The sequence below is a fragment of the Gracilinanus agilis genome, chromosome 1, assembly GCF_016433145.1.
Source record: "Gracilinanus agilis isolate LMUSP501 chromosome 1, AgileGrace, whole genome shotgun sequence".
In the NCBI taxonomy this organism is placed as follows: Eukaryota; Metazoa; Chordata; class Mammalia; order Didelphimorphia; family Didelphidae; genus Gracilinanus; species Gracilinanus agilis.
In genome coordinates, this window is record NC_058130.1 from 384,199,071 (window position 1) to 384,341,306 (window position 142,236).

General features: G+C 36.3%; 4 protein-coding genes across 5 annotated transcripts; 1 reads left to right on the forward strand and 3 right to left on the reverse strand.

The window, feature by feature from the left end:
• Window positions 1–26,484: 26,484 nt before the first annotated feature.
• Window positions 26,485–56,836, reverse strand: DNAJC21 (DnaJ heat shock protein family (Hsp40) member C21). 2 transcript variants are annotated; one of them, XM_044657783.1, is made up of 12 exons: window positions 56,688–56,836; window positions 48,844–48,937; window positions 47,072–47,195; window positions 46,535–46,657; window positions 45,699–46,003; window positions 44,853–45,004; window positions 41,216–41,303; window positions 37,964–38,122; window positions 37,441–37,483; window positions 33,085–33,260; window positions 28,554–28,626; window positions 26,485–26,978 (listed from the first exon to the last, which is right to left on the reverse strand). In XM_044657783.1, the coding sequence occupies exons 1-12, from the start codon at window positions 56,782–56,784 to the stop codon at window positions 26,814–26,816; spliced, it is 1,599 nt and encodes a 532-aa protein (XP_044513718.1). In that variant the 5' UTR covers window positions 56,785–56,836; the 3' UTR covers window positions 26,485–26,813. The 2 variants fall into 2 exon arrangements, with proteins under 2 accessions (XP_044513718.1, XP_044513717.1); XM_044657782.1 differs by having other exon boundaries at window positions 28,551–28,626; window positions 56,688–56,833.
• Window positions 56,837–65,287: 8,451 nt separating this feature from the next.
• Window positions 65,288–81,982, reverse strand: BRIX1 (biogenesis of ribosomes BRX1). The gene is made up of 10 exons (XM_044657785.1): window positions 81,821–81,982; window positions 77,173–77,284; window positions 73,890–73,933; window positions 69,996–70,066; window positions 69,687–69,736; window positions 69,512–69,585; window positions 69,333–69,383; window positions 68,859–68,960; window positions 67,261–67,389; window positions 65,288–65,754 (listed from the first exon to the last, which is right to left on the reverse strand). Exons 1-10 carry the CDS (start codon window positions 81,980–81,982, stop codon window positions 65,482–65,484), a joined length of 1,068 nt encoding a protein of 355 aa, XP_044513720.1. The 3' UTR covers window positions 65,288–65,481.
• Window positions 81,983–83,896: 1,914 nt separating this feature from the next.
• Window positions 83,897–92,328, forward strand: RAD1 (RAD1 checkpoint DNA exonuclease). The gene is made up of 5 exons (XM_044657786.1): window positions 83,897–84,091; window positions 85,846–85,954; window positions 88,445–88,703; window positions 90,438–90,536; window positions 90,932–92,328. Exons 1-5 carry the CDS (start codon window positions 83,897–83,899, stop codon window positions 91,113–91,115), a joined length of 846 nt encoding a protein of 281 aa, XP_044513721.1. The 3' UTR covers window positions 91,116–92,328.
• Window positions 92,329–107,558: 15,230 nt separating this feature from the next.
• TTC23L (tetratricopeptide repeat domain 23 like) lies at window positions 107,559–141,897 on the reverse strand. The gene is given in 14 exon segments (XM_044657787.1): window positions 107,559–107,819; window positions 110,815–110,880; window positions 111,554–111,636; window positions 113,806–113,839; window positions 113,841–113,902; window positions 114,882–114,930; window positions 119,374–119,522; window positions 123,848–123,975; window positions 125,545–125,653; window positions 128,086–128,263; window positions 130,407–130,535; window positions 131,875–132,031; window positions 139,659–139,782; window positions 141,310–141,897. Coding segments are annotated over 14 exon segments (1,734 nt in total). The 5' UTR covers window positions 141,520–141,897; the 3' UTR covers window positions 107,559–107,563.
• Between the last annotated feature and the right edge of the window lie 339 nt (window positions 141,898–142,236).

Genomic DNA, 142,236 nt, shown 5'->3' on the forward strand with positions numbered 1-142,236 from the left:
GAAGGAAAGAAGAAAGGAAGGAAGGAAGGAAGGAAGGAAGGAAGGAAGGAAGGAAGGAAGGAAGGAAGGAAGGAAGGAAGGAAGGAAGGAAGGAAGGGAAGGAGGGAGGAAAGATTTATTAAGCACCTATTATTACCAGACCAATGAACATCCACATTATCTCAAACCAAAATACATTTAATTAGGCAGCCTAACCAAAAGCAAACAAACAAAAACAAGGAAATTCCCTTCCCCTGTGTACCCAGGGGCATACATATATCACACACCTCAGTGGGGCATTGAAGATGTGTGAAAGAAGGCATGCATATGGTCAAGGTGACTCACACTTCTGGGGTACCATCTTGCTAAAACCCTCCTTTATCTTCAGCTCCACTGCCAACTGAACCTCCATTCCTTAAGTAACAAAGCTAATGTCAGTCAATTAGTATCTACCTCCCATTGATATTGTGAGGATCAAATGAGATAATGTTTGTAAGGAACTTTTAAAACTTTAAAGAGCTATATAAATGCTAGTTAGTTAATCAGCCAGGTAGTAATAGCATTAGTAGTACAGATGGTGGTAGTGATGATGGTAGTAGTTGTAGCAATGGTGGTAGTAGAACTGGGCTACCTGATGGTGTAGGAAAGTACAGGACCAGGAATCAGGAAGACTTTTCTTTCTGGGTTCAAATCTAGCCTCAGACACTTTCAAGTTGTGTGACCCTGGACAAGTTGCTTACTCCTATTTACCTCAGTTTCCTCAACTATTAAATGTGCTGGAGAAAGAAATGACAAACCACCCCAGGATCTTTGCCAAGAAAACCCCAAAAGAGTTCAGGAAGGATCAGACATGGCTGAAAAAACTGAAAAACAACCTCTTTCACCACCTACTGGTGATTTCAGGCATTACCATTCCATCTTTGACGGTTTTTTTTTCTGTTCCTGTTAGGGGCTGCCAGCTCTATTATGACATGGCCTCAGCTTGTTGTAAGTAGAAGGTTTCAAGCTTAGGATGAATACCTATTTCGAATTTTCCTTTGATTCTATCTAGATTCCCACTCTATGAGTTCCATCTCTTATTAAATACTTGTTAACTTCTCATTTCCCTTGAAATGTAAAAATACTTTTCAACTCCTTTTCCCTCTTTTAATGCAGCTATGCATATCATCCCTCTGGGAGTTTCATTTAGCAAGACTGGAGTAGGAACCTGGAACTAGTGACTGCTAGTATTTATATATCTCTGTAAGATTTCCAAAGTGCTTGACAAATATTATATTATTTGATCCTCGTGACAATTCTATGAAGTAAATATTATTAGCCCCATTTTACAGATAAAGAAACTGAGGCATAGAGTGGTCCCGTGATGAGCCCAGGGTCACAAAGTCGGTAAATGTTTAAGACAAGATTTAAACTCAGATCTTCCTGGCTTTAGGACCATACTCTATCTACTGTGCCACTTACTTTTATGCCTGCCAGCAATAAAATCACTGTTCTTCCTACAATAACAATTCACATTTATATAATTTTTAAGGTTTTCAAAGTATATCTACAATGTTTCCATGATGAAGAGTGGTGTTGATATTTCAGTATTACTTTATTCTCTTATCCTATTTGCCCTGATTAGTGACATGAATTTAGCAGACCTTTAGGTATAGGCACATATTGAGAGAACAGAGTATGGAATTAAAACTTCAAATTTAATCTTTTACTAGCTCCGCAGTAACCAAGTTAACCAGTCACAGCATACATTACCCAAGAAATATTATACATAAACATGCTGACTTGCCTAAGATCAGTGCCAACTAAAGATGATTCAATAACAAAGAATGCAAGTTTTATATATCCAACTATTTGAGGAAGCACAAACTATAAAGACATAAAGGAGTTTAATTCATAAAATAATTTACTTTCATGGGCTAGTAAATTGAGAGTTTTTATCTGCAAGGATGTTGTACAGGGAAGTATCACCACATATGTGATGATAATGAAATATGGGCTGAGCTTAAGAGCAAAAACATTCTAAATTTTGGCATCTGAGAACATGCACCTCTTGTCTGTCCTCTTATTCCTTGATCTATTTGTTACCATGGATATGATATGTTGTTCTCCCCTCCCACCTCTTCTCTCCCTTCAGTTTCCAGGAACCTATCCTCTCTCAACCCTTCTCTTACTTTTGTTCCCCCAGAAGAAAAGAAATGTAGTAGATAGTGTCCTCTGGGAAGAACAAATTCACAGGCATTTCTTTCTCCAATTTTTCTTCAAATTCATCCTCCACATTTAATTTTCTCAGGCATGATAAAAATTGAGAGCAGAAAGGGAGAAGAGTACAAGGTTTTTCAAACTCTGACCTCTGGGGAGGGAAGGAAAGTGCCATGAAGTCCCTTCCAGCTATGAATCTTTAGTCCCACAATCTTATGAGTACTAAATGCTTCGTGAAAAGCTATTACCCCAGGGACAAGCCTTGCCTGTGTATTGTTTTTATAGAGCTTTGTGTCCAAAATCAACTTATTCACACACAATCAAAAAACATTTTTGATATTTATGTACACACAATGTTATAAGTACAATATTTATATTTGTTCATACACACTATTGATATTTATGTACACACAATATTGTACACACAATATTGATGTTTATGTACATATGTTTTACATATACTATTGATATTTATGTACACACAATATTGTAAACTGTAAAAATAATGGGTGAGTGAATTGATTATGGATATAAACTGATTAGATACTCTGCTTGCTGTGCTTACAAAGTATCTTCAGTTTATATAAGTGATGTGAAGCTCATAAGTGAACTTCTCTTCAGGACCAGGCGCTAGGATGCTAAGGAGACTCTTGTTATACAAAAATAAACTATTTATTGAAAATATAAGGATATGAAAGAATTTCTAACTTTAAGGGATTCTAACTCCACCCAAATAAACTCCCTCCCTGGTTCCACAAAGTTTCCACAGGCTACACTGATCCTTCCTGATCTGAGTAACCCAAATTTTCCCTATTCTACAATAACTAACAGTATTATCCTTATAAGAAGTATATAATTCTTAACTTTGTCTCCAAGTTATAAAAATAACAAAGGCCAGTTGGCTGAGCCTCAGCAAGAACCAAGTTAGGACTCTGAACCTTAGCAGACTCAGAGTTCAAACCAAAGACCGGGTCTTTCTTTGGTCTTCTCAGAAATAAAACAAGCTATGAAACAGCAATAGTGGTGTTTCCCAAGTTGGAAAAGGAAATCACTTAGCTCCTTTAGGCTTTTCCCTTCTTTTCTTCTACCTTCAGGCAGTGAGGAAAGAGAGAAAAGGTGTCACCTGCTTCCAGCACTCAGAGAGAGCCCAACTCCTCTCCAAGAGCAACTCCCAACTCCTTCAAAGCAACAACCATACCCAGAGAAAGTAACTGCCACTGAAAAACTGTCACACCTTTTCCACACACTGTAGGCATTTGAAACTGACCCTCTCAGATCTGTTTCAGACTTCAATTCTTTCTCAAGCCAGCTTCTCTACTTCTTATCTCTAAGATAATATAACAAGACTTAATTTCTAATATCATTCTTATAACACACAATATTGATATTATGTACACATAATATTGTACACACAACATTGATATTATGTACACACAACATTGATATTTATGTACACACAACATTGATATTTATGTACACACAATATTATAGTATGTACACACAATATTGATATTATATACACATAATATTGTAAACACAACATTGATATTTATGTACACACAATATTATAGTATGTACACACAACATTGATATTATATACACACAATATTGATATTTATGTACACACAACATTGATATTATGTACACACAATATTGTACATACAACATTGATATTATGTACACACAACATTGATATTTATGTACACACTGTGGGAAGCCAATAAGAGAATAGATAAAAATCTGAGACTCCTCTTTTGACTTCTTTTGTGATCCTTGTGATTTCTTCTTGAAAAGTATTATGGCCATACTGAAAAGCTTTAAGTTCCTATCAAACCTGAATTTAAAGGGTTAACATTATTAACACAGCAAGGAATGCTGCTGCCTGTTATAGCTAAGGCCAAGATACTCCCCAACTTGGCTTTCTGATAAGAACCTAGTAAAAATTCAGCCTTGGCCTTGGTCTATTCTGAAGCCAATATTTTGTGTTTTGATGTGACATAATTTGTAACTTCTGCGCATCTGCAAAGTTTCCAGGGGGGAGGGGTTCTTTTGTGTGAAATGAGTCTTGAAATATATATAATAAACTCCATGCTCCTGGAGCCAGAGCTGGAAGCATGAAGTAAAAGACATTTCCCTTGTCCTGTCCTTATTTCCTTATCAACTAAACAATCATCAGATTATCAGAGATGATAAAGAGATCTCCACAATTGGCGCCTGAACAGGTACCTTGGATTGCTGGATTCAGGTAAATATTTGCCCTCCCCCTCAGACAACTCCCAAATTACGACAGTTTAGTTTCTGCCCGAAGAAGGGCAAGAAATCCAGAGTTTTCAGAACTCTCCCCTTAAGGGAAGACACTAGAAGTAAAAGAATAGATTAACAGGATGGGACACAGTGAATCAAAGGAAAGAACTCTTTTGATTGATATAACTAAGCACATCCTCAGAAAATGGGGAGTAAAAGTTAGTAAAGAACAGCTCACTAAATTTCTTGATCTTATTCAAAATTGTAACCCAATTCCCTTAGAATTCTGGCAAAAAGTTGGCAATAATTTAAAAATTTATTATACTGAGCACGGATCAGAACAAATGTCAGAAAAAATTTCATCGGCTGCTGAAAAAACAACTTTGTTATCTGGTAAGAATGAAATCTTTAAGATTTCAGTGTTAGAATCAGAGGAGGAGGAAAAAGCTCATAGTAAATCAAAACGAAGCTTTAAAATTCGAATGAAAAAGTCACTAGCAGACCTTCCCCCACCTAAAAACCTCTCTTCAAAAGAGGAAAGAGAGATAAAAGCAGAGGAGCCTCTGCCACTTGAAGCTCCAACTCTGCAGCCACAACCCCCGAATATAGGGTTTAAAGGAGCCCTAAAAAATGCTCGAAAGGATGGAGACATGTCATTCTGTTTCCCAGTTATTTTTAGAGCAGATGAATTGGAAGATGATGAAGAAGTAGCTCCTACATGGGAGCCTCTTCCCTACAAAGTATTAAAAGAAATTAAAACAGCTTGTGCTTCATATGGTCCTGCTTCTCCATATACTTTAAATTTGGTGGAAACTTTGGGGACAATTTGGATGACCCCCTTTGATTGGATTCAGACCTCAAAATATTCCCTTGCTGCAGGGGACTACCTCTTTTGGAAATCAGAATTTGATGAATTGGCAAAACAGAAGGCAGCCATTAATAAGAAACAGGGCATCAGAGTTACTAAAGAAATGTTACTTGGAATAGATGAATGGGAATTACATGCTGATCAGATTAATTTACCTAGAGAAGCTCTAATTCAATGTACGAAGTGTGCCTTAGAGGCTTGGAAAAGGATCCCAGTAACTAAGAAACTGTCCACAGGTTTGGCCAAGATTAGACAAGGATCAGAGGAAAGATACTCAGATTTTGTAGAAAGGTTAAATCAGGAGGTAAAAAAATATACAATTGATGAATATGCAATCCGGATAATAGTCAAAAAGTTTGCCTATGATAATGCCAATAATGTGTGTCAGAACATGCTTCAAAATGTTAAAGAATCTGGGACTATTAGTGACTATGTGAAAGCTTGTGGGGACTTTACTCCAGCATATATGCAGGGTATAGCCATCATGGCAGCCCTGAAAGGAAAAACATATTCTGAAATGATTAAGGGCTCAAAGGCTGTAAAAGGCTCTTGTTCCAATGCCCCTAACTCTTTGTGTCCCAGATGTGAGAAAGGTTACCACTGGAAGAAAAATTGTAATTCCAAATTCCATAGAAATGGTTACAGATTACCTGATAAGAGATTTCAGGGAAGATGGAAAGGAGGTCAAACACCGGCCCCACCAATGACTAAATTTAATCCAAGAATTCATCCTAGTTTAGCCAGTTCCTTGCTAGAGTTAACCCATTTTATGAATAATAAACTTTCTTTTTTCTCCAGATTCCTTTAGCAATGAAAGATATGTTTTATTGATCTTTGATAGGATGTCTTATATTTGTATGCGTGAAATGCCCGGGAAATATGTCCTTGATCAGTCTGTGTGTCTATATGTTGTGTCTATGTGTCTCTGATCAATTTGATTCTTAAGTTTTATTGTTGAGTTTGTCTGTGATCACAATGGAATTTTGGAGAAAATAAATCTCTCTCTTTCTCATTCATTCCGGAGGAATGGGAAAGACAGACAGAGGAGTTTGAGAAATTCAGAAAAATAACATCTCTAATGGATTTCTGCGTGTTTTAAACTCTAAAAGAATTTAATTGATTAAAAGAAATCATATTCTCTGCTCTCATTAAAGCGAGAATCAACAAGATAATTTGTCTACATTTCTTCTTCCATTTCTTACTGGCCATAAGAAAGGGAACAAAGAAATCATAAGACAATAACAGGGGACAGATTTGATCCCACCACCAAATTCTATCAACAGGTTAAATATTGAGATGTATATTTAATCAAATTTACCAAGGATTCTAAATGCAATCTAAGAAAAAAAAATTTATTCAGACAGAAAAAGCAATGATTCTGAACTGTGTACTGAGATACAGAAGTGCAATTTAAAACCTTTTTAGCTAATCAGAATCATCAGTTCTCTGAAATGCTTAACTGAGAGTGGTAAAAACTTTTTGGACTGACAAAAGTTTAATCTACCATTAATCGCACAGATATTAGTGAAAATCTTAACTTATAAATTATTAGAATAATACCATTGGCTTATATTTTGTAATTATACCCCTTTAAAAAGAGAATGGTTCATGAGAAAACTTTAAGCCAAAATTGGATCATCCATGCTGCCTCAGTTTAGCAAGAAATAATTTTGGAAAGTCAAAAAACATAGTTCCTTTTTCTCGAAACTCACAGCCCTTTCTCTAATTCATTAGGATACATGTTTGCTAAGAATTTGAATAGATACTGATGGCATAGTATAAATCTATTGACTACCAGTTAGAAAATGGAATTTCAGTTAATTTTAAATATGCACAAACTTTATATTGAAGAAGTTATCTAGAAGATATCAAGAAGACTTGCAGCGTGTAAAATATGGATTAAAATAATCAAATTTGCCAAAAATGCTTATCAAACTGAATTTGAGGATTGCAAATTATATAAGGATACTAGTTCATGATTTAAAAGAAATATTTAATCAGGTATGTAGATTTGTCCTAAGGTATGGAAAAGCCAGGCTACAGGTTTTATTCTTTTTTAAGCAGAGGTCTGAAAGAATAACTGGTATATGTAGGAAACCTTGTTAAGAAGTTTTAATCAGGGACAATTTGGATATAGTGAAGTTTAAATTAATATTCATCTGGAAGTGATAAATCATCAAGGTTTTAAAATAATGAGGCAAATTTTATAAATGCAGTAACTAAAGAGTTAAAGAGCACAGCAGCTTGAAAAGCGGCTGCAGCCTTGGACATGTTTCAAAAATAATTTAACCCCTTCTACATAGGGAGAGTCTCTGACTATAAATATTTTCAGCAACAATTTTTACTAACTCAAACTCAGTAAAGTGAAACAATTAGTAAGAAGCTAATGTTAATTTTGTAACTTTCAGAAATCTGGTTCAGCTTAAGTAGTCATCTCTATTTCAAATAATATTAGAAAATGCAATAATAATTATTGTGACAACTTAAATTTATGCTTTAAGTTACTAGATCCTAGTCAAATTATGTCTCCTATGTTCACTATTTCACTTGTATTTAAAGGTTAATTGAATTGATTGTATTCTCATAATATTTGTGATTTGTAGTAATATATTCAAATCCAGATGTACAATTATAACAAAACACAGAAACCTCATAATAATTTGATATCATTGTTAATATGTACTTGATTGTGATGGCATTAATATTATCACAATATCTTTTACTTTGTAGTGATGTTGATGCAATGATAACTAATTAACAAATTTCTCAATATTATAACAGTGTAATTGAAGAATGCATTTAAATAGAAATATTGATCATCTCAATAATCATAAGCTACCTGAAATAAGACTATTATTTGTAAAAGTAAGAATATTCTAAGGTACCTGGTTGAAAATTTTGAAGTTTTAAAGTCAATAACCTTTGAAGAGTAATTTTGTATCAAGATCAAAACATATAAATCTTACAAGTACAATCATTTAGTCAGAGGATAAAAAAAAAAAAACTGCTACAGAAAAAAGGAATTTTCCTTACTTTTAAAAACTTAGAACTTCTAACAAACTTATTAACTCCTTCCTTACAATAAATTTAGAACTTAAAGGGGTAATTAGCAGTCTCATTGAATTTTGAGGTTATGTGGACAATAATTTTGCAAACAACGCTGATACAAATATTGGGTTTTAACAAAATTGTTATTGAATGTTATCAAAACATGTACTTTACTTTGTGAAAACTGAAACCACATGTTCAAATGTAAACTATGTGTAAAAGCTATCTGTTAAAAATTGATCATGTCTATTTACAATAATATATGATTGGTATTATGAACTAAAAGTTTAAAGTAAACTATTTCAATAAATTAAGAAAATATCCAGCCCCTGCCTTAACCCTCTCTATTCAAGATAACATCGATGAAAACTTAATTCCAAGCAAAGTTGTTCACTCTTTTCTATATTACAGAAAAGAATTACTAGATAATTTATTCATTGAGAAATTATTGAAAAAGAAAATTTTTTTTCCATATTTTGTAACATTATAATTTTTCATTGGGTATGTAAATCTTGGAAAACTTTCAAATGCTATTGGTAACAATTACTATTTAAGGTAAAAGTCATTGGATTTACAACTGATATTACTCATTTATGGATTATTGATTTGGATTCACCATTCAAAAGAAAGATATCATTGATAAATAATCCTTGACTCTTACCTCAAGTCAAACAATATTATACTCCCTTCCCTCCTTTTGCCATATTCAAAGGAAAGTAACATAATAATTGAAGCCCCAGAAATTTGAATATGTAAAGCAAGCCAATATGTTCCATTGTTTACTAAAGAAACTGTACCCATCCCAAGTGTTGTTTCAATGAAAGTTAGTTTGAATCTCTTGTACATTAATTTATTTGTTTAATTTCTGACCATCAATTGGAATAGCTAATTACAGATACGAAGAAACAAATAATACCCCAGAATTATAATATGGGGATCAAGGTTTTGTTTTATTCATACGGAAAATGGATCTGATTTTTGGGTAAAAGACATTTCATTAAATCTAAACTATATATATAATTTTGATTTTTAAAACTTTTTTTTACTTAAAAACATTATTTTTTCCTGAATTTTTAATTTTCTTATTGCTTTTCCTTTTAATTTTTTAATATATAGAATAATTGACTTTTTTCACTTTTTCTCATTTTTGTACTTAAATTACATATTATCAATATTAATCCTTTTTGATTTCACAGTAATATAAGTTTAATATTAAAGCATACCCACAAAGACTTAGTCTATGGAAACCTGCCACGAATTGGTAAATATTATGGGACTATAATTAATGATTCTGTCTGATTCTAGGAGAAGGGAACAAAAGAGCCACAAGGTTAAGGAGACCACCCAGTCCAATGGGATTGGTGAGAAACTGCACAATGCCTAGCACCACAAGGTCAAAAAAGATCATACTAATCCAAGAAAGATTGACAAAACTTTCTCATGCCGACACTGAAGGACTTAAACTTAGCGACTGGGTTCAGGGTTGCAGCTTTTCTGACATATGTTAGAGGCTGGACTTCCTTGAGCTTCATCCTAGTTAAGTACCAAAGATTGGCCATCATCCTGGCTCAAGTGCAGGCAAATCAGACCAGGAAAAGACACTTCCCTTTCTCACAAAAAATTTGGTCCTTTTCTTTCTCTTATAAGTGTGGTAACTTTCTATAGTCCTGGCTTCTAAATGGGTAATTGCACCATTGCTTAAATCACTTTACTTGGGCCTTGATACAAGGACCTGCTATAAGTTTAATTTTTCCTACATTTTTGCACATAAGACTTTGATATTTTATATCTCATTCACAACTTATTTTTTTTCTCTATTTTCTTTGGATTTTTAAATTTTTTTAAATTTCTTTTGACAATTGATTCACACAACTCCAAAACTCAGCCATGTATCCTTAACTGATCTGAATGTTTGCCTTAATCCTCTTCAGAGGAGAATGTATGTTCTATAATCTATAATATAAAGTTTAAATTCTTTTGAGAGTAATTTCAGGATAAGAAATTTGCCATCTCCCTAGAATCCAGACGATGAACCTGTTTGAAAGAAGATACTATGAAGATGCCTGCAGAGACCTACACTGCATCAAGAAGATCCAAAATGAACTTTGGGGTGCAGTTGCTTGAACTATGGGGAATTGAATGCATTTGTTTTAAATGTACACTCTTGTGCCAAAGGGGACTGCCCCCTAATTGGCTTTTTGTCAATGCGCCTAGCAATCATTGGATCATTGTTTTTGTCCTCTTTTCTTTTCATCCCCAAATTTGTGTAACTTAAAAGTTTCCCTTGGCCCTCATAAGAGAAACTCACACAGCCCAACAGGTGGATGCCCTTTTCAATTTAAAAGAAAAGGGAGAATATGTGGGAAGCCAATAAGAGAATAGATAAAAATCTGAGACTCCTCTTTTGACTTCTTTTGTGATCCTTGTGATTTCTTCTTGAAAAGTATTATGGCCATACTGAAAAGCTTTAAGTTCCTATCAAACCTGAATTTAAAGGGTTAACATTATTAACACAGCAAGGAATGCTGCTGCCTGTTATAGCTAAGGCCAAGATACTCCCCAACTTGGCTTTCTGATAAGAACCTAGTAAAAATTCAGCCTTGGCCTTGGTCTATTCTGAAGCCAATATTTTGTGTTTTGATGTGACATAATTTGTAACTTCTGCGCATCTGCAAAGTTTCCAGGGGGGAGGGGTTCTTTTGTGTGAAATGAGTCTTGAAATATATATAATAAACTCCATGCTCCTGGAGCCAGAGCTGGAAGCATGAAGTAAAAGACATTTCCCTTGTCCTGTCCTTATTTCCTTATCAACTAAACAATCATCAGATTATCAGAGATGATAAAGAGATCTCCACAACACACAACATTGTTATTTATGTACACACACTTGATATTATATACACACAATATTGTACACACAACACTGATATTTATGTATATGCAATATTGATATTTATGTATATGCAATATTGATATTATGTACACACAATATTGATATTATGTACACACAATATTGATATTTGTATACATACAAAGAACTCTACTAGCTGCTGTGAGGGGGGGAAAAGAAATATAAGATACGGTCCCTTCCTTTAAGTAGCTTAGCTGAGTAGAGATATTTTGTTGTTGTTCAATCGTGTCATATGCTTCATGACCCCATTTCGAGTTCTCTTGGCAAAGATATTAGAGTGGTTTGTCATTTCTTTCTCTAGTCATTTTATAGATGAGAAAACTGAGTCAAATAAAAGTGACTTGTCTAGGGCCACATGGTTAGTAAGTATCTGAAGTCAGATTTGAACTCAGGTAAATAAGTTTTCTTGACTTCAAGCCCAGTGCTTTATGCATTGCACCACCTAGCTTTCTCAAGATGAGGCATACATTCATACAAGAAAAGACAACTCTAATGATGTGTCCTATGAATATCACATACAAAAAGTGACAAAAGAGTTCAGAAGGGAGGTATTTTTTCACTGGAGTGATCAGGGAAAGAATTCACAGAAGAGGTGGAATCTGTGCCAGATTTTGAGGCATGATAACACAGTATAGGTTAATCAGTGGTCTCATGATTGTCTCCTCCAATCTTCTTCCTGAGATTGTGGAATGAAAAGGACAAGTGGCAGAGACAAAAGATGTTAAAGCTTTTCTCCTTTCAGAATTGAAGGAGTCATATTTGTGCCTCATAAAGCCTGTGAATAAAAACCTCAAGTGGCTCCTACCCTGAATCACCTATTGGCAGATTATAAAGGGTACAAAACTGGGCATGACCTATTCTCATCTGGAAAAGGAAAAGGAAAGAAGTGTTTATATTTCATTGCTCCATTTGGAGTATTAAAGAAATTCTTCTATCAGCTTGAAGGGAATTGCAGGGCAGCTAGACTTTGGCTGACTGGAGGTTTAGTCAGTCCCAATGGCCTTTAAAAAGCAAACTAAGCTAGCTTTGCACTCACTTTCAAAAGAGAGCCATCACTGAAGGAAGAACCCAGCTCTCAAGGACTCACCCTTTCACTTGGGTCTCTTCCAAAGTAGGGGAGATTGTGGGAAGGATTTTTCTCTTCTCCCTCCCTCATTGGCAATAATGCCTTTAAAAAATAATAATAATAAACCTTACCTTCCATCTTAGAATCAATATTGTATACTCCTGCCCCAGCCCTGCCACCAAGCTGACCCCTATTATCCAGTTTTCAGTGAATATAAGTATACCTCAGAAATTGGCAAACATTACTAATAATGACTTGATTTATTCTTTTGTTGGTTGTCTAGACTTAAGAAAGTGATGAAGAAAATGTTAAAATGCAGATTAAACTTAAAAATGTGTTCAACATACATTATTTTCCAGCAAAAATGTTGTTAAAAATTTAGCGGCACACCTCTAATTATACTCTATGTGTATGTGTCATTCTTCCCATTGTCATTGTATGTGTTTATGGGAGAGTATGTGCCAGGTTTATGGGGCAAATGTTTTGTAGCTTTTCTCTTTATTATGCCATTTTAGTGAGAGCTTTCGCTTTTAATTAATTGCATTAGAAATTTGCATTTGCATTGGTGGGAGTTAATAAGTTTTCATTTTAGGAATGTGTAACAGCCTTCTCTGAGATACTTTCCCCATAACTTATACTCACAGTTTGAGTTCCTGGGTGCAGCCATTCCAGGTCTGAGCAATTTAACAAAAAGTTTACACCAGTCCACATGTTCACCAACTGTGTAATATGGTGCCCATTTTTCCATAGCTCCCATCAGCACGAATGTTATTGTTTTTAATCTATCTTTGTAAAAAGTGTTATCTCAGAATTATTTCCATTTGGATTTAATTAGTAGGAAGTTTAATCAATTTTTCAGGTAACTATTGATCATCTTTGTTCCTTCTTTTGAGAACTGGCTATTCTTTTATACCTTTGGGCTATGGTCCTTCGACCACTTATTTATTGGGAAATGCATCTCATTCATATCAATTTATATCAATTAGGTTTTTTTTTTTGCATTTTTCCTTTTAAAAATGAGAAAGTCACTAATGTAACAAAATGCTTTTTTACCTTCTGAAGCTAGAACTTGAGCAGACAGAAATAAAACCATAATAGCAAGGCTTCTACATAAAAATCAACTTACTTAGTTCCTGTAGCAAGAGCATTAACACAGGAGGAGTTTCCAAATTTGCTTTGGCAACTGCTTTCTGAGTTTGTATTTTTTAATTTTTTTAAAAAAACATTGTTTTTTTAACATTTTAAAGTTTTTTTAACTTCCTTTTAAACAGTAAAGATTAGACTTATCTGGGGCATGTTAGTTCAAAGGATAGACCTAATATCAATGAGAGCTATTTAAAAGGAGATAGATATTGTTTTAATATAAAGAATGACTTCCTAAAAGTTAAAATAGTCCAAAAAGGAGATGTTCCCTTAAGAGATAATGACTCCCCTCCTTGGAGAACTATAAGTGAAGGATGGATAATTAAGTGTTGGGAATATTGTAGAGAGGAATATCAGGTAGTAGATGGACTGGAGCACCTCTCATATCCCTTCAGCCAGTGACCCGATAAAAGTCACTTAGCATCTTAGTGTTCCAAGAGAATTTTCTGATACTTAATTGCAGGACAAACAACGTTGGTAGAACAGAGTCCCTCTCATGGAGGATAAAACATAGGTTCATTCAAAAATAAATCAGAGAGAATTGTAGCACCATTTCCAATAAACCTAAGTAATAATAAACTTTAGTTATTTCCTCATAAGCAGAAGGCAGTACAAGTGAGACATGTTTACTCATATGTTGCATAATAATACCCTTTGATCCAGTTATACCATTACTAGGTCTATATCCAAAAAAAATAACAAAAAAAGGAAGAAAGATCTATTTGTATAAAAATATTTATAGCTGTTCTTTTTGTAGTGGCAAAGAAATAGAAATCGAGGGGAATGTTTATCAGTCGGGGAATGGTGAAGCAAATTGTGGTACATGTTGGTGAAGGAATACTACTGTGCTATAAGAAATGATGAATAAGTTGATTTCAAAAAGAACCAGAAAGACCTACATGAACTGATGCAGAATGAAATAAGCAGAACCAGGAGAACACTGTACACAATAAGAGAGATACTGTGGAATGATCAACTGTGAAAGACTTAGCTACTCTTAGCAATCCAATGATCCAGGAGAATTCTGAAAGATTTAGGACAAAGAATGCTATTCAGTTCCAGAGAAAGAACTGTTGGAGTCAGAATGCAGATCAAAGCATACTATTTTTCACTTTTGTTTATTTGGAGTTTTGTTTTGGTTTTATATGGTTATTCTCATACAAATAAGAACAATATGGAAATGCTTTACATGATGATACATGCATAACTCAGATCAAATTGCTTACCATCTCCAGGAATGGGGAGTGCAGAGAGGGAGGGAGACATTTTGGATCATGTAACTTCAGAAAACTTATATGGAAAATTATTACCTGAAATTGGCAAAATATCTTTGCAAAAAATTTTAAATACCTTAAAAAATATGTTACATAATTATTTCAAGGGATAGCTATGTGACACTAGACTAGGAGTCAGGCAGACTCATCTCCTGGGTTCAAATTTGACCTCAGATACTTACTAACCATATAACCCTGGACATGTCAGTTAATCCTTCTTGCCTCAGTTACTTCATCTGTAAAATTATATGGATAAAGAAATACCAAATCACTCCAGTGTCTTTGCCAAGAAAACATGAAATGAAGTCATGAAGAGTCAGATATGATTGAAAATGACTAAACAACAACAAATTCTAGCATTTCATGAGTGTCTGTTATAAGGGGCAGAATGTAAAGAGTAAAAATTAAGGGGTTGAACTAAATTTATCAGTGTGGTCTCCAGGAATTAATCAATTCCAAATGATTTTTTTTATGGTAGTTTATTTTCAAGAGGAGAAAAGAGTGAAAGTAAGAAAGTCAGAGAGAGTAGATATTTACTCTGGCCTGGTCAGAACCAGGCAGGGATTCAGAGGCCCCAGCAAAAGGGACCCAGAGGTAAATTAAACAAGGGTTTTAGCCATGAGTCCTCCTCCAAAATGAGGGGCCTCTTCAGAGGCTAATACCTCCAGAACAAGCCAAGGAAGAGAGTCAGCCCTTTTCACTCACCCACATGGTAGTCCTAATAAAAAATAGAAAGCAGTGTGAGGAGAGCCAGAGCTTCTCCAGGGTCAAGTTGAAGGCAAAAGACCTCCTCACAGGAAGTTCTTGCCAGTTATAAAGACAATTTCTTTTGCTACTTCCTCCCACTTTATGTGTACCAATTACAGCTAAAGCTTTGCTTAGGACTTCCCAGGGGGCAGTCAGTCAATTCTTATTTGTCACTCACAGCATTTATGGGTCACAGACCTCCCCCACTTAAGGATAAGTGGGTTGTATATACTTCTGGTGATTAAATCTAAAAATGGGCAGGGAGAGTTAATCCCATCATCACACTCTTTTTCTCTCTCGATGAGATTGTATGTTTTTGGAGGGCTGAAGCAGGGGCTTGTACTTATTTTTGTCCTCCAGAGTGCCCAGTGTAGTACTCAATAAATATGTAGCTTGAATTCTAAAATGAATTCTGATGCCCAAGTACATATAAGCTGAATAAGGAGAATATGATATGATGGCTGTGACCACAATCCTTCATTATGCCCTACAGTACAAAAGTACGAAGATCCATTAGACAACTGTAAGGCTGACATTGTAAACTTCCATCACTTTCTCTAGGGCTCCTAATGCTACATTTCTAACACTTTTCCTTGATGAACTTTCATTGTTTAGGGCTTCAGCCCTGGTTGTGTATAAGAATAATGGAAACTCAATGAATACAAGCTGGGAAAAGGCTTATGGAAAAATCCAATTACTTTATTTTTCTTGTAGGGAAGCTGAGGCTCAGAGAAATAAGATAATTCTCCTCAAACTCCATATTTCATAGCAAAAAAGGCAGCCACAGTCAGCCTATGGCTACAAACATATATGGTATAACCAGAGATACACTACAAGAGCACTGTCCTCCAAAAATTGATTTCTCTGGATTGCTGGTGACTTTGGTACTTGAAATAAATAATTAACCCACTAGGAGCATAGATAAAAGAGTTAGAAGGGACTTTGTAGACCATCTAATCCAACCCTATAATTTTATAGATAAGAAAACTAAGGTCAAAAGAGGTTGTCACTTGCCCCGAATCATATAGGGAGTAAGAAGCAAAATTAGAATTTGAACTCAGCTCCTCTGCTTCTAAAGACCCATCAGGGCTTTGAACCCTAGAAGAACAAAGCAGTGGGAAATTTAATGGAGATGAGGTTTTTCCTACTAGCCTGTCTCCTGCGAAAAGAAGGTCCCTAGAGAGGCAGTGAGCTACCTGAATCAGAAGGGAAGAGAAAGAAAAGGACTGAAAGGAGCTTCTGAAAAGTGAAGGACATCACAGACACACCTCATAATATCGTCTCAGGCCAATCAATCAATATGCATTTATTAAGGGCATACTTTGTGTCTGGTCCTATGCTGGTATTACTATCGAGCAGCCCATTTAAGTAAGAACCCTCTTGATTCGGAACTTCTTGCTGCATTAGCCTGAAAAAGCCTTTTAAAAATACAGTCTCAGGATGCAATATTCCTGAAATATTCCACCTCCTTTCCAAAGGAAGTGTGAGACAAAACTCTGCCCAAACTGTATCACGGGATCCTATGTTTCTCATGCTGGAGATCTTTGGCTTCTTCAGCTAAAAAACCCGGCACTAAATCAAGACTTTTCTGTATTACTGCAAACTCTTAGAAACACAGAGTGTCCATGTTAAACATGTTAGCTAATGTTGAATTGCTGCTTCTGGATCAAAGAAAATGACCAGGAAAAAGAGAGAAAATTGAACTAATCCACATATACAATAATATTTATTGCAACTGTTTATGGAAGCAAAGAATTGGAAACTAAAGGGATGTTCATTAATTGGAGAAAGGCTGACCAATTTATGTTATATGAATATAATGGAAAATTATTGTGCAGTAATAAATGATGATGGTGGTTTCAAAGAAACCCTGGAAAAGCTTGTATGAAATGATGAAAAGTGAAATGAGCAGAACCAGAACAACTTATGCAATAACAACATTGCAAAGAAAAGTCATTTTGAAAGACTTAAAGAAGTCCAATCAACACAATGGCCAACTATGATTCCAAAGAACAAATAATGAAGGAATACTCCCCACATCCTGACTGAGAAATGATGAATTCAGGATAGAAAATGAAATCATATTTTGAGATGTGGACAATATGGGGATCTGATTTCAATTTTATTGGTATTGTTGTGGTTATTCAGTCATTTTTTGAGTCCTATTTGACTCTTCATGTCGCCACTGAGGGTTTTCTTGCAAAGATACTGGAGTAGTTTGCCATTTCCTTCTCCAGCTCATTTTACAGATGAAGAAAATAGGGTTAAGTGACTTGCCATTTATACCACCTGATTGCTTTATTTTGCTTTTTTCTATGTATTTGCTTAAACGTTGTTGCATTTTTTTAATTGGAGAGGGACTAGAGGGAGAGAAATAAATGTTTGTTCAATGAAACAAAAAAAATTATAAAATAGAGCAATTTAAGAAACATCAAACAAGTCTTTGCTCTTTACTTAGAAGATAAACTGTTTTTACTTTGCTCTTCATTCTTAGTCTGGCCTTCACTGGCAAGCAAATGGAATGTAAAATATTGTCCCACTAATCAAATATTGTAGAGACTTTAAAATCACTGCTTGTGAAGGTTGTTCACCTACTAATGATAGGATATCTGATTATAGCTGAGTTTAGGAAAGCTCTGGGTAGCTAGGTAGGTCAGTGAATAGAGTATCAGGCCTGGAATCAGGAAGACTCCTCTTCCTAAATTCAATCTGGCCTCAGACACTTACTAGCTATATGTCCCTGGGCAAGTCACTTAATCTTGTTTGCCTCAGTTTCCTTATCTGAAAAATGAGCTGGAGAAGGAAATGGCAAACCATTCCAGCATCTCTGCCAAGGAAGCCCCGTCACAAAGAATTGGACATTACTGAAATGGCTGAAAAACAAAAATGACTAGGAAAACTGATCAATGTCAGTGGTACATAAAGGATAAGCCTTGAATTGTTCAGAAGAAAAAGGAGAATTATCCAAAACCACTTTCAAACAAACTTCAAACTTGGCCTCTCAAGCTCTCCATTCCACGTAGGATAAATGCATGCTCTTCACCATGGCATTTAAAGCCCTCAGTCTGGCTTCTACCTACATTTCTAGGCATTTCATATTACTCTCATTCAAGTTTTTTCTCTTCTTCTCAAATCGGTCTCCTGGTTCTTTCCTCTACGTGGCTTTCCATTTTCTACCTCATTGTCTTTGAAGTCATCTGATGAGCACCCACTTCTTACTTCCCCATTATATAGTATCTAGCTCACAGGAAAACATAACTCAAATGTAACAAAACCTTTTCTAATTCCCCCAGTTATTGGTCTTCTACCTTCTGAAAGTATCTTATTTTACTTGGTATATTCTCTGAATTTATTTAGTTGAATACATGCCATTTCCCCCAGTAAGCTACCTGACGTCAAGGATTAGTATTTTTATCTTTGTATTCTCGAACCTAGAACCCTGTTTCATTCCATAGTAAACACAAATGTTTATCAAATCGAATTATATTTAGTGGAATTATACATTGGAAAAAGACATCATTTCCTTCTGAGAAGTGGGGAGACTTGTTCCAAAACAAATCTGAAATGACCTGAATCAATAGTTTTCATGCCAACGACTAAATGACTTCTTGGGACTCAAAAGTATCATCTGACTCAGAGTGAAAATAATGATCTCTCTTATATTAGGGTTTAGTAGATTCACAAGCCCATAGATGAGGAAGGATCCTTAGAGATCACTTAGTCTGAGACTTTCTTTTTAGAAATGAGGAAATGGAGGCTCAGATTGATTCATTCAAGCTGAATAAGCCAAAGTGTCCTAAAAACAAGCCAATCAGCTAAAAAGCATTTGGACTGATGTGCCCCAAAGTACCTTGGGAGGAGGTAGAAAGTGAGACAGTCTCTTTCAATCACTTCACAGAAGCCCAGATGCTCTTCTGTCATGAAGCCCAAAGGACTTCTGAGGTTTAGTGTTTCCTTTTAAACTCAGAAGTGTTCAGAAAAGCAGAGTGAAAGGCAACTTTTATTTTCCATGCATGTCAGTCTTATACAGACCTCAGGCTGCAGGCAAATAGATTAGGCAGTGGTGCCACTGGGTCATCCAAAATGGCGGGGGTACAAGGGAGAAGTGATGAGTTTCAGATGAAAACACTTCATTTCTTCCTAAATCTTAAAGTTAGGAAAGGGGCATTTGAAGGGCTCAGTTACATGGGTCCTTATTTCCTCAGTCCCAGAGTTATCTTGACCTTTTTCATTTCTGGAAATGATTAGAAACATCCTCCATAGCCTTTTGGTGACATTCAAATTATTTTTAATTCAAAAAGCAATCTTCAGCCTTTTCCACTGGGGTAGGGAAGAAAGGCATTTCAATACAAGAGTTTGTCAGATCCTGAGACAGATGACAAATTTTAATTGTGGTTGGGATTGGTAAGGTAATTATGTGTGCAAATCTATTAAACTTTCTAACAGCATTAAGATCTCTGACCTTCAAGCTATATTCTATTGCTGTTTGAAAAGTTCATTTTGAAGCTACCTATGTATCAGTTTTGTTATGATTAAAATTCTCTGGAGACTGTATATTAATTCATTATTTTTTATTATTTTATAATTATTATTGTATTATTATTTATTATTAATGTATAATTATTTTAATTACACCAATATTGTTTTATAATTATTTATTTATATTAATGTATAATTATTTATTAGTAAAAGTTAGAGAAAAAAATCACATGATCACCTGGTGTTGCCAAATTAATCTGAATTTGCCACTTTTTTTCATTGCTATAACCCTAATAACAGGGCAGAGTGGATAGTGTGTTGGACCTAGTGAAGACTAACCTTCCTGAATTCATATGTGGCATCAAATATTTAGTGGCTATGATGAATCCTGAGCAAGTCATTTAACCCTGCTTACCTCAGTGTCTTCATCTGTCAAATGAGCTGGAGAAGGAACTGGCAAACCACTTTAGTGTCTTTGCCCAGAAAACCCCAAATGGGGTCATGAAAATCAGAAATGACTAAAACAACTGAACAACATCTCAGATAATACATATCAAATAATAATCATCTCAAAAAATAAAAATATCTCTGCTAAATGGCTAAGTAAAATGAGATATTTAAAATCAGGAAAACAATGCTTGTTAAGTATGTCTATCACTCAGAAGATATTATGGTAGATGGAATGAAAATTAGACTTCAGCTTATTGATAAGAATAATGTTTTTCCACTACTATCCTCTTTGAGAAGGGATGCTTTTTTTCTTGGGGATGAAAGATAGGAAATGTTTTTGTGTAGTAAAATCTTTGGCATGGTAGAAGGAGCAAATGCCAGGAGGAATCATGAGGCTAGATTCTAGTCACCATTAACCAACTGTGTGATCCTGGGCAAGTTTCCTCACCTATGATATGAGAATTACAGGGTCACAGGATTAGACTGAGAGCAGGAAGGAGCCTTAGACTTTATCTATTTCTTCATTTCTTTTGAGGAGGGCAGATAGTGGGAGGTTAGGGGTTTTTTAATGAATGAAAATCTATTTTCTCTCCCTCCTGCCCCTCACTCTACTGGGCGGTGGGGAAGAGAAGAAAAAAATAAAAACAAATTCCTTGTCACAAATATGCATTGTCAAGAAAATTTAATTCCTTCATCAGCCATGTTCAAAAAATGGGTTTCATTCTGCACCCTAAATCCATCACCTCTATCAGGAGGTAGAAAGCATGCTCGATCATCAGTCATTGCATTGATCATAGTCTTTATAGCTTTCAGGGTTGATTTTAGTGTTGTTGCTAATTTACACTTTGTTCTACTCATTTCTCTCCTCCGTTTGTAGGTCTTCACTTTTCTACACCAATGTCTTCCTATGAATTATTCTGCTCACCTTCCTCTGCATCGGCTCATGTCTTTCTGTGTCTCTGAAATCATCTATTTCCTCCTTTATTACAGCATAAAAATATCCCATCCCGTTCCTCCCCAGCAATTTCCTCAGCCTCTCTTTGGGTGATGGGCATCCCCTTGGTTTCCAGCTTTGTTTGTTTGTTTGCCACCATAAAGAGACACTAGGAATATTTTTTTCCACCATAAAGGACCTCTTCCTCTTTCTTTAATCTCTTCTGTATTAGCCTGCCAATAGTATAGTTGGATCAGTTTTTCTGTCTAGCTCCAAGTTGCTTTCAGAATAGTTGTACTGTGTCATGGTTCCACCAGAAGCACATCAATCTGCCTTCTTCTTCACAGCCCCTTCCACACCATCGTTTTCACTTTTTATAATCTTTATCAACCTGAGTGGTATTTGGTGGAAAGGGGATGAAGTGATTTGCCCATTGTGGAAATCTCAGATGTGAAGCCCAATCCTTTGATTTGTATATCGAGTGTTGTTTCTATTTTTTTTTTTTAACCCTTACCTTCTGCTTTAGAATCAATCCTATGTATTGGTTCTAGGGCAGAAGAGTGGTAAGGGTAGGCAATGGGGGTCAAGTGACTTGCCCAGGGTCACACAGCTTGGAAGTGTCTGAGGCCAGGTTTGAACCCAGGACCTCCCTTCTCTAGGTCCTGCTTTATATCCACTGAGCCACTCACCTGCCCCCCTCTTGTGTCCATTTTGACATAATCAATTTGGCCTAGCTGATCTCTGAGTTGTCTTTCAGGATTAAATTTTAAGTCTACTTAAAAGGTTAAAAATAATTTTAACCTTGTTGGGTGAAAGCATTTTATCATCTCTTTACAAGAAACTTCTAATCTCTAAAAATAAAAAAGGTCGTTAAATTTAATAATACTTAATTATTTAAATAATAATTTAAGTAAATTTTTATTTAAATATTAAATATAATTTAAATAAATGAATGTAATGTAAATATTTATAATTAATAATTAAATTTAATAATACTCTCTGTGGGGCAGCTGGGTGGTTCAGTGGATGGAGAGCCAGGCCTAGAGACAGGAGGTCCTGGGTTCAAATATGGCCTCAGATACCTCCCAGCTGTGTGACCCTGGGCAAGTCACTTAACCCCCATTGCCTAGCCTTACTGCTCTTCTGCCTTAGAACCAATACACAGTTTTGATTCTAAGACGAGAAGGTAAGGGTTTTAGAAAAATGTGATAATACTGAATCTGGACTGCAGAAATTGCATGTGCTCAGGACTTCATATTTCAAATAAAAACCAGGAAAAATGTTTGTTTTCTGTTGGAAGGTTGAGCTGCAAAGGCCGTGGCGACCTGGTGCGTGAGGAATGCTTCAGAGTTCTTCGTACTTATCTGAAAGCTTCCTTTGCATGTCACGTGCCACGCTGCTGGCTCGAGGATTCTATTAAAGTCTGCTCGAAGCAGAACGTTGCCCACTGTAACAGCGATACTGCACGACGAGCCAAGGAAGGGGTTAGTTACCAGCCGAGCATGATGAAGGGTGCAACCCACCACCTCCCCAGGCAGACCCGAGCCTCTCATTACCCACTTGATTGTCTTCAGGGTTTTTAAAAATTTTTCTTCTTCTACAATAGGATGAATATGGAAATATATTTTATATGACAGCGCAGGTATAACATACTATATCAAACTGCTTACCAGCTCATGGAAGGGGTAGAGAAGGGAGGAAGCGAGAGGATGGGAAACTCAGAATGTTAGAAAACAAATGCTAAAAATTGTTTTTACATGTAATTGGGGAGGCGGGGAAAGCATAAATGCTTCAGTGGATTGAGAGCCAAGCCTAGAGACTGCCCTCAAACACTTCCCAGCTGTGTGATCCTGGGCAAGTCACTTAACCCTATTGCTTAGCCTTCACCACTTTTCTGCCTTGGAACCAGATACACAGTATCAGTTCCAAGGCAAAAGGTATGGGTTTGAAAAAAAATTTTTTTAAACATTATTGAAAAAATATATATAATGTACTAGATTTTTCAGTCTCAGCAGGAAAAAATGCTTAAAAGTGTATTAGAGGCAGTAGTCAATTTAGACATGAATGAATTAAAAAGGAAATTGGGTTCAGATCACACTTACAACCTGGGTGATATCTAACCAGTCATCCCATCTCTCTGAGGCTACGTATTTTCCTATAAAATGAAGAATTAGAAAAGATGATCTCCAAGGTCCCTTCCAGCTCTAAGGCTATGAGCTAATGATCCTAAATGTCTCATGAAAATATTTTATCTTCAAGGATCTTAGTAAACTCAACAAAAATATACTTTCCTACCAACATAACAATGCCATCCATCAAAAGGGCTAAGATTTTTTTTTTTTTAGTATCAAAGGATTTTGCTCTTTTCTATCCTCACATTATCTCCTCATAATCAAAAATAGGTATGAGCAAAACAGTGGGCTAGGAGTAAGAACATTTTCTTCATCATGAAAGAAAGCAAAATTCATGGGTCTTTCAAATGATTAAAGTGAAGCTTTGGCCTCATTTCATGAAGTGTGGACAGGTAATGGAATATTCTTCCCCGTAAAAGCCAAGTCCTTGGGTCTCATATTCCCACCATCAAACAGTATTGACCCCAAATTATAGGGCAAGTGCTTGCTAAATGAAAATTAAAATATTCCTTTACTTTTTTATTTCTTGGAGCAGGCATTAGAAAATTTAATTCAGTAAATAAGATGAAGACTTCATATATTTCACCAAACATATGGAATCCTAAGAAAAGTATATGTTCCTGTTCTGTTCAGCACTTTTATACTTGATTCAATGCACTAAAAATGCCCAAACTTAAAAGCAATTCTAATTCAAGGCAAAAGGCAAATATCACAGTCTGCAAAGATTTTAAATAAAACTAATATTCTTTACATTTAAAATATTTATAATGAGCCTTGAAAATTATGCTTGAATTTTGTTACTAATAGCCCAATCCCAGTGAAAATAAGAGTACAAAGGACTTTTGTATGGCTCTCGAAATAAGTAATCATCTGCCCTTCAAGGAAACTTTGGGTTCCACACTGATTAGCACTGGCATTAACAACATTAAGCTCTCTCTAGCCCACTACTACCACATTCTATTAATTGATTTAATCAGTTCAATGCATAGAGCTGGAAGTTCCTTGGATCAGGAATATGTGGATAGAAAAGGAGCTGAGAAATGGTTAGATTTATCAGTTTTCAACTATGTAAGGAAAATGCAAGAGGGAAAATGAAAAAAGCAAGGATAAAGAGTTAATTAGGATGGATCTTTAGGATCAGAAGACATAGAAAAGTCAGTGAAAGATGAAAAAGCAAGTTCCATATCTTTGACTCAAATATAATTCCACTGGGCATATACTCCAAGTTGTGAAAGACAGAAAATTCCCAAATACACTCAAGTATCATAGCAGAATTTTTTGTTGCAGCAAAATACTAGAAACATCTAAATGCCCACTAATTGGCTAAACAAACTGTGGCAGATGAATATTATGGAATATTACTATATATTGATAGGCAATGAATATGAAGAATTCAAAGAACTATGAAAAGACTTACATGAACTGATTCAGAAGTAAACAGAATCAGTAAAACATTGCACATGACAACAAACATAGAACACCAACTACAAAAACTATACAGTCATAATGACCAAGGTAGGCCCAGCTTCACCTCTTTCCCCCTCTTTCTAGGGGTGAGGAATGATGGGTATGTGACATTTTTTATACTATCAGCTACAGCTGATGTTTTGATTAGTTTTATAGAATTACTTCCCACCTCACTACTCCCATCACCATCCCCCAATTTATTTTTAAATTGCTGGGTAAAGGAAAGAGCAGAGGTGTATTTAGAAACTAAAGTGACATACTAATAACAGCTAGCATTTATATAGCACTTTAGCATTTTACATATATTTGTGTATATATATGTAGATTTAGATATAGATATAGATATGTATAGTATCTAATTTGATTCTCACAATAAGCCTAAAGACTATTTCCCCATTTTTCAGATGAAGAAACTAAGACCTAGAAAATTTAAATAATTTATCCAGAATCAACAGCTAGTTGAGTGTCTGAAGCAAAATTCTAATTCAGGTCTTCCTAATTTCCCATTCTGCCACATAGTGACCTCAATGTAAAAATAAAAAAATTCAAAGAAAAAAGTTTTTTTTTAAAAAGTGAAAAAGCAAAGTAAAATAAGGAGTAAACAACCCTAAGTAGAAAATTAAAATACTGTCAATTTTGAAGCTGCTAAATATACTTTAAATGTCAGATACAGTTTTAATAATTAATTCTCTGGGGATAGTTCCATTGTACTAAATATGTCCAAGAAAGAAAACAAGAAGTGACTTTCTTGAACAGAGATACCTCCTGCCTGCCCTGCCCTTCCCTGGAAAATCTGGATTTCTGGAGAATTCATTTCAAGATATATTTAAGCCTTGTTTCTAGTATCCTTTTGCTTCTCTTTTCCTTTATTCTTTATCCTCCATCCTATCTTTTAGAGGTTAATAAGAGCATCATTCTTATATAATACTCACAGCCCTAAGTCAATAAAATTACTTCAATACTGAATCTAAGTCCAGAAAATCATGTCTTAATAAAAAAAAAAGTATAAGACTTAGCATCTCCAGAATCTATCCTTCTGACAGTCTAAAAAATATCATGTAGAAAACATACTTGCTAAAAGTCACTTTACATAATAAATTCTGAACCATCTGCTACTTGCTTCATCCTATTTTGTGGCTGTCACTGTGCCCAAGAATAAAGTGTAATATAAACACACTTCTATTCAACCACCGTATTTCAAATTTCAGATTGAAAAAATTAAGGTGTATGCCCAGTTTTCATATTGCTACTAAAACACCAAGTTGGAATAGATCTCTATCTTAATTTTCTATTAACCTTGGGCACTGCCATTTCTCTTTCCTATTTACTCATCTTCTTACCCAATATTTCAAAAATTTAAAAATCAGAACAGGTATCATACTATTAGAAAGAATAAGGATAAGAGCCCCTCTTCCTCAGCCAACTCCCTACTTGCACCAAAGCTCTCATCACTCCAGCTGTGAAACAGAACTTAAAATAGACCAGGATAAAGATGCCTGGGCTGCTTAAGGGGGAAAAACTAGAAAACAAAACAGGAAAAGGCTATGTGTTAAAATAATTTATTTCCCCCCTGTACATTTCTGACCCACATGAGTCAGAAAGAAATCAAGACAAGCTTTAGAGTATTTCACTCATTTGAGAATTTCTGCTCAATTGAGACAGCAAAAGTGTAAATCAGTCACTAGTGAAATGTTTAAAAAAAATATATTAAACAAAAAATGTTTATACAAGATAAAAATACTTGTCCATGCTGCAAGAAACTGCAGCTTCCATAGATATGTTACATTTTAATAATTTCTTAGATCATTTTCAGTCCAGGTTTTGGTTTTGAATTCTAGAGACAATCAAAGAATAAAACTGTCTGCGGGAGGCCTATCGATTTTTACGTTTTTCTTTCTTGCTTCGGCCACTGGCTGCACTGCTCAGAGAGGATGTGGATGGGGCTCTCGCATGGCCTGTGGCCTTCAGATGTTCAAATAGTTTATTCCGAGATGAAAATTCACCATGGCAAGTTGTACAGCGTATGGGAACGTCACTCTAAAAAGGGGGAAAGAAAGGGAAATAAAAATAAATATTACCTCCCAATGACACTTTATGTATTTTATGTTAAGACTACTTCACCAAAGCAGATTGGCTTCTAACACACTTCATCTCTCTATACTAAGATGATATTCCTGGAGGATGGAGGTTGCCACCACATTTCCAAGTTCCTCAGACATTTAAAGCTTACGCCCATATAAGAAAGAAGAACAGAGCCCCAAGAAAATTGAAAATACTGTTATTTGGATGATTTGTTTTAATCAACATCTTTGAGTTTTTAAAGTGATTTAAAACCACAAGCCATGAAGTACAATCCAACTTCCATAATTACACACATGCCACAAGTGCTTCATATCCATCTTGGTAAAGAGAAGTATACCTGGAGCAGCTAGCTAGGTGGCTCAGTGAATAGAAAATCTGCCACTTTCTAGCTGTGTGCCTAGCCTTTACTGCTTTTCTGCCTTGGAACCGATACTCAGTATTGAGTCTATTGAGTCTATGACAAAAGATGGATGTGTGGGAGGAGAGAGGAGAAGGAGAGACAAACAGACAGACAAGAGACAGACAGAGACAGAGACAGAGAATGAATATCTTTGGCATATGTTTAAATGCTGGGCCCCAGAGCACCAAGATTATCTTTACACTTAGCTAGCATTTACAAAGTACCTACAGTGATAATGAGATTAAATCTACCTTGCCCATTTTTAGATCTAATGACCCAAAATGTAAATACCCCACTTAATTCTCAAGTGGGGAAGTCTGTGACCCACATGTGCAAGAGTGGGTGATGAATCAGAATTAACTAACTGCCCCCAAGGCAGTCCTAAGCAAAGTATTTGTAGTGACTGGGACATGTAAACTAGAAGGAAGGCACAGGAAGTGATGCAAAAGAAGCCTCTAAAAGGGAGTGACAACTTCCTGTGAGGTCTTCTTGTTAGTTTCTGGAGCTAGAGCTTAGTTGGAGACACTGCTTGCTGGACCTGAAACCTGAGACCTTGGTGAGACTGTTCTTAAATCTCTCCCTTAGAACTACACATGGTGAGTGTAAAGACTGACTCTTCCTAGATTTCTCTGAAGGAACTCTCCTTTCAAGAGAGGCTTCATGACTGAAGCTTTTGCTTCACTCAGCCCTTGGCCCTCAGCTCAAGGCTGAGCCTTCCCTGGCTGAGGTCTAATTAGCCCTGCCTGGGTTGAGCTAGGGGCCAGAACAAATTACTTAGTGTGTTAAGCTAGACCTCTTACTTTACCTTCTTCTTCTTCTCATCCTTCTACTTCCACTCTCTCTTATATTTTATAAATAAATTAATAAAATCATTTTAGAATTTATATTTATTCAATTCTTGGCAACCACCCCTTTAAATATTCAGTCCAACCAAAAGCATAATTTTCCCCCTTTTACCCTAATGTACCAGGCAAGACAAAACACTTAGGGAAGAGGCATCTTTTCTTTCTTCTACAACTTCTGGGCTACTCAGATAAGATGTATACCCACTGGGAAAACTCTTCAAATAAACACTGCCAATGCCTCAATCACTGCACTAAGAATGTTTACAAATGGTTTCTACCTACCACTACTTGTTGTTCATCAGACGTTTTGACAGATTTTTTCAAATCCTTGGCTTTCTTTCCTTTGGGTTTTGGAATACTGAAAAGAAAATTAAAATATTTAGCGTATTTGAATCAAACTGGGTACATTTTTATTCCTATCTTATAATCATCAAGGAATGAAAAAAGGCTTTTAAAGAATTTGTTTAAACTTTTCATCAATCACAAATGTCAATAGATAGTATATATAATGTCATTTTAACATGAAATTAAGCTTTTTAGAGATTTACTCCAAACTACATTAAACAAATAGAGAAAAAGCTAAAATTATTTAGAAAGAAAATCCCCACTATTTTCTAGCACTTATTTTTACTCCTGCTTGTCTTTGAAACTCTCACCCCTCAAAAAGCCACTCCCCACTCTTTTTGTTTGTTTCATCTACATTTAACTCTTGAACCAAAAATTACCTGCCAATTCTCTCTGGGCCCCTTCTATTCTATTTCAAACTCATGAACACACTTCTAGTTTAATTATGCATTCCCTTTTCTTGAGTCGTTTCCTATCACCCAGTAGAACGTAAGCTTCTTGTGGGCAGATTTATTTTCTTTGTACCTAGCCAAGAGTTCAGAACAAAAAAGACGCTTAATAAATACTTATTGAATTAACTGAATTGACTCACTTATCCAAGAAAATAGTCACAAAAATTTGAGCAGACTTTGATTTATGGAAATAACTAAATACATTTTAGAGACTTCTGAGGGGAGGATGTCAGAGGCTAAAATTTTGGCATTAAGAGAACAGCATCAGCTCTTTTATCATCATAGATAGTGAATGCAGTGAAGGAAATGTTGAAAGGGACTGATTCAGAGTAACTTGGGAAGACTTGTATGAACTAATACAGAGCGAAATACAGAGCAGAACTAGAACAATTTATAAAATGACATTATAAACAACTTTAAAGAATTAAAAAACTCTGATCAATGCACTGATCAGTCAAGATTCCACAGCAGTAGTATCAAACTCAAATAGAAAAGGGGGCCACTAAAGTGCACCTAAAGATCCCAAAGGGTATAACCCCTTAGTTCCAGAAATACAACTAATGGCCTTATACTGTAAGGACATCAATGACAAAAGGAAACTTCCCATATACCCAAAAATATTTGTAGTAGCACTTTTTGTAATAGTCTATCAGTAAAAAATTTTTTCCTCTATGCCAGGCCAAAAAGGACTATAAATGGGTGTCTACTGATAGGGAGATGATTGCACAAATTGTAGTATGTAAATATAATAGAATATTATTGTATAGAAGAAATGAATGAAGACTTCCTGAAAATTTAGGAAGACTAGTATGAACTGATGCAAAGAAAGGAGAAAAATTTACATAATGGTCACAATACTATAAATCTTAAGTCCACAAATAAATTTCAGGAGATCCATGAATTTGGATAAGAAAAACATCATATCTTTATTTTCATTTTAACCTCTAATAAAATTTAGCATTTCCTTCAATTATCTGAAAGCATTCTGAGAAAAGATCCATAGGTATCACCAAACTGCCAGAGGAGGTTCACTACCCATAAAAGGTAAGAACCCCTGCCATAAAAGAAGACAAATTTAACAGATTTCAGAAATCTGATAGAGGCAGTGATAAACCAAAAGGGATGAAGCATGCCTCCCAGTTCTCAGCAGAGTTGACAGGGCAGAAGCTCATAACACACTTGTGAGAAGGGGCAAGGAATCACTGAGAAGTGAGTGATATCAAAAAAAGAGAGAAAGAAAAAAAGAAAAAATTTAAAAGAAAAGAAATAAAGTAGAGAAGGGATATACAACTAGAACAAAAGAGAAGCTAATCATATAGCTAGTAAAGGTAACTGCTGGTATCCACATGATATAAAGGACAAAAAGAAGGCCCCCAGAGCAGCAAGCTGACCTCCTGTGGGTCATTTGCAGGAAGACATGGGCAGGAGTTACAGAGGATGGGCAGGCAGGCCTAGGTTTCCATCTACATCTTTGGAGGGAGTACCCATATCACTAAAATTACAGATCTTCTAGTTTAAGTATGTTGTAGTCTCTGTTCAACAAGCCCTCTCACACTTCCCTCCAGCAACCCTTTCTTCCATTCTGTTCTTTTCTTAACCCCCCCACTTCCCCTACTCACATTGCTGATCTAGATCTCAAAGCTTCAGGCTAGAAGCTTTCCTAGGTAGTGTCTCCCTGCCTAGGCCTCATAGGTGGGAAACCAATCAGATCCACCTAACTAGGACCTCACCCCTCTGACACTTAAAACACTCCAACTGCCCTCATCCTAAGTTGCCTAGGCTTCCTTAAAGCATTACGTGAAGACAAGACTAACTCTCCTTTGTCTACCTTTTGATTAAATCAACATGAGCTTGAACTAGGTGGAAGAGCTGCCAACCACTTAGTGAACCATTGTGAAGTCCAACTCAGTCAAGTCAGAAAGGAGGAATTAGCAACCTTCCCTCTCATTTCTAAAACTAAGGTGATGTTGAAAAGAGACAGAATAAGCCACATGTTGGAACCAGGGAATCTAGGTTCTAAAAATTCCAGTTATACAATTATGTAGTCACATGACCTGAATAAGCACTTAATGTCTCAAAAACAACCTGGACAAGGGGATAAAAGATTTAGAGCTGGAAGGACTCTCTGAGGTCACCTCGGAGCTAAAAGCCTGGAGAGTTCTGACAATATAGGATGTGCATGCACCAAATCCCTGCTACCTTTCATTTACCCCAGACACTTCTTTTCATTTTTCCCCCCTTTTTTCCTAATCCACAGCCTCCTTCCTTTCAGAAAATTAGGAATCTTTTCTGATTCAAACTCCACACCACTAGTGGCCCATGGTGCCTATACTCACTTTGGACTGTACACAAGACAGCATGAGGTCTTAGAGAAAGTCAGTCTAGAAGCCAGGAAAACCTACATTCAGATTCCATATCTGACACATACTGGAGTGTGCCCCCAGAAAAACTCTAGCCTTGCAGTACCCTAGACAGCTTTCTAAACCTGCAAGTTTCTTTGTCTTTTATTAATATTTTATTTTTTCCCCCTATAACTTGTAAAGACAATTTTTTAATATTCATTTCTTTAAAAGTTTTGAGTTCCAAATTCTCTCCCTTCTTCTGACCATCCCTCTCTCATTCCCTCTTTGCCCTCCCTCATCCCTGAGACAATAAACAATCTGATATATATTTTACATGTGTAACCATATAAAATATTTTTCCACATTAGTTGTTTTATGAAAGATATTTAAAATTTTTTAAAAAGGAAGAAAATGAAATATACTATATTTAAATCTGCATTCAGATGCTGTCAGTTTTTTCTCAAAGGGCAGATTGCATTTTTCCTCACAAGTCTCTAGGATTCTCTTGGATCACTGACTGCTGAAAATAACACATTCACAAATGTTCATCAAGGAATATTGCTGTCACTGTGTTCAATGTTCATCTGGTTCTTCTCCTTTCACTTTGCATCAGTTTCTAAGTCTTTCCAGATTTTTCTGAAATCATCCTGCTTGTCATTTCTTATAGCACAATAGTTTTCCATAACTATCATATAACACAACTTGTTCAACCATTCCCCAAATAATGGACAATTTCCAATTCTTTGCTACCACAAAAAGAGCTGCAATAAATAATTTTGTACAAGTAGATCCTTTTTTGACCTCTTCCTAAGCCTGCAAGTTCCACAGAAAATGTTGACATGCATTGATGGAAGGAGTTTGCTCACCTGGAAATTCCATATACTAAAGAAAATACAGATCAATTTCCTATCTCTTATAGCTTTGATTATACATAATATTAATGTATTTGTTCAACATGAATTCTATTGTAAATGTGTCCACCGAGATCATCAAACTGAGAAGACTTGCATTTTGTTTTCGAAACTATACCTGTCCAATTCAATTTGTAGAATGTCTAGCAACCTATTCCCATATGCCCACAATGGAGGAAGGTGCTTAATAAAGGCTTCTTGGTTTAAATACAAAATAAGTGATCAGATATCATTCTCTAAAAATTAAGAAAAAGTTAGGACAACTATCATCCTCATGGGATAGTAAATCTAAGTTAAGAACAAAACTTTTGAGAGACCTATGACTTTATAGATGCAAAAACAAGACATTCAAAACCAATCCTGATATAGGCTTATTGGTTCAAACATTTATTAAGTATTTGCCACATAGATAGCACAGTTGGGTGGCAGTAGTCTTCACTGATAACTAAGGAAGAGGGTATGACAACATCAGACTATCGTTACCAAACTGTAGGCTTAGTAAGAACACGGCACCAATAAAAAAAAAATGTCACTGAAATACCTGAGTTACTACTGTCAGTGTGGGGAACAGAGACGGCATTTGAACCTGTATATTTTTCTGCTGCATTTCCTATTGGTCCCATCTTCTACCTGTGCAAACGTCTCTGCCTATCAAGGCTCTTGAGATGTTAAGAAAGTCATTCTTATTTCATGGTGAAAAAGGATCTCAAACATTTGAGGAAGAACAGAACAACTAACAAATTTAAGAAAAATGCAAAAACCTTACTTTTTTTCTGCCTTTTTGGGATCTTCAGGCTGTTCATAAGCCTCTGAAGCAACAACCTTTTCTTGAGAAATGTCTTCCAATCCTTTGGTGTTGTTCTCACCAATAATGGCAGCTTCTTTTGGTTCAACAATCACTTCATCTACAGTCTCATCTTTACTGAAGTCATCATTATACATCTATGATAAAGAATGAACATTTTAATGGAATTAGGATAATGTAAAGATCTCAACTACATAATGACAACTTTCTAGCTGTACTTAAAACCCTCTTCATTCAGGACTGTTGGTTTTGGCTTTTCCCTGGGCTTTTTACCTAATATCTTTAGCCAGATGCTAGTTTAAAATGAGATTAATAGATATTAAAAAATAACCAGTGAAAAAGATATTTTGGAGAGAGGTAGTCAATTGACTTGGGCATTTTATTTTGGTAATAAGTACTTATGAGTGTTCATCACTGAGAATCTTGGTTTGCTGTATAGGACTATTGAGACAAGTACAAATAAGTTCCTTTCCATTCCATTCTGTGTTCAAATTGGATATCATATAACTTATCAACAAAATAACAAGAAAAATGGTGCTGTATAATACATAGCAACAACACTATGGTATATAATATGTAGTGACACCATTCTTTTACTATTATCATTATGCATCCCCTATAACGCTCTAATTTAAATGCTTTAAAATTTCCAAAAAGAGAGGCAGCATGAAGCAGTGAATAGAAAGCTGGCATTAGAAGTCCTGAGTTCAAGTGGTGCCTCTGATTCATATAGGCTGTGTGACTCCCTGGGAAAATCATGTGACTCTTCATTGCCCCAGGCAGCACTCTTAAGATTCTAAATTGCCAAGAAAGTATGGATCTGCATTGGTAGATGGTGTCCCCTACATTAATAAAATCACAGATTTGTTCCACAAAAAATGTTGGCCATAAAAGCAACTTCTTACATATTACCTAATTCAATTTCTAAAAAAAATTCAGCAAGAGAAAAGAATATGACAATTTGTCAGAAGGCCTGCAAGAAAAGAGACTCACTAATGCACTACTGATGGAACTCTGAATTGGTTCAGACATTCTGGAAAGCAATTTGGAACTGTGCCCAAAAAGTCACTAAACTGCTCACCAATACCCACCAATACCATTAGCAGGTCTATAACACCAAGGAGAACAAAGAGAGAAGAAAGGAACTCAATGTACAAAAATGTTCATAGCAACTCCTTTTGATAAAACAAAGACCTGAAAACTAAAAGAGGTACCCAGTTGGGAATCATTGGTCAATTAATCAATCAATTGGGAAATTAATTATGATACATGAATGTAAGGAATACTGTTGTCCTATAAGAAGTGACAAAAGATTTTCAGAGAAATCTGTGGCTTCTATGAACTAATACAGAGTGAAGAAAGTAAAACTCACAGAATAATTTATTCAATAATACTGTAAAGAAAAGAACTTTGAAACACTTAGGAATTCTGATCAATGCAGTGATTAATATTGATTCCAGAAGACAATAAGGAAACATGTTACCCATTTCTTCAAAGAGATGATGGATTCATGGTGTAGAATGCTACATACATTTTTGGGCATGGCCAATGTGGGAATTTGTCTTGTTTGACCATGCATATTCATTACAGAGTTTTAGATTTTTTCCTTCTTTAATGGTGAAGAAAAGGCAAGCTATAGGTATAGAAACTTATGGCTTCATGTACAGTTTTGGTTTTCTGTTCTACTTCATATAGGGAAATGCTCATTTTTATTGGTGCTTAAGTTCAGAATTTTTTTTTAAATAAATGACCTTATAAGGTAGGTAGGACAACTACTACTACCCCAGTTTCAGGTAAGGAAACAAACTCAGTGAAATTAAATACACTAAGCCATGGAGGTAATTTTATCTATTACCAAACAAGAATACAGAACTTTCTAGGTAGCTTTGTAGTTGTAGTTTAATTGTTTCAGTGTGTCTGACTCTTCACAACCCTTTTGGGGGGTTTCTTGGCAAAAATACTAGAGTGGTTTGCCATTCATTTGCCAGGTCATTTTACGGATGAAGAAATAGAGATAAACAGGGTTAAATAACTTGTCCTGGCTCAAATTGCTAGTAAGTGGCTAAGATAAAATTTGAACCCAGGTCTTCTTGATTCTAGGCTCTGTGCTCTATCTACTGCAACACCTAGCTTACCCATGGTGACTCTACTATTAAAGAAAATCATTTCAACTGAAAACTCTTATTTTTCCTGGAAAACAAATAAAAGTGACTAAAGAAAACAACTAACGGTCTCTTAAATGAATAAGCTAAACCCAAGATTCTTACACTAAAAAGTTAGCACAAACTAAATTCTTCTGAAAATATTCTCTTTCCTTTTAGGTAGGACTTATTCAGTGGTATAAATTAAAATCCATTGTTTTCAGGAATATATTGAATCTTTTCAGCACCATTATTAAAAGAGATACAAGTATCAATTCATCCTATTCTTCTAGGCTCAAAGGCATCCACCTAACCACTCCACCCAAGAATCAAGCAGGCTAATTATGTCAAAAAATAATATAAATCAGTAGCAAAAATCAAAGGATAAAATCTAAGAGGATCCTATTTATAAATAGTACCTTAATAGGATCTCATGGTTCTTTTTTATTCTAAACTTAATAAATATCAAATAAAACAAGCATTTTCATATACGCTGAAGAACAGGAGACAATTATATCCAAAATAGCAATTCTCAATTTCATAGAGATTGCCTTCCTTTTAAAGTATTTAATAAATTCAAGTAACTTTCAAAGCCATTCTACTTGTCTGTAATTCCTTCTGGCCTCCCTTCTGTTCTCATTTTTTTAACCATATCCTTATCCCTACCACTACCCTAGCCCCCACTATTTCCCACCTCCCACTTAGCCAAATGAAAAGGAAAGAAAAATCTTTATAACCAGTATGCACAGTTAAGTTAATGCAAAACAAAATCACATGTTTGTCATAATAACGGTTCATAATGTTAGTCAGTTATGGGGTAGCATGGTTTATCATTAGTTCTCTGAATCCACGAATAGATCATTATATTGCTCAAAGTTCTTAAGGATTTCAAAGTTGTTTTTCTTTACATTGTTGTGGTTCTTGTAAAAACTGTTCTGATTCATTCACCTCATTTTTTATCCTATTCTACAAGGCTTCCTAGGTTTCCCTGAAACTGTCCCTTTCATCATTCCTTACAACACAATAATATTCCAAGATATTTGTATACCCTAATTTGTTCAACCATTCTCCAACTGATTGGAACCTGCTTTGTTTCCAGTTCTTTATAACTACAAAGAAAAAAAGGCTGCTGTGAATATTTCTGTGCATATGGGAGCTTTTCCTCTTTCTTGGTTTCTCTGGGGTAAAAGACTAGAGGTGGTACTGCTGGGTCACAGAATACACAGTTTAATGACTGGGGGCACAGTTCCAAACTGTTTTCCAGAATGTCTGGGCCAATTCATGGCACCATCAACAGTATGTTAATGTGCCTCTTTCCTCCAGCATCTGTCATTGTCCCTTCTTGTCTTCTTTGTCAATATAATGCAGGTGTGAGGCAGAACTTCAGAGTTAATTATTAGTGATTTAGAACATTTTTTTCCAAATGGTTGTTGATAGCTTGGATTTCTTCTTTTTATTCATATCCTTTGACCATTTATCAATTGGAGTATGGCTTTTGTTCTTATAAATTTGAATTGGCTCCTTATCTATAGTAAGAATGAAACTTTTTAAAAAATTGTTTTGCCAGTCAACTATTTCCTTTTTAATTTTAACCACATTGACTTTATTAGCAATTTTTTTTTAATTTTGTCTTCAAAATTGTTTATTTTATCTTCTATGATCCTCCATATTACTTGTCTGGTCAAAAAGTTCTTCCTTACCCTTCAATCAAAAAGATAAGGTCTTCTTTGCACCTCTAATCTGTTTATTATGTGACCTTTTATATCTAAGCCATATATCAATTTAGAGCTAAAACAAATCTTAAACTGACCAGAATTTCTCAGACGACGGATCACCATAAGCTTCTAATCAAATGCTTACTTTATGAATCTTTCCAGGTAATATGCAACATAAAATTAGATATAAAAAAAGATCTGCTTATGAGACAATGCAAGAAATGTATTTTAAACACACATGTTCATACATGCAGGAGGAAGGAACTCTTCAGAATTTGAAAAGTCAATAATACCTGTGAGCCCTTTGAGACTCATTTTGTCATTAATGAAAGTCCAGGATGGAAGGGTTTTTTTTAATCTCTTCAAAATTTATATGTTATTTTGTATCAACCAAACATCCTAAGGCTTGGCTCTAATGATACTTAATGTTTAAAGTTATTGAGACTTCTCTTTCAACATACCGGCACAGATTTCTGTTTCTTTTTCTTCTGCTTTTTGGAAAGTCTAAAAAGTAAACAAAAATCATGTTAAATGATTAATAATATAAAGATTTAATTATCCTAAGCTAAAAGAAACTATTTGTACCCTAGAAGCAAAATGTCTTAATATTATTTGACTTTAATAGTATAAATTTTTGCCTTAAAAAACAGATAGGAATTTAAAATACTTAGTGATTCAAATTAAAGTGCCAGTCTCCAAACGGAGTACAATTAACTAAGCATCAACAATTCTGGTATTTCTTTAGTCATAGTAATAGTATACTATACTTTTTAAAAATGTCATTCAAAAAGAAAAAAATGTAATTCAAGTAGAAATCTGCATTCATTTGGAAGATATATATCCTTTCTTCATATGAGAGAAAAGGAAAATAATTCTCTAAATTTAATCATAAAATGACAACTTTGAAATAAACTAATAAGAAAAGTAACAATTATCCCAAAATATTAACAACATTAACAGCAATTTTGTTATACTTAAAAGTACTTTTGCTTTGGTGTATCTTCTGTTTCTTCCTCTACATTAGCATCCACCCCATTTTCATTAGCCTGATGTACTGAAAAACCTTCCTCCTCCTCTTCCAACTGTTGTTTTAACAAGGCAACCATCTCCCGATGCTTCTTTGATTTTTCATGGTTCTTCATGCTGAAAAAGTACCAAGATGGTATTTTTAATTACAGTGTAATTTGTGAAGTGTGATTACTATTACTAGCAAGGTGTTCTTATACATAATGAATGCTATAGAATTCTTTTAAAGAGGGAATGAAAATATTAGAAAGAGAAATAAAGCCCCAAGTTAGGATTGCTCTAGGGATCCAGCCATTTCTTAATTTCTCCAACCTCATCATACACTTCCTTTTCTTGCTGTTTTCTTTTTAGTTCTCTGCCCTGTTGTACATTTTATTTAATATTACAATGTCATCACTGCTCTGTTCTTCCTCTAATTCCATTAGCAAACATTTATTGAAAGCCTACTCTGTGAAAACACAACTCTATATCAGGGAATATATAACAGATACAAGAGGAATCTGCTGTCAAGGAGATAACAGTCTTAAGAGGTCAAGTAAAAAGCCCCTTGAAATAATTAGAGACAGATAAAGAAGAGACTGGGCAAATATTGAGTGGCACTAATAGCCAATATGGTGGTAACTCAACATCTTAACTTCCTCTCAGAAATCTTCCTTCAATTCCTCAGGTTCCTTCCCTCCTCTCCACCCCACTCCCTGTCTTCTCCTGAGGTTCATCCTTATGACCTAAAGGGAAGCATGAGAGAGTTGCTAACTATGGCCTTGGGGCTTCTGGGTTTTAATATATATATGTATGTATGTATGTATGTATTCCAGAGGATCTTCAAGTAAAAGAAGTCATTTCAAAAAACTAACTGGGCAAGAGACATGAATAGGCAATTTTCAGATAAAGAAATCAAAACTATCAATAAGCACGAGAAAGCGTTCTAAATCTCTAATAATTAGAGAAATGCAAATCAAAACAACTCTGAGGTATCACCTCACACCTAGCAGATTAGCTAAAATGAAAGAAGGGGAGAGTAATGAATGCTGGAGGATATGGCAAAACTTTATGTATTGGTGGTGGAGTTGTGAACTGATCCAACCATTCTGGCTGGCAATTTGGAACTATGCTCAAAGGGCTATAAAAGAATGCCTGCCCTTTGATCCAGCCATACTATTGTTGGGTTTGTACCCCAAAGAGATCATAGATAAACAGCCCTGTATGAAAATATTTATAGCCGCGCTTTTTGTGGTGGCAAAAAACTGGAAAATGAGGGTATGTCCTTCAATTGGGGAATGGCTGAACAAATTGTGGTATAGCTGGTGATGGAATACTATTGTGCTAAAAGGAATAACAAACTGGAGGAATTCCATGTGAACTGGAAAGACCTTCAGGAATTGATGCAGAGTGAGAGGAGCAGAACCAGAAGAACATTGTACACAGAGACTGATATACTATGGTAAAATCGAATGAAATGGACATCTGTACTAGCAGCAATGCAATGACCCAGGACAATTCTGAAGGATCTATGGTAAAGAACGCTACCCACATTCAGAGGAAGAACTGCAGGAGAGGAAACATATAAGAAAACAACTGTTTGAACACATGGGTTGAGGCGGGCATGATTGGGGATGTAGACTAGAAACTACCACACCAATGCAACTATCAACAATTTGGAAAAAGGTCTTGATCAATGACACAAGTTAAAACCAGTGGAAATACGCATCAGCCATGGTGGGGAGGGAGCTCGGGGGGAGGGGGCGGTTGAAGGGGAAAGTAAGAGCATGAATTATGTAACCATGTTAACTTTTCTAAAAAATAAATATTAATAAATGTTTTTAAAAAACTGACTGATACTATTCACTTTCATTAGAGTTCTCCTTAGTTATCATACAATATTTTATACTATACTCCTAGTTCACCTTCCTAGTTGATACTATGCATAAAACACTGTGCAATCCTTAAGGTGCTATATAAATGATCAGTTATTATTAATATGGATACTCTTCCCCTCTGGCAGGCAATCAATGAGATCACAAATCCAGTAAGAGATGATTAACAAAGTATTTTTTCTCCTATCAGGTATACACAGTATTAGTGTTTTATAGCTCCCTCATATATTTTCTCTTCCTTTTTTCCCCATTGTTAATTTTCCTCTTCCTTTTTCTTTGCCCACTTTGCAATGTTTTTCTCTTTGTTCTTTCCTCAACAATGTCTTTTTTGGTTTTCTCTTTTCCTATCATCTCCAGTCTTTTTCTTTGATCTCCTTAAAGTCCCCATACATCAAGTTTATTTGATGTTAGATTCTACCCAGTGCAATTCTTGTGGCCTAGCAACAGAAATATGTATGAGGAGGTAGAGAAAGCTTGAGCTCAGCAGAGGAAATACAAAAATCATTTAGTTTGGTGTGTTTCTCTCTTAAAAAACTCTCTCTCTTACATTTCTCAGGTCACTCAATCTATAAGGAAGAACACTGAACCTCAAGTCTGAAGAGAAGGGTTTGACTTTTGCCTCAGACACTGATTAGTTTTATGATCATGGGCAATCATTTCATTTCTCAAACCTTCAGCTTCCCCATTTGAAAAGAGGATAATACTTGCACTCTCTCTCTCTCCCTGTCAATTGTTGTGAAAAAAATACTCTGTAAACCTTAAACTGATATATGTGAGTTAATTAGCTAATTAACTATGAGGGCAGAACGTATAGGACCATTCGAGAGAAAAGTCAAAGATTATAACCTAGAATAGCAAAAAGAACATGGCCCTGGTGACATAAGAAAAAGCAACTTGAGTCTCAATTCTATTTGTGTGACCTTGAGAAGTCACTTAACCTCTAAATCTCAATTTCCCTATCTGCAAAGATAATACTTGTTCAATCTACTTCTTCTGTTTCAATTGTGAAGATTAAATGATATAATCTGTATAATGCAAAAAATCCTATATAAATGTCAGCTATTATGATCACTATAGTTACTGTCATATAGGAGAAGAATTGAACCTGGATCAGTAGAGGCAAGCGCTATTGACAGTGTGTCCAATTGGTTCAAAACACATTCTTATACTAGAGCCCTTATAAGTCATTACTACAAGCAAGGATTTTAAAGAATCTTAAAGTAGAAGATACTTTTCTCTAATAAAAATCAGTATTACTGTCTATTTTAAAAACATTAATAAAAAACAGAAAACAAAGTTATCTGCTTAAAGAAGGAATTTCACAAATACAACTTACGCCTTTTCTGTCTTAAAAGATTTGTCACATGCTGGGCAATACAAATCATCATAAATCTCAATATCTTCACCCTCATCACTTAGTTTACCTAAGAAAGAGAATATATGAGTGACAATTCTGAAATGGTCTAAGTACAAAAAATATAGGCTAAGTACAAAAAATAAAGCAAAATCCCTTAATAATGTTCTAACGTAGGACTGAGATGAGAGTTACTTTAATCTCCTAAAGAAATGTTTTCTCTTCCTGCACCAAAGAACTTTAATACACCTAGATTTTCTATTACTAGAAAAAAGTATGTTAGTTCTTGAAGGGACTTCCTTAAAAGCAACTCTACATTAAATGTGAATGGTTTTTTTGTTATCCTATAAAACAACCTATATGTAGTATTCTTGTCCTTCAGGTTCTTCAACAAAGATATCTAAAAACAATAAAAAAATCAAAAAGAATTCTAATCAGTTTTTTCCAGGCTGAAATCCTAGATGAAATCCAAGTTTTTAAAATCTAAAACAACTGAAATGGCCCCACTGAAGAATCAGAGTTTTCAACCATTAAGTTTATAGCTTTACTTAGACAAATTAAATTTATGTACTTTTAAATAACTTCCAGTTTTTTAATAGACACAGTATCTAATGTTTCATCATTGTTAGGCAGGTAATAAATATATACTATTAAATAAATCTGAGCTTTGTCATTAACTTTTTTTTTTTTTAATTCTTAAGTCCTATCTTAGAATTGGTTCCAAGGCAAAAGAGCAGTAAGAGCTAGGCAATCGGGGTTAGTTGACTTACCCAGGATTACACAGCTAGGAAGTGTGTAAGGTCATTTTTTAACTCAGGACCTCCTGTCTCCAGGCCTGGCTCTCTATCCACTGAACCACCTGGCTGCCCTTGTCATTTACTTTTTAGATATTCCTCATATGTCTCAGGTTATGGAGCAATGAAAAAAATTAAAACCTTGTAACATTATGGTATCCAGCATCTATATATTCAGAAAGCTCATATAAAGGAAGTGAGGGTGTGGGTGACACTACATTTCATTTCTATTTTTAGAAATAAGCAGAATTGTGAAGTCTTAGTGTCTGAGAGTTGGAAGTCACATTAGAGTTAATCTGGCCCAAGTCATTCTTTGAATAGGAATACCCTACTTAATACCTCATACAAAGGGTTTTTCAGTCTCTGCCTGATATCTACCAAGAATAAGGAACCTACTATCACCCAAGGTACTTTAATCTATATTTAGACAGAGTAGAAAGTCCTTTCTTAGAGTTAACAGGAATTTGCATCTAATTTCCATCCTACCCTTTGGCAGGAAAGTAAAGAAAAATAATTTTAATCTCCTATCCAGAAGAAGGTCTTTCAAATACTAGAAGTTAACTATTGTGTCTATCCTCTCTGGCCTCCAACCCTTATACCACACCTAGTCTTCTGCAGGTTAAATATCTCAAGTTCCTTTAATCAACGTTCCTATGAATTGATTTCTTATGTCCTAATCATGGCCCACTTAAGAATTCTCATCTACATCAGCATCTATATATCCAGAAAGCTCATTTCCTAGTTGTGTGACCCTGGACAAGTCATTTAACCTCACTGCCTAGCCCTTACTGCTCTTTTGCCTTGGAACCAATACACAGTATTGATTCTAAAATGGAAGGTAAGGGTTTAAAAAAAAAAAGAATAGTGAATAGTGCCAGACTTAATATCAGTTTCCTTTATAATAGAATTTCTAGAGTAACATATTAGCAATATAGTTTACTTAAATTTCAACAAGAAATTTGATAATTTTTAACATTATCCCTGTGGACAAGAGAGAGCGATTTAGGCTATATTACATAACAGTTAAATAGATTTGGAAGTAGTGGAATGCCTGGACCCAAATAGTTATTAATGGGCTTCTGCCAACTTAGGTCAAGAACACAGAGGAATGCTTCAGAGAGTCAATCCTTGACCCAGTGCTATTTACCACTTTTTCAATTATATATATATATATATGTATATATGTATTTTTTTAAGACAGGAAAAGCAGCCTAAAAGACTAATTATACACAGTGGATGCTTGTGTCATAGACAATATAATGCTAAGAGAACTGAAGAATCAAATCTTAAGATACTTGAAATGAGGAAAAAGATATTAAATGACTTTAATAAAATTATGGATACCAATATTATAAAAAATAAAGTATTAAAATACTCCTTTTCCAACTATTTGTCTATAGAATAGATTTTTTTCATTTACTGTAAAAAAAAGCACAGACTGAACAAAGCAGATATGAAAATCTAGCTGTTTTGTATCAAGCTAGACATTAAAGAGACTGGCAAAAATGTAAAACAATGTCACTCTCCTCCCTAATTTTGCTTCAGAAATTTTAGTTATTTTTCACTAAAATGTTAATATGTTATGGGTTTATTATCATTATTTTAGTGAATTAATAAATAAAATATAAACATCTATCAGTTTTGATTTCTAAAATGGTCAATAGCTATAATCCACATAAACAAAAACTCAATGGGATCCTCAATAATTTTTAAGAATATAAAGAAATCACGAGATCAAAACGCTTGAGAACCACTGGAAAAACAATTACAACAGTCTCATAATTGATCTCCTTGCATGAGGCTCCTGGCATCTCCAATCCCTCATCCATACAGCTGCCAAACTGGTATTCCTAAAGTATATGTTTATAATCATGTCACTCATTTGTTCAAGAAGCCTCAGTGGCTCCCCATAGCCTTTAAATTAAGCAATAAACTTCACTAAGTGGCATTTTGGCATCCCTCACAAACTGTTTCCAAACTATCTTTACAAGTTGACTGTTAAATGTTGTTTCTTCTCCCCAAACTTAGATTCTTGCCAAACTAACCTGTTTGCTTTTGTCTGGACATGGCACTCCCTCTCCTACTTTTGTGTCTTTGCCAAGGCACTCACTCATCTCCTCCAGCTCTTCAATATTCTCTTATATCCCCTCCACTCTCTTCAATACTCATCTCAAGCACTACCTCCTTCAAGGGGCCTTTGGGATTTCCTAATGGCTAGTCCTTCCATCATCACACTATCATTTTTCTTTTATATTCTAAATGTATTTACCTGTAAATATGTTGTTTTAATCAACATAAACTCAGGTTAAATGAGAAAATGTGAGATAATAAATGTAGAGTGTTGCAAACCATTAATTGCTATGAAAATGTCAGCTATCTTCACTTTCATTTCCCCTAGTATAATTTAAGTTCTATGAGGTCATGGAATAAATTATTTTGTATTTCCATATCCAATACTCAGCTACCCAAAAGAACAATATGATGCCTCAGGAATATAGTATGCTCCCCCTCACTAGACACTGTCAAGTGAAAGCTAGAATGTAAGCTTCTTAAGACAGACCTAATAAATGTTTATAGAATCTTATCGAATAACCACTTGTCATGAATATCCTATTTCTCCACCAAATATGAGTGGTTTTGGGGACTGCTGGGATCTCTTCCAACTCTTGGGATTCTGTGATTCTGGGTTACAATAGTGTTGACCATCTCTACATATTCTTCACCTCTAATCTATAATGAATTAAGTCAGATATAAACCTTCTCATAAAGGTGTCCTTTGTCTTTACAATTGCTTATTACACAGGGATACCAAAAAATAGGTTTACCATCCTGTCCCTCCTTTGTCTCTTGGTCATCCATTTCTTCTTCATCTGATCCATCTCCAAACTCCTTTTCATATTGTGCTTCCATCTCCCTGAGCTCCTTCTCAATGTCAGCCATAGTCATCCAACTCTGTTCTTTGTACTGCTCTGCCAACCTTAATCACACAGCAATATCTTAGTCACATCACACTGAGAGGAAAAAAAAGCAACCCACCAAACCATATACTTCTGGCTTCCACTGTCCCAGAGTTATTTCTGAGATAAGATAGCTCAAAAGTCTGCTCCATTAGAGATGTATTTCTTAACTATTAGCTATTATGTTATCAAAGAGAAATATGACCCAAAAACTGGCCACCAAATTATGAGTTATTTGCCCAAAACGACTCCTGAAGACTGTCTACTGAAGCATGGAGAAATTATCTGAGGAGGTAGAATAAGTTGCCACAATGATGAAATTCTTCAGGGATTGACAAAAACTAGGTTTTCAGAAGGCTTTATCTGCCTTACAACTTAAAAGGTTCGGAGACCCTGAGAGGTCTTGTCCAGGATAACTCAGCCAGTAAAATCCAGAGGAAAAATCTGAACCTATGTTATCCTTATTTAAAGCCAGCTATTCCCTATGTTACCTATTTTTCAAATATAAATATATTTCTACATTTTATACCAAAGAATCTTAAAATAAATTAGAGGTCATGTATGAAGACCAATGAGGCAAAATAACATCAACATGAAAAACAAAGATTTTTTTTCTCTTTTGACATCATATTAAAAAAAAAATCTGCTGTCAATGCTAAAGAATTGTACCCAAGGAGAACAAATAGGGAGTGAAAGCTGGTAACAAAGCCATACTTGGCCTGCTTTAGCTTCTGTTTCCGCCTCATCTCTTCTGCTTTGCGGGCCTTTTCTGCATTCTGCTCTTCCACAAGTTTTCGATGAGCCTGAACCCTTCTATCCCTTTTCCGAATAAAGGCCACTAGCTGACGAACTAACTCATTCTTCTCTTTTCTGGCTTTGTCTCTAGTCTTTTTGTTCTCTTTTTCCATTGCTCGCTTTTCCCAGCGATTGGAAGCTTGCCGGGTATCATACTCTTCTTTCCAAGCAAAAGTCTTTTGAGTGCAGAAACTCTGCCAATAAGCATAGAAAGGATGGACTACCTATGGGGAGAAAGAAGAAAGAATTATTACCTAGATAAATGGCAGAAAATGATTCTAGGCTATGTTTTTGCTCTGTAGAATTATCATTCTTAAGTAAAAAGTAAAATTATCATGAAAATCTACAGAATAAGCAACTCTTCAAAAGAAGGAAAAAAGTTACAAGGCAAAAAGGAGGAGACACTAAAACAGGGGTTGGCAACATATGGCTCTTGAGCCATATCTGGCTCTTTTGAAGGCCAGATATGGCTCTTTCTGCAGGAGCCATAAAGTCAATTTTTTTTCAGGCGCTGTTACAGGAGTGCACTGTGAGCACTGTACGGCTCTAATGAAATTACATTTTAAAAAATGTGGTGTTTATGGCTCTCATGGCCAAAAAGGTTGCCGACCCCTGCACTAAAACAACATGATGATAGGAAACAAAAAAAAAATGTGAAAATGGAGGCAACAGAAAGGCAGGAACTAGCTCAAAAAAAAAAAGGTTATAAAAGCAAGACTATAAAACAATGAGTAGTTTTTACGAGGTTTTTTTACCGTATCATAGTCACTCTGGGAATCTCCAAATGTTGGGAATTCTTCTTCATCCTCATCACCCCTAGACTCTAACTCTTCCTTCACAATCATTTCAAAAACATTGCGGTACACTGCATAGAAACCCTGAAACATGAAACAGTTGCTATTAGGGCACAAAATCTGTATTTGTTTTCCTGGTCTGGCTACAGAACAAGATCATTATTATGTTCTTGAGAAAAACATCACTAATGTTCCAAAATAAAAAAATCAAAACCAATTTTAGATTCCAAAGTCCATAAAAGTGCATCCAACACTGGATCTAATGTGTAATTAGCATTACATTACCCAAGTACAAGATGATTTTGATTAAATGTTTGATTAAATGTTTAACACTGGCTAAAAACTTAAAATATTCAGGCAACTCTTTTTTCCATTTGACAAACTGAACTTATTTTATTCTCCTTTGGTAGTAGTATGCCTGGAACATTCCTGAATAGACTCTTTCTATAATAGTACTTAATGTGAAATGAAGACATAAAGCTGAAACATCTGATTTACCTTTTCATCATCTCCATACCCAGAGTAACAGGTGACAGTAAAATAGTGAAGCAGATCTAAGCTGTCATCTTGATAATCTCCATCAGCTCCTCCTTTAAGCAAAGCCTCCCTATGATTATCATACCTAAGAGAAATACAATATCATTGTAGGCAGGGTAAACAGGATTTCAAAAGGCTCCACTCTTTTAAAAAAGCCAAAATATTATTACTTTGATATGTGTCTAAGACACAACAAAAAAAATTTAAGGGAAAACAGAAATATCTAAAAACTTTGTAATCTTTCCTCAAACCATTATTAATGATGACAAGGAAAAAACCCTAACTTCCTATTAACTTTCATTAAATTCTATCAGTTTAGGTAAGCAGGGGAATGTAATAAAGCTACCGAGTGTTAAAAAAAACACCTCCTGTCCCTTGCTGCCATCAGTTCCAGAGGTAAAAACAGAGAGGGTGCTGGAAAAGACAAAGAAGGTGATAGAGGAAGGGCCCTTTCACTACTTCTTATGGAAGGAGAAGGGGTAGCTTTCCTTCTCAGCCTCAAACAATAAGCTTTTTTCCCAAGGCTCAGTATGTGCCAGGAACTGTGCTAAGCACTGGATATACAAAGAAAGGCAAAAAACCCAAAGTCCTTGCTCTCAAGAAGTTCACTTTCTAGTACCTCAGGCACCCTATCAGCCAGGAGCAGACCTGGTCATTAAACACCAATCATGGGAGTTTTCTGGGTCCTCTTCTTAAGGGGATCAAAATGCTAGGTAGGGGGAAGATGGGGGTTTAGGGGGGAGAGGTCTTTCCAGGAAGGGTCTATACTCTGGGTTTTTGTACCATTTGGTGCAAGAATTCTATCAGAGGTCATCCAGTCCAATTCCCTCACTTTAGAGATGAAGGAGTTAATGCCCAGTCAAGCTCATTGACTTGTCCAAGGTTATACAGAGAAATAACAGCAAAACCAATATTTAAATTCATATCTTCCAATAAACAGGCAGAATTCTTTCTACTATCCAACATTACCTAAAAATTTTCTAGGAGAACCTATGTCAAATTTTTTTTAGTGAAGTCAACAGAATTTTTTTAATTGCCAACTTTGTTGAATCAATTTTATTATGTGACAAAGACCTGTGTACTGCCAACTCTTTAGAAATGAAATATTTTACATATCCTTGGGACATGTCACGTAATGATCTAGTTTATAAAACTTCCTTCACTGCAGGAAGCTAGGACCAAGAACTCCACCAGAGATTTTAATTTAGCTAAAAAGTAATTTATCAAGTTACTCCTTTGTTTGTAAATGAACAGATAAAGGCCATGTTAAGAAGAATGCTTAAAGTTCAATTTTTTCATATAGTTTCAAATAGAAAATTATTAACTTTTAATAAAAATATTTATTTTTAAATTATTCACTTTTACATATGCTTGTAGGCTCTTTTAGTCTGAACCAAACACACACACAGAGACAAGCAGAGTAGCCTCACCAAATGAGAAGTCACTATAGGTAAAACAGAATAAAATACAAGATAGCCATTAACAACTAATCAATGGAAGAAAGTATAAATAAAGGCTGCATGTTTTAATATGCTAGCCAAAGTACAATATAAAGATGTTTTTAAAAGAGATTCCTTTCCTGAAAATTCTATATGTATATGTAATTTATACATATATATGTATGTGTATGAATATATGTACATACACATATATCCTCCCTATATATGATCATATACATACATATTCTATATATCTAATTATATACACACAGATGAAAACATCCTATTATTTACCATGCTCTTTCCTGAGGATCACTTAGCACATCATACGCTGCCTGGATTAATTTGAATTGTTCGGCTGCTTCTGCTGCATTATCCAAATTTTTATCTGTGAAAGAAAAATCATCAAAATTTAACATTTGAAGAACAGAGGCTCTGATCAATTAAAGAAACATTAATTAAGCATCTACTGGGTATAAGGCACTGTGCTAAATTCTGGTTTGGGTTTCTAAAGAGTTTTTCTCCTTCAGATACATTAATACAATCTATGTGAGTAACTAAAGAACAATTATATTATACATTTACTTTAGGCATCTGTGTCCTTATAAGAATACTCAAGAGGATCATTAAGACATACTGTGCAGCCTGCCCATCTAGAATTCTATGGTCCAAATACTGGACCAAAATGAATATCCCATTAATACACATTTTTAATTGTTTCAAAAGACTTGTGATTTTGTCTGTATAGGTGTTCCCTCCATTCATGCTGGCCACAAGCCCTCTGCACTGAAGTAGATGGGCTTCATGAACCATTGAGGCTAAACTTCTCTCTCCACATTTAACTAGGTCCTTCCCTGGATGACAAACTCACTATCTGTCACTAGGTCCATATTCAAATCCTTTGCTGATTAGAAAAGCCTGTTAAAATATGTCCCTCCTAGGCATGGTCTTCAAAGACAGCTCACATTTATCAAGTCCAAAGGTTAACGCGGGGGGGGGGGGGGGTCATAAAATTTTTAAAAATATTTTAATAACTGTATATTAATATAATTTGTTTCCTTTGTAATCCTATGTGTTTAATTTTATGCTTTTCAAAACATTATTCTGAGAAGGGGTTTATAGGCTTAACCAGACTGCAAAGGGATCTATGACACAACAAAAGTTTAGGACCCTTGACACCACCCTTAAACAAAGTACATTCCTCACAACAATCTATGTGGCAGCTAGTCCAAGTACTAGTACACCTTATAGCTGAGACAACAGAGAGGCTCAGAGAGATAAAGCCATTTGTTTCAATTACGTTTCAGAGCCATGAACTGAAGCCAGAATTCATGACTCCAAGTCCAGAATTATTTTGACTATTCCTCACCAGGTTCACCTCTCTGCCACAATTTAACATTGCATTAAACTTTGAGCTTAATTTTGACAAAGGTCCAAAAATGTGACTATTCTAAATACACTTTAAAAGGATGCTTTATTTTATGTTAAATCATACTGTATATTGCCTACATTATCTGTAATTTTCCTCTCCAAAGGAATTTACAAAAATAAATCTTAATGCACAGAGGTAATCAGCTCCTCTTCACTGTATTTCCCTAATGACAGAAAAAAATAAAACCTGTTTGCCTCCCCTAAAGGGAAATATTCTAATTCCAAGATACTGGTTACATTGAAACATGATGTTTTGTTCTATAATGTCAAAAGAAACTATTACAAATCTTATGGTGCTGGTGGTAGTACCCCCTCCCCCCGCCCCATATAAAACTCTCTCTGCCTTCTTAGATCCTGTCACAAAGGTTCAAAGTGCAAAAGAAGTCTGTTCAAAACCAAATCATGTGGGGCAGCTGGATGGCTCAGTGGATTGAAAGTTAGGCCTAGAAATGGAAAGCCCTGGGTTCAAATCTGGTCTCAGATATTTCCCAGCTGTATGACCCTGGGCAAGTCACTTAACCCCCACTGCCTAGTCCTTACCATTCTTCTCCCTTGGAACCAATACACAGTATTGATTCTAAGATGGAAGGTAAGAGTTTAAAAAAAAAAGAAAGAAAATCATGATACTTCAAGTACAGTAATTTACAGTGATTCTCATAATAAAACATTTTCTAGATCTAAAAAGGCCTGAAAACATCTTAGTATTAAACCCTTACAGACTTCTGCCAAATCCCTGATCTTTGAAAAAGCAGGATCCTAGCTTCCTTTGTCCTAATTTTACTGTCTAGATATCAATTTTGAATTTATGCAAGAAAATTAATTTATTATCCTCTGACCTGGCAACCTTACAATCCAAGGAAGTCAAAGACAGAAACAATGGTCCAACATATACCCAAATAGTCAAAGCACCATTTTGTGGTAGCAAACAACCAGAACCGAAGTGGGTATCTAGTGAAGGGTGGGAGAAGATAATATGCATTTCTATGGTACTATGTGCCAGGCACTGAGCTAAGCACTTCCATTCCTATTGTTTTTACAAATATTACATATGAACCTTATGACAACCCTGCGAGGCAGGTGCTAGTAACATTCTCATTTTATAGTTGAAGAAACTAAGTAAAAAGGGGCTAAGTGCCCAGAGTCACACAACTAGTAAGGGTCTGAAGCAGCCAGACTTAAGCTGGGGTCTATCCGACTTCAGGTTCTGCACACCATCCAGTGAACCAAAGCTGCAAAGAGGCAATGACTAAAAAATGCCATGACACATGAAAGTAAAGGAATATTACTGTGGACTAAGAAATGACAAAAAGGAGTTCAAAGAACATGAGAAGGTTTGTATGAACTAAACCACAGAGAAATAAGCAGAACCAAAAGAACAATGGCTACAGTGGCTACCACAATATCAGTGAAAAGAAATGAATACCAGCTAATGAAACAGGCTCCTCTCTCAGAAGACAGAATTACTAGGACAGAATAGTGCATACCCTGTCAGATGTGATCATTGCACTAGATGTTTTTGCTTAATTGTTTTCCTTTTTCACAAGGGAGAGATGCAATCTGGAAGATGGAGGTTGAAATGACTGCAATGTAATGACAAAAAGCATCAAAATTAAACAAATATGACTAACTCTTCAAAGTCAAATTCCTATTACATGAAAAACTGGAAGTTTGGTTAAACTATTTACAGTATATGGTTTTATAATCTCTTAATATAAGGAGAAATGTTTTTAATGGGGGAAAAAAGTGAACCTCAGCTTAGAAAACACTGTAATCAAGGGATATCTATAGACATCACCTCAAATTTCCTGTATCCTAACTAAGGCTCAGACAACTCTGGTTGATGTCTGAAAGAATCTGAAGTGGGGATAACCTGCTAGAGTACAAAGTAGTTCTGGTCATCCCTAATCTGAAAAACTTTCAAGAGGCTGGGAATCTTCCATATCTTCCAGCCACAAAGTAGACTCAAAGCATCCGCAAAAGCCACCAAACTTGGCCTTCCTATAGGGTGGAATTCCTTCTGACCCTGGAAACCAGCAATCTGTATAACAAATTGGGATACATGTATACCTAGGGATTTGATTAGGAAGATTTTCCACAAAAGTGGATTTTTTTTTTCCATTTGCATTGGCTGTGACTTTATTGCTTACTTTATAAGTCAGTTCTACCTTACATAAGTCATTTGACCCCTTTGGCACTGTTTCTCTAGAAATTAATCCCCATATCATAGTTATATTTGGTGGGTTCAAATAGACAATGAACATAAGGTATTTTTTAAATCATGAAGGACTATATAAATGGATGGGATGATGGTAATTATCTACTTATGGCATACATAGAGAGGAGAGAGGAAACAATCAGGCTTTATGAAACCTATTTCCAAACTCAAAAACTTTACATTTTAGTTAAGTTTAAATTCTGTAACCTTGAAGGCAGTGTGGAATTTTGGATGGAGAGCCAGCCTTAGAATCAGGAAGACTTGGTTTTAGTCCCACCTCTGAAATACACATGACCATGGTAAGTTACAGTCTCTCAATATCCCAGGTAATTCTCTAAGACTATAAATTTCAGAGAAGTTGAAGATCTGGATTGGTTGGAAGGAGTTCCCTTATCCATAAACTCTCTAGATCAGTGATAGCCAACCTTTTAGAGAGAGAGTGCCAGGCCCCTCCCCCATCTCACCCCCCAGACCAAGTGCCATGCTCACCCCTCCCCAGACTGTGTGTTGTGCCTCTCCCCCCACCACATGCTGAGTATGTTCTGTCCCACATAGGGGTGAGAGGAAACACTCCCACTGAGCTGCTGGGCAGAGGGGCGGATGAAGTGAAGAATGTCCTCAGTGAGTAGAGAGAAGGGGACTGGCCTGAGCATTCTGCTCCCCTCCAGCTCTGCTGCCTGTGAGTCGCCCCCTTACCCTCTGTGCACTCCCATTGGGCGGCTGGACAGAGGAGCAGGGATGTGAAAAAATTTCATCTGGTACAGTGGAGATGGGGAGGGGAACAGCTCTGCCTAAGTCTCTCTGCCTTTCTAGTAATGTAACAAACTCTTGTGGGGGGTAGGGGATGGCCAAGTTCCCATAGAGAGCACTGTGTGTGCCATCTTTGGCACCTGTGCCATAGGTTCACCATCACTGATCTAGACCAATAAAACCTATTTTAAATCCTGTTACAACTCAAGGGACCTTAGAGTTCAACTACTCCAATCCCACAGCCAGTCAAGGAACTGAATCTTAACATCCTTAATATATGATCATCAGGCACATTAACTGTAGCTGTGAATTGGTTTAACCACTCTGGGAAACAATTTGGAATTATATTCCCCAAAACACTAAGCTATACATACCTTCTGACCTAGCAATACTACTATAAGACACAAATACCATCAAAGATCAAAGATTAGGAGAAAGGATCTACATGCATGAGATTATTCACATAAGCACTTTTTGTGGTAGCAAAGAACTGAAAACAAAGAAGTGGCCATCATTTGGGAAATGGATTAACAAATTGTGGTATATGAATGCAATGTGACTGATTCAAATAGATGTTGGAAGACTTGTATGAATTGAGGCACAGTGAAATGAACAGGACCAGTGTGACCATAAGCAAGTCATTTAACCCTAATTGCCTAGTCCTTACCACTTCTGCCTTGGAATGTATTGATTCTAAGACAGAAGGTAAAAGTTTAAAAAAACAAAACAAAAACAGAACCAGTACAACCATTTATGCAGTGGTAATAACAATATGAAGGAAAAAAAAATTTTAAAAACTCTAATCAAAGCAGCAAATAAAAATTACTTCAAAAGACAGTCAATGAATCATACCTGCCATCTCTTGACAGATATGCACTGCCATTATATGGCTAATGTACTGATTTGTTTTGCTGGATTCTACATATTTTTTACAAAGGTGGGCTTTTACTCTGGGAGGTAAGGGTGAAGGCAATAGGTTGGTGTGAAGTGATAAAACAGACATGAAAAAGGAAAATGCATAAATAAGACTTATCTTAAATTGGCTAGGAAATAAAAATGTTCAGAATAAGACATAAAATTAATTGTTAAATGTTATATAATGTCATCATAGGTATACTTAAAAAACAAACTATTATATGTAAAAATGTTTCACAGTTTCTTAAATAAGTCTCTTATGTATGTTTAAATGTTGTTTGTTGAGGATCAAGTTTACAATAAAAAAAATTTTTTTAATCATGCATCCAACCACTACCTGAACATACCCAGTAATGAAGACTCACACTTCGCACAAAAGCAGCTTTCATGGTGGGGCAGCTTTAACTGTTAGCAAATGGAAATCACCAAAACATAGATTTTGAGCTAGAAGTGAATAGTCATCCCCTCCAGTCCCAATTTTAGAAATAAGGAAAATAAAGCTCACAGAGATTAACTGACTTGCTCAAGGTTACAATGGCAGTAAAAGGAAAAGCTGGGAACTAACCTTGACCCTTACTACTGCAAGTCCAACACACTTTCCATGACATTATTGTATTTGTGTTTTTAGCATTCAAATAAGACTACTAGTTCATATGAAGCAACTATGCACTTTGAACATATGGAATTGATATTTCTTAAACCTAAATTCAGGGCTACATTTATTGCTATTAAATTGCAGCTTGTTGGTTTCAACCTCTCATTTCTATTCACTGATATCATTTTTGGATTTTGATTCTTAATGAATGTTATCATTAACAACTTTGTATCATCCACAAATTTGATAAATACATCTGTTTTCATCCAAACCATTAATTAAAACATCAAACAGTAAAAGCTAAGAAGGATCCTTTGCAAACTAAAAAGCCTCCATTTTTTATATCAAGGGATATAAAGATACCATCAAAGACTGAAATTTCCAATATTTCATGTGAGATAAAAAACAATTATGACCAACACTTCATATGAATAAACTAAGAGTTAAATAACAAAGTTGAATGTTGGGTAAAGCTAGCAATAGAATCTTAGAAAAAAAGTTGGCTCTCTTGTTGATTTGTATATGGTTTATTTGGTTGGTTATGAGGTGTTTTGTTATTTTTGTTGGGGAGAGAGAATGGACCAAGGCCAAGGCTAGAAAATTTCTCAAATGTAAAATCTTAAAACCAAATTTAATCTCTTACTAATGCTTCTTTTTGAAACTAACATTTCACTTGTAACATTGGTTTTGCATTATATTTTGTTAAAATATAATTTGGTACATAATAATTCTATTAAGCATAAATATACACAACTACTTATGAAACAAAAATCACTGGAAGGGTGAATCTGTACACTTCAAGTATGTACCAAAAAAAAGATCTCTGTGATAAATACAAAATCATGCTTTAAAGTTGGAAATTAATCCGTTGAAAAGGTATCCCTAATTCATAAATTTGCCATCCTGAAAGCCTGCTATTACCAGGTCATATTAATCACTCGAACTATGGAAATCTGATCTAGCCATGTCTAATTCATCTTTCTATCTCTTCATATCATACCTGGAACATAGTAGGAGCTCAATAAACACCTGACTAATCAACAATAATAATAAAATATCTTAAATATATCAAAGGAGTTGCTGTTCAGCCATTATCATAATTTCACAAGTGGAAAGTTTACCTAAAGGTCACATGGGGGGGGATGTAAAGTCCCATATTAATTCATGTTTTTTTAAAGATGAATTAAAATTTTACCGTTGAATATACCCCAAAATCTTATTAGTTTGAAAAATGCCATATCTCAATTGAAAATGTAAGAAAATCTGGTGAAAGATTCGTTTCACTACAGGTGAGGAAATGGGATGCTGGAGCTGGAAATATTCTTCCACGTGGCTAAAGTTGGAGCATCTTTTATCTTGAAAATAAGGGGCCCCAAGAGACAAAAATAGCACATTTTTGAAACTTATTGTACTCTGAAAAGGAAGTTCCAGCACACGGCTCTCAGCAAAGATCATAGGATCACAAATTTAGAAGCCAACATCCTCATTTTACAGATGAGAAGACTAGGGCACAGAGTCTACTCCATGCACTCTGCCCAGGGTCAGTCACCCAGAGAGCATTGGAGATGGGATTCCCTTCCCAAGGCCAGTAGCGCTACGTTGCCTGACTGCAGGTTACCCAAGAGAGCGGGGTGGCAAGTCTGCACTTGCACAAATAAATGGATTTAGATGGATGATCCAAGCCTGCCCAGCCCCTTCCGTCCCCCCACACCCTTCTTTCCTTCCCGGACAATATAACTTCAAGAATTACTACTCCCATTGTAAAAATGATATGTATAAGGCTTTAAAGTTTGTTCGTTTGTTTTTGGGGAAAAGAACAGAGTTGCATTCTCCCTATAGGCATGCCAAGAGGAGCAGAAAGCCTCAGAGGAGGGGGAGACGGGCGGCATGTAGATGGTCTGGAGAGGAGGCTGGAAAGGGGGCACGGGGCAGCTGGGGGGAGGGGACTTAGGGGAAAGGAAAGAGAATAGGGGGCGGTTCCCACCTGGAAGTGAAGGGGGTCAAGCTACACAGGGAATAACAAGAGGATGGAGAACTCTCAGGAAGGAGAGAAACCTGTCGCAGGGGGTGGAGGGAGCAACATATTGGGTGGGAGGGGAGGACCATTCTAGACAGTGGTCAGGTTCCGCTCGCCAGGGAAGGATGGATGGATGGGGGATGGGGGCATGGGTGTCGGACGAGGCGGTTGGTCGGTCGGGGCCAGGGCCAGGACCCCGGCCAGTAGGTAGTTACCCGGGTGCCATTTCAAGGCCAGCCTCCGATAGGCCTTCTTCAGCTCCTCCTCGCTGGCGTCGCGCCGCACCCCCAGAGCCTCGTAGTGACACTTCATGCCGGGGCCGGGGGCCCGGCGGGAGGCTGCGTCCTCCTCCTCGAGCCTCCGGGAGAGCGGCGGCGGCGGCAGCTACCCGAAAAGGGAGTGAAGCCGAAGCCGGAGCTGGAGCCGAAGCCGGCGGCAGAGGTACAGCATGGGGAGGGGGCGGGGTCTGTCCCGGAAGGAGCTCAGCTGCCCGGGCTGTCCGAGCAGGGCCCTAGAGCGGCCCTGGAGGAGGGGATAGGGGACGGGGAAGAGGCGGGGCTTATACAGAGAGGAGGGGCCCAGACGGGGGGAGGGGTTGTGCAGGTCGGGAGCGCCTCCGGAAGAGGGCGGAGCAAAGCCGAGAGTTGCAGGCGTGGAATGGGAGACAAAACTAGACCGAAGATTGGGAGTCGCTGTCATAGAAGGGGGCGATCTGGAAGAGGAGGCGGTGCCTAGCCGGAAGGGGGCGGAGCAAAGGCTGGAGGAGCGGGTTCTGAGTTGCAGGACAGGATCCATTAAGAAGGGATGAGAGTGAGCGGAGCAAATCCAAAAGGAGTTGGGGGGCGGGGCTTAAGTGAAGTAAGTCGGCCAAGGAGAAATTGACACATTTGCACTCAGACCTGGAGTATACAAAAAAACGAAGAAAGGCAATCCCTGCTCTTAAGGGGCTCACATTCTAATATAGGAGAAAGTTTCATCTATGAATATGGAAAAGGTCCCATGGTTTGGAAGTTCAAGCATTTATTAAGTACCTACTGTGTGACAGGGACTAGATTAAGAACTGAAGATACAAAGAAAGACAAAATGAAAAAAAATTTTAAAACAGCAACAACAACCCTGGTCCTCAAGAGTTCACAATCTAAAGACTGTATAAATATTGTATAAATATTGTATAAATGATATACAAACAAGATAGGTAATGCATAATTTGGAGGTGATCTCAGAGGGTAGGCAGAGATAAAGGTCTGAGAAAGGCTTTATATAGAAATTGAGACTTCAGCTGAAATGTGAAGGAAGCCAGGAGGCAGGGATGAGGAGGATTCAGCGCAAAGCAGATGGTGGTGCATCCTTTTTAATGTCATTTCCATGATAAAAATCTCATATCAGTTTTTGAGGTTGAATCGTTTGATAATGCCAAGGATTTTGGTAGTGAGAACTTTCTTTTCAAAGACTTCAGTAGCTGTGGCTAGGGCACCAAAGAAGCAGTTGCCAGGCTGCATCTTACCAGAGCTGATGGCTTCAAAGGCAGGATTGAAAGTGGGACTGTTGATTTGGCAATGGGGAGATGCTGCTGCTCCCCAGACTCTTAGGCTTAATTGCCATTTGCTGGCATTGGTGACGATGATGAGCCCCTTCTCCAAAGTGATTGCTCCTTTTAGTAATGACTGTGAAGTAGCTAGGGGGAATATTCAGGAAGACATGAGTTCAAATCCTGTCTCAGACACTTTATAGCAGTTACTCTGGGCAAATCACTTAACTTATCTTTTTCCTGATCTGTACAATGGAGATAATAACACCTACCTAGAAATTGTTATAATTATAATTGTTATAAGTCTCAAATGAGATATTTTTAAAGCACCTAGCACATAGTAGGAAATTTAACAAATGTGTATTCCCTTCACCCTTTTACTCCCAGTGGGAACCTGGGCAGAAAGCAAGGCTAGTGATCTGTTATTCCCAAGATTCTTGGGTTCAGAGTCATACACTATCTCTATCAAAGTATTTAGGAAGGTAGAAGTGCTAGGTTTAATTTACCTGACATATGTTGCTATAGAAATTTCTGAGTGGTGGTGGAAGGACAGCAGCAAGTAGAAGGATTATAATAAGCCCCTCTTTTAGAAGATAACAGTTGACCTAAGCCTGAAAGCAACCTAAGGATTCTATGAAGTAGGGGTAAAAAGAGAATACATTCCTAAAACATTCCATTTTCTGTTCAGAATTAATATTCACCTCAAGAACAAGGGTGATGATACTTTGAGGGAAGATCATTACTGATGTTCTTTCACTGAATTCTGGGGCAGTATGTACCCACACAAAACAGTTCCAGCAGACAGGGATACATGGTGACCAGTATCCATTGCAGGAGATTCTGGCTGCTATAGCCCAAGCTTCTATCCAAGGTGTAGAGGAACAATGAAAATCCAGTACTATAGAAGTAGACCTGGCAAGTGCTATTCAAAATTTCCTGGCCATATCTAAGGATGAGTAGGGTAGTTGGACAAGAATCTCACATTTAAGAGTACCATCCGTCAAATTAAGGTTTATAGACAGTGTAAAACTAGCATGTTCTGCTTATATCTCAGCCATTCTGGCACTATTTTTGAAAAAAAAAAAAAAAACAGAAGGGAACATCATGGAACTGGGGCCATTTTGCATTTTTTTTTCTTTGCTGCATTGCCATAGCCAAAAAATCCATCACCAAATTGTTAGCCTGGTGGTAATGAGGAAATATATTAATAAAACCCGCAGATGCTGGCCCAGAATTTTCAGTGCACCAGGAAGACAAAGGACCAGAGAATATTGAAGCAATATAAAGGAAATTTAAGCCTATTTTCATAATAAAAAAGAACCAAATATACTTTTGCTGCTCACATTATTTCATATTTAACACGAAGATTAAATAGGGAAGTTCCTCAGTCAATATGATGAGCATATTTCTCCCCATGCAGTATTTATGTGCCCACTGGCACCTTTTTTTTTTTTTAAATCCTTACCTTATGTCCTAGAATCAATACTGTGTATTCATTCCAAAGCAGAAGAATGGTAAGGCTTAAGCAATGGGGTTTAAGTGACTTGCCCAGGGTCACACAACTAGGAAGTATCTGAGATCACATCTGAACCTCCTGTCTCTTGGCTTGGCTGTCAATCCACTGAGCCACCTAGCTGTTCCCACATCTTTTTTAAAAGAATAAAGAAAAGTGCCCATTAGTGTCCTGTAACTGGGGCTGCCTCCAAGATGACTGAATTGGTCATCTGGGACTCAGGAGAGCAGACTCTGGTCAGAGAAGGCACTCCTCTATTCTAGAATATAGAAGAAAGCCAACAAACCACTGACATCCTTTGTCCTTTTTTCAACTTTTATTGGGGACAGAGGGGGAGTTTCAAGGAGGGGGATGAAAGAAGGTAGACAGGATTTTTTCCCTTTCCCTCACACCAACAGCAATTAATGTTGTTTTGGGGCAGAAGCAGATACTATAATGGGGAATAACCAGGGAAGTTAACTAAATATTACCTGTGGGCTCACAGTGGGATGTGAGGGAGACAGGAATGTCAGAAGGCAGGACCAAACAAGGTAGGAAGACTGGGTTTAACTGCTAAGGAGGTATCTGTTAACAGAAGTGGCAGTTAGGCCCTAACTGTCACCCTGTACCACCTAGACAAGGTACCATCGAGCCAGCAGGCAAATTGCAATAGTTTATAACAATTATAATTAAGGAAACAATAGTAAAGGATGGGAATAGGGGTTTCTACACTTTTCAGACTAAGGGCAAACCACAGGGTCAGGGGAGGGACTTAACTACTCTCATATAAAACCTAAGCCAGGCAGGGCCCAGAGAATAGCAGGACTGGAGTGGGAATCCTCACAGCAGAGTCCAGAGATATTATCAGGATGCCAGGAGCCAACTCCTCCAGAACTGATGATCCAAAGTAGCCCAGTAGGGAGAGGAAGTCTGCAAGCTGTCCACCAGATCGAAGGCCACTTCCCTAACTCAGTGCTGTCTTGTAAGATTGATGTCCTCTGCTTTCAACCTTCACCACTCTCCAAGATCCCAGGGAATCAGGGTACAGCTCCACTAGCTCTGAGGTTTCCCAGGGTCAGTTACAGCTTGTCCCAACCACCATGGAGTCTGTCTCAGAGAGCAAAACCACACTTCCTGCTTCCCCATTCCATTTGGAATTCTCCAGCCCTTCCTGTTGTCTCCTAACTAATAACTAAATAATCTTCCTCACAACAATACATGTTTTCCTAGTTAGGCTGAGAGTAGAGTTCAAGTGTGAACTTTCCTAGATTAAGGCAGCCACTGGAACAGTATGTAAATCAATGTGAACACTTTGAGATATCTTCTGGGAGTTATTTCCCTCCAGCATTTTCTGTGAGGTGAAATAAAGACTATTCTCTATCATTATGCATTTGTGCCTTGAGTTGTATGGAAGCTGGAGACTCCATTTTCCATATTTGTGAAAATCTAGCTATTAGCATATTTGGAGATTTCCCAAAGAAAACTCTGGGAGGAAATAGAACTAAAATATTACCATTTGGGTCAGTCCCCAAGTTCTGGGCTCACATGGACTGTCTCATTTTCAACTGCTTGTGGTTTAACTGATATTATGATATCAGTTGAACACCCTGTTGACATTCCCAAGTCTATCTGCCTAAGAAATCATCCTTATCTTAGAACCCCAGATTCTATGATCATAGCACATAGGAGATCAGGATCTGTCCTCTCACCACACACATACATACACATATACTCAGCAGATCTATCTACATGGGTAAGTACTGGTCTACTCCCAGGCCAAGGAGGCAAATAGGAAAGGGAGGAATATACCCACTCAAAATCACCATACTCTACATCCCAAAAGAAAGGCACAAGAAAATTTGGGGAAAAAAAGGGCAAGGGATGAGAATGACCTGACTTTCCTTTATAGGCTGGCACAAAGGGGTGGTTCCTCTCACCAAAGTCTATCCTTCTGAGCCCCACATAACCAATCAGTCAGTAATTGGAGAGTAATCCAAGTTGTCTTTTTCTTTTTTAACAATGTGCACACAGGTAAGTCCAATTGGAGGAAGAGATACTCAGGAAATTGAATATGGAATTCTCCAGATTAACTTCCTTTACATTTAATAATTTAAAGATATCACCAACTTCAAAACTCTTTCCTGGAAATCCTATTTCACATCAAATAATAGTTGAAGTAATTGTAGCATTGTATAGTTGTTCAGACAATTGTTATATAAAATTTAACCTCAAAAATATAATAAGAGATTGCTAAATTAAGACTTGTGAAAATCTTTTTGAAGGAATTTCCCATTCAAAAGTATGCTTGTGGGGGCAGCTGGGTAGCTCAGTGGATTGAGACACAGGCCTAGAGATGGGAGGTCCTAAGTTCAAATTTGACCTCAGATACTTCCCAGCTGTGTGACCCTGGGCAAGTCACTTGACCCCCATTGCCTACCTTTACCACTCTTCTGCCTTGGAGCCAATACACAGTATTGACTCCAGGATGGAAGGTAAGGGTTTATATATATATTAAAAAAAAAAAAAAAAAGTATGCTTGTTCTTGTATTTATTTTTTCTTACATTTCTTTTGCATTTCTTTCTCAACTTTGCTACGTATTACTTCTGGATATCTTCTTTTTTCTGTGTTTTGTTACTCTTTTGGTTCTTTCATTTGTAAGTCTACCTTTTCTATTTTTCCTGAGTCCTAATCCACATCATTCCCACTAACAGTGGTTGGTCCCCCAAAGCTTTGTTCAGGGTCATCTTATCTTTTTGCTCTACACTCTCTATGCAATTAATGTCCAGATCTGTTTATCTAGTCATAGAACCCCATATCACCATGGACTTGGATGTTCTGAAACATGTCAAACTCATGTCCATAACAGAACTTGTTTTCCCCAAATTCTTCCTTCTTCTGCTTACCAATTATTAGGGGAGGCAACTAGGTAACACAGGGAATAGAGCGCTGGGCCTAGAATCAAAGATAGGAGTTCAAATTTGACCTCAGACACTTAATTAGCTATGTGACCCTGGACCTGTCACTCAACACTTGCCTGCATAAAACTAGAGAAGGAAATGGCAAACCACTTCTTTGCCAAGAAAACCTCATGGACAGTATGTTTAGTGGAGTCACAAAGAGTCAGATCTTAATGAGTAACAGACAGCCAAGTTTGCCCCCTTTAAGTTATTCTCCAATGTAACCTATTCACCCCAGATACCCAATCAGTTGCTAAAATCTTATTCTTTTTCTCTAAATCTCTCCTATATATCCCTTTCTTTCCACTAATAGTCACCACTAAGCTATTGGATTAGCTTTCCAGCTGGTTGTCCTGCCTCAATTCTCTAACCATCCCCAACAAACCTGCTAATTTAATTTTTTGAAAGTGGTCAGACCATGCAGGGTACCTCTCCCCACCTCAAAACTCCAATGACTCCTGACTACCTCCAAGACAAAATATATAAAGGCTATTATTTGGCATTTAAAGCTCTTCACAACCTGGCCACTTTTTTACCTTTAAAATCTTACAGGAGACAGTTGAGATGATAGAATAAGAGGAAGCAATACACTGAACTCTGCCACCCCCATATTCCTCCAACAGATTTAGATAATACTAAACAGATAACACTGAATCCTGATGAGGAAATCCAAGAAAAAGGGAGTCATTTTTCTAGTCCAGAGATTCTATTAGGATATGGAGGCAGAAGTCTAAGGACATTGGGGTGGGATCTGACCAAGAAAGGTAATGCAGTATATTGCAGAACAGAGGCTATAGGGCAAAAGGAAGTCCCAGACCCATACAATGGTCACTGCAGGGTGCATGAACAGGTCTTAACAGGCAACTTTGCTGTTCACTACCCAATTCCAAGTCACAGATGAAGGGCACAGGGGTGGCATTCTGGGGCTAGGAAGGGCCCACAGAGCCTAGGCTGAGAGGAAAGGTCAGAAGCTTCTTATCTGATACTACCACCACCCTTGTACAAGCCCTCAATTTATGTGTAGACTATTGCAATAGCCTGAAGGGGGTGGTCTACCTACCTTGTCTCTTCCTACTCCCATTTATCCTTCATTCAGCCATCAGTGATTTTCCTAAAAGCACAGGTCTAACCATATCACCTCGCTACTCAGCAAACTCCAGTGGTTGTATAGGATCAAACACAGAACCATCCATTTGGCACATAAAGCCCTTCATAACCTAGCCCTCTCCTTACATTCCCAGTCTTTTATCTTACTCCCTGCCACATTTTCCTATGACACTTTTCTCCTGGCAGTTTCACAAACACAACTCTGGATCTCTTGGCTCTAGATTATTATTTTTTTGTGCCAACCGTCCCCTCCTCCCATATGACTTGAATGCTCTCACTGCTCACCTGTCTCTTGGCTTCCTTCAAGTCCCAATTAAAATCTTATTTTCTACAGAAAGCCTTTCCCAAATCCTACTTAATTCTAGTTTCTTCCCCCTCTTCCTACTTTTCCTGTGTATAGAACTCGTTTGTACATATGACTGCTTGTTGTCTCCCCTGTTAGACTGTAAGCATGAACTGTCTTTTGCTTATTTTTTTATCCCTAGCACTTAGCAGTATGACTGAGCCCAAGGAGAACAGGTTCCTAGTTCCGGTTTCTAGCCCAGTCTGAAACCTACAGAATAACCAGGGCAGAAATCCAAGAACAAAGAGGGGCTGACATTTCTGTGATACAGAATCAGAACTTTCTAGCTGGCTAACAGTGGCTGAGTCCAGTGTCTACTGTTACAAGATCAAACATTCAAAGCTCAAAAATATACTGGTACCTGGATTAACCCTGGGATCATGGAATAAGATAACACTCAGTATGTCAAGAAAGCAGCAAAAGGATAAAGCCCAGATCTTCCCTACAGAAGGCCAAACATCAAGTCTTCAGTCAGTCAGGAAGTAAGCTAGAAGACTGAGCAAACCAAAAAAGAATTCCATGATAAAAAAGCTTTTGTGATGACAGGGATGCTCAAGGCCCAAACCCCAAATAAAATAAAATGAATTTCTAACATTTAGAAGCAAAACCTCAAAGGAAAAGATCACTTGGGAATAAATTCAACTGAATTTCTTAAGCAAGAGTTTTCAATGAGCTGAGCTGAGTAATGTATATAGTGACAAAGTAGACAAAACAACTTTAAACTTAAAAAAAAATTTTTTTTAATCTTCTTACATTTTCCTTCTCTCCCACATAAAGATCCAGGCATTCTGGTCTTACTTGCTAATCCTTGCACACAACACTCCATTTCCTCATGACTGTTGCTTGAAATGCTCTTGCCCTCCTGAACTCTGACTCTTGGATCCCTGGCTTCCTTGTAGACTCAATTCATGGGCAATTTCCCCAGCAGGCCATTCCTACCACTCTCCCTTCTAAGTTACTTTCCATCTTTTCTCTATTTGCCTTGTATCTTCTGATTTATATAGGCAACCTCCCCGCCCCCCCCCCATTATAATATGTAAGCATCTGGAGAACAGGAACTGTTTTTGCTTTTTCTTTGTATCCCTCTTGTGCTTTAAATCATTCCTGGCACATAAGAAGTACTTAAATGCCTGCTGAGTAATTGACAAGTTCAGCACTCAGCAGTATGATACACACTAGTGCTCAATAATATGTATTTGAATCTTAAGCCAGCTTTACAAAAAAGTATTCTAATAATTATTAAGAGTGTTACACAATTAAATATTTTATAAGCACATGTTTTAAATAGCTTTCATTGTTAGTAAATTATTAATTCTGAGGTATCAAAAAACATCCTAAGAAAAATAAATATACCCTTAGACTCTTGTGGCATTTTATTTTATTGAAAAAAAAAATAAGATGACCAAAAAGATCTTTCATCAAACACTTTGGGCACTAGATTTGTATCTCTTTCCTTTCCTCTAAGCACGTATAGTACCAAAGTCCTAGATAACAAAAGAGTATTGTATAAATCTTAGAAGTATTTACATACTGAGTGCAAAATAAATAAAAAATAATGGAACATTATTTGTTTCCACAGATTCACTCTGTTTTCTTGGCCTTCAAAGCCTTCTGCTTCATTTTTCTTTGTCTTTTGTGTATCTTTTTCTTTTTTGTTTTCAAACTGACTTTGGGCTCTGGTTTCACAAAGAGTATTTCCACTGGCTTTTCTTCAGCTGGTGTCTTAAAAACATCATCAGTAGGATCTTCTGGAATAATAGTTTTATCTTCTTTCTTCTTGAGCCTCTGTACATCTTTGACTTGTTGTCTCTCCCTGTATTTTGCAGCTGTGGCCATTCTCACTATACGTCGATGCTAAAAACAAAATGTAAAGTACAGGATGAAAGAGAATGTTTTGAAATTCAAGTAAGAAAATTATGCGCAACACTTTCCATCATTCAAAATGAAAGATCAATATATATAGTTATCCCTTCCTCATCGTGTCTTTCCCCACTGCAGTTTCAATCAATAGACTGGAGGTTGGCGTAAGAAATTAAATGGGAATAAGTTAGAAGTATTCCCAATAAGGTCAGGAGTGAAACAGGATGCTTATTTAATACTGTACTAGAAATGCCAGGTAAATCAATAAGAGGAGAAAAAGTTGAAGGAGTTAAAGTAAGCAAAGAAGAAACTAAACTATCACTTTCTTTTTCAAAATTCTAGAGAATCAACTAAAAAATTAAGCTGAAATATTAACTTTAGCAAAATAAACCCACATAAATCATCGGCATTCCTATTTATTACCAACAAAGCCCAGCAGCAAGAGATAGAAAGAGAAATTCCATTTAAAATAACTATTAGGGGCAGCTGGGTGGCTCAGTGGATTGAGAGCCAGGACTAGAGACAGGAGGTCCTAAGTTCAAATCTGGTCTCAGACACTTCTTAGCTGTGTGACCTTGGGCAAGTCACTTAACCCCCATTGCCTAGCCCTTACCACTTTTCTGCCTTGGAGCCAATACACAGTATTGACTCCAAGATGGAAGGTAAGGGTTTTAAAAATAATAAAATAAAATAAAATAACTATAGACAATATAAAATATTTGGGAATCTGCTTGCCAAGACAAATATAGGAATTATATGAACACAATTACAAAACACTTTTAACATAAAATCAGATCTAAACAACTGGAAAAATATTAATTGCTTATGCATAGGCCAACCTAAAAAAATGAGAATAATGGTTCTCCCTAAATTAACTTATTTATTCAGTGCCAAACTACAAAAAATTATTTTATGGTACTAGGAAAAATAGTACAAAATTCATCTGGAAGGACAAAAGATCAAAAATATCAAGGGAATTAATGAAAAAAACAAGTGAAGGACAGTGGTTCAGCAGTACCATATCTCAAACTGTACTATAAAAGCAGTAATCAACAAAATAATCTGGTACTGGCTAATAAGTTTGCACAAAGAATATGAAAGCCTACAGACAACAGAGAGAGGTTAGAAATACACAGATGATCTTTAAACATTTAGTAACTCACAAATGCATATAGCACCCCCTAAACAAAAAAATTCAGACTTCTCTGATATGAAAGGAGGGCCAAAAAAATTTATGTAGTTTTTCCTAGATTGTGGGGGCACTTCACTCCCTTATCCCCACAATGTGGGATACATGTATTGCACAAAATGACCAAAAATAAATAAACTTAACCCAAGTGAAATTAATTTCACAACTATTACTATAAAAATAGTTGAGTAATTACTTCCCAGAACAGACCACATGATCACAAATCAAATGCTAGTTATCTCAAGGAAATCACTGAAATATAGCTCCAGTAAGGCAAGAAGTGTTCAAAATAAAGCCCAAACCCAGCTTACCATGTTAGGTGACTGATAATGTGGATTTTCATATAAAGTTGGTCCTCCAAAGCTGCCTTGGAAAATCTTTATGAGATTCAAGACAAAACGAGGTCCAATTTCTACAAGAGCTGCATCTTCCTCTATGATCTACAACAAAGAGATATTTCTCAATTTCCTTCTGATGTCCCCTTTATAAATAAACAGTGGTTACGATCACATCAGAATTGTATTCAAGAAATAATATGATCTCTTATGTGAACACCTCCCCCCCAAAAAATGATAACTAGAAACAAGCAAAGAATAGTGTAATATATACATATATCTTTCTGTCAAATGATACCTTCTTTAGAGCAGGGAGAGAAGGGAGAGAGGGAGTTACCTGGGAATTTTAATGTAACAAACAAATAAATTTAATTTTTTAAAATTTCACTTTATTATATTTATGTATGGAATCTAACAAATGAGAGGCAGTATGATATAGGAGATAAGAACTGACCTTAGAGCTAGGAAGATGTGGGTTTAAGACCTACATCTGGCATTTACTGGCTTGGATGACTGAACAAGTTATTGAACCTCTTTCAAGGTCTCTACTTAACCCCACATAGATTTATGTGCAGATTCATAAACAGAGGTATATATAACCAATTGCATGAAAACCCAGATAGATTATATTTCTTGGCAGTTATATGATTCAGTACATAAAGAATGCTCTGCTTGGAGCCAAAAGGATCTGAATTCAAATTTTGCTTCTTGCAAATACTGTGTGATCCTGGGCAAAACACTTAACCTTTCAAAGCTGAAGACCAGTGGTGACAAAATAAAATAGAAATGGGGTCACATACATGTCTTGTAGGCACACACTGATTTAGAAAACCATACATTAAAACTATTAACTACCCAGGTTTATTCTAAGGATTTGTAACATTAGCATTATTCTAAACTCCCACAGAGTTTATAAAATTAAATGTCATTATCACTTCCTTTGGCTCTCAACAACACTTTTAAACATAGTATCTTTTTACATATACTAGTGAATGTTTCTTTCTAAACTCCATCATTTCTTACAAAAAGTTCACATTCAAACTATATATTGAGTTTGAAGGACTTGATGCACACTCCTAAAGGAGAAGTTACATATACCATAATGACTGGTAATTTGTACAACAGCTTACATTTATATTACTTTGCAATTATAATCAATTAATCCTTACAAAAACCTTTTAAGATGGGTAGTTTAAGTACTATAATTATTTTACAAATTGGGAAAATGAGGTTCAAAGGGGATAAATGACTTACCCAACAGCACAGAACTGCTAACAATGAACCTGGAGGCTTGAATCTTACAACTCACTCAACACTACATGTAATAAGCCCCCTTATTTGTAAAGCAGGTTGGGGGATGGGATCAGCTTGAGGTTTTCAAGTAGATGACCTCTAAGGTTATTTCTAGTAACAAATCTACCATCCTATAAAGTGGATGAACTGGGACATGGGACCTGAGACTTCCAACTCTAAATCTAGTGCTCTTTCCAGGAAACCATGCTAAACTTCCTGGTAAGATCAAGACCATGTCTATGAAACACTCTGAGCAAAAAACATGCTTTTACTTAGCTTACCTGATAGTTACGAAACCAGATCCTATTGTCCATAATGGTGAAAGTAAACACATGGTCAACAAATGGTTGGCTCTTGGGATGGTATTGAGGAGTACAAAAAATCTATTGAAGAAATACAAATATAAACATATATATATACATCTAATTCAAATTTACATTGTTCATACTTGATACACCAATAGCTATGTCCAATGTGCATTAAAAATAAATTCATTCTCGTCTTAATTGCAAAAATGGAAGGACATAGGTGTGAAATATTACATATACTGTCAATTGTGGTTGGTTTTCCAGAATTGTTTATTACTTTAATCTGTTATAATAAAACTCTTTGGATTTGCAAGGGTATGGGAGAGATGGATGAAGAAAGGTTTCTACATAGGTGTGATATAAAATCCCAAAACATAAAAAGTCATTTGTTTTTTAAGGACTCAATTTATAGCATACATATGTATATATGTGAATGTCTAGATTTACCTGAATAAGGAGTTCTTTTATCAAAGAATAATGTGGCGATTCATCAAATGTCTACAAAAGCAAATAAACATTATTATTGGCTAACAGATAATAATTTAAAATAATCACACTAAAATATGCCTCATAGAATAAAAAAATAACATGCTATACAAAAGATATACAAAAAATATAGAACTTACAGGATCAAAAGACAGAAGAGGACGTGAACCTCTTAAACAGTTTCCAGTCATCTTTAACTCTGCCAAAGTATGAACTGCAACAGATTTTGAAAATAAAGATTTAGGTTTGTCACAGTTAATACAAAAATATTTTAAGCAACATATCAGAAAAGGATTCATTATTTTTTCAACTTACTATTCTGAACTAAGAACTTAGCTGAAGGTCCTTGAGGTGAATTTGAAAGCCTGAAAACATAAAGAAATAAACAAATTAGGAAAAAAATACAAAGTGCTCACTAATTATTTAATGCTAACTGAAATCATTCATTTTTTATGGAAAACTTCAAGGAAATTTATAAAGATAAAAAAATGGCAGATGAAAAGTTTCTACCAACAAATGGCTTAAATCTAGACTTCAATACACAAAGCAAACATTTCTATGATAGATACACCAAAAGTATTTTAAGCTGAACAATTTCAATGTTTAAATAGCATATTCTCTTACCACATATAGAGATCCTGTTTTTTCTTAGCTTCAAAATAGATACATTTATTGCAGTTTTTTATTTCACAGACCTAAATGAAATAAATGGAAAATAAAGTTCTAAAAACTGACCCAAATAGTCTAGTAAATTTACAAGAATTCCTTTCATAAATATTTAGTAAAGGATAAAAATGAAATAATCATTTGATATCAATCAACAAGCATATAAGTATGTTCCAGGTAGCAAGGGTACAAAGACAAAAATCAACTTATATTCTGATGGAGGGAAATACTATTTATACTCAAATACCTACAAATAATGGCAGTTCAGACACTTAACTAGCTATGTGACTGTGGGCAAGTCACTTAACCCTATTTGCCTATTTTTCCTCAACTGAAAAATTTGGGGAGGCCAGCATCCCCAGATCCAGGGGCTCGAGGTGGTGTGACAGCATTGGCGTGTTAAGATGAATGAGAGACAGTTTGAATTTCAGCCAGGCAGGCATCATGGATACTGCTCTGCTCTGCCTTGAGTAAAGTTTAATTTATACACTTTGAGATCACACAAAATGTTGGCATGGAAATCCATTCTCATCATACATCTTTTCTTAGAGACAATGTATTCAGTCCTACTTTAACTGTTGCTAACAACTTTTCACTCCTTAGCAACCCCCAACATCTTTCAAAGGTTTACTTGTCTCCTTGGCTATGGGGTGGAGAGCACAATTCAGGGAGGTACTGGTCTTTGAAGACAATTTCTCATTCATGAAGACAATATTTCATTCATTGTTCTTTTATGTTAACGTACTATACTGGATCAGGGATCAGAGAGGGAGGAAACTTGGCCCGTTTTTGCAGGCACCTGTGTATGGGAGATTTAAGTTAGGGTTTTAAAATCTTTAACATTAACTCACTATTAGCTGGTTTGTTGTGAAGTGACTTCTAGGGGAATTTCTGTATTATTGCACGTAAAGGTGAGAGTTTCCTAGGAGTTTGTAGGGGGCCTGTAAGGGCTCTAATAATAGCCTATAATATTCCTCTATATGTTCCTGGGGCTAAATAGAGATATTGAGCATAATAATTTCTATAATGAGGAGTGTTAATAAGAGAAAAGTCACACGGGGAAAACTGAGTGGGAAATCCATCCTCCTTTGAATTGCTTTGCAAATTCTCAGGGTTCATGCGTGACTTTGTCATCTGTCATGAACTCGATGGCTCCTAGCAAAAAATGAACTGGAAAAGGAATGAGCAATCACTCCAAGTACCTTTGCCAAGAAAATCCCAAATGGGTCACTTGGATTCAAAGGACTGAAGGACAACAAACCTAAAGATAAATACAAAAGGGATGGTGAGGTGGCATGCATATATCAGGAAGGGCCTGGGAAGTAGCTGAGCTTGGAAGGAAGCAAGGAATTTTTAAGAGCTCATTATAGGTGAGGAGGAAGTACAATTGAGGGGGGGGGGGGGAAGAGAATAGGTAGCCTAATATAAAGTTCAAAGCAAGATATCTTGTGTGAAGAAGAACAAGAAGACTAATTAGGCTGGACTGTAGAGTGTGTGTAAAGGAGAATATATATTAGAAAGAAAGTGGAGACAAATGTAATGAAGATAAATCATCTTTTTTGTTACTTTTAGTAATGAATGAGGCAGGAGGGCTTCCAAATATGAAGCTCTCTGTTGCCATTCAAGTTGTATTTCTTGACTTCAAGCCTTAAAAATGCCATTCGGATTCCCTTCTTTCCAGTGTACACCTGGTTTGCATACTTTCCTCTATTTTTTTGAGGAGACCAGTTCATTTACCACCTTCTGGGAGAAATATTTTCTGATGCTGAGAGTGAGCTGTTAATGCTCTCTCCCTACTCCACTCACACTATATTTACGTGTTTTTTCAATGTAAGCTCCTCGAGTAGAATCTATTTTTCATTTTGCCTTTGTATACCCATTGCTGTGCATATGATAAATGCTTGTTGAATTGTATTAAACATTGAGCTAAAGGGGTAAAATTTTAAATTACACTACATTTCTAGCAAGGTAGCTTAGTAAAATCCTTTAATTTATGAAAAAAATAGATCTGAACAAAAATCAACTTGGAATGACACTAAAATATTTCTTCAAATTTGGAGACTCAATGAAGCAATGTAAATTAGATTCTGAATATGGTACATAAGTATTCATTCACAAACTTACTTAAAACATAATCTTCAAATATCTTATCTTTAAAATAATCAGACCATGGATTTCTTTGATTATACTTTCAGTTATATAATGTATCCTCAAAACACATGCTACAAATAAATTAATCCTTCCCAAGGCCTACAGACTAACAACTTAAAGATAAATAAATCTTAAAAGATCATTTGGAAATAAATCAAAGTATTTCACTTGTCAGTTCAAGTAGAAAACTTCTAATAATCTCTTGGTTTCAAGTAATGTAATATAAGCAGGTAGGCAGTACTGTGGATAGAACACAAGGCCCAGAATCAGGAAGATATGAGTTTTATACATCCCTCACATATTTACTTCCTACATGACCCTGGGCAAAATACAACTGCCACCTCAGTTTCCTCAACTGTAAAATGGGGATGATACCAGGGGTGTTGTAAGAATGAAATAATTAAAAAGTGCTTAACATAACACTGACATATAGTAAGTAAGCACTTGATAAATACCTATTTGTTTCATTTCTAAAATCTATCCAGTGAATATTCAAATGCGTATATATAGTATAAATAGCACTACTGAGGGAGGGAATAGTATAATAGTCTAGCTGGAAAATGAGTTTAAAAGTAATAAGAGGGCAGCTGAGTAGCTCAGTGGATTGAGAGCCAGGCCTAGAGACGGGAGGTCCTAGGTTCAAATCCAGCCTCAGACGCTTCCCAGCTGTGTGACCCTGGGCAAGTCACTTGACCCCCATTGCCTACCCTTACCACTCTTCCACCTATAAGTCAATACACAGAAGTTAAGGGTTTAAAAATTTAAAAAAAAAAAGTAATAAGAAAAATTATATGAAATAATATACAAGTACTAAAATATGTATCAGAGACTAAATGTTGTAGGAGTTCAGAAGGGAAAATGAGGGTAAGAATAGACAAGGATGACTTCAAGGATGTGGGACTTGGCTCTGAAACTTGTTGAAAGCAATTTTGAAGATGGGAGAAATGTTGCAAATAAGAGGTTAATGTGAACAAAAGCAGTGAACAAGGCAAATCATAAATCGTGTTTACAAGACAGTAAGAAATGTTTGAATAAAGCAGAAGCATATGTTTGGGAGTAAATGGAACAGATGGATTGGCAAGACAGGCCTTGAAAGCTCAAGTACTTTGCCAAATATTTAATGAGTTAGGAACTACAGTAGGATCAGGGATAAAAGCTAGATCTGGAATTCATTAGCATGGCAAATTCTCAGGGGAGGAAACATCTATCAATCCATTTTGGGCACCTGTTCCCTTATGGTCTCATAGAGCAGTCCAGATCACTGGGGTCAAAGTCAAATAGAAACAGATCTCTGAAGGCCACATGTTGATTTAGAAAACCACAAATTAACATCTATATTATACTTTTTATTCATTTTGTTAAATATTTCTCAATGACATTTTAACTTAGGTCCAGGGAGTTTCTGAGAATTTGACATCTTTAGTCCAGAACAAAGAGATTAAATGACTCGAGTCTCACAGCCAATAGGTATCAGAGGTGGAACTTGAATCCTGACCTTCCCAGCTTCAATGTCAGCTCCAAATCATTATGTCATGCTATCTCTGCCTACTATAGGCATATTCTAACCAAACTGAGCACTCATTAATCCTGGATTTATTTTTTCAAGAGATTTGGTCTCAAATAAAAAATCATCTTAATATTTTAAAATCAAATTTTCTAAAGGATTTTCAATAGTCTATATATAGTTCTTTTCTAAATTACCTCATTAATTACAAACAATTTGTCCTTCCGGTCCATTTTGTTATCTGATAAAAAGAAGAAAACAAAAATGAACTTACAAAAGAAGATTTTTAAAGTTCCAAACAAAAATCATTCTATAAAATAATTATAAAGATTATGTTTACAGGAATCAATTTTAATGAAAAAAATATTAATTTTCACAGATATTTTTATAAACATTTTGCCTATATATTCAATTGTAACAGTAATTTCATGTGTCCCTTAATAATACAAATTACAACCATACCAGCTCACCCTGTGTGACTCTTGTCCATGCCAGAGGGGTGCTATCCTAGGTGCTGAAGGTCTTTCCTCAATCATCTCAACTTCTTTCCAATGGAGTACTCTGGCTGTCCACCTGTCCCTCCTTCATATTCCCAACTTATCTTCTCTTATTATCTTTTACTCTTACTCTTCTGAGTTATATGTTGACTCTGCTCATATCCAATCTGTATCTCTCTATTGCCTCTTTGTATATTCATTTTAATCCTTCAGAAAATATTGTATTCCATATTATATTGCCACATGACAACAGTGGTGGAATGCTCATTTTAAAAAAATGGTCCTCTTTTCATGTCATTAAAAGAGCATTGCAATTTCTCAAAAGCTAGCCAGTTTGGTTTCTTCCTCTCTTTTAAACTCTGGATCCAACTTGAGGTTCATTTGTATTCTTTCCAGATTTATATATTGATGACAAAATCTATAGGTTTTCTATCTAAATACATACATGCCATAATCTCAACAATAGGCAGTCTTCATCTAACTTGAACTTTCCTGTGTAGATGGTCAGGCCAAACTCCTTTGACAAGAGTACAGCTCTTTTCAAGGTGGCTCTGCAATATTCTAGAATTTGATGCAATCAGCACAATGCCAACTGATGACAAGAGCACCTGGAGGTCCTCATCATCCACAGGGAATATTCCTTCAAATTGGACTTTGTGTGGCCTTGCCTCCTTCACTTAAGTGATCACATTTCTATCTGTTTAATTGCCTAGCTGACATTAAAGATCAAGAGGATCACTGCCTAGGGCAGTGATGGGCAAACTTTTTAAAGAGGGGGCCAAAAGAAAGGAAATGCTCATCTGTCAGTCTGTTTCTAAGGCAACTCTTTCAAAGTTTCATTGTATTATATCCTGCTCATTGTATTCGACACATTAGGAATAATGTCCTGCGGCAGGATAGAACATTTCAGGGGGCCCCACCTGGCCTTCAGTAGTTTGCCCATCACTGGCCTAGGGTGATATCATTGTTGTATCCAGAATGATCCTGATGTATGTATAGGAAACATTTTGTTATAGAATAGCCTAAAAGTCTACATATTCTGGGGAATCTAATGCTTTTTTAGTTAACCAACTAATAGCCAAGTACAGGGTAATTCACTGTGAAAAGGTAAAGATGCAGTTCATCATTAAAAATCATATTTGAAAGCTTTTTTCCTTTTGCTTTTTTCCTTACTGTTATCTTCATTGAGGACACTTTCAATTCATATATATAATATCAACAACAAAAGCTAGCATTTATGGAGTGCTTAAACATTTTCAAAGCACTTTACAAATATTATTTTATCTGACCCTCACGACACCCTGGGATTTAACATTTTATTATCCTCATTTTTAGAGATGAGGAAATTAAGGCAAAGAAAGGTTAAATGTCTTGCCAAGGGTCACACAGTTCTTAAACGCCTGAGGCAAAATCTGAGATCTTCTTGACTTCTGAGTCTAATGCTCTATCCACTATGCCATCAACTTGCCCCTTTATGACCTACATTGAGATTTTATATTGATAGAAAGTAGACATATGGGGCAGCTAGATGGTGCGGTGGATTGACCAGGGCCTAGATTTAAGAAGACCAAATTAAATCCAGCCTTCTCACACTTACTAGCTGTGACCCTGGGCAAATCACTTAATCCTGTTTGCCTCAGTTTTCTTATCTGTAAAATGAGCTGAATGAAATGGTAAACCACTAGTATTCTCCTTCCATTCTCAACCCTAAATGCTTTCTTTAAAAGCTTATCTTTTACCCTCCACAAATGAGGTCTGGCTCTAAATCTATGATAATGCTTTAAAGTTGAAAAAGTCAATGGGATATTGATTTAGAGGTAGAAGAGACCTTAAAGACCAACTAAATCCAACCCCTTTAGTTTATAATTTAAGGGCCTGAGTCAGCTCAGAAACAAAGTGCCTAAGTACAAGAAAAATTTAAACCTAGGTTCTCTGGATCCAAACCCTGTATCCTTCCCTCCCATTACCAGGTCACCCACCTCCTGTGAAGTGTGTAGTATGAACATTCAGTTTGCAGATGAGGAAATTTAAGGGTTTCCTGAATGTAAAATTACTGTTCTTTCCACCAAACTATATGATCTCAGACCCCACTACAACTCCCCTAAGTAAAAAAACGGCAATATTCTACATTCCTAAGTTTTGCTGGCTTCAGCTTCTGGGCCTCTATGACCACTAAGCAACCCAGAGACCTGGTTTGGGAGCTCAGAGTCCTCACCCAGACCTATGGCTGGATTTTGGGAGCCCCAGCAGCACCAAAATCTAGTAAGCTGTGGAAAACATCCAGGGCCAAGAATTAAAGAAGGGCAGCTGGAATTATGTGGGGAAAGAAATGGTTCTATAGGTTGAGTGCATTATATTATTACAATGCAATACAATATTTCATGTTCATCTTATAATTCTGATATGGTGGTAGCTGAGTGGTATAGTGGACAGAGTACTGGGCCTAGGGTCAAGAAGATCTGAGTTCAAATCCTCTCTAAGACATACTTATTAGCTATGTGATACGAGAAAGTCATTTAACCCTATCTACTGTAGATTCCTTATTTGTCAAATGGGGATAATAAAAGCACCCCCCTCCCAAAGTTGTAAGGATCAAATAGAAAATCAATTGCAAATATAGCAGGTGCTAGTACTTATATTTACATATAAATATTAGTTATTATGATGAAGATCCTGGAACATCAAGAAAAGTTTTAATTGTGTTCAGTAATTTTGAATATAGGAAAGCATATAAATCCATTTTAGAAAAATTTGTATTGATAGAAATGAATAATTATGGACATAATTCTAGAACTAAAATTATATTTTTGAAGTACTTTATTCCCTAAGTAGGTGGATAATAAAACTTAAAATAACCACTACTTACCATGCGCAAAACATATGTTTTTGGAAATATAACTATACAAATAGATCTGCTTATAACTATTTCCAACATAAAATTTTAGTAGCATGCAAAAAAAAGATAGCTTATAAATAAACCAACCTGCTTTAGAATGAGGCATCAATGTTCTTAAATCTTGCATTAAGTGTCTTGTTCTGAAATTTATTCCCCTTGATGAGAAGATAAGAACTCGTTCCTTATTCTTCCATTTACCCTACAAGAAAAGAATAATTCTTTTTTTTTAATTTTTTTTTTTATTTTAAACCCTTAACTTCTGTGTATTGACTTATAGGTGGAAGATTGGCAAGGGTAGGTAATGGGGGTCAAGTGACTTGCCCAGGGTCACACAGCTGGGAAGTGTCTGAGGCCAGATTTGAACCTAGGACCTCCTGTCTCTAGGCCTGGCTCTCAATCCATTGAGCTACCCAACTGCCCCCAAGAATAATTTTAAAATATACAAACTTTAGAAAGTTGTTAAAATAAGTATACACCTCAAATTTAACTAGCTTGATAAAAAGTAGCAATTTATATTATAATTCTACTTCTTACTATGCATTTAAATGGGAAATATCCAAAGCAATAATTTTATAGTTGGCTATTCTAATAAAAAATATAATTCAGTTATATTCATATGTTAAGACACACATAGCTACTAAGGATCTGAACTGAGATTCAAAGCCAAGTTTTCTGACCTTAAGACTCACGATACTATATAAAAATAGGGAGGGGTTCAATTGGATTATCTATTCTTATACTGCATATATAAGATTTTAATATAAATATGAAGTGATACTTTATTTAGAATTGATGCTCAATTCTCACCCCAACTCCACCCCAGAAGGGAAAAGGAAGGCTACAAGAAATAATGCAGACAGACTTGGCAAGACTTAATAAATGATCTATATAAGGGGTAAGGGAAAAGAAGGTGATATCAAGGATGTGGACCTGGATCTAAAAGACCAGAAAGGTAGTGACACCCTGAAAAGAAACAAGAAAGTTAATTAGAAGATGTACAAAAAAAGATAATGAGTTCAGTTTTATATCTGACAGGCACCCGGAGAGGTCCAATAGGCAGTTGATGACACAAGACTTGAATGGTGTTCTTTCATGCATAGTTTCAACTACCATCATTCAGAATCAAAAACTCCAAAATATCTTATCAGATTAACTTTCTTTAATTCCCTCTTTTGTTTACATTTCTTAAACCAGTGATTGGGAATCTTTTATAACCAGAGTGCCATATATGCTGTGGCCCCCTGCCCCACCCTGACCAAATGCTACAACCTGCCCCTCCCCCCACCTCACCTGCTCCCACTGGGCTGCTTGGGCAGAGGGGTGGGTGATGAAAGGCTCATGTGGAGAGGGAGGAGAGTGGCCAAAGCACTCTGTTCTTCTCTATGTGCCATGCATCTAGCTCCTCTCCAAAAACACCACGGGAATAACCTTTATCAAAAACTCAACAGGCACACCTTCACACAGCATGTGAGGCTCCCACCCCCATTAGCACCTTAATCCAGACTGAGAGAGGAAGTGCTCCCATGGGGGGGAATGAAGAATGAGGAATGTCCTCAGGTGCAGGGAGAGGGGAAGGGAAGCAGCTCCACCAGAAGTCCCTCTGGCTTTCTAGTATGGAACTCAGGTGGACAACTACAGGCATGCCCACAGAGAAGGCTCTGCATGTTCTTTTTGGCATGTATGCCATAGGGTCACCACCACTCTCCTAAACCTACTCATTATCATCACTGTGCCCTCTAATCCCAATCCTCTATACCTTTTCAGGTTGGCTCTTGTCTTTCTGTTTTGGCTTCACTTTTCTCCCTTCCCTTGTCCCCTCAACTCTAGTACTCTAGTTAAGTTGGTTTTATTCAGTCCCTTTCCCACTGTCCCTATCAATACTCATGACATACCAAAATGTAACCCTGGATTATTTCTACCATCTGCCATTTCCTTCCACTCCTACTCATATGCTGCTGAATGGCGATATGCAGCACCACCTACACAAGCTTGATGGAGACACTCCACTTCTTAACACAGTATCTTTGCAATAACTTTTCTCCACACCTCCAGGAATGTGTTCCTTATGTCCTCTTGAGATCATAGATTTAGAGCTAGAAGAGACCTTAGAAATCATTGAGTCCAACACCCTCTTGGTATAGCCACTAGTCAATAAAACTCAGCTCAAGTGTCACTTTCTACCCTTTCTTTAGTGATTCCTTTAGCTGCTAGGTTTTCCTCAATAGCTATTTATTTTGTATACACACATTGTCTCTTTTAATAGATCAAAAGTTTCTTGAAGACAAATACTACTTTAAGTTTGTCTTTGTATCCAGGGCCTAGAATAGTTCATCAAATACAGTAGGAGCTTAATATATGTTTGTGGACTGATGACTCAGTCTATAGCCTCTCAAACTTCTAACATTTCCAAATGCTACACCTTGAACCATTGTACTTCATCTCTCTTCCCACAAATGAATTATTATTCTCAGCTTCTTTACTCTGCCTAACGTTGCCATATATTTCTGGCATCAAATTTTGGAAAATTTTACTGTCGGGCCCCCATATCTAATTGTTCATTCCCATCCCTCCTTAGCTCCATCCCTTCCTTTTCATTAGACACCTAGATTATTTCAATAGTCCTAACAGTTCACCCTGCCTCTAGACCCTCCCTCTTCAATACATCTTCAGCACACCATGACCAGACTAATTTTCCCAAGGTACCTCTTCAATCATATTACTCCTCTGGTGATTTATATAGTTTACCAAGAAAACTCCAACTCCTAAACTCCTGACAATCTTGCCCAACTTACCTTTCCTAAATTCAACTACTCTCCACCATGAATCACTTGCTCTAGTCATTCTGAAATTTTTTCCCCTTAAAAAAAAAAAAAAGGCACTTTTGCCACTTTCATACAATTCCTCACATCATTCCTTCCACCTGAAATGTTGCTTTTCTATACCTATAAGAATCCTAACAACCTTTTCAAGGCCAATTTAAATGCACCCTCACTCTCTTCCTCTCTCTGATATCATCTCTGATATATCATATCTTTGAACAGAAGCAATTTCCTCTAAACTCTGTATTCCCCTTACATCTAATTTGACCCTTTATATAGTACCTAACATGTATCTTCCTGTTCTTTAGCTCTGTTCACATCTTCCAATTCATAAATTCCTAGGCGGAGGGAACAGATAAGTTGGGACCTCTGTACTTCACAATGGTTTTAACAAAATGGGTGCTCAACCAATATTTATCAAGCAAATCACTCTCAGCTCCATCTGGCCAAGGCAACTTGAGGCCATCAAGTTCACCAAATGAGTTGCAAATTATCTCCATTCTATCTTTCCAAGCTGATTACACTTCTCACCACCCTAAATTCCAGTCAAACTGGCATACTGTTGTGTCCCATACAAGACATTCCACTGTAGTTTGTTTTTATCTGAAATGATCTCTCTCCTCCAAATTGTGGAGCATTTAGCTCTCTTCCAGGCTCAGTTCAAGTGCCACAAGAGACCTTTCCTGACTGTCCCAGATGTCAGTTTCTTTTTTCATGTCATTTCATCCCAGAAGAATGTTAGTCCCTGGGCTGATTTGTCTTTTTTATCCCCAACATGTAAGGTAACACCTAACACATTGAAGGCACCTAATAAATGCTTGCTGAAAAACATTAGAATTGACTCATTCTGGAATTTCTCACAAAACCTAGGTCAATCTAGAATCTTAAAGATGGCTCAAATAAAGTATGATCCAGCAAAAAAAAAAAAAAAAAAGCTTTACCTTAACTTTTTTTTTTTCCATCTGCCTACAAACCCATCACAACTGAGACCCCCAGGGACTCCCAATCGGTTCTGGGAATAGTTAGCCAGGTGGGTCAGAGAACAATGCACTGGATCTGAAGCAGGAAAACTTGAGTTGGAATCCTCAGGCAGACACTTACTAGTGTAACCCTGGAAAAATCACTTCATCTTTCTTTGTCCCAGTTTCTCCAACTGTAAAATGGAGATAATAGCAACTACCTCTGGGGATCGCTATGAATATTAATGCTACAACTATTGCTATTAATTACACTGAGGAAAAGAACTGGTCTTAAGCACAAAAGAATGTTAAATTTCCAGAGTAAAGATGGACCGAAGGGAGCTGGTTTTGAATACCCCTTTTTGCTCCCTTCAAGTCAAACCCAAAGTTCCATCTTCGGCAAAAAGTCTTTCTGGGTCCTCCTTCGCTAATCTCGTTACCTTCATCACCGAGAGAATGTAACCAATTTAACCTCAGATATTTCATGGATTTGTGACCCAGAGGCAAGTCAGTTTCCTTATCTGTAAAATGAACCACTCCAGTAAGTTTGTTAAGGAAAACCCAAATGGGGTCACTAAGTCAGGGCAGAAACTGAACAAACAGCTAATCTGCATAAACTTCTTTGCATTTGTTTCCCCCACTCAACTGTGATCTCCCTGAGAGCAAGAGGTACTTTTTAAATGTCTTTTTTATTATTCATGTTTTTTGTCCCCAGCAATTAGCACAAAGCCAGGCACACAGCAGGCTTAAGAAGTGCTGGTTGACTCCTACCCCACAGCTTTCTCGCGACGATCACGTGCACTGCCGCCGCATCCCAGACCTGGCAGCGGAGACAAGAAGGAGCCGAGGGGTGGACCTGCCCCGGGGTTCGCGTGGTCGCCTCATCCTTCGCAAGGGAAAGGTCAGGTGTCGGGATCAAGTTGGGGCATACGCTTCTGCATGGGCTGCAGCTCTTACCTTGGAGACAGGACCCGGGATGCGGTACTCCTCTTCCTCCTCTGCATTCCCTGGGGCCAGAGGGAGCGGGTTGGCCGGAGCTCTGGCCTCTTTCCCCTTCCCTTTCGGCTTCTTCGCTTCGGGACCTCCTCCTCCACGCCGCTTCCTCTTGATTGCCGCCATATTGCCTAGATTCACCTCCTCCGGCAGTCGCACGTTGCTCATAGAACGTTCCGCTTCCGCTCTTCACTTCCTTGCCCCTCTCTCCTTTTTCCTGTCTCTATGATACAAAACTTCCTCCCTTGGCTCCGCCCAATCCCCGCTTTACTTTACGTCTGTCGCACTGTGTAGTCGTAAGAACTGGGCATGTGCAATCGAACCTAGGCAAAACTGGCGTTTCCCGACTGATCTTGAAAGCTGGAGTGAAGGTTTTTCCCAGGCTCTGAGAGGGGAAAAAAACGGTCGCCCTTGACCCCGGCCTGGGGCCTTCCGGGTACACGAGATTCGAGGTTCCTTGAGAAGTTGCGGGGACCGTGTGGGACGGAGAATTTATTCCAACCGCACAAACTTTCGGGCTAGTTAGGCATTAAGCTCGGGGCTGGTGCTACAAAGACCAACCAGCTCTTGCCTCCAAGGAGCCGGGGGTAGAACTACACTTAGATGAATAAATACAAGCTAAGCGGAGAAGGCGAGAGTCCCCGCCACCACAGGGAACGATCTGGGAGAGCTTCCTTGAGGTGGGGACACCTGAGCGGATCCTGGAAGCAAGCTAAGAGTTGTAAGAGTTGTAAGAGGAACATTTCCTCAATACTCCATCTCTTCTCTCTTCGTTTGTGGGTAGGATAGAGAGACCGGAAGGGATGTAGACAAAGTAATGTCTGACGTTTTATTCACGTTTTCCAAGGCCCTAATTGTTTGAAAAATTCGAAGCTCCATATAAATATTAGCCGTTGTAGAGTTGAAAAAAACGTGGGAAGAAGAGTTCAAGTTCTAGGTGTTCGAGCTTTGTAACTTAGACAAACCTCTTAGGCCTGTTACAAAATAACAGTAGAAGTAACTGGCATTACATATAATTTTAAAATACTTTACAAACATTTACATTTGATCCTCACAGTAACTCTAAGAAGTAGGTGTTATTATCTTTAGAGATGAGGAAACTGAAACAAAGATTAAGTGACTTGCTCAGGATTTCCTAGCTAGGAAAGTCATCCTGGTTCCAGATCCAGTGTTCCTTCCACAGTGCAAGATCTGACTACCTCTACTTGATCTATAAACTAGGAATCATTTCCACTCCAAATTTTATGATCCTTTTACTGGAAGTCAAGAGAACTAGCCTAGAATATTAGAATGTGTGGGACAAGGCAAAGCCTCCCCCAACCCTTTTAAGTCTTGTATAATCCTTATATTATTATCTGGCACTATGGAATAGTGGAAAGAGGACCAAGCTTAAAAATCAGGAAGATCTGGATTCAAGTCCTGCTTTAGAAACAATGGCTAAGTTAACCGTGGGCAAGACACTTAACTTTTCCATGCACTAAGCAGCTTTCTTCAACAATAAATTATAGATTACTTGTCTGCTATCTAGAGTGAGTTAAACTAATGAATTCATAATTCTAGCACCCCCTTCACCCCCCTGCCAAAAATTCTAGGCTATGTTTGTGAATCATGTGAAAATGTTTTACAATCTGAATAATACATCATTTTATTCCTTGACCGGCTCTATAGAAATAGGTTAAATAGGGCACTTTCTGGAAAGCAATTTCAAAAAAGTAATTCCCAACTTCTTTAGTGGCCAAATTCATATTCAAGTGATTTCTAGTCTGGTGAAGTTTCTCTTACACAAATTTTCTTTTCTGCAGTTGGGGAGGGGGTGAGGTAGAGAGCTAAACAGTTGTGCATAGGAAAAACACTAAGAAAACCCTAAATTGGTTGACATTTTAAAAATCATTTTGAGAGATTAAAACTAAGGAATTTTTTTTCTGAAGTCACAACTCAAATTAACATTTATCTTCATTATAGGTTGTCAAGATAGACGGCTGGTTAATTCCAGTTTAAATTTGGAACACCCACTGGGAGGAATCTAATGTGAAACAGAAAATGCCCTTTTCCACACAGGCTGAAGATGAGAATGATCAATATATTTTAGTTGCTAGCCTTGACAATGTAAGGAATCTCTCAAACATATTGAAAGCTATTCATTTCAAAGACCATGCAACTTGTTTTGCAACAACAAATGGAATCAAGGTTACAGTGGAAAATGCAAAATGTCTGCAAGCAAATGCATTCATTCAGGTATGTAGGCAAGCATGCTATTTTCACTTTCTCTATGTGTTGGAATGGTAAGCTGTTAAAATGGTCTAGGGAAAACACTAAAATGGGAATCAAAAGTCCTGGGTTTGAATCTTAGCTCTGCTCCTTACTAGTATGACAATTAAAAATGCAGAGAGGTGGTGTTCTAAGTATAAATTTATTAAGTGACTAGACATTGCAAATTAATTTGGTCAAATGATTCTCTCTGTAACAACAGATACCTCAGAAATCCTGTTGCTGAGGATCCACAAATACAGCCATTATTCAGCCCTCCCCCTAAATATCCCAAGACATTTATGATTGTGAATAGCTGAGAGCAGTTAGTCCATCAAACTCTTCATCCCTTCCTAATTCCTTGAGTGATTGTACTATCACATGTCTGGGTTCCATGAACCCAATGTCTAGAAGGAAAAGAGTTCTGCCCAGTTAGGAGTAACTATCCAATGTTTCTTACTGGGAGATTCAAGGACTTGGTTCTGCTGGTAGCAGACATACCTGGCTTAGTCTGGTTTGTATTTGTCAAGAAAGACACAACTTATAACCTCACTTTCCTATTTATTCTGCAATGGAAGAAATCTTTGGATGGGACATTCCTTGAAGTTCCTAGGTAAAAAGAGTAAGTAGGAAGGTCTGAAAAACTGATCTGAACCTCTAATTCAAAACCCAGAAATAGAAATAATTCAATATATTAGAAGTAAATCCTCTCACTAGTTTTGTCACCTCAGGCAAGTCATTTTATCTTTCCTGGCCTTAATTTATTCATCTTTAAAATAAGAGATTTGGTTTTGATAAATTTCAAAGTCCCTTCCAGCTCTTAATCTACAGTCTGCAAAATGAGGGTATTGGACTAGGTGATCTTTTAGATTCTCTTGAGCTCCAGTATTGTAGGAATCTTATAAATAGTCACAGATCAGAATTCAAAATGAACTGAAAGGGGGCAGCTGGGTAGCTCAGTGGATTGAGAACCAGGCCTAGAGATGGGAGGTCCTAGGTTCAAATCTGACCTCAGACACTTCCCAGCTGTGTGACCCTGGGCAAGTCACTTGACCCCCCATTGCCTACCCTTACCACTCTTCTGCCTTGGAGTCAATGCACAGTATTGACTCCAAGATGGAAGGTAAGGGTTTAAAAAAAAAAATGAACCGAAAGGATTGTCCAGGTTCTTTGCTCATACTGTATTGTAGATTATAACACTTTTTGAAATACCTAATTACTAGGTAAAGCTTAAGTATCTTTGTTTTATAGAAATCTTGCTTTGATAGGATTTGTGGTATATTGACAACAAAAAATTGACAATTAAAAAAATCCATAATTTATAGATAAGTGACCTAAGCAACCTCCTTTGTGTTTAGGGGCTCTGCACAAAAAGAGTATCTCTAGGGGCCTGGTTGGGCCATTTTTGTTTCTGTGAGTTAGAAGGGAGGAGTTCTTTTTGGCCTGGGAACCCAGAAATTAAAATTTATACCACTGGTTTTGGGGTAGCAGAATTTAAAAATCTAGGAAATATAAGCTAAAGAAAATAAGAATCATTTGTAAATTCAAAAACCAACTCTTTAATTTTACAGATGGAGAACCTGATACCTAGAGAGGTTAGGTGACTTGCTAAAGGCTTCATAGATAGGAAGTGGCAAAACCATGCTGATCCTTTAAATATGTATAAAGAGAAATCTTTGGAACTATATATAAAATAGTTTAATTCATTAGTGCAAATAACTATTTTCACCTTTTTTTCACAGGCTGGAATATTTCAAGAGTTCACTGTTCAGGAAGAGTCTGTGACATTTCGAATCAATTTGACAGTCCTTTTAGACTGCTTGACTATTTTTGGTTCAACTCCTTTGCCAGGTATATCAATGTATGGTCACGATATAACATTATGAAGGCATTACCAAGAATTTATTGACTTAGAATTGATATTTAGAGTTACAGTTTCCTTTTTTTGGCAGTTCATTACTCAGAAGTCAGAACGGTGGGTTCTGTAATTTAAGAATGTTTTTCAAAAATAACAGGTGTTTTTATGCCCTTTTTCATAATTGCAGAGGTAATTACAATCTTTTAAAATATATTAGACTACCCAAGAATTGAAATTGAAATAACTAAAAGATATGAAGATGACCAAGATTTTTAACCTTTTAGAAGTTATTTAAATCGCTTAATTCCAGCTTCATTATTGTTTTTAAACATTTCATTTTGTTTTTTAAAAAACATTAAGTGTTAATCTCCAGTTAAGTTTTGGAACTTTTAAGAAATGGTAAAAATGTAAAATGTTGTAGTTTTGATGTGAAATCACAAAAAACTTTTAGAATTTTTTAATCCCCTGGGACTCTTGGCAGGTGAAATTTTTAGCTCCGTGACAGTTTAGGATTTTTATTGCAATAACCCTGTAAGAATGGTTTAGCATGAGACATTAGAATTAAAAGAAAATTTGTTGTATTATGAATATACATTTATTATAAAGACTTTCCAACAAGTTGGTCATGGTTGATTAGTCGATGTTAAGGCCCATTGTCATTTACACTTTCATTAGTTTCTGGGAATTTTCAGGCTGAAAGGGCTCCTCATTTTGTAGGCAGCCATTATGAAGCATGTCATCAGTGACTTAGACTCTCAGCATCACTACCCCCACAGTGATTGATTGTAGTACCTCTAGTACTTTGAACCAGTACCTTTGGGGCAGAATTGATTGCTAAACTTCTAGAAGATAAAAAGTAGCTTCTCTAAATAAGATTTGAGGATCTCTTTATATTGAATACTGTCATGGGGAAAAAGGGGGTTTTGGGTTCAAAATACTAAAATGTGGTCACCCGGGGAAATCTCCCCAATTTAGGAATAACCTCAAGTCATAATTGACTTTATGGAAGTTTATTTATAATTGAGAAGAAAAGAGAGGAAATAAGGAAATAAGAATCTAACACAGTAGGTAAATTACTAAGATCCTTTAATTAATCCAGCACAGTCTTTTAAAAGAAGTTCCTTAAGAGAAGTTCAGGAAGAGTCAGTCAGTCTTTAAACCCACCAAGGTTTTAGCCTTCCAGCCAGCACTCCTCCATGGACCAGAAGAGCTCCTTCATCAGCTGCCCTCTTCACTAGCAGCCCCCCTCCAGTGGAAGACCTCCTTTTAAAGGGGTCACTTATGCGTCACTTCCTGTGCCTCCCTCCTACTTTGCATGTCCAATCACAATAGACACTTCTCATAGGACTACCTAGGAGACAGTCAGTTGACTCTGATTTGTCACCCACTCTAGCACACCTGGCTTACGAATTGGAGGTGCTCTTACCTTTGGTGATTAAATCTAAAGATGGGCGGTATAGATTTAATCTAATTATCACAAAACAGAGTTCTGGGTGCTTATGCATATCAGAGCATTTAGTATAATGCTATGTATTATACCAGGCAGTCAAAATGGAACCATGTCTTCAACTTGGTTCTATATACTATAGTATTAGTCCCTATACATTTAAGGCACTGTACACTATTTTATTCTGGAATGGTTTATACAGGTATCTCTTCCACATCACAAAGTTAGAATGAAATTAAATAAAAATTTGGGGGGAATTTGCAGGTGATGTGTGAAGGCTAGCAGATAACAGAAAAGATTTAAAAACTCAGAAATGCATCAAATATATGTATTGTGTTACATAATATCAACATATTTTCTCTCTTAGTACCATAAGTATACACAATTTATTTTTTGAAGTTAAAATAAAGAAAAAGTTAGTTTACAGAATAAACATAGAAGCCAAAAAATTTTACATAAATTTTTCCAGACTGCCCAGGCACTGACCAACCCCACCCCCCAAAAAAACTGAGGTTGGAAGGGGATACCTATATTTGAAGTCAAGGAATAATTTAGTACTAGGAGAAAAAAATTTGGAGATTTTTAATACAATTTTTCTTGTCGTCTTGTTATTTCTGGGTTTTTTTGTTTTTTGTGGGCTAAAATGTAATGTTAGTAATATAAACTAATTTCATTAGTTTAGAGAATTCCCAGTGAGGAACTTTCCCTATCAATGCAGATTGATACCTTCTTTGCAATTTACATCCTTAGAGGCACTGAAAGGTTGTGACCTGCCCAGGATCACATATCTAATATGTGGCAAAGGTGAGATGAATTTTGGTCTTCCTTACTCCAAGGCCAGTGCTCTATTCACACCACAGTGTCTCTGAAAAAAAGAAAAAAAAATACACAACAGTGTGTATATTGTTGTGTACAGGTTAGTTACATAAATAAAGCTACTACTTAATGAGTTTTATTTCTAATGTGAATAGAAGTTGAATCTAGAATCATAATGGTAAGCTTTAAGAGTGCTTATATTGGTTTATTTTCACTTCAGGAACTTCAACTGCACTTAGAATGTGTTACCAAGGTTATGGGCATCCTTTGACACTCTTCCTGGAAGAAGGTGGAGTAGTGACAGTGTGCAAAATTAATACCCAAGAGCCTGAAGATACACTGGATTTTGATTTCTGCAGCACAAATGTTATTAATAAGATTATTCTTCAGTCAGAAGGCTTACGTGAAGCATTTGCTGAATTGGACATGACCAGTGAGGTCCTACAGATTACCATGTCACCTGAAAAACCTTATTTCAGGTACCCCAAATCAGAATTTTGTTTCTCATAAGCTCTTTACGTGATTTTTTTCCCCCTTTGCTTTGCATTGGGAATTTTTACCATACTTCTTCTCTAACTAATTAGCTAGTATATATGAACAAGTAGGTTCATAGGACCTAACCACCCTGCTACTGTTTCTGTATTATTAATCATTGCTGTCAAGTATCATGCTAGCAGACTCAAAACAATTAGTAATTTACTTGAAGCTAAATGTAATTAATTCTGTAGTTTGATTCATACAGCCTCAGAATAGCAAGATTTATGATGATTATTTAAAATTTGGGCATCCTTACTCTAGAGAAATGTTCTTGTAGTATATAGTCTTTCTTTTGTTTCATTTTAGTGCAATGTGCAAATTTTTGTGTGAATGATATTGTGTGTGTGATATTCAACAACTGCTTATTGACCTCTTAATATGTGCTTAGTACTCTACCAGCTACTTCAAGGTCTGAATACATAATATATACCTGTTATCTTAAGTCAATAAACTTACAGTTTTGTTGAGGAAGATGATGTGAAAGGGTAAAAATATATATAATAATTTAGTACCAACTTCATAAATGCCTAGCGCACAGAGAACAAGGGTTTGGTTATTATGAGGGTAATGTTTATCAAGCAACATAGATTCTTAGATAAGAAAATATACAATAGGACCTAAAGTCAAAAATGATAGTAAGTACTCTTGCTCTATTGAACAACTTCCATATTTTGAATACTCTGAAAATACTGGTTTAGAGAAGAACCAAAAAGTACAGTGTGCTTTGAAGTCTTTAAGCATTAGAAAGTCACCAATTTAAAATAAGTTTTAAGATCTACTTTAGGGGAGATAAAGCTTCTCACAGTCTTATGCAAGGATGTTCCAGTCTAAAGAAGAATAAAGTAATACTTCAAATTAATTTGAACTTAATTGAGCAGACCTCGTAATTAACTAATGTCAGAAACTGAAGTTCCAAGACTTTAGGCAGAATTTTCTAAGGAACCCTCCAACACAATTCCTTAGATTATCCTCCTCATGCATGAGAGTTGGGGGGAATCTCTTTTGGAGGAGTATCAAGCCCTGGATGGGCCCAGGCTTCAAGTTCCCTTCCCCAAAATACTTTCCCTTTCTCCAAATCTTACCTTTTCCTTAAACCCACTTCCTCCACAAAACCTTTCCTAATTTCTACAACCTACATCAACTTCTTTGAATTTCTACATTCTGTTTCTGTGAAACAACTAAGCATTCAGTTATCCTCTTTGGATGTGTTCTCCAATTGTTTAATGTGTGCTAGTGTCTTTTAGATTATATACTGTTTTAGTGCATAGCACCGTTTTATACTTATTTCATATTCCATTAAATCCTTAAGCAAATAGGAAAAACTCAATGAGTACTTGTTTATTGATTACTAGTTATGTAACCCACTAAGCTGCATACTTCAAGGTTAAAATAAAGTATGTTAGGCTTAGGGAATAGGTTGGTTGAGGTACAGATATGGCACAATAATAGCCTTAGGAAACAATTAATGTACATTGACTGCTGATGAAAAAATGGAGTGGTTAGTTTTGAACCACAGTCCTTCCATTTTATCAATCTTTTTATCATATTCTTAAGTGCAGGGACAAAGAAGTTATATCATCACACATGTGTTAAAGGGTACAACAGTGAAGAAATTTCCAGACTTTAATTTTAATCTTTTGTAAAGGTCCATTGCATTTGGTAATCTTATGTTTTAGGTTATCTACTTTTGGAAATTCAGGAAGCTCACACCTTGACTATCCCAAAGATTCTGATCTGATGGAAGCATTTCATTGTAATCGGACCCAAACCAACAGGTCAGTTTTTAATATGCAAGCTGCCATGTTCTAAGGCAATGATGGTTAAAAAAAGAAATTCAGTTGGTAATGAGGGAGAGAGTTTGGGAGGACAGTAATTTAGTAGAAATTTATTTTGATTTGTAACAAAAAATGTAGAGGATTTTAAAGCACATTTTTAGGACAAAGAGTTAACAATGCTATTCTAAAAAAATCTGTTTTGGTGTTCGTTACAATATATAGGTAAAGTGAAGGTAAAGGAAGTAAAGAGAAAATGGTTATCCATTCAAATAGTTCATTTCTTAAGTATATTAATAGTTTTGTTAGCTTTTGTTTAGTTCTTTATTTGGAGTTTAAAAGCAATTTTGTTTCATATGTTCAAATTAGTAAATAGTATTTTACTTGTTTTTCTGCAGATACAAGATTTCATTGCTGAAACCATCTACAAAGGCTTTAGCCTTATCTTGTAAAGTGTCTATTCGTACTGATAACCGGGGGTTCCTTTCTTTACAATATATGATTAAGAATGAAGATGGACAGATATGTTTTGTGGAATATTACTGTTGCCCTGATGAAGATGTTAGTGATTCAGAGCCCTGACTGATAAATGTCTAGCTGTCTCCTTTCACACAGGAAGTATAGCCCGTATTCTTGTTCTCCTTTTGTTCTCCCAATGTATTTCAGGACTTTCTGGTAGATAGGATGAGAATTTTTCATTGGGAAACTAGTAACAAAGGACAGAACAGTATATTCTATAAACACATTATTTTTCCATAAAGATGTTTTCAAATAGCTAGCTATCAGTATTCTGGTACTCTTCTGAATGTTACCTCTGGTTTAAGTATAAGCAGTAATAAACATTGATGAATAAATTATGTACATTATTACCTTTTCAAAATAGGAATCTTTGAGAAATTCAATAATCTGAAGTAGAAAATTTACCATTTCTGAAATGTTCGGTTTACTATTACAATTAGAAAATGCATGTTTATGACAAGTCCATTCATCTAAGATTAATTTGAACTGCACAAAATATTATTTAAGAGATAATAAATATATGTGTGTATATGTATGTTTAAAAAAAATACTTTCTCTTTTAGTAACACCTCTTAAGACAGAAGGGCAAGAGGTAGGCAATCAGTTACGTGACTTACATACAACTAGAAAATGTGTATGGTCAGATTTGAACCCAGTTTCTCCCGGACTCCAGGCCTGGTGTTCTGACCACTGTACCACCTAACTGCCTTTCTGTAAAATTTAAAACTATAAATTAGTGAAGCACTCATTTATGTGAGTTCTTCATAGATGGAACTGGGCTATCTATGGGACTTGAGACTGAGAATTAGCAAAAATCTTTAAAATAATAAAATTCTATGAAAAGCTAGAAGGTCATTCTTTAGATATGTTTGATGTATTTAATTTTACATTAATACATGTTAATGTATTTCATATAATCATTTAAATACATGATCTCCCTTGATTCACCTACATTTCCTCTTATAACCAGCTCTCACCCTCTCTCAGAGATCTACCCTTATACTAAAGAAGAAAAAAAATTCAGCAAAACAGTATACTAAAAATCAGACCTGTGTGGCACTCTATACCCATAGTATCCCACCTCTACAAAGAAAACAGGGAGAGGTGGCTTCAGATTTACATTCAACCTCGGTTGTTATAATCAGTTTCAGTTGTTCTGTGGGGCTCCTAACTTTATGATATACTAACTGCCCACTTCAATTTAAAAATATTAGTGGGAGCCTCTTAGATGCTGGACATCATGTCCCTGACCAGAAGGAAGGAAAACCAAATGCATGCCAGCTGCAGTAATTTTCTGTGAGAGGGGCAGTTAGGTATCACAGTACCAGTCAGGAAGACTTGGGTTCAGATTTGGCCTTAGGCACTTATTAGCTATGTAACTTGGAACAAGTCACTTAACCTAGATTGCTGCTCTTCTGTGTGAGAATTGCTACTAAGCAGAAGGTATGGCTTGAAAAAATTTCTTTTCTATGAAAAGCAGCATGGTTTAGCAGAAAGTACTCTATTTGGAGTTAGAAGATTTGGGTTTGAATACAGCCTCATCTACTGAGCTGTATGACATTAGTCAGATACTTTCTTTTTCTCAGAACCTGTTTCTCTGTAAAATGGGATAGAAAGTGTTTGTACTTTTTCTCTCGAGATAGTTGTGAGGAAAAACTCATTATAACTTTAGTAACACACCAAGATCTTTATTTATTAAAATATTTTTTTCACAGCTATTTTATATTTTTAAATAAAATGATATGAGAGTAGATTTATTTGACTAGTTTATATTACAGAAAATTAATAAAACCACAGAGGTTGCTTTTTGTGATAGCCAAATAAAGTACAACATATGTTTGGGGATTAAGTGGATTTAATACATTTAAGCTATATTTTTAATGAGCAAAATATGGTGAACAGAAAAAATTTAAAGATTTTTTTTTTAAACCTTTAACTTCTGTGTATTGGCTCCTAGGTGGAAGAGTGGTAAGGGTGGGCAATGGGGGTCAAGTGACTTGCCCAGGGTCACATAGCTGGGAAGTGTCTGAGGCCAGATTTTAAACTAGGACCTCCCATCTTTAGGCCTGACTCTCAATCCACTGAGCTACCCAGCTGCCCCCTAAAGAAGATTTTAATAAAAGGTACCATGAACAATGAAAAAATATAATACCAAAAATGTTTACAGCAAGTTTGATAAAGGCTACATTTCTCTGATTATATAATGTTATTATATAATATATACTAATTAGAGAACTGAATCAAATTTATAAAAATAAGAACCATTACCCAACCAATAAATGGTTAAAATATAGGAACAGACATTTTTTAGAAGAAGAAATCATAGCTATTTACAGTCATATGAAAGAATTCTCTAAATCACTATTAATTAGAGATTCAAATTAAAACAGTTCTGAGATACCACCAGATGCTGGAAAAGATGAAGAAAATAGGTATACTAATTAACTATTTGTGGAATGGTAAATTGGGCTAACTATTCTGGAGAACAATTTAGAACTATGCGTAAAGGGCTATGAAGCTGTGCATGCTCTTTGACCCAGCAATGCTACCATTGAGTTTCTATCCCTGTAAGGAATTAAATTTTATGGTTGGACTAAATATATGAGAATTCTAAATTAATATTGTGGTCGCCAATTTTAAAATTAATACAGCCCAAGTCTATATGACTTAGTGGTTTTTATTTACAAAAAAGGGTGAAGTGAAAGTAGAGACATGAAAAAGATAGAGGAGATGTCTATCCTCTACCACCCTAAATATTTCTCTGGTACTCGGCTCAACCCATGCAGGACTCGTTAAACTCTTAAACTCTCAGCCAAGGATTTGGTGGTGAGTTAATCAAGGGTTCAACCCACATGGCCTACTCCACGAAGAGGAGGCCCCTCTGGAACTAATATCTCCAGAAGCCAGGAAAAGAGGGTCAGCTTCTAACTCTCCCTGGTCGAAGATCCAAAGGAGAAGATCCGGGAGCCGTCTTACCAAAAGCAGTTCAAGATCCAGAGTCCCAGGTCCAAGTAAAGCCAAAGACTGAAGTGCCAAAGGAAAAGATCTCCCCCTGAAAGTTCAGGACAAAGATCTCTTACACAAGAAGTTCATCATCTTTTATAGTCCTTTATATGTCACTTCCTGTTACTTCCTCCATTTTACAAGGACCAATTGTAGTCTTTAAATTTTCTTAGCACTGACCAGGGGACCAGTATTTGTAGGTTCCACCTCTCATCCTATGAAGGTGTAAACTCTTATTAAAGGATTCACAAGTTTCTGACTGATTGAGTTGAAAGAGTAGAGTTCTCTAAGTGGCTTGCAAACTTCTCCACCTAGTGCCAAGTAGGGGTGTTGTTGTGAGCTATTGGTTTACTCGATGCAGCAATAATAACTGAGTTGTTAGAAGCAATCCAAAAGCCAAAACAGTATTGTCTTGTGATAGTCGATAGACTAAATGGCCTGAAGCTTTTCCATCAAATACCAATACAGCTAGTTTTGTGGCGAAAGTGTTACTCAAGGAAATTGTGCCTAGATTTGGTGTACCTTTAACCATAGATTCAGATCGGGTATCTTATTTCTCTCAGGATATCCTTAGAAGAGTCTATGAGAATCTAGGAATAACACCTAAATATCGTGTTCCTTATCACCCGCAAAGTTCAGGTCAGGTGGAGCGTATGAATAGGGAACTCAAGACTATGGTTGGGAAACTCTGTGCTGAAACTCATTTTAAATGGCCAGAGATTCTTCCCATAGCTTTGTTTTACCTATGTACAATACCAAGAGTGGATCTACATATATCATCTTATGAGGTGCTCTTTGGACATGCTCCACTACAAGCAAAAACTTGTAAAGCTGTTTATGCATCACTTTTAGGAGGTGATTGCCAAATTGCTTCATATTTAAGTGCTTTACAGCAGAGGCTAAGAGAATTACATGATATGGGAGTATTAATTCAATCTGGTCCATTGGATTATTCTCTTCATAATTTTCAACCAGGTGATATGGTCTATGTGAAAAATTTTGCCAAAACATCAGCAACAGAACAAAATTGGGTAGGTCCTTATACAGTTGTATTAGTTTCACCATCTTCTGTAGAAGTTTTAGGTAGAGATTCATGGTATCACTGTTCGCATGTTAAATTAGCGTATGGAATAAATAACGAAACTGTAGAGATTGTTAATAATGAAGAAGAAGAAGAGATTGTGTAATTTGAGATCTTCAGTCAATTAAAGTCTGCAGTCAGAAAGTTCAGTAAGGAGAGGACCATTCCAGCAGAAGAGGATGTTCGGATGGAAGAGGACATGGATGAAGAGGATTCAGGATTTGTGGACTTTGTATTAAGACTGATGAACTTATGAATTGAACTGATAAAAAACTTCATTTTCAAGGATTTTCTTAAGAGGATTAATCATGGACAATTTGAATTAAATAGTTTGGAAGTATTTGGGGTAATGTATATAGTATCACTACATACTCATATGCATCCAACATTGCACACAAAACTATCAAGACCTTCTATGGAGAAAAGGAGAAGAGGGAAACCGGAGAGAAGAGGAGAGGATTTCCTAGAGGAATGGAACATCATAAGGAGAAAGGAGATCTACAGGAGATCTGGAGTTTTGGTAGGTATCATGCATCCATCAGTAACATGTTGCAACACAATATATCAAAGAAACAACATAACAAATCAGATACATACAACACGAACATGTTAGGATACATTGTGTTCCTTATGGAATGAGACAATGTATAATACTAACAAGATTAGAATTAGCTATAGGATAAGTAAGTACTAACAAAGGAAAGTTAGTTACTAACAAAGATTAGCTAGTTTTTAGATAGCTGTAGCTAGACTAATATACTAATATCTTAGGGATAGTTTAGAACAGTTTAGTGAAATAGATATGGTATTAGATTAGGTTACAGGATAAGATAAAGTACTAATGTACATTACAGTGCAGATACAACAGACATAACAAAATTGCATTACATGAAGAACATATAACACACTACAGATCACATATCACAAATAATGTAAATAGTTGTGTAAATAGTATGTGTATATTGTAAATTGTATTATAGTGTAAGTATTGTATATATGTAAAGGGTGTACGCATGTATATTTGATATGTATATATTATGTGTACATGCATGTACATGTGTATATCATACATGTATGGTGTATATATTTTGTGTATGTATCACATGTATATGTGTATAAATGTAAATTCTGTGAATACTTTGATATGATTGAGAGTTGCAAACATTCAAATGTAATTTGCATAAGGGAGTTTAGTTTTAATTTTGATGTAATGACTTATGCAATGTTGCGTTAAAATGTATTTTTCAAAATTGGTTTGCATTTATTAGTTGGTAGGATATTTCTGTATTAGAATAGGAGTTGTGTTTGATGTTTATTTTGACTTTTGTGTTGATATTTCATATTTGCTGTTGATTTTGTTGGATTTTGCAGTGTTACTTGTTGCTTTATGCTTTGAACTATGTAACTGTTCAATGTAGTTATCCTTTTACCTTTCCTTATTGAAATCCCTAGTGTAGGGTAGAGTAGGATAGTGTAAGATAGAATAGAGTTAGTGTAGGTTGTTTGTTATTTTGAGTTAGAATTTTAGTTTAGTTTGTAGTGCACAAATACCAAAATTTTGGTAATTTTGGCTTTGTGCAAAGGGGGGAACTGTTGTGAGGAAGATTAGATTAGGTATTGATTAGGAAGTACATAGCAGGAAGGAGCTGGAGCTGGGAATTCCAGGTTGGAATGAAGGAGGAGGAAGAAGAGACTTGGCCCTGAGTGAGGACTCCATTAGTGGTGGGCAAAAACTGTTGCCAGCCTGAGAGACCTCAGAGCAAAGGACACCCTGCTTCCTGTTTTCCCCTGGGATCCTGAGTGTGGCATCTAGAAAAAGGACAAATCAACAGAGCCAAGGGAGGAGGAGAAGTTTGAGAGCTGGTGGACAGTGCTTCAAGCAAAACCTTCTCTACTTGGTACCTGAGACAACTTTAGCTCCTGGCATCCAGAGATCATCAGTGGATTGCAGTGAGAATCCCAAAGTGCCCTAGCTGTACTCAAGCTTGGCAGGTTCCAGGTCTGAGGCAGAAACCCAGAGACTCCATTTATAGCTCCTTGGGCCCTGTTAGTTTAGATCACTTAGATTAGTGTAGTAGAATAAGTCCTTCCCTGTCCCTGTGGGTTTTGTTATTAGGTGTTAAGGTTTTAGAGTAGACATTCCTATCCCTCCTTTTGTTGTTCCTAATTAAACACAGTTTCATCCTGTAACCTTGTCAGTTGAATTTAAGGCCTCTGGCCAGAGTGACAGTTGGCTGTTATTTTTCAATTGGGAGTGGCTTAGCTGTACAAGTCTTCAATGTTCAGTTTTAGTCTCTCTTAAGTCCCAGAGTGTGTTCCCACAAACCCCTTAGTTAATTTATAATATCCCTGGTGACCCCATTACCTTACTTATATTTTCTGCAATAGCTACAGGAGAAAAAAATGGGTCTTTAATATGTAAAGGCTAGAATTAATAGTTGGATCATGATTATATGAAATTATGTGGTAGCTAGTATTTATTGTATGTTGAGTCAGAAATTTATTTACAAATATTTACAAATAGAGAGGAAACAATAAAGAAGAGAAATGTGAAGGGGATAGAGAAGTCTATTCTAGTAACCTAAATGTTTTGCTCTGGGTCTGCTTAATACAGGCAGAGATTAATCTCTCATCCAGGAAGGCTGGTAGTGAATAACCACGTGGCCTCCTCCAAGATGGAAGCTAATCTCTCCAGAAGCTAGGTAAGGGGTCAGCCTTTTACTCACCCAATGAAGTAATCCAAGAGAGTCCAAGTAGAAGACAAGCTCTGAGCCCCACCATCCAAGTTGTAGTCTCCAGCAAAGCTCCCTCAAAGACTATTCTAAGACTATCTCCAGAAGACAATCTCTTCAGATTATCTTCTCAAAGACAATGTTCTCTGAAGGAGTTCAGGGCTTCCTTTTTATGGTGACTTCTTGTCTCTTCCCCTCTTCACAGGGACCAATAACAGTTTCCAAATGTCTAGCACTGCCTGGGGTCAGTGTCTGTAGGAGCAACTTCTTACCTTCTGAGGGTTAAGTTCTCATCAAAAAGATTTACAGATTCTGGCTGACTGAATTTCTAAAGGGGTGAATTCTCTTAAGTACCTTGCTAGCTTCTCACCTAGTACTAAGTAGGGTGTTTAATCTTTTGTTGATTAAATTCAAAAGTAGACAAGGGGGAGTTAATCCTGTCTTCACTCTAGTGAAGTACTAAGTAGGGGTATTTAAGTTAGTGTTAACTTAGGATAGACAATAGAGTAAAGAATTCTCTTTCACAAATGAAATAGAGGACTTCCAAGCATTCCTGATTAAAAGACCAGAACTGGAGAGAAACTTTGAAGTTCAAACATGGGAGTAGAGAAACTTTAAAAGGTGAACAAGAATGAATAACAATAAAGGAATAAACAAAAACAAACTGCTTCATTCAGACTTGGGTTCATGTGACAGCTCTGCCAGCTTTGTGAACTTGGGCAAGTGTGTCTAAGCTTCACTTTCAGTACAATATAGGGATAATACTGCATGCCCTGCCTATTCCATGGGACTTTTTTTTGAGACTCCAGACAATGTATGTGAATTGTAAAATAATGTATAAATGTAAAATGTGACATGATTGATTTCTCCAACAAAGTAAACATCCTTTAGAAGTTTTATTAGACATCAACAGATTTCACATCTATTGTATTTTATATGAGATTGTATTTTATATGAAGATTATGTGCATTAAGCATAGGAATGTAGCTGCAGATGACTTCAGCCTTGGAAATTTAAAATTCATAAGATAATATGACAGTTTTCCTACGATTATGCAGTTATTGTGCTATTGTTATGCAAAGCATGAGACTCAGATTTTATCAAGAAAATTTTATTTTTGTCTGTCATGTTTACTTTCCTTTTCATTGGTACCAGGAAACCTACAGGAAAGGACGAAACAATTAGTACCTTTATTTTTCTAATGCTGTCTATCCCTTTACTCAGAAACCTCATTTCCTTCTCCCCAACAATTAACAAATATTTGTTTGACTATACCAAGAGGAATTTCATCATGCTGGCATTAAAAATCAATAGCCAGAGACATGTTCTATTAATTACCAGAGCCAGAGATTTCTTTTTATTTTTTTAACAGACCACATAAATCACATAAGAATCTTTGTCTTTCCCCTACAAGGAGAGGTGTCCATTTTGGATGAAAATAGGAATAGTGAATCTTGTACTTGCCACTGATTCAGATAAGAAACATAGAGGGGCCTAACTCATTTACATTTTTCTAAAGTTTTATTGGGGGAGGAAATCCTAATGGTGATTTGTACACGTGTTTAATAAATGGTTGTTGAATAAATGGTTTTCAAGAGGAATCTTTCTTTCCAGAAGCACAGAGATAGGAATCCTGGGTGTCTTATAGGTGATGAAAACAAATAAACATCCATTTTCTCATTTGCAGAAATTTCAGAAGTTCAACAACCAGCCTTATAAGTGTCCCATATTTACTACTATCTAAAAGGCTGAGCCTAGTCTAAGGCTTGAAGAGAAAAGTGATTGTTCATGCCCATATTCTAGTCAAATTATCTGAACAACTTGAGGTCTGTGTAAACATCCCAGTTACAATTTTGTTAATTAGCCCCCAACCTGGATTATGGTAGTATGCCAAGTGTTTTGCCATCTGTTTTTATTAGTGTTTCCATAACAAGCCTGTGAAATATTGCAGCCTCCATTTGGTATGTGCTCAGGGTTACAGAGCCAGGCAAATAGTTTCCTAAAGAAGATGAATCAATCTAAGAAAAGGTGTAAGGGAGAAAAGTCAATGACTTATACCTCTTCCACCACTTGGTGACAATCTCCTCTTCTAAGAAGTCTTTCATATTTTTAGAAAGACTGCTACTAATATTTTACATCACCTTTTATCTACATATCATGATAGAGATGATCTTTTTACATAATGATGGTAATAATGTTCCACAGACTGACTAGCTTTAGCTCATTTTGTAAGATAATAAGCAATATACCCTTGTTTTTTGTTGAGTCATTTCAGTTGTGTCCAACTATTTGTGACTCCATCTGGGGTTTTCTTGGCAAAGGTAGTGGAGTGATTTGTCATTTCTTCCTCCAGCAATATATTCCTGTAGCCAACTTAATCATTTAACAGCTACCAGTCTGATTCTCCCTTAGGTTAATGAACCAAAGGTGGAGATAAAGTTTTAGAGAAAATAAAATAATGAATCCTAAAGGATAATTAAGTAGGATGACGTTACAGTCATGATGATCAGATAAAATAGTTTGCTCATGAGATAGTCTCTGTTCTTAAAGTCTTAATTCATGCTGTTTTGTCAGGACTTGGGAATGAGGCCAAATTTTTTTTAAACCATATACCTCTTGCCAAACAAAATTAAAAGTACCCTATACTTTTAACTTAATAATGAGGCACACCTATTTTAAAATACAATCAAATAGTAACTATAATTTGCTGCTAAATATAATTCTAGGATCCTATTTACCAAAATTTAAAGTAATTGTTCATCTTTGGAGTTCTTAATATTTTGGTGATCATCAACCTCTGGCATTCTGGTGAAGCCTCAGAATATAGTTTTTAAATAATTGAAAGGGATGTTAAAATTCAGTTAGAAGTTAGTGACAATAAAGATATAATTTTTTCCTCACCCAAATTCATGAATCCCTTGAAATTACTCCAACAACAATCTGACTTTGATTAATTTCATTCTCAATAATCCAAAGAGAAAACAGGAATAGAACTGATAAGATTGCTTTAAAGACCACTGGGTCTGAAATGGACCTCCAAAGATCACACTATATCCATTTTTTCTCCTGAAAGATTTATGTTATTTCCTAACATGAGTGTGTTGGAGCCAGCTCCTGCTCCCAACAACCAATTTTTCAATTTTCAGAGTTAGCCTTTACATTTAGGAAATCCACAAATGTTACAACCCAGGGTTTGATATATTGTTTTGTAGATTGTCTAGATTTAAGAGATGAAGAAAATGTTATTAATAATGTAAATTGAATTTAAAAGTATGTCATGGGTATCTTTTCATTTTTCCTCCTGGAGAGTCAATTGTGAACCATCAACACATCCTCATTCACCTAATAGTATCCTCCCTGGTTTTCAAGGCCCAGCACAAATGCTAACTTCTTTAATAAAACTTCCCCCTCCCACCAAGACAAAAGTGATCTCTCCTCAAAATTACCTCCTTTGTCTATATCACAAATGCCTCTCTTATGGTTATTTGTACTATTATCTTTTTTCCTCCAAATAGGGCCATAAGCTTCAGGAGGGCAGTGACCAATAGCGTTCACTTTTAATATCCCATTTCTTTCCTCCCTCTCCCCTTCCCTCAGCCACCACATCTAATATGGTGCCTTGGCAAAGAGGGGCATTAAATATATATTTAATATATATTAAAGCCACTCAGATCTGATTTAGAAATAGCTATCATGTATCTCCTAACTTTTCCTCTTTTTTCAGCTAAATATCCCCCTTTTCCTCAAAGGATTCTTACGTGACACATCTTTGATTCATTCCATCAGCTTAATTGCCCTCCTTGGGACAGGCTGCAGTCTGCAGTATGTCATTGGTCTTCTTAGAATGTATTGCCACAACTGAACACAATTTTTCACGTGTAGTCTGAATAATGTAATCCCTCTTCCTGGACCCTCTATTTCTATTAAGACACATACATTTCAGGTTGCATCAGTTTTTGTTTTTTTGTTTTGTTTTTGAAATCACTGGCACATTGTGTTTTTCCATAAGAACTGTTATCAAGCCATATCTTTCCCATCCTGTATTTTTTTTTTTTACTGTTGATTATTTATCCCAATAGGACTTTCATCTTGTTCAAATTTGGCCCATCATTCTGATTCTGGCATCTAGTGAATTAGCTATCCCCTCTCAGCTTCAGGTCATCTGAAAATTTGAAAATCAGCTATGTTTTCATCCAAATAACTTTATTAACATTTTGAAGAGCACAAAGCCAAGAAGTGAGCCATTTAATACTATCATTAGAGACTTCCTTCCAGGTGGACATCAATACATTAATCAGCACTTTTTAAATATAGTCAACTAATTAAGAATCTCCCTAACTATTCTGTAATACAGTCTGCATTTCTTTGTCTGGTCCACAAGGGCATCTTTTTAAAATATTTATCTTGTTGATGTCTCCGTGCACTACATCTCTAGCATTCCCCTGATTTCCCAGGCTCAGAACCCTGTCAAGAAGAAAAACAAGCCAATTTGGCATGACTTTGTGCTTAGGGAATGTGATAAAATCAAGGGGATTAGGATAGGAAGTGGTTAATTATGGGAATTGATTAAGCCACATTGACTTCATCCTCTTGTGACAATTCTGGAGCTAGCTTATTTGCTCCCATTTTATTCAATTAGGGGTCTAGTACAAATACTGTCTTGGGGGAAAACCTTATTGCATTATTAGAATCTAGCCCTGTGTGGCTGGGAAACTGGACCACCTATACTTGCTATTTTAGAGACCTTTAACCAAGGATCTAGGTTATATAGACCAGAAATATAGACAAAGCCTAAGATTGATATGAGTTTTCTTATAACTGTACATCTCAAGCCAACCACATGTCTTATCTGAAGACAGGTCCCATGCTGATCTATCAGTTATTGTTTCCATGTTCCTTTGACTGTTTATAGATACTTGGGGAGAAGTGGGACACCTCTTTTCCTGAATTTATAGAATTGTATCTGTTCTCTTTCCACCTCCCTACTTGGTAAGTCCCTAATCTTTCTTCCAATTAATAATCAGATAACCTAATGTATTGTTTCCTTTTAATTGGCTGTGATTGTTTTAATGCATAAAAGTTTGTCACACTCTGTATTCAGGGTCCAGCCCTAAACCAAGGAAGGGGCCTGGTCCCAATTTCTTGGTCAACTGGCATGCATTGCTTAATAAATTGATAATCTTAGAAGATTGAAGCTTTGTTTCCTCAGTCATTTCATCTTTTTTTCCATTACAGGAATGTGTGCTGGCACCTCAGTGCTGACAAGTCATTTAATATTTCATTCTAAAATGTTAGTAGGTATTGCCATCCATCCTGTCAATCTGTAGTTTTTCCCTTATAAAAAAATGAAGGTACTAGTTGTTCATCTCTCATCATCTATTATTTCCCATTTTCCATTTTTTTTAACCCTTATCTTCTATCTTAGAATCAATACTAAGTATTGGATTCATGGGGCAGTATAGTGGTACGGGCTAGGCAATGGGGGTCAAGTAACTTGGCCAGGGTCACACTGCTAGAAGTGTCTGTGGTAAGATTTGAACACAGGATCCACCCATTTCTAGGCCTGACTCTCTATCCACTGAGCCACTTAGCTGTTCCCTCTGTATTATTTCTTAAAGATTATTGAGAGAAATTCAACAGTCACACAGGAAAGACATCAGATATCTTGAACTTGATTTCCCATAGACACCTTAAACTCAATATATCCAAAACTGAGCTTATTGTCTTTTCCCCAAAACCTTTCTTCCTAACTTCCCTATTATCAATGGTATCACCATTCTCTCAGTCACCCACACTCAAAACTTGGGTGCTATTCTTAAATCCTCACTCAATTCCCTAGTATCCCATTTGAAGCTAAGTCCCGTCATTTCTACCCAAATATCTTTTTGTATACAAAACCTTCTCTCCTCTGATATTACCAAACACCCAGGTCCAAGACCTTATCATATCATGCCTGGACTGTTGCAAAAGCTTGCTGATCTCTCTGCCTCAAATTTCCCCCTACTTCTATTTATTCTCCACTCGTTTACCCACTGAGTGATTTCTTTGACTGTCTCTTATGTCTCAAATGTTCTCCCTCTCTTCATCTTTGCCTCCTGGTTTCTCTGGTTTTCTTCAAGATTCAGTTAAAGTCCTACTGTCTTGTTTTTCCTATTTAATCTTAGTTTTTTCCCTCTGAGACTGCTCTAATATATCTTCTATAGAGTTTGTTCATACCTCATTGTTTGCAGGTTGTCTCCCTTGCTGGACTGTAAGCTTCTTGAGAACTGCGGATGTCCTATTTTTCTTTGCATTTGCACACTTGACATAATTGTCTGACATGTAGAAGACTCAATAAAATTGACGCCTGAACATTCATCATATGGTGATGCATGTGCATGTTTTCTTGTCTCCTTACCTACCTTGGTCATTAATCCCTCACATCATTTAGCCCATATTTTCTAATTCAGTTTTTCTTGATTGAAAATATGAGTTAAGTAGTTTCACTTTTTCTTTGTTGTTCACTAACATGCACCAAGTAATAGGGCTTATCCTTTCTCATTATTTTTGCCCTGAAACAAGTGGTTCTTTATGTTTTTCTACAAGTATCAGCCTTAGTCTTTCTGAAACTATCTTTAAAAAAAATCTGTGCCATTATTTTGTATTTGTTTTTTGTTATAGATTTGTCTTCTATTTTTCATACATTTTCTTTTAAAATCCAAACCTACTGATGAATTTGCTGGACACAACCACATTGGCCTTTTCAGTTGCCTCCCCTTTTTTTCATTATTACATCACTGGTATTTTGTTTTTTAAAGCTTTTTAGTCTCATTACTCTGAACTTTTGAAATATGCTCTCCTAAAAATGAGTACATTTATAGCCCATATTCCCATCCTTCACAATCATAAAGTAAAAGACAACAGATGCTACTCGATCTGGAGTTACCATATGAATGAGGTGCAGAATACAGTTTCTGTCATGACTCATCTACTTTTACTGAGATGAAGTAGGTAGTTCAAGGAGATCAGGAATTCTGTTTTTAGGGTGAGAGACCTAGAGAGCTCTTTGATCTCCACAGGGTATACATCACTTCTTCCATCTGGCTATGTGGTCTCTAGTATGTTGTTCAGTTGTTTTTTTCAGTGTGTCCAACTTGTCATGGCTTCATTTGGTGTTCTTGGCAGAGACACTGGAGTGGTTTGCCATTTCCTACTTCAGTTCATTTTATAGATAAGGAAACTGAGGCAAACAGGGTTAAGTGACTTGCCATGGGTCACATAGCTAGTATCTGAGGCCATATTTGAACTCAGGAATGAGTCTTCTGGCTCCAGGCCCACTACTCTACTTTGCTACCCACTAGCTGTCCTATAGTATATTCCCACAAGAATATTGCTTCTTTTCCTTCTTCACTCAATGTACGAATTTATATTTTGCTGAAATAGTGATACTCCACCAGCCTTTCTATTCTGATCATGGTGTGGAAAACTATATGTAATTTTTTTCCTTTTACTTAAGTTTGCAAAAAGACCTTTTATTAAGAAATGGAGAGAGGAAAAAACCACCCAGATACAAAAAGATGGCACTTACAGAACATAAATTCCTTACAGTCTAGTCACAGATTGACTTGGTTCATACCTAATTTACCATGGTCTAAATAAAGTTCCTTGTGTCAGGTAGTATTGTTTTGCTAGTGTTATGGCATGGTATTAACCATCTTCAGCCGAGTCTATTCAGCTTTATCCTAATGAGTTCAGAAGGAAGTCAGTCTAACATTATCATTTCCAGGGTATGTACAATTGATTTAGATCTCTTTTCTTATTTGATCAATTCCCTTTACCCCACAGTCAGATAAGATAGGTAAGAGTTCCTCACACCCCTTTTTCCCCTATCTCTCTGGAATACACAAACAAGTCAGCCACAATGGTTTAGGCATACAGACAGAATATAAAGGGAGTTCCCCAACCCACAAAAAAAGTGTTCATTTATAAAGCTGCTAAAATAATTTTCTTAAAGCACACAACTGAACCTATAGTTATCCTGTGTGGATCCCTCCATTGGATCCCTGTTACCTTTACAACCTCCTCAACTTGACATTTAAAGCTCTAAAGTCTAGTGTTAAATCCCTCCAGATTTTTTTTCAGATAATTTCAGGTGATTCCCCTTTGCATGATCTATGTTCCATTCGAAGAAGATTCACTATTCCATGATCTTATCTTGTACTTGTCAACCTCCATGTATTCCGACAGACTATTCCCCAGCCCCCGAACATATGCCTTCATTTTTGTTTATTGAAATCTCTTTCCGGGGAGTGTCACACTTCTTTCATGAAACCCTCTCCCTGACATTCTCAGTTGAAAATGTTTTCTTAAATTTTCATAGTGTGCTGTGTCTGGAACTCCCCTGTTCCCTATCATATTCTCTCTTACATTCTACTTATTTGCATTAGTCTTAACAATTCCCTCATCCAGCACAATAGAATATAAACTCCTTGAAAGTCAGGACTATGTCATTTTTCCTCTTTGTAGCACATTGTCTTATGCTCTCTACTTGATGGGGCTATGTTTACTGGTACTTATTTTTTCCCCTTGTCTCTATAGTCTATTGGATACCAAAATTCCTTGCTTTCTGCCTTGGTTGTTTCCCCTTAATTCTGCTCTTACATCTGCCTCCATTAAGGTGAGTAGTTGAATAACTAATACCTACCTGATAAGCCCACTGATGAAATGAACAATAAATGATTAACGTTCCATCTTTCTCCAGGTAGAAAAAAATTTCCAGAAGCATAAGACCACCTAACTCCAACACTGAGAGGCATTGTCTCAATCTCTTTCTGAGGAAATTTGGGGTAGTGAAATGATCTGGGATCAAAGGAACTGAGTACATATCCTGGTTCTGTTTTATCTTGGGTGAAACTACTTAAATTAACAATAAAACCACTTGACCATGTGACCTCTAATTTACCTGTTCAAATCTGAAATATGTATAAGGTAATAAATTCTGTTTGGGGGGGGGGTCTAGTGATTTTTGAAAAATCTTAACACTGATCTTTAATTCACAGAATCAGCATTTCCCAGTCCTGGCCATTACGATCTGTTCTGAGTCTGAAATTCTCTCTTTTGGCAGTAGCCTAGAGTAAGGAGAGGAAATAGTGGGCTCTAAATATGAAGCATTGATCCAAATCACATATTGAGGGAGAAGGAGAAATAAGCACATGAGCATATCAGAAATGACCCAGGTTCCTGGGGATCTGGCATTCATTATCTCAGCAAGATGCTGAGGCTGAAAAAACAAATTCATTCTTGACATTTGTGTACTGGCAACTTTTCTCTGGGTTTTGCTTAGCAGTTTTTAAATAATAAAAGGCTTAAGGTTTATTTCACAAAACGAAAAGCAAAACAAAACCCTAAAAATTTTTGAGACTTTTCCCTTATGTTGAGTAAGATTGTAAATCTTTGTTTTTGAGACCTTTTTAAAAATAATGGATCCCTCCCTGGCACTAAGGGGTGTCTGTTCTCCTAAGGCAAAGAAATCACATCCTCCAAGATAGAAACAATTTCTTGTAGATGAAAATCAGTATTAAATTGTAGAAATACTTTCTATTTCCTCTTGTGGTTCTTTTTCACGTCAAGGGGATGAAGGAGAAATAATTGAATGAAAAGCAACCTTGATCTACTGAGAAAAATGATTCACTACAACTATTGTAAGGGTTCTCCCTTTAATGTACAAATTGAATCAACTTTTTACTCCTCTTTCTAATATAACCCAAGTCCCAAAGCGCATTGGTACGGGATTCTCTCCTGGAAGATATTAATGCTCTGGGGCTGTGGGAAGGGCAGGCTTGAGTTGGTGAGAGGGGGGACAGGAGAGATTCAGGCTCTTTGCTTTTTTTGGTTTTGGTAGTATCTGTGGGCTCTTCACTCTCTTTGGGTTCTCCAGGCTCTTCTGGAACTTCTGGTACGTCTGGCTTCCAGCTTCAAGAAAGAGAAAGAGAGGATGAATGGTGCCAACCCCACTTCAAGTTGCTGAAGGGAGGAGACTGGGAAGAAGTTGAACATGAGGAGCTAGTGGTCTCCATCATGCCACTATCCCAAGCTTCCCTGGAAGAATTTCTTTACATATTAGGCTAATATCATTGGCTCTTTCTCATTAGGAGACAGAAAGGGGAAGAGGAAAGAGGTGATATTCAAATCTACCCATTCTTTTTTTTTTTTAATTTTGAATTCCAAATTCTTTATCTTCCTTCCATCTTCACTCCCTCCTTCCCCTCCCCTCTCCCTGAGATGGCAAGCAATCTGTGATAGATTTTACATGTATAATCATGTAAAACACTTTTCCATATTAGACATTTTGAAAATCCACCCATTCTTCCATTTACCATCAGCTCTAGGGGAAGAAAAGATTTTTGGCACTAATAACTAAAGCAAAACTTTGACCTTTCTGGGATGGCTATCTGGCCATATAGAACACAGCGGGGTGGCACAATGGATAGAACGCCAGGCCAGGAGTCGGGAAGATCTGAGTTCAAATGTACAGGTTGTATGACCCTAGGGCAAGTTACTTAACTCTGTTTACCTCAGTTTCCTCATCTGTAAAATGAGCTGGAGAAGGAAATGGCAAACCTCTCCTGTATCTTTGCCAAGAGAACCCCAAAAGGAGTCAAGGAGAGTAGAACATGATTGAAACAACTGAACAACAACAACAATCACATTAGGTGGTAAGGAATCCAACTTTGGTAAAAACATGGGTAACCTTGAGTGACCATGTTAAAGAGGTGGAATTGTTAGATCTATGGTCCAAGCAACTACACTACTATAACAACAGTGCCTCTTTGTTTCAAGGGACCAAGGCAGAGCAAGACAAAGTGAATTCAGTCTGTAGGAGCAGCTCCCTCACAAGCTTCTTAAGACAAACTTCTAGAAAAGGATGAGCAAATGACAGCACCACAAAATTGGGAACCTGAGGTATTAATCCTCAGAGATCCAAAGATGGGGTTCTATATAAAGACTGGGCAGGCCCATTCCCCAAACTTTGCTGATCCCAACATGCTTATTTGATTTCTTTTTTTTACTCACTGGATCCATGGATCTCATCAGTTTTGTTGATCTGTATCACAATCTGAGTTCATGATCTCATTCTTCTCATCCTTTTTGTGGAGTTCAGCTAGAAATGTTCCTGGGACAGATCACTGCCCTTATATTATTGTGTTTAGTATTCTGTAGACTATTGTGCAAATAGATGAAGTGGTTGTTTTTTGTTATTGAATGAAACTACTGGGAGGGTCAGAAGCTCATCTTCTGTAGTCTCAATGGCATTTCCAGGGTAATTCCAGTAGTAGACATGATGACAGGGGTGAAATGTGCTTCATTCTGTTCCTAAATGATTTTGATCTCTTCTGCTGCTCTATATATTTTGAAAGCTTTTCATTCCAAAAGGTTTGGAGATATCATGAGTATTCAGGATAGGGACCATTTATTAAATGTGGTTCTTAAATATTTACGAAATAAATATTTAGGTAATTATGGACAACAGTATTGTCACTGAAAGTGCTATGATTCCAGTACAGTTCACTTATCGAATTCTCAAGGATATTTGAGAGTCTATATTTGTAGTACGGAAATTCATCATTTAGCAAATACAGTGAGTTTCTAATGTGTAATTCTAGGCATGAGATTTACATATTTGGCACTAATTTTTTATAGCCTATGATGATAAGCTATATTTGTTTTTCAGATTTTCTATTTTTTTCAGCCATTTTCCAACTCTTCTTAACCCCATTTGGGGTTTTCTTGGCAAAGATACTGGAGTAGTTTGCCATTTCCTTCTCCAGCTCATTTTATAGATGAGGAAACTGAGGCAAGCAGGATTAAGTGATTTCACAAAGCTAGTGTCTGAGATCAGATTTGAACCCAGGAAGAGGAATTTTCCTGATTCCAGGCAGGTGCTCGATCCATTGTACCATCTTAACTACCCCTGATAAATTATATAGCTTCTACTATTTTCTTGCATAATCTTCACTATTTAATACATCTAGCATTCTAATGGGCAACCTTAATTTCTGGTGGCAGTGATACGGTCTAGAATCACTATCCTAACCCTGTTCCTTCCTGTAAAAAGATCCACTTGACTTGGTCATTGGTTCATTTGTTTCTTTGTCAACATATTATTGTTCATATAGAGGCTGAACATGGAAGGCCTCTTCATTCTACTTTTGGATATTAGCCATTTCATAGGCTTTATTCAGAAGTAACATAGTAAATCAATAAACACAATAATCTCCAAATTTTATGATGCCTCTTTGTTCCAGAATCATTTCTTTGTTTTTAATCTGTTTATTACATGCCCTGAGAACACCTATCAGTCCTAGTCCTCCTTTTTTATTAGGGAGTGTTCCCTTCTCTATAGGAGTCTTGGGAGAAAGATATTTGTTTCATTAATATGATATGGGTTTTTGTTTAGATACTTTCTAAATCAGTTATCTATTGTGTTCCAAAAATATACAATAAGATTGGTATTATGAGATATTGATTACTCTCAGTGTGTTCTTCCAACTGAGATAGCATTGTTATAAATATCATTTTAGAGTTAAAATGTTTCATGCTTCCAAAGATTCAGATTCTCAATTGGTGTCAAAGGTAAAAAGTACATTAAGCAGGAGCAGAGCAAGTTTCCTTAACTTGGTCTACACTAAGCACCCCAGACCTAAAGAATGGGACCAGATGAGACAAGAAACTTGATTAACTGTTTACCCTTAACACTGATAGAGAAGATAATTTCATGGTTTTAAAATAAACTCAACTAAACTCAACCTGCTTTAGCTATGGGCCTACTTGAAGGCCAGGTATGGGAAGAAGGAAAGGTTAGAGATATTCTCAATTCCCTTTCCTGACCTGGACTCCAATCCCCGATTCCCTTTAATGATAATATTTAAAAGGGCACCATTGTGGTTTCCATCCTGGGAAAATCTACCTGCTGGAAACTGGACTGATGCCATGAAAAGTGCTATTTAAATTCCTCAAAGACGTCATCTTCAGCCTGGGTCGAGAAAACAAAAACAAATGAAAACAAATGAGAAGACTAATGAGAAAACTAATGATGTCGGCGAGGCTGCTAAAACTCTAGTTTAATTTTCAAGAAACATCTTACTCTTATGTGTCTTCCTTAGCTACGTAAACCAGAGAAACATGCTAATCATAAATCTTGAATTTTTAAAGAATGTATTCACAGTTATTCTGCATTTGTTCATGCTGCATTGACTAGGTTTCAGGATCATAAATTGAGAGCCGGAAGGGATGGTAGAGGTCATCTGTTCAATCCTCTCATTTTAAGGATGAGGAAACTGAGGCTTAGTGAGATTAAATGACTTGCCCAAGGTCACGTAGCTACTAAGAAGCAGAGCTGAGATTCAAATCCTCATGTCAGCTAAGAATTTTTTATAAGGACTGGCTATGGTACACAGTATTATAAGAACCTTTTAAGGGCCAGTGGTAAATACAGCATTTTCTCTACATGTTTGAGATTTAGATGTAATATCCCTATATATACAGGGATCATGGTTTGACTAAACCTGTAGTAATATATGGAGAGGTTCTACAGTACTAGCAATGCTGATAGCAATGACTAACAGGTACCTTATTAATTCTGGGGGTTTAACTGTATTCAGATTTGAAGCAGATGGCCCTGGGCATTGCCAAGGAACTAGACTCACCTCTGTAGCAAGGAGAGCAGTTTTTGTGTCTCTCTGGTTTTTTTGTGATCTGTCCCATAAATAAGGATTTGAATTTCCAAACACTGTGGGTGGATTAAATAAACAAAATGGAAAAAAAAATGTTAGATGGTTACTGCCCTACTACATGCAAACCTAACTCAAAAGTGCTTCAGAAGAACTGAGATACCATGCTTTGAAAATTAAGCAATTCACTCTATATTTTGCTGATTCTCTTTCAGAAAGAAAGCAATATTTATGGAGAGCTGTGAAATCGCCATTTACATTTATATACCACTGAAGTTCATGAAGACTGTAGGAAGCCAAATTAATACGGGAAAAAATGACAGCAACAATAAGAAAACCAAAGTAGTTATAGCAGGACTAAGAGTTCTACATAGAAGGGCCACACATGAAATCTGCAAGGCATTTAAAAATTTGTACTGTGATGACTCTTAGATAAATTTTCATTTGAGGAAGTTTATTGGTATCTTGAAAATGGAGGCCAAAAAATGTATGTATGTATATACATATATATATATAATTTTATATTTTTAAAAATGTGTACATATATTTTAAAATACATATATTTAAAAATGTATACATACATATATACACACATAATTTGTTTTATATATATATACATATATATTTCTATTTTTCTCCATCTACCCCGCTATTATTTTTAATCCTGACTCCCTTCAAAACCAACATACAGAGAGAAAGGAGCTGAATAGCACACAAAGAGAAGATTAAAAAGTATGGCAAAGAGTACCATGCACAGCACTTCGCAGAACTGTGAGGTCTTAGTAAAATCCAACACACTTACATCATTTCTACATAGCAAAAAATGAGCTAAATAATGTAAGAGAAACGGAAAAAAAAAGAGTAAAAGAAAGAAATTTTCCTAAGGAAAAATCCACACAAAACACAACAAAGAAACTAAAGATACTACTAATAAGAAAAATTCCCTTCATACTAAGAAAAAATACCATGGGATAAAGAACTTTAAGATAAATCTCCAAAAGAAATAACATGTAAATAAATACAGAAAAGTGGAAACATTAGAGGCATCCTTAGAGACAATAATACAATTATAAGTGTTAAGAGGAATATAAATTATTCCTCAATTCGATAAAAGGTCTTCTCAAGAAATGCAAGTTTTTCTCAGCCATATGATAAATGCCTTCATATTATTAAAAATAAAGAGAAATTCAAATGAAAATAATGAATTTATTCCCATCCAACTGGCAAAAACAGGAAATGACAGTTGTTGGAGGAGCTACTATAAAACAGGAACACGAACATACTGTTTATGGAGTTATGAATTGGTTCTGTCATTCTAGAAAGCAATTTAGAACTATCCCCTTCTATCCCCTAAAAAAACCCACTAAATCATACATACCCTTTTTGTCTTAGCAATACCACTACTATACCTAATATCCCAAAGGGCTCAAACAAAAAGACACATATTTATGAAAAATATTTATAGCATTTTTTGAACTATCAAAGAAATGGAAATTGAGGGGTACCCATATCAAATGAGGAATTGCAAAAACAAATTATGGTATATGAATTAATGGAATATTAGTGTGTCATAAGAAATTACAAAAGGGAAATATTCATAAAAATGGGGGGGGCATTTATAGCAAATGGAGAGAAAAGCTGATCAAAAACCATTACATCTAATTATAAGCCAAAATGGAAAATTAAGTGAAATGGATGAATATTTATAAAACTATAAAATAGGTAATATTAACTAAACAAGAAACAGATAATCTTCAAAAAAATAATTTCAGAAAAGAAAACTGAACAGCCTATAAAGGAAGTCTTAAATAAAAAAATAAAAAAACAAAACCTTAGTCCACATGATATAGTTGTTATAACCCACATGATTATATCAATAAGCTGAAAAATCCTTCATCAAAATTCAGCATTCATTTATGACGATAACACAAAAACCAGGAATAAAGGACCTTTACTTAATATAATTAAGAGGATCTATCTATATCCAAGAACTAGTGTTATTTTCAATGGACAAACACTGGCAGTTTTCCCAATTAGATCAGGAGTGAGGCAAGCCTGCTCATTCCCATTGTTGCTGCTCCTTTTGTGACAGAGTGGTAGAAATGCTAGTTATAGTAATAATAAAACAAGAATAAGAAGTCAAGGGAATAATTATAGGCAAAAAAAAAAGTGTTGCATAAAAGAGAACACCAGCTTCAAAGCTAGGAACACTTTATTTTGAGTCCTACCTCAGACACATTAGCTATGTTCCCTGAGCAAACCATTTACATTTTTCAATGCTCCAGGCAAATCTCTGTGATTATAAATTGCAGAAAAGGTGCTGACCTGAATTGATAAAGAGAATTTCATTACTAGTAAAAACACAGGTCTGTTCCCTATACTATTCTAAAGAAGAGTCAAAATTATTTCTAACTGAAAATGATATGAAGTTACCTTCCAAATAGTCCTCTCTGATGTTTCATTAGGGTATCGATGTGATCCTAGTTTCTCAAAGACTGAGCCACATTGTGGATGGAAAAATCTGACAAGTTCTTTGCCCCTTTCTCAGTTTTCTTTTGAATATTGTTCCCCACAATAGACTCTAAGCTCCTTGAGGGCAGGGGCTGTATCAAAACACTTAGCAAATCTCTGGCACATAGTTTTTGTTCAGTTGTGTTTGATTCTGTGACCCTATTTGAGGTTTTCTTGGCAAAGATATTAAGAGTGGCTTGCCATTTCCTACTGTAACTCACTTAACAGATGAGGGAACTGAGGCAAGCAGAATTATGTGATTTTCCTAGGGTCATTTAATAAATAATGACTGGAAAAGGTTTTGAGTATTCTTGTAGCAATGCACTGAGTTTGATTCTATAGGACCAAGTTATTTAATGAGCAAGGCTCACTTGGTGATGTAGTCTTTTTTTTTTTTAACCCTCACCTTTTTTAGTTTAATTTCTAAAGACAGAAGAGTGGCAAAGGCGAGGTGATCAGAGTTCAGTGACTTCCCCAGGGTCACACAGCTAGGAAGTGTCTTTAAAAAAAGCAGATTTAAACTTAGGGTCCTCCCCACTCTAGGCCTGGTGCCCTAACCACTAAGATATCCAACTGCCCCCTATTTTTTGTTCACAGTAGCCCAAGAACAAATAAAAATGCAAAATAACCTTCATTCTCATATAATTCATACTATTCTATGGTGACAGTGGATGGAGAAGTATAGAACTATTGCTATTTTAAACATGAATTCTTGTCCAATGACAAATGAGTTTGCTTACTACTGGAGGGAATTAAATTATAATAATCTTGACATTCTTTAATGTAAATGTACCAAGAGAAAGAAAGAAGTTGCAGCCTCATGATAGGGTCACAGGATGTCCCATGGAAAGAAAGACAGAGAAATAAGCGAAATTGGTTTTATCATATTCCTGAAGCTGGAAGGAAATATTTATTTCATGGGACATTCTGTCATCTTGAATTATGATAAATATTTTCAAAAAAAGAAAAAACTTCAAGAAAACAATTGTAGACTTTGTGCCAACATGTTATAGAAAATGAAGAGGTAGAGAAATTCTAAAAAGAACTTGATGAGACTGCCCCTTCCCCACTCATGTACAGAGCCCACAGAACAACATATCTTTTGATCACTGATATCATCTTTAACATAAAGGTTAGGGTGTCTAGAAATGTATTGGAAAACATGATTCTGCAAAAGGGAATGAGATAGGTCAGACAACACAGATGCCTTCAGCTTTCTTTGAGAAAAAATATTTTCTTTGAGAAAAAGTTTGATAGGTTGTTGGCTATGGTACACATTGAATAATATTATTAAAAAATAGATTTTAGCTTAACAAACAAGAAATGAATTGTTACTGAGATGGGAGCCATTCCTGAATCAATTCTCTGTGCATAGTCTGTGCTTGTTAGAGCAAAGATCTAATTAGTCCCCTTGATCTAGTTTCTCCCCATTTCCAAATCATTCTTCACATAGCTGCCAAAATAACCTTCCTAATGAGCTGATCTTGCTATGTCATTCCCACCCACTTCTGAGTGCTTCCTCTTGTCTGCAGGCTAAAAGGCAAGTCCTTAACTGGGCATTTAAGACCCTCCCCTATCTAATACCATCTAAGGTTTCAATCCTGTCACCTTATCTCACATTACCTTTTTTTCAAATACTTTTACAGTCCAGTCAAACTGGGCTATTTTTGCTCATGTTCATCATGCTAACCTCTCACTCTATGCATTCACATTCACCATGTCCTGCATATGCACTTCCTCTCCTGCCTCTCTCATCACACTTCTCTTCTAGACTAGCCTCAGGTGTTACACCTCTCCTCAATAAAGTTTTCCCTGGTCACTTTCTGGGAAAATCTTTGTTCCTTCTTCTATTTTTTCCTATAGCTCTCTTTGGATATCTCCTTTGCCCTAAACACATCCATCCTACCTTATATTACACTTATCCATGCATGCCTCATATCCATCTCACACCCTAAAAAAGAGTGTAAGCACCATGAGATCTTGTTTGTTCAGTCGTTTCAGTCTCCCTCTTTCCATTCCCACTGTTATCCATCCTAGCTCAGGTCCCATCATCTCTGGATTGGACTATAATAAGAACCTTCTAATGGTATCTTTAGATCTCTGGTGTCTCACTTTTCCAAATCATCCTTCAATTCTACTACTGGAGTAGTTGTTACTCTTACTCACAAGTCTGATCAAATCACCATCTAAAAGACATCCAGAGACTCCTCCTGCCTTACAAAACAACATAGTCTTTAGCCTGAAATTCAAGGCTCTCCAAAATAGGGCTCCTAAAAAAAAGAATGAGGCAAGAGCAAATTTATAAAATTAAAGGACAATATTAGAGTAGTAGAATTAGCAGCTGGGCTCATTTCCAGCTGTTCCTACTTGTATGACTGATCCAAGAATTTAGGGTGAGGTCAGGCCAATGATGTGCTGGTTCATACTTCTCAGAGAATAAATTTTGGGGGTGAGCATTTATACCTTAGACATCAGTGCTATGAATTGGGACTTGATTTATCAATTTAATCATTGTCTAGACTTAATAAAGTGATAGATAACATATAATAAAATGATACAAATCAAACTTAAAAATTATGTCATGGGTACATTTTCCCAAAGCCATTTATCAGAAATACCCCACGGGTCAGATTTACAGGAAAGGGCTAAATTTCCCTAGCTATCAAGGCTAAGTAATACAGAGAATAAAAAATGGTAATTATGGAATAAACTATGGCATGGAAGAATCATTATGGTGCTATGCCATGCATCAACGATTTATTCTTTCCTGAAGCTAAATTCACAAAAAGCAACACCACATGTGTCTTCACAGAACAATACTCTCATTCATGCTTAATATTCCACTTCTTCCTGACTTTCATTTCCTTCACTCTCATCAAGGTCATGAACTACTTCAGAGTGCCTGGATGACCTTTCAAGCATTCCTAGAGAAGGTGAAGGAACTATAAGTAAACTTAATAAATAAATAAACTAAATAATGAAAGTAAATAAATTTGAGGAGACATCTGGAAAGTGGTGTCAATACTTCACTGGTCTTCCAGATGACCACTTCCATAAATATTTCTTCATTATAGCAATCTTGTGGCCTATGAACTCCAACTCTTAGCCAACCTAGAAAGCCCATCCCATATTCCAGTGGTCAGTGTTATACCATGCCAAACTAGATAAATAATTTCCCCTAGAGTTTATATGTTATCCTTAATCCATAAAGAAGCAATTAAGAACAAAAACCATTCTTTCTGAATTTTAGGTCTGCTAAAGATAGGCATAGTTATAGTTTGTATTATTAGTAGTACAGTATTTTAGGAGTTTTCTCTTTTGTAAAATGAGAGAATAATATTAGTAATATAACACTTCACAAAATTGTTGTGTCGTTGGTAATTTGCTTTGAAAACTTTAAAAAGCACTATATGAAGGTATATGATTATACATGGAAGCATCCCTGGAAAACATCAAATCCAATCCCTCAGGGATGGATGAGGTGGTGGTGACTCTAAAAGGAAGATCCCAATGTCAAAGAATCTAAAACCCTGAAGAATCAGCTCTTGCCTCAGTCTAAAGAGAACTTACATGCCCCTAAATGAAAACCAAATATGTCAGCAGAAGGATGTAGCCTAGCATTTCATTTGAACAATAATGGTTCCTGGGTGGATGAAGAAGCAATTTTTATTGATAAGACCTACCCCTTGTGATAGGATCATGGAAGAAACTCAAAGTCTCTAAGATAGAAAGGCAACTGTTATTTCATGGTCCCATCATGGCATCCAAAAAGTCTCATAAAAAAAATCTTAAGACATCAGCTATGAAAAGCCCGTGTTAGCTGGTCTACCAGTTCCTGACTTCTGCCCATTGACCAAACTACAAGCCTTCTCTCTCTGATGATCCCATCAAAGCTCCTTGACCATAAGACTAAAACTTTAGTCTCAGTTTTGAAAACAATCTTGCTTTGTTCATACTTATTCCTAAAATGGTCAGGGCTTTTCACCTAATCTAGCATCTTTGAAATACCCCAACTGTGACCTCAACATAGCCTGCCTGTATCCACCTCAAATTCACACTAAGACAAACAGTCTGAGTCTTTCCTGAAGTAGGGGGAAGGATGAACTTAATAAATCCCAGAGTTTCCATAAAGTTCAAAAATTCTATATTTATTTTTATGGTATAGTGGGGGTAAAATCCCAAAGACCCTATTTACTGAGATGAGGAAAAGCCTCTCAAAATTGGAGGCTAGTGTTTTAAATCTAGAACTTATTGGAGGTGCTATTAAAAAAACCCATTACGTGAGACAGCTTGAAACTAAATGACAGAAATGCTTTAAAAAATAGGAAACTTCTGGTTTTAACTAGTAAAATCTTTAGGTCTCTTTGTTCTGTATCTGTGTGATGACTATTGTGGCCTGAATGTTTGTGATGTTAAAACACAGATCAAATAAATATTGACCATGAATGTTCAGACTAACTTATATTCCCTAGGATAGATAGAATCAAAAGACCTTATTAAAGGGACAAGGAAAGGTCACATGAAAAACAATGTGCTCCAAAGGGAAAAAAGCAAGCTCTTTAAGGACAAAAAAGTAAGGGCAGTTGAAGAGAAGTGAAGAAGCTACTACTGGCTAAAAAACATGATCCACACCAAGAAGGTAATGTGTAGAAACACTGGATGGAAAAAAACAGCCAATTTTAGTCAGTAGATATGGTTTTGAATCCTGACCCTTGCAACCAGACAAAACATTAACTCTCTCTGAGAAGTCAGTTTTCTTCTGCCTCTTAATCTACCATCCTAAATGATTCATATCTCCAGTGAAGATCATTCACCTTGTAACATGGTTACATATTTTTTTGAACCATAAAGATTCCTAGGTGGATGAGGATACAACAAAAGTGATCTGAATCATCCCTAAACCTCCCTTGTTTTACTCTCCTTGTTTTCCTTCTAGTCTAATTTCTGAGGAATTTGCAAATGATCATTCAAATTTGCAAAACCATTATAGCTTTTTCCTGAAAAGTCTTGATTTCACAGGATTAGGAGAAAGAGGGGAAGGGGAATTATTAGCTCCTTTTGTTCCTTTCTGAAGATGATACTGAAGGAGCTACTGAAAAAAAAAAGTCAGTCTCTATCGGATAGGTTCCCAAACCTATTAAGTACTAAAGGGATTCATTCTTCCAAGAGGATTTGTAAAGCTTTGGCTCTGGGTCAAGGGAATATGAAAACCTTCAAAAAAAAAACAAGTTATGGATTCTTAAACAGTTGCATTGATAAGAAACAAAACAAAACTGGAAATCACCTTCTTTAGTAGCTGAGTGGTCTTTTTAATTTCTCCTTTGGCTAGGCAGATGCTGCCCAGAATATAGAATGTTTCAGCCACTTTCTCACTATAGTCACCATAGCTCATCAGTTGGGACTTCAGTGAGTTCTTCAGAAGTTTATAAGCCTCCTAGGGAAATGAAAACAAGCCATTAGTATGTAAGTTTGAAGGAACACATTGGCTGCCAATTAATTCATCCCTCAGGGCTCCAGAGAAGGTATAACTAAGATCCAAGAGCCTCTCAAGGATTTGGAATAGTTTTAGCCATTCTCAAGGTGTAGGAGATAAAAACCTAAAGCAATCTAAAGGAAAAAACAAAACACCAGTGGGTTTAGATTCTGGTTTTGTTTTGTTATTTTTTGAAGGAGGGGGAATAAAAATGTTAATTACTAGGAAATCATTCTTATAGGAGGCACATGATTCCCACATATTCCCCCCTACTTAATGTTCCAGGTCAGTTTTCATAGTTCAAGAATTTGGCAACAATCCATTCAAAGGGGTTTACAACATTAGAAAGTTGTAAGAAAAGTTCTTTTAAAAAAAAATTTCATGAATCAGTAGCATCATCAAATGTTTAAAGTATCTTGAATATATCTGCCTGCTTGCAATTTAGTAGGAGCACGATTTTCTGGGTTCTCCAACTATTATCAAATTTAAAGCTAGAAGGAACTTACAGGCCATTTACTCCAACCTATCATTTTAAAGATGAAGAAATGGTATCCCTGAAAGATTTTAAGCAATTGTACAAAATCCCGCAAGTAGCAGAGCTAGCATTTAATTCTATGTCATTTGATTTCAAACCCAATGATTCACCACTTTGCTACATTCTCCAATTCTTGATCATCTCTCATGCCCATCACATCATCATCTCTAGCCCATCTAACTAGTAAAAAGTAAACACCAAGCATTGTTGTAGATTATTTTTTCTAGGCCAATTGTTTAAAGTTTGGTGGACTATACACTCAGGTATAGATCAGCTTTGTTCCTCCAACCAAAATTTCCTCATCTCTCAAGGGCTTCATTTTCTTCAAATATAAATAGAGGCTGATTTCATCACCCTATCTTGTTGGGTTTTTCATGCTTATCCTTTGATTCACTAGAGAGGAGTGTCATAACTAAGGAAATAATGTGGCTAATTTTTAAAAAACTTGTGTTCTTTCCCCAGTTACTTAAATTTTTATCAGTTTTTGAACAGTAGTGATTTAAGGTGCAGCTAAGTGATAAGGGGCATAAAGTCAGGAAGATTCATTTCCTTGAGTTCAAATATGGCCTCAAATGTTTAATAGCAAATCTTGGTTTCCTCATCTGTCAGAAGGGCTGGAGAAGCAAACCACTCCAGGATCTCTGGCAAGAAAACCCCAAATGGGGTCCTGAAGAGTCAGACATGACTGAACAACATCAGAGGTATAAGGCAAAGGAAAGGGGAAACAGTATTTTCACACTTCAAAGTTAGGATGACAAAGATTTCTCTCAGTTGCCTTGAATTCAGTGAAATAAATGGGGAATTCTTACAGGGTCCCCAGATGTTTCTCACAAAGGAAGGAGGAAAGTGGAATTGGTTCATTTAAGTCAAAGTCACATGTAATCTCATGTTTAGAAGCTTTCTTGTTCACTACATTCTTCCATGAATACAAGATAAAGGTCAAAAGTTCAGTTCTAGGACAGCCTTTAAGGAAAAAGGCCAGTGATAAAAATGTATTGTTTGTGTTTTTTTCCTTTTTCCTTGTAATAAGGAACAATAATCATAGGCAAAAAAGGAAGCTGAGTTGGCTTTGGGCACTCTAGAAGAGCACCATTCAAAAGTAAGGGGCCTATAGGATTTAAAAAAAAAACTCTTACCTTCCATCTTAGAATCAATACCGTGTATTGGCTCCAAGGCAGAAGAGTGGTAAGGGTAGGCTATGGGGGTTAAGTGACTTGCCCAGGGTGTCACACAGCTAGGAAATGTCTGTGGCCAGATTTGAACCTAGGACCTCCCATCTGTAGGCCTGGCTCTCAATCCATTGAGCCACCTAGCTATTCTTGGATTTTTTTTTTTTTTAAACAGGGTTAGAGTAAACATTAGAGATCCTCTAGTCTGGAATGATTTGCTGAAGGCTTTGCTGGTAGTAAGTGGAAAAGCCCACATCTGAAACTAAAACTTCAGACTCTAAATTCAGTGCTATTTTCTAATTATACTGCGAGTGTCTGCTTGACTTGAAATTTTCTATTTTGGAAGGATCATACACCACAAAAAAAGATATTTTTGGGGCAGCTGCTGGGAGGCTGAGTAGATTGAGAGCCAGGCCCAGAGATAGGAGGTCTGACCTCAGACATTTCCCAGCTGTGTGACCCTGGGCAAGTCACTTAAGCCCCATTGCCTAGCCCTTACCATTCTTCTGCCTTAGAACCAATACCAGGGGGCAGCTGGGTAGCTCAGTGGATTGAGAGCCAGGCCTAGAGATGGGAGGTCCTAGGTTCAAATCTGACCTCAGACACTTCCCAGCTGTGTGACCCTGGGCAAGTCACTTGACCCCCCATTGCCTAGCCTTTACCACTCTTCTGCCTTGGAGTCAATACATAGTATTGACTCCAACATGGAAGGTAAGGGTTATATTAAAAAAAAAAAAAAAAAAAAAAAAAAAACCAATACCAGTATTGATTCTAAGATGGAAGATAAGGGTTTAAAAAAAAAAAAAAAAGGATATTTGCTGCCACTTTCAGCAAAACTAGACTTGAGGTTCCAGCCCTGGTTTTGCCACAATCAGCTGTATGAATTTGAGCAAAGTCACCATATTCCCCCGGGCCTCAGTATCCTCATAAATGTCTCTACAAAATGAGGAGGTTTATAATCATTCAAGTTCTAAAATTCAGAGTCCATTCATTTGGCAGCGATTCCCTTACTTTAAGTACTAAAAAATGCACATCCAATACATGAAAATATGGATTAAATACCTTATTCAAGGCATCATCTCTTTCACTGTCTTATCTGAACCTCCCCCCTATCAAAAAGTGATCTCCCTTTGAATTTCCCACCCTATTTTTCATTTATCACATTCTGACTTGAACTGGCTATTTATCTGATACAGATTGCAAGCTTCTTGAGATAAGTGCCATAATTTATATAATCTTTATATCATCATGCCTTATTAAATTGAACTAAATTAAAGGGGTAATTATTTGCTTTTCAAATGGATTCACAACAGGATTCCTTTTAATAGTAAGTTTCCCTTAGGGCATTTCACATAAGATTCAAATTAAAGAAAGAGATTCAATATGCCATAAATTTTTAAAGAAGACAACCAAATAAAAAGTGCATTTACTTTATGATTTCCCTTTCATTATTAATGATACTGCCTCACACCATGGAAGCATGCTCATCTTTTCACTGTTCCTTTTCCAATGTGTAGGTTGTTGACACAGTGGCTAGGAATGTCAGGCCTGGAGTCAGGAAGAACTGAGTTCAAATCCAACCTCAGAAACTAACTTGTGACCCTGAGTAATCACTTAACCCTATTTGCCTCTGTTTCTTCATCTGTAAAATGAACTGAAGAAGAAAATGACAAACCAATCTAGTATCTTTGCCAAGAAAATCCCAAATGGAGTCACAAAGGGTAGAATGAACAACAATATATTGCTTAAAAGACAATAAAACAGTGTTACTAATTTACTTTCAAATGGCTAACTCTAATGGTTCTCAAGTTTTTTCCTCTTTAATCTCTCTTTAGTAATTGATGCTATTGGTCACTCTCTCGTGCAGCCCCCAACAACCTCAGAATTTAGGGGCTACAATTGTGATAATGAAATATCCCCCACCCCCAACTCCAACTCCAATGAATTTTTTTTTTACCCTTGTACTTTGGTGTATTGTCTCATAGGTGGAAGATTGGTAAGGGTGGGCAATGGGGGTCAAGTGACTTGCCCAGGGTCACACAGCTGGGAAGTGTCTGAGGCCGGGTTTGAACCTAGGACCTCCTGTCTCTAGGCCTGACTCTCACTCCACTGAGCTACCCAGCTGCCCCCTCCAATGAATTTTTAATGTTTATTTCAGCAGAGTATTTTTGGACAAAGAAAAACTTTCTAGTATCCCTCAAATTACATGTCACTCAGGAGAAACTGGATGACAGAAAGAACACTGGCCTTGGTCAGGAAACCAAGATTTTGAGCTATATGTGAATTGGAACTAATCTTTCAGTCTTAATTTCTTCCTCTGTAAAAGGAGGGGAAGGCAGTGATCTAAATGATCTTTAAGGTCACTTTCAGCTTCACAAACCCACGTTATTGAATACATTGCTATATCTGAAATGGATAATGGTGATAGTTAAAAGGTCCTCTCTCTCCTCCTTCTTCCCTTCCACATTATCCCACTCCTATCCCCCCCTTCTACCTCTAGCATTCTGAAATCCCAGTAAGACTAATCTAAACCAGTTAAGATCCTAGAGAGATGAAGACCTTTAACTTCTCTTCATAATTACCTGTTTTTCTCCAATTTGAAGAAGCCATTTGCTGAATTCCTCAGTTGCAAACATTGTTTGAGAATTATCTGGGCCCAGTGTAGCTTGGAATGCTTTAAGGCTGCCTGTAAAATATAGCTCGGCAGCATCTGAAAAAAAACCAAAAACGTAGCAATCGTTTGGGTAGATTTTCAGTTGAAGAAAGCTCATGGGTGCAGAGTCTCATGACCCAGTGCTCTATCAGAGCCCAGGTGTAAGGAATTCTTAAATAGCAGCAGGCTAATCCTTTTAGTAAAGTTAACATTGAGTAGTAAAGATATTAAACTATTGTTTTAAGATTATTCTAAAGAGACAAATTCTGACTTAAGGTTAGGCCATATTTTCCTTGAAAAAAAAATTTACCTGGCCAAATTTTCATTATATGAAAAGTTGAAATTACCAGACAAGAACTTTTTCAAAAAACTCTAGACACAAATACTCACAATATGTTAATACATTAATTTCCACAGAATAATAAAAGACTGAACACAACACAGATATAAACTTGCATTGATAGTACATATTCGTGTGTGAATATAAAAATGAAGGTAAAAGCTCACTTATTGAAAAACTTTATCTAGAAGGATGAAACATTTACTTAACCCTCCACCCACCCCCTTCAAGTATATCTACTAAATAAAGAAGAGTGAAAATATAAAAATGTCTTCTCCATTGACTTAAAAACTGCATTCTTCACAGACTAACATCTTATTTTTTTAATCCTTATTTTCCATCTTAGAATCAATACTGTGTATTGAATGTTCTAAGGCAGAAGAGTGGTAAGGGCTAGGCAATGGTGCTTAAGTGACTTGCCCAGGGTCACACAGCTAGAAAGTGTCTGAGGCCAGATTTGAATCCAGGACCCTCCCATGTCTCTGGGCCTGGCTCTCAATTCACTGAGCCATCTAGCTGGCCCCTATTTTTATTTTTATTTTAACTATAGGTCCAGATGGAGTTCAGCAGTTACAAGTGTATCCTTTTTCCTATATTTGTGAAAGATGCCATTTCTTGGTCCATGGAACCAGGGAAAGGCAAACATTTTGGGAATTAGCTTACAATGGAGGAGCAAAGAACAGAGTATTTTTAATTATTGTTTCCAAATTCCTTGATCTACTTCTCCCTCTCTAATATAAAATTGACAGTTGTACAGAACTCAGTTATCTCCCATTGACAGACAAATCTGATTATTTTAGTGAAAGTTCCCAAGTGCCTAAGGAAATAAAAGGAATAGAAACCAGAGAATTAGAATATAGGGGGAACAATCAATACCTAAGGTGATTTCTTCACTCTTATAGACATTTTATTGCTAGCAATGTATGCATTATCAAATGCCTTTATTAATAAGTCTGAATATGTTGTGCTTACAGTTCCATCAACATAAAATTGGCAACGTTTCTGTTCAAAGTCTGGAATTAAGTATTTTAAAAATAGATCTAAATTCAATTACTTACTGCTTTCCTTCTTATATATCATCAGATTTCCTTGGGAAAATGTTGTTTACATACAATAATATTTGTCCAAACTTCTGTTTTCAATCCACATTAAATATTATTTGTAACCAAATGTGATGCTTATAAAGAAACTTTTCCAAAAGGCAAGTATTTATTGTCCTCTTACCTTAAGGATGTGCTATAATTGAAAAATTATGCTAAATATATAAACCCATCTCACCTACATACCCCTGTGTTGTGGCTCTCCAGATGAGGCATAAGCTTTAGCTAGCAAGAAACCTGTCTTAGCAGCTTCAGCACTGATTTCTTTATATGAAGCCACACAGATAGAATGAGCCTGGAATACAAATACAGATATTAACTAATTAGTTCAAGGAAAACACCAAAGCAATAGTACTTCCATTCTGTTTTTTTAAAAAAAAATTAATAAAATCTAAGACAAAAATAAAATCTTGACCTTTGGCTTAACTGATCATATTAAAAGAGACAAAATAATGGTTTGAAGGATTAAAGGCAAATCTTCTAATCCAATCCAATCCCACCAAAAATGAAGAGTAGTGTCTGACTACCATAATTAGCAAAAATACCATAATGATCTCTCTTCTCCCTTCTCTGAATTCTGATTGTGTTCATTGCCATGTGACTTGAAATACTCTCTTGTTATGCCATGGACTTGTTTTATATTCCCACTTAGCTTATAAACTCCTTGAGCACAGGGGCTATATAGTCCTGTATTTCTCCCTCACAAACCCCAATGATGAAGAATATTCATTCATTCATTCAACCGATATCTACTGAATACCTGCTATAGGCAAGGAATTGCGTTAGCTGCTATTTGATACATGGCAATCACTAAATCCTTGTGAATTGATTGCTCTCAAATTACTTGTGAGATAATTTATTATACAAAATATTGTCCCAGTCAAAGACAACTTATCCCACCCTGTTCACATTTGCCATCATCAAAAACAAAAGGAAGCAAAGAAAACCTCCCATCACTGATACTAAGGCATCAATGAGAGCCTGCCAGGTTTGTTAAATTACAGATTTACACCAGAATCAAGAAAATAGGCATTTCTTTATTATAAAAATTAATGTCATGAGATGACCTAGATAGAGCCCTGGGACTGAAGTTAGAATGACTATTTAGTTCAGCCTTGGACACTAATTAGCTGTGTAACTTTGGGGCAAGTCCCTTAACCTCTATTTGCCACAGTTCCCTCAAAAATAAAACGAATATACTAATAGCACCTAATTCCCAGGATTGTTATGAGGATCAGATGAGATATTTGCAAATTGCTTAGCACAGCACCGGCATAAAACAGGTGTTTAATAAATGTTTAAATCCTTCTCTTCTCCCTAGAGAACTCTTGTGGCTTACCAAAGATGAATGATGGATCAGATTGGTATAAAATACAAGGTAGCATTTTTTACATGTGTGCATGTATACCTAGCACACACATATATGTTTATATAAATTATGAACTTAATCTTCTGGCTCTTCCCTGAGCTAAGGCAGGCAGTAGGAGGTGGGGAAGAGGATTATTCCTCTTGTGTACTGGAGGAATAAATTTGTATGTTTGTGATTATTCCTTTTGAGGTAAAACTTTCTGTGTAAAAGTTAGTCCAACATTTAGCTGCTAAATGGTCCTGGAAAACAAGGGAACCTATACCCTTCTCTTGTGGGACCAGTGCTTAGGACCAGTGCCATTTGCTGAGAATTTGGGGGAAGGGTGAAATGTAATCTCCCAGACTTCAGGCAGTAAATATATAAAAGTTCCCAAAACTTTTCTCATGGGGAAATCCTACTGATCTTTCCAAGGCTTTGCTTCTCTTGGAATGTGGACAAATTAGTTAACTCTAGGTAAACATTTGTCATCATATCCTTATATCTGGAAATGTAACCAGAAACTAGAATTAAAGGACAAGTGATATAACTGCCCCCACCCAAAACTATCATGACTTAGCATTTTAAAAGTCTTTTATTTGCCATTAATTTAAATTTAGTTGTTACCAATTAGTCTTTCTGTTAGGAAGGTACAAACTGGGCTTCTAGTTTATTATTAGATAGTAGAAAACATGGCAGAATGGAAAAGGAGAGGGAAAATAAGCATTTATCTAGTGTCTACTATATGCCATGGGTAGCTAGGTGGTGTGGAGTCAGAAAGAGCAAAGTTCAAATCTGACCTCAGACATTTACTAGTTGGACTTAACCCATTTAAAATGGAGAAGGAAATGGCAAACCTGCTCTAGTATCTTTACCAAGAAAACCCCCCATGGACAGTTACTAGTCTACAGGTCACAAAGAATCAACATGTATTTTGCTGAACAACAACATGTATTTTGCACTTTTACAAATATTATTCTCATTTGGAACTATGATTCTAGAATTATTAGACCTAGATTAAATCCTGCCTCTGACACTACCTATGTGTTTTTGGGCAAATAACCTAAATTCTTTCAGCTTTGGTTTTATCATCTGTGAAATGAAGAGTTGTATCTAAATAGTCCCCAAGGTCTTTTCTTTATATTAATGGCCACAACTGACCTAAATCCAGTCAGGCTGCATTCCCACACCAGGTTTCATCCTGAAATCATTCAGTCCATTCAGTGAATGAATGAGAAACTGATGAAAGGAACCTCTAGCAGGTTTGGAACTTGTCAAATGATCAGAACAGAGACAATTCTAATCTTTATTGCAAGTCTCTTAGGGTTCCCTACCACTAAGGCCAAGTGGGAAGAATCAAGCGTTCTAACCAATTCACTTACCTGTAGCAAGTGTTCAATGGCTCGGTCATGGTTTTTCCTGAGTTGTTCAACCTGGGCAGCTTCCTGATATAGGCTGATCAGTTCTGATGTGGAATCCCCCTTGGAAGTGATAACATGGGAGATTGCCTTTTCAAAGTAACTCACGGCCAAGTTCAACCGATGAAGTTGCAAACAAGCTCTGCTCGGGAAATAGAGAGGGGGGGAAATATGCTACAAATTATAAGCTTCGTGTGCAGTAACAGCTCCTAAAGTCATGCATTTATCCAAAGCTAATTTCTCTGACCCACCATGGGGAATAGGGAAAGGCTCAAGAGTTGTTTATAGGGGTACACAATTACCATTTACTTCATGGTAACAGCAGCATCATCTTTCAACTCTTTTTGTACTCTGGATTATCTCAGATATTTTGGTGATCTCAGTCAATTGAAACCACATCACTTTCCCCAGCATAACATAAAAACAAATATGAAGGGGCAATCACTCAGCTAATCAGTCTTTCCAGGGAAGCACTGCTCTGTTTTGGTCATTTAGAAGCCTCAGTGGCTCTCACAGTTGAACTGTACCATTCAATTCAGTGCATATTTATTTATTAAGTGCTTGCTAATGTTTGCTCTTTCTTATTAACAGTTAATGATAATAGCTAGCATTTATATAGCACTTTAAGGTTTGGAAGTAATTAGCACATATTTTCACATCTGATCTTTTTTGTTTATTCCACTGAAATTGGGACTACCATTAGGAAAAGTATTTAAATGGCTAAAATGTAATATATGAGGATGACAAAGAGGTATGTTATCAAAAAGGCCATTAATATTTTTAAAATATACATAGGCTTCTTAGGATTTAGACCTGAAAGGGACTTAGAGACCATTTAGAGTCTAACTCCATTTTATAGATAAGGAAATTGACACAGATAAATTAGCCAGTGTCACACACTCAGAAACTGGAAGATTTAGGAACTGAAATTAGCCCCTCTGATACCAAGTTCTCTGAATTTTCCAAAATTCTACTCTTCATGATTCATAAGTATATTGTGTGTGTGTGTATGTGTGTTACAGTATAGTCCTGAAGTCTTCACTTGGTAACTAGTAACACCCAAGGGGATACAATTTTATAACTTCCTAAAATATACACATATCTTGTTCTAGACTCTAAGCTCCATTTCTCAACTGAGGTAGTTATGTTACAAAGGTTCATGGGGAGGCTTCTGTGGAAGTGATAGCTATCTAGACAGACAGAATCCTAAGTCAAATCTCTAAATGAGTACAATTTCCTTTGTCCCTTTAAAAAAAAAAAAAGGAGGTAGAGGTGGCATGAAACTAGCTGTCATTTTTGTTAGATCACCCAAACAGCTATCCTTTGTGACAATAGTTTATGCACAGCAGATGTGTCTAGACACCTCTGAGCTCAGCTTAATTTAGTTATAAGCATTCCTGTGTTTCCAAAACTTCCCAGCTGACTTAGTTCATCTTGGTTTGTTCTTGTCTAGAGAGAGTAGGTAGAAGTGCTACATTTACTTCATTTATTTGCCTTTCATTTATCTGCTTCCTGTTCCAACTTAAGACTCTGGGAAATAGATTTGATAAAAGCAGGTGAAAATAAACAAAAAATCTGGGAGGCAGGAATAGATTTTTATCTATGTTAGTATTCATCATGGTAACAATTTGCTACAGAGCTGCGAATCTGGTGACTGGATCTTCTTATCTGACAAACTAATTGGTCCTGCTCTTATTAGGAATAGCCTTCAAATCTCAGAGAATCTCTTCATTCAACTATGTTCAGGCCCTACTTGTTCCTTCACACCATTCCATGAACTGCATTTTCCTATGCAGACATTTAGCCTACTTAAAATGAATAATATATGTTAGCTTCCATCTTTATTTTAAATGAATTGGGGGGAGGATGGAGGTGTGGGGAAGGATTATTGAATAATAATATAGTGGAAAGCACAATGGAGTCAGAGAATCTGAGTTCAAATCTTGCCTCTGTTATTTACTAGCTATATGACCCTGGCCAATCCATCTCTTTAAGCCTCATATCATTAAGATGAATAGGTCAAATTGTAGGTTATAAAGTCCTTTCTAGTTCTAAATCATCTGACCATAATAATTTTCTTTTTTCATTTACTCTTATCAATTTAACAACAAAGAGAAAAGTAATTTAGAAAAATATCTCTTCCAAAATAAGTCTTGGTTTCTTGGTTTTTAAAATTTTATTATAGGAATTAAAAAAAATTTCATTCCACAGGGATAGTATGGAGTGATTATATATATACATAAGTCCTATCAAAAATCCTAAATTTCTCTAAGTCTAGTGTTTACCTGCCCAAAGCAATTATAAGGTCTTTCTCAGAGATTTTTAACTCTCTAATTGTGGCCCCATCACAACATTCCCACAATTCTTCCATGCTCTTCTCAGATTTTTGAAGGTTGTAATAAGCTTCCTTGCCAGTGCAATAGTTGAGGAAAATCAAAAGAATGAAAACCAATTTCCACAGCTAGGTACAACATTTGAGAAAAAACTAAAATGTTTCAGTTGTCTATTGGGTCAACAGGATAAACCTTGTAATTGGACCACTTCCTAGGCTTCTCCATTCTTCCTATTAACAGATTCATGTAGAAGTCTTTAGCAGGTAAAGCACATCAGATGCTACTTAAAATGGGCAGTAGGAGGTGGGAACTTAGAGGAGTGAAAGAAAACCATAAACTTTTAGGCAAAGTCCACTTATGTTTTTCTTTAAAGGATGATTTACACTGTATAATGACAACTTGTCATTATACCAAACTAGTTTCTGTTTCTGTGAACTATAAATAATGAAAGGAATTTAAAGTTGGACAAAATCCTGGCAAATTCAAAGACTAGTTAAAAAGAATATAACTTCTATCTGATATTTTTACTATTTTGGGGATTGGAGGTGGGAGAGGAAAACTCTCCCCCCAAGACCTAGATAGCTTTTCCATTTCCTTCATTTTTTCTAATCTTTAAAAGACCCTGGATGATGATACCATAGAAGGTTGCACATCTCATATAAGTAATTCATTTACATTGTGCATGCTTGAAATTAGGGTCTGGGGAAAGGACCAAAAAGCAATAATAGAGTGCATGGACTTAGAATAAAAGAATTTAGGATTATTGTAGATATTTCATATCTCCAGCAAGAGTTGTAACAGTAAGTTCCAGTTGTAGGCACTTGGAGGGGCAGGAATTTACCCTGAGTAGACTTGTGTCTACTTCATTTTAAATTCTGACTTCAAAGGCAATATTAGGAACAACTTAAAAATATATGTGTGTGTATATGCACACATATAGAGAGAGCATCATGATAACCAAGTTTCTTTTAATTTTAAATAACACCCCACTCCTCCTCATCAATGCTTCCTAGTGTTGAAGCAAATCTTTATTCCATGTGGGACTCCATGATTGGGCAGACCATCACAATAACAAGGGAAACCCAGAGGACTTTTAACCAAATATATTTGGTCAGGACTCATCATGGTAACAACTTGACACAGCTGCTAATTTGATGACTGGATCATAATTCCAATGATTCTGGGATAGAGAAAGAGATCAGAGGATTGAATAAAGTTGAGCTTTTAGAGCAGAGCTAGAATTCTTTGGGATTCAAACATTCATTTGTTTCTTTCCCATCAAGTCCTTTTATACTCTTTAGCATCTGAAATTCTCAAGGGAATGGATGAAAGTGAAATCCTTACAGAAGTAATGTGGTTGATTTGATATACTATACACCACAGCTGATTTCTAAATACATAGTTAGACATGAAAGGATATTGGTTCTGCATGAGGTCTGCCATCCCCAGAGTATAGTATAATACCACCAATGTGCCAAGGATCTCCTTCTTATCCAACTCTGAGATTGCTGAGCCCTTCCATGTCAGCAGGGAATTCTTTGCAGACTCAGCATGTTGTTTTGCCTGAGCAGGAAGTTCTAGGGCAGGGGCAGGGGAGAGAAAACAAGGGAAAGAGGAGAGAACCAAGAAATACTCTTCAATAAAAGAAAATTCCATTTGAGAACAAGAGAATAGCTACAGTGATATTGAGGCATAAAGTAGTGATCTCAAAACTTTTTTAATTAATCATAACTATTAGCTATTAGTAAAATTCTTTGAGTATTTCCCCCAACATTTTTATAAGTTATGTGCCTATATATTATCCTAACTTCAGTCTATTTCAATACTTGGTTTAATGGCTATCATGGCTAAAAAAAATACTTCAGAAAGACAAATAGCACAAATGGAAGTATGTTGTTAGTGGTCATTATTAAATCATGATTCTCATTTTTCAATCCTGTCTTTGAATTATTGAAATTTTTTTTGAAACATGGTTAATAAATTTCTATCTTCCTTGATTATCAAGGAGTTATCCTTATAAACTAGCCTGAAGATGTTCTGTTTTATTATATTTTTAACATTTGGTTTCAAAATCCATTGCTGTTCATTTGGAAGATTTTAAAGCAGATGAGAAAAAAATTTTCCAAGTTTTTAGAGTATATAGATACAAGAATTTTTATTGGTGAAATACACCATCTTTGCCAACAAAATTGCCTTCAATGGAAAAATTTCCAATCTTCCATTTTAAAAATGCTCTCTCCATAATATGAGGTTTTTTAAAAGTCAGTTTCTCACTCATTAAAACATCACCTCTGTCTGATAATGCAAGATTTATAAGAAACTAACAAGTATGTAACATCAAAAGTGTCCTCTTCTCCCCACCCCACCCAACACACCTCATTGTTGGAACCAAAATGAAATAAACTCTGTTGTTGTGTACTTGTGTGAGAAGTTTAGGGAATGATTGAAAGCTTGGCAAGAGCTAGAGCTAAGCTAGAGGTATCAGGGCTAAAGCAATCACTGAATAAGATATAGGGACCATAGGCTGGGAGGTTTGGGGCACGAAAGGGTGATATAAAGAAAAATACAAAATGGCCTTCAAATTAACGTAGCCCCCCTTCCACTTTTTCAGTGACTGTCAAAAGGTGGCCATACCAAAAAAAAGTTGCAAAAGATGCTAAGAATAATAATTTTTAGATAAGCTATTGACATGGATTTAATTTTTGGTACTGTCAATGTGAGATTATTTGGTAAACCAGTGAGGGGACATATTCCTAGTGGAATCGAATCATATCAGCATTGACAATTATATAATTATCAATTATTATACTGACATTATTATTATACTATACTAATTTACTTTGACAGGATGTGGAGCTAAGAAAGTTGGAGTAAAGGAATGAACTTGCATGAGGCTCTACCAAATTCCCCTTCAAACAATAAATGTAATGCCTCAAAATTAATTCTGAAGCAGCAGAACAAACAAAAGAACAGTATATACCAATTTTATAGCCTGGGACAACTTAGAAGGTCAGCAAGAAGGATCTGTTTTATTGAGATGAGAGTGGAGTACAGTCCAGAAAAGACTGAGACCCAGAGCAAGCCAGCAGGCAGATATTGGGGGCAACTGAATCTCCAGTGGAGGTTTCCAGAGCTCTCAAGCTCACAGACAGCAAGGGGCTCAGACAACTGGTCAGAAGGAGATTAAAGAGGGATCTTTTGCTGTACCCTAAAGAATTGGACTCTTTCGTATTGCCTGTATGAAGTTCTAAGTCATAATCTCAGGGCAAGGAGGAATATTAGCAGTAGCAGGGTCCCTGGATACAGCTCTAGGGTAGAAAAAGAGTGTTTGTATAGTCATTCATAGACAACAACACATTCCAGGAGAGCAGTAACCACACCTTTCCTTAGATCATACCACCTTGAAAGAACTGAAAACTTACAAATTCCTAGAATTAGCTCTGAAAAAAGTAAGCAAAAAAAAAAAAAAAAAGCCCTAAAGTTTGAGATAGTGCCTTTTCCACCCCAGGAGGAGAGTCCAATTTTAATATAAAGTTAAAAGTCAAAAAAATAGGCTGGGAAATGGACAAATAATACAAAAAAAGAACTTGACCATTAAATTAAATATGGTGATAGGGAAGAATAAAATACAAACTCAGAAGAGGATTAACAATGCCAAAATAATTACATGTGAAGCTTCAAAGGAAAATATGAATTGGTCTCAAGCCCAAAAAGAATTTTTGGAAGAGCTCAAAAAAGGATTTTAAAAATCAAATAAGAGAAGGAAAAAAAATTTGGGGAAAAGAAATGAGAGGTACGAAAAAGTCATGAAAAAAGAGTCAACATGGTAAAGGAGGCACAAAAAGCTTGAAGAAAATGACACCTTTAAAAATAGAACAGTTCAAATAATAAGAGGCACAGAAATTCCATGAAGAAAAGAACTCATTAAAAAGTAGAATTGGCCAAAAGGAAAAGGAGGTACAAAAGCTCAAAAAAGAAAATTTCTTAAAAATTTTAAGTTTATGAGATATCAAAAAACAATAAAAAGAATGGAAAAAATAGAAGAAAAATGTGAGATATCTCATTGGCAAAACAACTCATCTGGAAAATAAATACAGGAGAGAGAATTTAAGAATTATTGGACTACCTAAAAGACATGATTCTTAAAAAAAAAGAGCCAAGACATCATATTGCAAGAAATTATCAAGGAAAATTGCCTGGATATCCTAAAACCAGAAAGTAAAATAGAAACTGAAAGAACCCACTATTCACCTCCTACTAAAAGATATCCCAAAATGAAAACTCTCTGGAATTTTATAGCTACATTCCAGAGCTCTCAGACCAAGGAGAAGATATTAATAGTAATCAGCCAGAAAGAAGCAATTCAAATTAGTGTGGAACCACAGGCAGGATAACACAGAATTTAGCAGCTTCTATATAAAAGAATTGGAGAACCTGGACTATAATAATACAGAGAGCAAAGAAGCTGACAATTCAACCAAGAGTCATCAGCAAAATTGAATATAATATTTTGTGGGGGAGGGAGAAGGGAATGGGCATTAATGAAATAGAGGACGACTTCTAAGCATTCTTAATGAAAAGACCAGACCTGAATAGAAAATGTGACTTTCAAATATAAGACTCAAGAGAAGCATAAAAAGGTAACCAGGAAAGAGAAATTGTAAGAGATTCAATAAAGTTAAGCTATTTACATTCCTACATGGGAAGATGATCCTTATGACTCCTAAGAATTTTATCATTATTAGGGCAGTTAGGAATATATGCAGACTGAGAGCAAGGAAAGGAGTTGACTATGATAGAATGACTTCAAAAAGTAAAATTAAGGAAGGAGAAAGAGGGGTGTACTAGGAGAAGAGGGAGGTGAGAGACAGAATGAGATAAATCATCTTTCATAAAAGAGGTATGAAAGAAGGGAAGATGGGATGGAGTGGGCCAATGCTTTAAACCTTACTCTCATCAGAACTGGCTCAAAGAGGGAATAACATACCCACTCAGTTGGGTATAGAAATCCATCTTACCCTATAGAGAAATAGGAAGGGAAGAGGAGAAGAGAAGGGGGTGCTAATAAAAAGGAGGACAGATTGGAGGAAGCAGTGGTCAGAAGAAAAACAAGGAAAGACAGAGTCATAAGAGAAAGAGAGAAAGATAATTAGGGGAGAAAGTAAGATGGCAGGAAATGCACAGTAATTGTAATTGTGAATGTAAATGGGATGAACTCACTCACAAAAAAGATGTAGATAGCAGAGTGAATTAAAAACCAGAATCCTATAAGTTGCTAACAAGAAACAAACCTGCAGCAAGGAGACAAACATAGAATAAAAGCAAGGGGCTGAAACATAATATATTGTGCTTCAAATGAAGTTAAAAAAGCAGGGGTAACAATTATGACCTCAGATAAAGCAAAAGCAAAAATAGACCTGATTAAAAGAGATAATCAAGAAAACTACATTTTTCTAAAAGATACCATAGATATGAAATAATATCAATAGATTCAATAGATATGAAATCAATATCAATAAATGCCCTGAATAGTATAACAATCCAAATTACATTAAATTTTTAAAGTTTTTATGCAAACAGAACCAATGCAGTAGAGATTAGAAGGAAAGCAGAAAACTGGGGGAAATTTTTTTTACAGAACTACTTTTGATATAAAGGCCTTATTTCTCAAATATATATAGAATAGACAAATTTACAAGAATACAAGTCATTCCTGAATTGATAAATGGTCAAAGGATATGAAAGAGAATTTTCAAAAAAGAAATCAAAGATATCTATATAGTCATATTAAAAATGATTTAAATCATTATTTATTAGAGAAATGCAAATTAAAGCAGCTCTGAGTTATCACTTCACACCTATCCAATTGGCTAATATGACAGAAAAGGAAAATGACAAATGTTTGAGGGGATGAGGGAAAATTGGGACACTAATATATTAGTGGAGTTGTAAACTGACCCTACCATTTTGGAGAGAAATTTGGAACTAAGCTGTACAAAAACTGTACACCTTTTGACCCAGCAATACCTCAAATAAGAGATGATAAGAGGGATGTTTTCAGAAGAAATCTAGAAAGACATCCATTGATACAAAGTGAAGTGAGCTAAATCAGGAGAATCATTTTCTAAATGGTTGGGTTTTTTAGTCCAATATGCAGAATCTGCAGAGTGTTTATTTTTTATCCTCCTTCAGACAGACATTTCATTTCTTATATTATTTCATATTCTTATATCTATATTCTTATATTATTTTATATAAATTGATAAATAAATATAAAGATTGCATATTTACTCCAGAGGGAAGTAAAGGACCAATGAATGGAAGTTATAGGGAGGCCGATTTCAACTTAATATAAGGAAGGATTTTCTTATAATTATTATTGTCCAAAAATGGAATAAGTGAGCATACTTTATAAGGCCACAGTGAGCTACCCATTAGAGATGATGATAAGTAGAAGTGGGATGACTTTTTGTTGGAGATTCTCTGAGAGGGTTCAAGCATTGGCCAAGGAGTCAGACTAGAAAAGGGGAAAAGTTGGATTGTGAAGGGTTAAGAAGAGAGTGAGAGGAGAGAAAGCAGAGGCCCCTGTTGTAGATGATCTTTTTGAATAGTTTAGCTACAGAGGGCAGAAAAGAAAGGATGATAGCAGAATTGGATCAAGTGAAGTTTTATTTCAGGATGGGGAGACATGGGTATATTTATGAGCAGTAGGGAAATAAACCAGCAGATGAGGAGAGGCTGAAGATAAGTGAGAGTGGGGAGATGACAGATGGGGCAGATGGAATGGGATGATTTGAGCAGGTAGAGGGGTTAGCTTTGATAAGGAGTTAGGTCAAGTCATCATGTGAGATGGGTGAAAGAGACAGTGGAAGGAACCTGAGTGATGGGAGATGAGGAAGAAGGGAGAAAGGAAAATTCACAGGACTGACCTCAATTTTTCTGTAAATATGAGGCAAGGTTCTTAGCTGAGAGTTGGGGGGAAGAAATCCTTCCCTCCCTCCATCTGGTAGCAAAAACTTTTTCTATCTTAAAATGTGGCTTTATTCATCATGTTCCTAGAGGGGGCAGCCGGTACAATGGAAAGAGAACTGGGGCATAGAAAATGAATTTGAATCCTTGCCCTGCTACTTACTACCTATGTGTCCTTGAGTAAGTTCCTTAATATTTTCTTTTTTCTTTGTCTCCCTAGCATTCAGCACAGCTGCAAGGCACTTTGCAGATATTTAATAAATATTTTTGATTGATTAACTTTCTGAGGGGGCTCAGCTTCCTCAAGTAAAATAGGATGATTAAATTACATAATCTCAGAGGTATCTTTTTCTATCTCTAAACTCATTATTCTTTTTAAACTTGGAGCAGTCTGTTTGGTGGAGTTGTGAATTGGTCTATATCAATAAAACATTCAAAAATTCACAGAAGAAAGCAAAAGGAGATGAGAAGGGAAACAATCACCACCATTTTTAAATACTGCATTATTATTTAAAATGTGTTTGTAAAAATTATACATGATTGAAGCTCACAGTTTCCTATACAATCCTTTTTTGTTCTTTGAATACTTGAAGTATTTGTTTGTTGATAATTTGATTCATGACAGAAAAGAAAATTTTAAAATAATCAACTCAGAATGAGTCTGTTCTCACATCTACCAGATTATGTGTTTTAAACATACTTTTGCTTTAGTGGTCAAGGGATGATAGTAACTTTAAATTGGCTTCACTGTAGAGGAGATTGATGCTGCCAGGTTAATATATGAAAAAGAACTTCAACTTCTAATTTCTCTGAACCCTGGGCAACCCAACTCATAGTTGGAAGTCCAAAGATGTTCCCATTGTAGCTATTCCACATTGGCCCTCAAAGAATTGTGGACATTTTCATTTGAAATATACAAATGGTGAGGGAAAGGAATGTCATGGAAAATAAGGAAGACTGCAACTACCCAAAAATAAAATTTTGAATAGATGAAGTTTTTCTGAATTTAGTCATTCTAATGAACAGTAATGTGGAAATCATAAGGTAGCCAATTTTATTTTTGGGCAGCCTTAATATTAGGAAGTTCTCATCCTATTGAGCTAATATACCTTTCTGTAAGTTTCCCTCATCAATCCTAGTTCTGAAAACCAAGCAGACTACTAAATCTTTCTTCCACATGATAGACCATCAACTCTTTGGAATCTGTTTTATCTCTCCTCTAAATCTTTTATTCTCTATAATATTCCCAGTTCTTTAGAAAAATATCTATGTGACAATTTCAAGTCTCCTCACTATGCTTTCCATATTCCTCTAGACAGAACTGAAGAAGAGACCTTAGATATGGTCTGACAATTTAACTACCTCCTATCTTAATCAATATTTAAGGAATATTAACAAATGAAAAGTAATGAAAAAAATTAAGCACTTACAATGTGCTGGACATGTGAAATGCTGAATTCTGAATATTGTATTTCTCACTAATAAGCCTGATATCAATTTCATCCTGGCTGCCGTTTCACAATATTGGTTCATAGTGAGCACTTGGAATTAGTTAAAACCTTTTAGGCTAAATCTCTACTATTCTATACTTCTAGAGTTGTTTCAATATAACACTAATGACTGGGAAAGAAAGCTGTTTTAAACACTTTCAAAAGCATTGATCTTCATATAATTGAGGTCAAGTGTAATAATCTGCCTTGATAACTCACTAACTTTCACAGCTAGGGCTACCTAACATGGAGGTTCCACCCTACACCAGACTCTGGTCCCAATCCCATCCCTGGCTAATGGTCTTTACAGCACCTGCTGATTGTGCTCTGACTTTGGGCCCTAATTCTATTCTAATAAATAGAATCTTATCTTCTTTCATATGATCAAATCCCATCTTGTACCCTACTACTATAGTTTCTGTTTCATCCCAAACTAACTTCATGTCATAAGCATGGGATCCTTGGATTGCCTTCTCTTGACCCCTAGCAGAGACTAAAGTCCCACCCCTGAAATTATGTGTCTACCTCCCTGATACCCGCTGCCCTACCTACTGAAATGTATGCCTATTGCAGGAGCTCTCCAACACCTTCTAAATGAATGAACGTGTCTTCCTATTTGCCTCCCTCTGAGATGTATTCTGTTCTCCTGGCCTGACTTTGAGGGTCTGCCTGATTTCCAGGTCTCCACCATATCCATTCTGACCCATCCTGCTCCTGACTAAATCCCAGCAATGACACTGAGTACCTCTCAGGGTCAGGTATCCATAAGCCAGGTTGGTTAATGCTTGGGCATATTTCCAGTGTTCGGTTCCAAAAACAATTCGGGAAAATGTAACACAGCGAATCAGTTCCTGGTTTGCCTGGCAGTTCTGAAAAGAGTAAATAAGAAATCATTACTATGATTATTGTAAAAAAGCAAAGCAGTCTAGTAGCCATCTCATCTCAGTAATATATGGCAACAATCAACTTAAATCTCTATCTCTTTTTTTTTAAAGTTTCATTGTTAACTGGTTCTTTATTGGCTTAAAACGTAAACATTGTTAGTTTGAGAATAAACCCACTTTAATGTGGCACAGCAATCTTGCTGTTAAAATCTAAATTCCTCTTAATCCTTGATAAAATTTACTCCAAGAAAAATAGGTACATATTTATTTTAAAAACATGAACCATGGATATTCAGATCTGAAACAAATTCCCTTGGATTTGATGCACTGCTCCCCTGATTTTTAGGTTGAGCATCATTAAATCTCTTCTTTATTAGTAACTGTGAAAGTGAGAACAAAGATGAAGCTCTCTTTGCTCCTTTGGAGCAAGTACAAGTACTGGGCTTCCTTTCAATTCATTTGGTTCATAGCTTTAAAGGAAATGAAATGATCTAACAAATAGTCATATATTGACTGCAAGAACAACTGACAACAATTTCTGTGCCTTGGTATTATAGAATACCAAGTTCAGGATTAGAAATCCAAATACTTAAGATTCTAGTCTTGGCTTTATTATATGCTACTTGTCTAACTCAGGAAAATATTCTTCTAACTCCAAATTGCAAAATCTTAGAAGATTAATTCAAGGACAAAGACAAGACTCTTTTCATAAATCCTCTACTTTGTCTTATGAGGGATATGGGATTTATTTACTATCAGTGCTTGGCCAGGAAAGTATATTGAGATAGTATAAGGTAAAAAAAAGAGGGCTGAATTTAGAAAGGGAAAAATCTAGGTTCACATCCCAGCCTCATTGCTTCCATCCCTCTTTAGTCACTTTGACCCTTTGAGTATCCATATTTCCTTATCTATAAAATCAGCCAGTTAAGTCAGATGAACGTTAAAGTCGCTCACAGCCCCAAGTCTATGATTTTATGAGAACTTCTCTGATTAAGTAAAACCTGTCCCAGATATCAGTGTTATCCTCTATATGCTGAATGCCTGTTTTATTCTTGGGCTCCTGAATGTTGAAAGTGCTTTTAGTTTGCTTACTTAATGCCTAGTTGTTTATCTTTGCCTTGAGAGATTTTAGGTTTCTAGGCCATTAGTTCTCTAATGATCTTAAGCAACTAAAGGAATCTTCACCCCCAGCTTTGGCAATCAAGGACTCTGTCTTGTGCCCTCTGTTTTCCTGGTTCTGACCTCTTGGCCTGATTAATTTGGCCTTGTTGCCGCTCATGATCAATATTAATAGAGATGAGAAGACAAAAGGTCAACACAACTAAAAGAGAAAAAAACCTCAAAATTTGTTTCTGAGCCTGGTGATGGGGATCCGAAATATTCTCAGGAGCTCTATAACACAGACCCATTCAGCCAACTAAGAAAACCATTCAATCAACTAAAAAAATATTAAAATAATTTAAAGATGTAAATCAAAAAGCTAAGCTAGTAAGACTTATTTTTGTTTTTTACCTTTTTTGCTTTAATCAACGACTCGGCTTTTTTCTGTGATTTGTTTAATTTCTCCTTTGGAACAGACATGTAGTCTGCATTCTTTGCTACCTTGTCAGTTTCATTTTCTTTGTCTTCACTATCTCCAAATTCATCACTAGGATTTGATTCACTCCTCTGCTCAGCAACCAATGTCCTTGTTTCCTTTTCCCTAATGATAACATAGCACATTTCTGGAAGATGCTGATTCAAAATTTAGCTTATATAAACTAGATTGTTTAAATTGAAGAATACGGCATTTCATATAAGTAGGGCTACTTAGCCACATAAAATACAATTCATAGTTTAATTTAAGGAAGTAAATATTTTAGTAATAAAGAAAGCATTGATACTTCTTATCTGTGTGACCTGGGTGAAAGTTACTTCATTTCTCTGGCCACAATTCCCCAATAGCAATTTGTAGATGATCTCTACATATCTTTCTAAAAGAGTCAGACTAGGGCATTGAGACTAATAATATGATGATTCAAAACTGCATTTGGATGGAAAAATGTTTCCCATAATTACATATGCAAAATGTATATAATATTGCTTACTGTCTTCAGGGAAGGGGGAGAGAATTTGGAACTCAAAAATGTTTTTTTAAATGCTAAAAATTATTTTACAGGTAATTGGGCAAAAATTAAATGTTATTTTAAAAAAATATGCATTTAATTTAACTCATTTAAATTACCACATAATCTCTTTGCTTGGACAGTAGGAGACAAGGTTCTAAAAAAATAATGAGAAAATCAAGTCATTCTGAAGCAGTGGCCCAAGATAATTATTTAAAATCTCTACAAATTGATTTGATAAAGGGTCCTGGAAAGTTCATTCATCTGATTCAGTGGCTGGCTTCTTCTCTTCTCTTCTATTTTCTTCTCTTCTCTTCTCTTCTCTTCTCTTCTC

Bases quoted from the DNA above. Each gene is read 5' to 3' on its own strand.
- DNAJC21 (XM_044657782.1), bottom strand. From the start codon at position 56,784: ATGAAGTGTCACTACGAGGCTCTGGGGGTGCGGCGCGACGCCAGCGAG. The intron at 48,938-56,687 runs GTAACTACCTAC...TTTCTTTCACAG, and splicing joins GGCCTTGAAATGGCACCCGG to ATAAAAATTTGGATAATGCA. The intron at 47,196-48,843 runs GTAAATAATAGG...TATTTCTCTTAG, and splicing joins GATCCTCAGGAAAGAGCATG to GTATGATAATCATAGGGAGG.
- RAD1 (XM_044657786.1), top strand. From the start codon at position 83,897: ATGCCCTTTTCCACACAGGCTGAAGATGAGAATGATCAATATATTTTA. The intron at 88,704-90,437 runs GTACCCCAAATC...CTTATGTTTTAG, and splicing joins CCTGAAAAACCTTATTTCAG to GTTATCTACTTTTGGAAATT. The intron at 90,537-90,931 runs GTCAGTTTTTAA...GTTTTTCTGCAG, and splicing joins AATCGGACCCAAACCAACAG to ATACAAGATTTCATTGCTGA.
- BRIX1 (XM_044657785.1), bottom strand. From the start codon at position 81,982: ATGGCGGCAATCAAGAGGAAGCGGCGTGGAGGAGGAGGTCCCGAAGCG. The intron at 77,285-81,820 runs GTAAGAGCTGCA...CTTTTCTTGTAG, and splicing joins TCCCGGGTCCTGTCTCCAAG to GGTAAATGGAAGAATAAGGA. The intron at 67,390-68,858 runs GTAAGCTAAGTA...TCTTTGTTGTAG, and splicing joins TCTGGTTTCGTAACTATCAG to ATCATAGAGGAAGATGCAGC.